Below are 121,791 nucleotides of genomic sequence, written 5' to 3'. Positions count from 1 at the left end.
AATACTGTCTTCCAATCAGAAAACTCAAACCTAAATTTCTAATCTTCACATCTTTTCTGGCTCTGGATTTGTATTCCAAATGCCTGTCTGACATATCCACAAATTTCCCTGTTACAAATCATGCCCAATTTTACAAACAAAATTCATTTTTTCCCCTCCATAAGCCATTCTCTTCTGCGTATATACCTCATCTGAAGTAATGAACTTTCTTATCATATAAACCAGAAGTTTACTCTCACAAAAATCATTTTTTTTTTAAATTTGCATCCTAGTTAGTTAGCATATAGTGCAACAATGATTTCAGGAGTAGATTCCTTAGTGCCCCTTACCCATTTAGCCCATCCTCCCTCCCACACCCCCTCCAGTAACCCTGTTTGTTCTCCATATTTGAGTCTCTTATGTTTTGTCCCCCTCCCTGTTTTTATATTATTTTTGCTTCCCTTCCCTTATGTTCATCTGTTTTGTATCTTAAAGTCCTCAAATGAGTGAAGTCATATGATATTTGTCTTTTCTGACACAATCTTTTCTTAAAAAAAAAATTGTTTATTTTTGAGGTGGGGGGAGGGTCAGAGGGAGAGAGACAGGGAGACACAGAATCTGAAGCAGGCTCCAAGCTCTGAGCTGTCAGCACAGAATTTGATGCAGGGCTCGAACTCACAAACCATGAGATCATGACCTGAGCCCAAGTCAAAGAGTCGGACACTCAACCGAACCACCTAGGCGTCCCTCAGTGAGAAACTTTATAGATGCTTAATATATTTTATAATCTAATCCTACGTTATTAGCCTGAGACCCATTTCTAACAAGCTCCTAGGCAATGCTGAAGACCATAATTTTCACAGAGACCACAAAGCAGGAAGTATTATATGGAAGTCTAAGAAAGAGATGACACTTTAGTAAGTTTTTGTACGGGGGGGCAGGTGTGGTGGTAAGACTTAGACCGGAAGGTAACTAAATTTAGAAACTCCAGTTACTAAGTCTATCTTATTAGGTGCATATTCCGCTCTTCACCTAATGTTCCTTGTTCCTTGCCTTTTATGCATCCATCCCACAACATGTAATGTAGAACATCCTTATTGTAGCATTTCCTGAATTACCAGTGTTTGTTGTAATTTTCTCTTTGCCGAAGTTATTTAAGAACATTCCAAAAATTCCAAGTGTGTGATTTTCCAACATCTAGTCTTAGCTTCAAGGCTGTTTTGCAATGTGGTCATTTGTGCAATGTGATCATACATTAAAGTTTTCTCTGTATCCTAACGTTAGATCATTTAGACATGTTTCAGGATAATCTGAAAATACAAATGAAGTAGCAAAGTAATACCTACTATACATACATACACACACACACACACACACTCCTATTTAATTACTTTATCTCCTTTCACTTACTTTACTAAGGACTATGAACGTTTAAGAGTCCATCAGTTTTTGCCATATGTATGTTAAGAATTACTTTATTAAATACATAAAATGCAACAATTTTAAGTCTACACTTAAAATGACTTATGTATACATCAGTAAAACTACCACTCAGATACTGAACATCTTACATATGAATGCCACGTTATTTACCACATAAAGCTTAAATATTACATCCTACAGCTTTATACTTTGTTATAGCTTAAATTCTGATAACAACGTTGCTCCTACTTCAATTTCTAGGACTTTGTTTCCTTGCTATTTTTCACACTTCCTCTCCAATCCATAAAGCTGGTATATTCTAATTTACCCATAACCTTATTTCAGTGCCAAATTTACTTATAATGAACTACTACATGAAACAGGAACTACTGCTTTTCCCTGGACAAGATGTACATAAAACAAAGTTTTCATCTACCACCTCCCCAACCAGGAATTTAGAAATTTTCTTTTTACACAGTATTCACATTACAGATAAAATTGTTACTTTTTTCCCCTCTATAATTAAAAATAGAGGACACAAAACTGTACCGATTTCCCATTTTGTCAGATTAACACTTGGAATGCCTTTACTGTGTCCTGTCCACACTGACAAAGCCCTTTTATTTTACTTATGTTTAGCTGAAGAGCTTGCATATCTTTGTCTACAATGCATACTAAAAATAACAGCTCTTACTTGCTTTCTAAATTATACATTTACCACACCTTTGCAGTTTAAAATGAGAGAAAGTGAAATTTTACATTTAACTTACAAATCTATTTTTTGCACTTAGTCTTATAACCCCACATCTAACAAGTTAATCTTAAGGCTGTTTAACTAGCTTTAATGCTTACCCAGTTTTTTTTTTTTTACCCTATTTTTTTCATACAATTGCTTCACTACCCTTGAATTGTTTTAACTTATGGTTTTTATGGGTTGCAGTAACGTCATTTAACAAATTTTTCAAGGACAGCATTTGGGTGATATACTTTATACTTTAACTCCTGAGTATCTGTGAATGTCTTCCAGTTGCCCTCGTATAGAAATAACTTAGCAGGATACAGAATTCTTGGCTCAAAATTATTTTCCCTTAAACCTCTGTAGACATTGCTTGTCTTTTTGGCATTCGGAGCTGCAAAAGAAATTTCAGGTCAGTCTGACTTTTACCCCTTTATGAGTAACCTGCTTTCTCTAAATACTCGTAGAATTTTTTCTTTATCTTCCAGTTTAACGTCACTAGGGTATGTCTAAGTGTTGCTTTCTTTTCGTTAAGTTCTGGTAGCCTATGAGCTTTTCTATTTGCCGATCTAGTTAGTCCCTCAAGTCTGGAAAATTTTCTACTATTGGTTCCTAAATTTTGTCTCTGCTTCAATTGCTTTGTCATCTATTTCAGGTATTCTTATTATGCGTAGATTGCATCTCTTGGTCAGATTCTCTAGTTGTCTCTTCTATCTTTTCCCTTTTTTTCCTCATGCTTAGTTTCTTTTTTCATTTATTTCTGTAATTCGTTTTTGTGGCCGACCGGGTTTGCATGTTTCCGTTCTCTTTCAATTCTCTTATACTTTTCCAAGTGCTCTGACAGTAGCCTCTTTATCTTCGAGCATAGGTCTGTAAGCTCCTGTACCATATGGTGGTCCATCCTTAAAACCTCTTCGGTTTCCACTTCTATATCCATTTCAAGAGGCGGCATTTTCTCAATTGTGAGCGGTTTCTGAACTCAGGTATTACGACCTTTAAAACAATGAACAAAACTTAATTCCCTACCGTTTGACTGACTCAGCCCAAAGATTCCCATGGATAGTTATTAACAGTTTTACTTATATGTCTTCTTTTTCTTCCTTACCTTTTGAACAGCACTTCTCAGGAATTTGACCAAAAGAAACGATTAGAGAACGCCGTCCGTCTGAAGACCCAACGAAAGGTAACGAACTTCCAAAATGGCTCCCGTCACGTCATCATTGCGCGCCTCACGTCAGAGCCGGTAGCCTGACGCGTAGCTTTATTCCTGAAGGAGCTATAACGCGCTAGCCAATCACGAAGCAGCAAACTGCAGCGGTCAAGCCACACCCCCACGCGCTGTCGTGCCCGCTCCCCCCCACCGCCTCGCCTCCATAGACCAGAGTCACGGGAGTGCGCATGCGTCTATCGCATCGCCTTTCTCTTCGGCCCAATGACTCTGCTTAGATCCGGTACCGCCTCGAAGGCGGGACTGGGTCCCAGCCGCGACCAATGGCACCCCGGGTGAGGGTGAGGGGTGGAAGGTGCCTGTTAGCTCGTGGGCAGCTACCAGCGCGTGTGCTGGGCTACCTGGTCGTCATGGAGGCAATCTTGGCGGAAGAGCTTGCTGAGGAAGAGCAGCTAGTGAGAAGGCATCGCAAAGAGAAGAAGGAGCTGCAAGGTGACCAGGGGGTGGGAAGTCTCCCGGACCCAGGAAAGGGCGCGTGGCGGGTCGGTTCTGAGGAATCTTGAGAGGCTTCTGATCTGGCTCCTCCTAGACTTTCCCAAAGTAGCTAGTATCCTCTTCCCTCTTAATCCCCTATCCCGGTGGTCCCTTAATCCGCCAGATCTTCAGAAGCTTCCTTTTCTTAGATCCGCCACGTCTCGGCTTCCCCATGTCACCGCCTGGGTGCTGGTGTCTGAGAATACCTCCAAGCCGTGGTGTTGGGCCCAGACTGAACCGCCCCCTCCCCTGTCTCCCTTTCCCGTTCCTGAACCTGTTACCGACACTTGGATCTAATGGATGCTCTTAAAATACCTCACCTCAATTTTGAGGACTGAAAAGGGATAGTTAAAAGATTTAAAACTTGAGTCATTTTTCTTTTTCCTTTTCCTATCACACTAAACAAACGTACAGTTTTGAGGATTTTCTTTTTGTCTCCATCTGAGCTCTTATCTGTAAATGTCTAATAACGCAGTTACTCTTCTATCATTATTTGTTTCCACCTTTCTCCCCTTATTGTCCCCATTTCTCATTTCCTCTCAATCCTGAATTGTTGACTTAATGATTTTGGTGGCTTTTCAGCCAGAATTCAGGGTATGAAGAATGCTGTTCCCAAGAATGACAAAAAGAGGAGGAAGCAACTCACCGAAGATGTTGCTAAGTTGGAAGCAGAAATGGAACAGAAACATAAAGAAGAACTGGAGCAACTGAAGCTGACTTCTAAGGAAAGTAAAGTATGTAAAGTAATGTTTCTCTTTGCCTACAGCATTTGAAAGCCACTGCCCATCTCTAATATTAAACTGTTGACTATATGACATCGTACAATTAGAGGGAACGGAAGTCACAATCATGCGTCACCATTCATTAATATTTCTGTGACCAGGTTTACATGGTAATGTGTTTTTGTAAGGGAGGTCAGCAAAAAAAGTACGCGTCAACTATTTACTTGCCCCATAGAGGAACAGATTGATAAAGTGGACTAGAGGAAGCTTCACCAAATGGAAGTTAGGACTTCTAGTCCCAGAATTGCCATTAAATAGTCTTGTAACCTTGGTAAAGTTACTTAAACTTCCTGAGCATAAACTTCTCCACATATAATGTGATATAAATACTTCTGCTGCTTAAGCACGAGATTCTGTAAGAATCAAATGGGACAGCAAATATGAAATCATTTTTAGATTATAAAGTGCTTTATGAACAAGTTGTAATGAGTGAAAATTTACGTTTCTTGGGTAAATTGGAGCATACTGTCATTTTAACTAATACTTACTGTGGCTAATAGGTATTGTGTGCCAAGCACTTCAACATATTTGTATTATCTCGTAATTTTTATAGTAACATACTAAGATATTATCCATGAAGTGAATGTAAAGAATCTCATTTTTCAAGAGGGAAATAGACTCAGAGAGATCAAGAACTTACTTCTGAACAGCTATTAAGTGCCAAAGCTAGAATTCAAAATCAGGATGGTCTTACTCCCAAGATGTGAATATTGAATTCTGTTACAACTTTGTATGGTGTGGTAGTTTATTGCATGAGTTTGGATACCAAGGATCACAGCCTCCATAACATTATTCCATTTTCGATAGTTAGAATGTTATGTCTGTGCAAAGTTTTATCTACCGTAATGTGGTTTTATTAAGTTTATTTTTGGTCTGTTCTTGACAGGGAAAACAACTTGTCTGTACTGATTAACAGTGGTCATTATATTAAACATATTCTCATTTTCTTTAGCCCTGTTAGCTAGTCATCAAGATCCTGGCCTTCTGTGCCTTAACATATTTTAATAAAAAAAATTTTTATTTATTTATTTTTGAGAGACAGTGAGACATAGTGAGAGTGGGGGAGGGGCAGAGAGAGAGGGAGACACAGGATCCGAAGCAGGCTCCAGGCTCTGAGCTATCAGCACAGAGCCGGACGCTGGGCTCGAACCCACAGACCATGAGATCATGACCTGAGCCGAAGTCGGACACTCAAACCAACTGAACCACCCAGGCGCCTCTGTGTCTTAGCATATTTTATTCCCAAGTAACCTAGTATGATGCCCAGGTGTTTGTGTTGTCACAATCATGGTATTCCAATTATCTTCTCATTTGCAGTTTTGAGCTTTCCTACGTTTCCAAGGACAAAAATGTTTGATTCTTAAGCTACACGTTGTTTGTTAAAATACAAGCTCCCATTTTACTTTGACCTATTGTCTCTTTCATTGACTTAAGCTTGTTTTCTTTCTGAATGCTATATGAATTCTTATGTCATTGCTTTCCAGATGCTTTTCTGTTTCTTGCCTATTGTCAGCATGGCAGTTTGTAGATTTTAGCAGATTCCTCTGAAAAATATAACAATATTCATTTTATTAAAGTTGATGTAACTATTATTTGAAATCTTAATTTGGTTTTGATATTTTGATAATTTGGGAATAGCCTTGAAGAGTGCTGGCTCTATTGTTACTAGAGGTCTCTATATGCATTATGTATGTATCCTACTAAAAACTGGTTTAAGTATAGTTGCAATAATAAAATGCTAGCTACTAATCCTGATCGTTAAAAGTCTAGCATCTTCTTTAGCAAACACATGATAGCCATTTGATGATTAAGATTGGTTGTGCTATCTGAACAATACCTTAACTTTTCTACCTATAGTTACCAGTTTGTAAATGGGAAAGGATAGAGAAAGCTCAATATGTTACTACGGTCAAGAAGCAGGGTTCATCAGGTTCTGGCTAATTAAGATGGAGAATGGCCTTTCCTGCCACATTTGAGCTTATGAAGGCAGTAGTGAACTGAGCCAGTGCAGGACCTTATGTATCCTATAGGTACTGTCAATACTTAGAGAAGGGAAGGGTGGACTGCTGAATGAGTTGGCACATACAGAAAGTATTTGGGTTAATGGAGTAGGAATTGGAAGCAAGAAGGAAAAGCATGCAGGGATGAGCATTATCTTTGGAGAGCTGTAAGAAAACCTTTTGGGAATCGGACGAATTCTCCCTTAAAAATAGAGAAAGGAGACACAACCATGTCTTGTAATAACGTATCTAGTAGTATTATTCAAATATGAGTTGTGGGATTACATGCATTTGTGATTTTTTTCAATAATTTAATAGTCTAATACTTTGAATGATAAATTAAAAGTATTTTTCATTAATTCGTTAATGCTTTTTGTTTCCTTCAGATAGATTCTGTTGCTGTTAACATTTCAAACTTGGTTCTTGAGAATCAGCCACCTCGGATATCAAAAGCACAAAAGAGACGGGTATGAATGTCATGTCACCAAGTAATTAAGTTAGTGCTGTATGCTTATTACTCTCTTAGGTGTTGTGTAGGAAGGGAGTAGGAAAAAAAATGATGGAGTTCCTTGTCAAAGGACCTGAGCTAACATTTATTAGGCATTTGCTGTTTGCTAGGTACAATGCTAGGCTTATTATAGATTATATGAAATCTCATTTACTCCTGATTATAATCCTGTGAAGTAGATTCTTAATCTCATTTTAAGAAAATAGGCCTAACCAGTATAAAATAACATGTTCCGTTTCTAGTTCTCTTAAGAGAGTGGGCATAGAAGGGGAGTGTGCAAAGAATATTTTTTACAAATATATTATCCCAGACTTAATAATTTAGAATCTACACAGTGTGGGCCCAGATGTTTCTGATGCACAATTTTGGTTAAAAACTACGGTACTAAGTGGTGAAACAAGGATTTGAATCTAGAAATTAAGCAAGATACACAGGTGTCCAAAATTCTGAGGTTTATGCAGGTACCTATGTAATGGTTAGCTGCAGTGGGAATTCAGAGAAGGAAAAGTTCATTGTGACAAGTGTTAAATGAGTTAGAATTTTAAGAAAATAGTTATTTAAAGAGGATATTTGAAGTACGATAAATAGCACGCATGTGGGCATGAAACAATTCTGCATCATGGTGAGAGCTATAAGGAAACTGATTTGTTGGAAGTAGTGAGTTCATGAAATCAAAACTATGGGACTGAGATTAGATAAGTAAGGGCTGTTCACTTGGGAAAAGAAAAAGGGGTTTTAAAAACAGTCTGTTTAGTCTCTAGTATTGTTTTACTAACACTTGATGTTTTATAGGATTTAAATACTTATTTTTAAGCTAACTTAGCGTTTTATAATTTAGTAGTACCCAGTTTAATTGGGCATGGTATTTGGTATCAGACTTTTGAAGGTTTTAATCCTACTTACTGTTGTGACTTTGGGTAAGATTCTCAACCTTTTTAAACCTGTTTCATATGTATAAAATGGGTGAAATAATACCTGCTTTGTAGAGTTATTGTAAGTATTAAGTAATGTACTGTTGCCAAAGCCCTAACACAGTGCCTGGAGAACTAGCGGGTCAGCCAATGATAGTATGTTTACTGTGTTCAGTCCTGCGTAGTGTGCCTCTTACAAATTCAACCCAACACCAGTAGCTTGTTTTTTGTTGTTTGAAAGTTGATTAAGTTGCAAATGGTCAAACATTTTCATGCTTATATAAGATTGTATTCTTGAGTAAATATTATGATTGTGAATTTCACAGAATCATGAAACTTAGATTTTATGGTATCTTGGAGGTTATCTGTTTTAACTCCCTACTTAAGATACATGTTCTCTTTGTGATAGCCTTATAGTTGTCATCTAGCTGCTATAGATCAAAAGCAAAGGGCAGAGTTTTTGCTTGGCAGTAGCATAACAAAATATTTATTGGGATTGCCTCTACTTAGTAATTGATACATCTTGGAGTAGCCTATTTAATTTTGGAAAACATAGGCCCCAACTCCTTCCTGTCTGTATCTAATCTTATTCATCCCCAGCTGGACCCCAGCTGGACCAAAACAAAAAATTAAACTGCCTTTTCTCAAACATTTTGTTACTTTTCTCCTAAAACAATGCATAGCTAAAATGCATACCTTTTCAACTATACCCTCAAAAAATTTAGTATCTTTTGTAGTCAGCTGCTTAAATACTTGGCAGAGAAAACACCCTAGAAGTAATTCCCAAAGTTTTTTTTTTATTGCTTTGTTATATTAATAGTATTAATAAGATTCTGGAACTGAAAACACTTAAAAGTTTATATAAGAAAATGAAACTTGAAGTTTTTTTTTTTTTTTTTTTTTTTTTTTTTTTTTTAGACAAAAGCACCAAGGAATAAAAAGAATGGTGTTTGTCTTTGGGAGAGATACAACTCTCTTTTAGAAAAACATGACAAAAATTTATAAATATTTATTATTGGAGTATCGTAGGACAAATCTCTTATTTTTAATTGAGAAAAAAAGGGGAGTATTTTATTTAATTCAGCAGACTTGAATGGAAGAAGCTCTTTGGTATGCTGGAAAGAGCCCCAAGTAGAACTCAGGAGAACTGGGTTCCAAAAATAGGAAATTTGAGAGCCAGAATGAGTTCTAGTTCAATTTCTTCATTTTTCAAAATTGTCAGTGGCATACTGAAAGTTTGATACCAACCCAGGACTGGTACCCAGCTCTTAAGATTCCTCTTCAGAGTTGACTTTGCTGCATGACTTCATTGACAGGACTCTAGTTTTACTGACAATATATTTATGAAGTTAAGTGCTGTTTTCATCTTACATATATGCTTTTATTAGGTTTAATTGTTGCCATTCTGTCTCCAGCACTTGGGCTGTAGAAACCACAGTGCCTAGTGCCACTGGGAAACTATTAGTGGCTGGGAAAAGAATCCAGTGAATTTCCCACCTTGTGCCCTGGAAAGGAAACATAGTTACTGTGTAACATTAAAGTGGAGCTTGAGGACAAAAGTGAAATGCTTGGATTAGATTTTAGAAGCTTAAACGGTTTAGTATAAAATTCCACTCTTCCAGTAACTAGTACATAACATCATTAACTCCAGCTCCCATCTGCTCCAACTTTTATTCTGATTTAGGTGCCTGGATAGAAGGAGCGCTCTGTGTTGTCCTTGGTCCCACTCTGCTTCTAAACCAGCTGTATGGCCTTTGGAAATCTTTCTGCGTGCTGTTTCCTCAGAGGAAAATGAGGGGTTTTGGATTAGATGATATCCAAGGTGCTTATCCTCCCTCTCCCCTCTGAAAATGTTTTTTAGACTTTCATAAAGTAACAGTGCCATCTTGTGTTTTAAGATTTTTATGCCGCTGTGATGCACAGTTGTAGGTATGCAGTGAAATAAATTTGTTCATGTTATTTCTGGCATGGTTGGATTTGGGTGGAATAAACTTAAACAGGTGTATATTTCATTAGGAAGATAATACTGCTTTTGATTCAGGTAACTTACAAATCACTTTAGGTTCTAGTATGGCACCTACCAGGCAAGTAGTTCAAATGTGTGACAGTAAGTTACATTGAAATTTGCCTTTCCATTAATTTTTCTGCCCCAAGGAGGAATGAGAGCTAGGGACATGACAGTCTTTACCTTTTCTTACTTTTTCTTGATTTTTATTCTCTTAAATTGAAAAGCAGTCATGACCAGCATATAAATGAAGCATATTCATGGTAGAGAATTAGATGCAGAAAAGCATGCATGTGTGCACACACACAAAACAAAACTTATTTTGTAAACAAAAATGAGACTCTTAAATACAGAGAACAAACTGATGGTTGCTAGAGGGGAGGTAGATGGGGAATGGGCATGGGGGGCAAACAAATTATTTTGTAATTGTACCATCCAGAGAAAAGCACTATGAATATTTTGTGTATATTTTTCTAATTTTTAACTATGTATGTGTAGATTTAGTATATATTAGCTATATACATATCTTTTCTTAGCTCTTGACATGTTTCTGTGGTACCCTAGCTATATGCACTGTGTTCAGCTATGAAACAGTGCTTTCTGGCTTTGATCCTTGCTAGTCCAACTGTCAGGATTTCTTTCTTTCCCCCCAGCCTTGCCACTCTACTTCTCATCCATCCTTCATGTCATAGATCTCATGCCCCACCCATACCTAATCCTTGCATATGTTGCCATGGGAAGAACTCTTCTGACATTTGAATAAGGAAAGCAAGTTGCAGAATATAATGTGATACCATTTTTGTTAAAGTATTTTTTCTATATTTTGAGTACATCAATATTTGTTAAAGCGCTTAGGAAAAAAAATCTAGAAAGATACACACCTGACTTCTACAGCAGGCACTGAAATTGGCATTGGTCATTAGAGGAACTTTTGTCTATCATGATACTTTAACTTTTTATAAGAATGTTTTTATCTGTTGTTTCAGTTAAGTGTGTGTGTGTGTGTGTGTGTGTGTGTGTACGTACACATGCACTGTTTTTTTCTTTAGGCTAGATAAATAGAATTCCCCTACCCGTCTAAAGTCTTTGGCATATTAATACTGCACAGGTGATTTAGCATGCTAATGCCTCAGTAGTGGAGTGATAAGTTAAAAAGCTTGGATTAGCTTGGCATAAATATGATAATGATGTTGCTTTAAGGCCTAGCACAACACAGTATTAAGGCAGTACTTTGAAATCAGTAACTAAAGCTTTTAGAAACGTATTTAAATTTTTTTTTTTTAATGTTCATTTATTTTTGAAAGAGAGAGACAGAGACAGAATGCAAGTGGGGGAGGGGCAGAGAGAGAGAGGGAGACACAGAATCCTAAACAGGCTTCAGACTCTGAGCTGTCAGCACAGAGCCCGATGCGGAGCTTGAACTCATGAACCGTGAGATCATGACCTGAGCCAAAGTCAGATGCTTAACCGACTGAGCCACCCAGGCACCCCTCATGTAGTTTTTAAGTAGACTTTAAAGAAAAATTTGAAGGTTTTTTTTTTTTTTTTTGTCCTGGTATAGAGCTCGGTGCTGGGTACATGCAGATGAGAAAGATAGTTGCCCTTAAAGGAATTCCCAGTATAGAAAATTCTACAAGTGATGAGATCATCAATATGATAATGCTTGTGGGAGAAGGGACAAAAATGGCAAAAGTCTTGAGGGTCTTACATTTCTATCCCCTTAATAAATGTAAAATAGTCCTCATTATTGTGAATTAACTTTCCTATATTCTCCTCCTAGGACAAAAAAGCTGCATTGGAAAAGGAGCGGGAAGAAAGGATAGCTGAAGCTGAAATTGAGAACTTATCTGGAGCCAGACACTTAGAAAGTGAAAAACTTGCTCAAATATTGGCAGCAAGACAGTTGGAAATTAAACAGATTCCATCTGATGGCCACTGTATGTATAGAGCCATTGAAGATCAACTCAAAGAACAGAAATGCCCTTTGACTGTGGCTGCCTTGAGAAGTCAAACTGCTGAATATATAAAAGGCCATGTGGAAGACTTTCTGCCATTTTTAACAAACCCTAATACGGGAGATATGTATACTCTAGGTAATTTATTTTTCTTTACTATGTCTTGTTGCTGCTGTTAAATAAAGTGATTCCTGGCATTGAGAAGAAGAAAAACCTATTATAGTTCTTATGGAGGAAAAAGTCTCAAAATTTAGGCAGAATTGTTTTTTATATTATAATAGATACTAGTATATTGTTTAAGGCAAAAGTGGAATAGGATTCATTATTATTACTGAGAAAATTATGTTTCTGAGTTCACATGTCACAGAGTAGGCATAGAGGGAGGTATGCTTTGACTAGTCTGTGGAAGTATAGGGTCCAAAGACCATAAGCAGAGAATGATCGGAAAACCAAATCCTTTTATCCTATACTTTGGGAAATTCAATTTTACTTTCAATAAGCCACAATACTTAGGCAAAATTTGACTCTGCAAAACCAAAATCAAATGAGTTAATAACCTGCCTTATTATTCTCTCTAATACCTTTGACAATTAAGATAGAATATTTATGGGGAGGTAAAAAAAAGAAAAAAGAAAAAAGAAAAACTAGCCAGTAAAGGAGAGAGCAGGTGAAAATCTGAAAGAGTGTTGGGGAGAGTCAGAGATATAATAGAGGAAAGTTCGTCCTTAAGAGAAGATTGCAGGTGTGGCAGTATCCATTGGCAAGTCAAATGACCAGGAGGGGTAGGAGAAGGGATGGTTAAGGTTGACTTTACTTTAATGGAGTCCCTGACTCTGCTAGTTGCAGGGCAGTGGAAAAGAGTTGGCAACTCAGCATGCTGAATTTTAAAAAAAGACAAAAGACTTAATTTCTTATTCATTTAGTCAATATTTATTGAAGGCCACTATGTGCCAGGGACTCTTCTAGGCACTTCTAGGACCCTGAGCGCTGGGAATATAGCAGTGAATGAGGCAAACACACAGGACATACTTTTCTGTACATGTCCATAATTTTTTTCCTTTCCTCTAAACAGGAAGGGTATTAGTTTCCCATTTTTAACTTTGTGTATAAGGTGTGTATGCTCAAGATGTGCCATTAAACTGCACTTAGGTCCTACTCTCATGACTAGTCCAGGAAGTCCTTTCTTTGGCTAGAACTGATACTGAAGCAAATAAGGTAAATGCTTTAAAAATAACAAATAGAGGCACTGTTTGATGCTACTGCTGGCAAAGGAGTTTCAACTCCTTTCTAGTTTTACCCTGATTCTCTTTTCACATCTTTTTTTTTTTTTAATGTTTATTTTTGAGAGAGAGAGACAGAGCGTGAGCTGGGGAAAGGCAGAGAGAGAGAGGGAGATACAAAATCTGAAGCAGACTCTAAGCTCTGAGCTGTCAGTACTGAGGCTGATGCAAGGCTCAAACTCACAGACCGTGAGCTCATGACCTAAGCCAAAGTTGGATGCTTAACCGACTGAGCCACCCAGGTGCCCCTCTTCTCACATCTCTTGTGGGGTCTTACAGTGGACCCAATTTAAGGCTGCAGTGTTTTAGTTCAGTGTATTTTTTCAGATGCAGGTTTGGATTTTAAAATACATGTCAAAATATTGAGTATGGTGGCAGTTTTGAGGGTTGCTTAGCTAAAGAGAGAAGAATAGGCTTGCTATGTAATTAAGTCCCTAGGCCTCAGCGTGAGGGAGAGAAACAGAAATGAATTGCTTTCCTCTCAGATGGAGAGGTGGTGGAAAGTTGGAGCGAGTTAAGTTTGGATCTGGGAATTGGATTAAATTCTAGAGAGTGCAGGTAGAGAAAGGAGTAGGTTTACAACTTGAGTAATGATCAGGAATTGTGGGAGCTATAAAAGGGATCTGGTAACATGAGTTATGAAAATTATTAAGTGCTATATTCTCATTTTTTCTACAGAAGAGTTTAGGAAGTACTGTGATGATATTGTCAACACAGCTGCATGGGGAGGTCAGCTTGAGGTAAGTTTGTAATTATTCATAGTATTTGTGGATTGTTAAATTATTTCTAAATCCCATATCAGATGTATTTTTCAGATGGTCCCACTTTCTCTTTGAGTATCCCTTTTTGTTACGTATTTGCCGTTTCTCTACTCATGAAGCATTGAAATGGGGAATTAACATTCTTAGGCCGTTAAGTATGTATCTTTGGGAAGTAAAACACTATTTCATTTTAAATAGCCCAGTGGTTGATTTGTGGGTTGGTAAGGCTAATGTTACTCTTGGGTGTTTCCATTTGCGATGCTGCTCCTGGCAATATATTTGATTTTCTGGACTTATGAAAGTGATGATTTTATTCAAGTATAGTAAGATTTAGCCTAGTGGCTCAGCTGATGAAAATCACTATTATAAAGTAAAGAGAAAACCGTATTTTTATGTGAAATTATGGGTCAGATCCTGCCACGGTACATCATAATTGGAATTCCAGTTGATACTGACTTCAGAGCAGTATCTGATGCATCAAAATTCACATGTAGGAAGACAGTATGTTCAGCCACTTGTAGGGAATTCATCAGGATTTTTTTAAAGCTTTATCTTACTTTAACTTTGCTTTATTAAAACAGAATAAACATCTAATAGTTCCAAGTGGTGATAAGGCAGCCTGGGGTATTCAAAAGTCAGGGGATAGGAGAGAAAGTCCTAGGTTTGGGTCCTGGCTTTCCTTCTACCTTTCAGTTTTGTGACCTGCGGGGAGTCAGCCATGTTTCCTGAGCTCGAGTGTCCTAATTGAATAGGGATAATAAAACCCCTGTATGTACTTGGTAGGTCATTTGTGGACATTAAATAAGACAAGTATTGTATGCATAGAACTTTGTAAGCTAACGTGCCAGATGGATGAATCTAGCAGTAGAATTAATATTGTGTAGTGGTAATTAGTCACCTTGAATGGTTTGTGGATCTGAGTATTTCACTTCAAGAACTATACTTTTTGGAGAAATGACGTGAATGCTTCTTTAACGTCTTTTTCTCAGTAAGTCTGTATTTGTACCTCTTCTGAGCCACCAGAGGGAACTGTGTCCATTCGTTTTGTATGCCTCTCCTGGGTCTCTGAAACTCAGGAAATTGTCATAGTAGCTTTGTGACTCCATTAGGAATAAAGGTGCTTGAACTTTCTTGAGGAGCACAAATTAATAGAACTACAGACCTAAGCAAGTCTTTTTAAAGAGAGAAAAAAAACTTTACAACATCTTTTGAAGGACATTTACTCATAAATTTTTGGTCTATGAATTCATTTGACATAGGAATTGCTGTTTTTACAATGGGATAAATTTAAATTATTCAAGAGAAATTCTTTATATTATTTTTAAAGACTTCGAAGGGATGTTAAGATTTCCAGAGCTTGCTTCACACTCTCCATTCTGTGCTGGCTTTTAAAAATGTAATTTCAGGTATAAGAAAAAAATACCTCAAAGGAACATTTTATGAGGTAGAGTGTGGGATTAAGTTTGCTACTGTGCAGTACAGAATTTCCATATATTTGAAGAAATTTCTTACCCTTCTTTTACAACATCCTAAAAGGACCATGTTCCAGACAAAATGTTCTTATAATTGGGCAAATACATAGATGTGAGGGCACTAAGATTGAGGACTGTTGAATGATTAATTTATGAACTTGGGCTCCAGAGTCAGACTTCTCAGTTCAGTTGCAGGTCACTTTATTTCTTTACGCTTGACTTTGGGCAGGCATCTTGACCACTCGCTTTAGATTCTAGGTCTTTACCTATCCCATAGGATTATTGTCAGGATTGAATGAGTTAATATACATAAAATGCTTAGTGTTCCTGGTCATAGTAGGTCTAAACAGTGTTACTACCAATATTTATCATTAACTGTTATTCATCTGCCTTTAAACTCTATTTTTATAATGTATGGTATGAAATTAACATTGTGTATTAATCATGTGGAAAATCCATGAAAGGATAGTACAATTCACATACATAACTTAGCTACTCATGCCTTGAATATTATGGAACAGTGGTTTTCAGCACTAGTACATTAGAATCATCTGAAAGCTTTTAGAAGAATAAACCTCCTAATATTTCCTGTTCTTTCTCTCCTTCTCCCAGCCCCTCCCAAATTGTAATTGATTTGATCTGGTGCCTGAGTGATAGTATTTTTAAAAACTGGCAGTTTTCAAGCAGTATTCAAAAGTAGAGGGACTAGTATAATGAACCTTTACTTCATTAACTATGGTATTGCTATTTCTAAAAAGCTGTTGTGTAGCCAGGGCTTGAAATTTCTGCGTTTAATAAATATTACATTTGTTTTTTCAACAAATCGTATTAAATGTCTACTCTGTGGCAGGCAGGCTCTTGGTGTATAGTGAGGAACAGAGTAGATCTCTGTTGGATGATGGTTGCCCTATTCATGCATACTCAGTAGTTTATGACTTGAGTGAGATTTACCTTTTTATTTTCCTTACTAATACATTTTCTTTCCTATAGCTAAGAGCCTTGTCTCATATTTTACAAACACCAATAGAGATAATACAGGCAGATTCTCCTCCTATTGTAGTTGGTGAAGAATATCAAAAAAACCCATTAATACTTGTGTAAGTACCTGGAAATTTCTACTGTTACATTTTTCATAGTTAAGACAAAAAGAATTATTCAAAGATGTTAGGTTGTATATGTTGATTAATTAGAAAAAATATGTCTTCGGTTGCATTAATTACGCTTATTTTATGTTAAAGGCAATTATAAAATTAGAAAGCATTGTCAGTCAATATGTGATTTAGATAATTGTTTAAACTTCTAGTGGTTTATTCTTGTGTATGAGTTAAGAATAAAATCATTTCTAAAGATTACAGATTTTAGGATTAGTTTTCATACTGTCTTAGTGTGACATTAATAATGCTAAGTTTCAACAAGAACAAAAGCGGAAATATATTCATGTTGCCTAATTGGTTATTCCTTAGAGAGTTTTTCTTCGTATTGTCAAAGTATTGTACATGATTGAGAATTCTTTTTTGAAACACAGCATGGAGAGTTTGCTGTTGGCTTTAGTGTTGTTTATTAGCCAGACTACCAAGGTAATCATTAATGGCTTAGATTTAGGTAAAAATTTAAGGTTATTGAGTACTCAGCATCTCAGTAATTTTCCTTTGCCCCCTAATGATTGTGTTTTCCCTGACTTAAACTCAGCAGACAGAGTTATTGAACCAGATTTTACTGACTGCTGAAGCTTTTCAAATGGGTTTGAACTTTTAAGTAATATGTCAATGAAGTCTTTGAATGATACCCCTGTGGAGTGATTCATTGAGTGTTTGGTTTTATATACATAATAAACATTTATATACAATGAATTACTTTCGTCTAAACTACTCATTTCTCCTTTTCTCATTTCAGATATATGAGACATGCATACGGCTTAGGAGAACATTACAATTCTGTTACACAGTTGGTGAACACAGCTACTGAAAATTGCAGCTAGTTTACAAAATGTTACACAATTATGTTTTAGTACAGTGTGCCGATCTGAGTCTTCTTACAAGTGCTGGATTGTTCTGACATTACTGAAAAACACAACTACCTTAAATCAGTTTTATGGCAAAGCTACTAACAGATTTTTTTTTAAAGTATGCCAGAGATAAACTTTAACCAGTGTTCCCTTTGTGGTATTTAAAAACACTTGTGAGTCGTTGTGGAATACATCATTTACAGACCAAGATAGTACCTATTTGCTGATATTTTTACTAATATAGGGTCTTGAACATTCTGTTATGCGTTGAAATAAATTTGATTTTTCTCCTTATTACTAAAAGCTTTCAGTAACCATTTTAATGTAACTTTCTTGAAGAAATGAAATGACTTGGTCATTGCAAAAATGTGGTAAAGGTGACAGCAAATCTAATTAATGCTTATAAATGTATCTGATTTCAGTAACCCTGGTACTTGATGGAATTAATACTATGAAGCTTTTTATATAACCCCATCAAAGTGCAGCTAAAAAGCTTGCTTTAATAACTAAAAATTTTAAAATATTTATTCACATGGGAATCAGTTAAGTGTAAGAAATGAGAAATTTAAAGGTAAATAGGTGTTCCTATCAGATCAGACCTCTAAAGAAGTACCATCATGTTTTCTTACAGTTTTTTAGTGTCTTTTATTTTTTTATTCTATTTTTTTATTTTTTAAGTAATCTCTCCACCCAACATGGGGACTTGAACACATGACCCCACAATAAATAGTTGCCTGCTCTATCAAGTGAACCAGCCAGAAGCTCCAGTACCATCATTTCTTGATCATATTCAAAACTGCAAATTTTTATATTCTTCGTTATGTTTTCCTTGTCACCACTTAGCTGCTTTGCTTTCCTTGTGGTCTTTTCCACTCATAGTTTGTGGCCTCTCATTTTTTTTTTTTTTTTAACTTGTACACACTGAAGGAGTAGCAATGTAAAAGGGTCCAAGGCCAACTTTACTTCAAATTCTCCTCATTTTCAATTTGTCTTACCAGACCTCTGTTTTTGTTTCATTCTCCAGGATTAGAAGAAAGTTAGTTAGCCTACATTTATTTCAGATATGTGAGAATGTTTATGTTACATATAGGGATCAAGTTGAAAGCCACTGTTTGGGAGCTAAGACTGAATAGTAAAATTAGTATACAATACTTTCTGATATGAATGATTTATCTGGCTCAGATTTCACATTATTCTTAACACTATTCTAAGAAGATAGTATCTGTATGTAGAAACATGTCTCGCTGATAATTTGTTATGTAACTAAGTATTAATGAAAATGAAACTTTTGGTTTCATCTGTTTTTCCCAAATTAGGAGTAAATACTAAGATTTAGCATCAAATTTATAATATTTCAATTTTTGCTCCATGAGCGCAACTAATTTTTGTAAGTAAATATTGGGTTTTATGATATTAAAACCAGTTGTTAGTCTCACATGCCCACCTGATGACAATGTGGGAAGCTGGTAGGGACTGTGGTCAGCTATAGCAAGTACTGCACGAAGGTGTTCTAGCTCAAATGATGAAAAACTGTTCTGTTTGCCTAACAAAGTATATTCTGAAGGCTGACTGTTTTGTAATCCTTGATCTGAAACTGTTTGGGTCTGAAATTATAAAAGAATTAAATTATAAAATGGTAAATGGCTGACTTTTTTTATGAAATCATCTGTTACTTTAAAATCAAAAGATAAGCATTAAGAAGTAATAAAAAAAGTATCATAAACCTAGTTAGTACAGATGCCATCTATATTTAAAATAACTTCCTCGTAATTATTTTTTCTTAATAAGATGAATGGAACCTTCTTGATTATAGGTTTATTTTTATTATTTTTTATTTTTAAATGGGCAGATATTGTTATAAGATTTGTGTTGTCAGCTTCTGTTCTTCCATAAAACTTCAAATAAAAATCATTTTAGCTGTAACCAAAAACTGAAGTCTTTAAAAAATGGCAGATGTAATTTAAAAACAGTATATACTAATTTAGTTTGCTGTATGATTATGGTCTAATGGAAGTTTCATAAGCTGTCTTTTCTCTTAATTCAGAAAAGTATATGTCAGAGTTTTGGAATATGTCTTTAGCCAAGAATTTTATCCACTTACATATGTTTACAAACTTATATAAAGCAAAAAAGAATGTATGTAACTATAGTGAGCAATATAGTTTTGCTCATGTTATCTGATGTTTGCCAAAAGAAGAATAAAAGATGTATGAATTAAATCATTTGTTCGTTCAAATTGTTATTCTTAAACAATTTTACAATTTAGAAATAGGGAAAATCCTCTTTGTTTTAGAATTTTATCCTGGCTTTATTTTGTCCTTATATATAATTGAGAATAATACAATCCCAAATTCTTGCTTTAAGGGTTTTGGAATAAATATATAAACATAGCACTATGTCTCAGACAAAATAGAGGGAGATAAGGAGATAGGCATTTAAGCCATGGCTCTTAGAAATCAGGTTGAAGCTTAAAACCTTTTAGAATAATGAAGGTTATTTAGGGTAAATGAAATTGAAGAATATTCTAAGACTCATGGGTGTTGAAGAAGGAAATTTGCACAAACTAATGCTGGTACAGGATTGTTAATGTATTGTTTTGGTCCAGGTGTCATGAACTAGCTGAAGGAGCAGATCTGTTGTGTTTTTGAGAATTTAATTGGTAATTTCATCATATTTTTACTGTTATTGAACAAATGAGTGTGATTTTTTCTTCCTTTCCATATGTTTTCACATACTGATTCTTCTTTCCTGTCTTAGATCTTCTTTAAAACCATTTTCCATCTTGCAGAAAAAATATAACTCAAAGGGTTTTGATTTTTTTTTTTTTTTAAAGCAAGTTGTAGGAATTATCATTTCTTGTTCACCACCCTTCCTACTTGAAGGCCTTTGAGCTGCCATTGGGAGTTGAGAACTTCACCCAACCTATTTCACCTAGCTTACTGTCCTGGTCTCCATTTCATCAGCACCAACTCCCACCTGGCCGGGGCTGGGTACCCCAGTTCATACATGTTGGTTTCTAGTAACCACACACTAGTAATTAGTATTATTTGTATTTAGTTTATTATTATTGTTATTATTATTTTCCTTTAGTCTGTAAGTGCCTAGAAACAAGAACTTGTTGACTTACTAAATTATCTAGCACACTGCCTGGCCTATATAGTAAGTGCTTATTAATAAATGTTGACAGTCATAAGATCAATTGAGAGGATAAGCTTGGACTCTTAAGGAGTTGTCATTAGGTTAATGGACCATTAAGAGTACAGAGAGGTATTGACTTAGTATTGTGTCTGCTCACAAAAGGGCTGCTTTCTAATTTTCCTAACCCCTTGGATAAATCCTTAAGTCTTTAGGTCAATTTAAGGGAGGAATAGAACCCAAGAGAGCTTTTCTTTTTTCTTCTGACACTGTTTTGTTTTGTTTTGTTTTGCCTTCATGTATCAGTCTACAGAATATAAAGATTCTTTATAAGTATACAGACCAAGAAACTATTAAGAACTTTGTTAATATATTGGCCAGGAAGAAGTTTGTAGTTGTCTTCTTTCAGTAGAATAAGGATGATGATTAGTCTAACTTATTGAATCAGATTACAGCTCTCTGCTGAAACTATCAATGCTCTGAACAGAGATGACTTCCAGTCTTCCTGCTGATTTTTCTTCTCCATGTTACCCTTACCTTGACAAAAGGAAACCCCTGTTTACTGTTTATTTACTGTTTATAATCTTAAGCAATACAGTATCAACCTGAGGACTAGTGAGAACCCAGTGTAGGAGTTTGCTGAGCAAAAATAAGAATCTAGTTTTAAAGAATAAACTGCTGTTTTTGAATCAGATATTTTCTCCCCTGAAATGAGAAGGGCATTCTACACCTATCTCAGAGTTTGTCAACAATGACACTACAGACATTTTAAGCTGGATAACTGTCATGAGGGCTGCCCTGTGCATTATAAGACACTTAGCATTGCTGGCTTCTAGCAACCAAGTGCCGGTGGTACTCTTCCCCGCACCCCCCACCCCCCGGAGGTGTGAGGAAGGAAAATGTTTCCCAACATTTTCAATGTCTCCCTGGGGACAAAATCACCCCTAAATGAGAACCACTTACTATATCATAAGTTGTACTGCTAATGAGGTTGGCAAGTTTTAAGGAAAACCATTTAGAATAAAAATGGGGCACATTAGAGCTATTCGTCTGTTTTTTGTAACTTTGTCAACTGCCTAAAGCTAGACTTTACATGAACCCCCTTTGAAAAGCTCAATGGACCTTCTTTTTTCCCTTCTATTTTCAGACTGTATCTTGACCCAGTGAGATGTGTTTATTTGACTTTTGAGACCACTGGTGGTAGGATAGACTAAGTCAGTCTGTGGTAACAACTCAAAAATCTTGGTGGCTTGTTCGACAAAGGAGTGTTTCTTGTGTGTGCTATGTTTTTGCCAGTTGGCTGGGAGCTGTGCTCCATGTCTGTATACTCTGGGACCCAAGCTGTCACCATCTTAAACTTTTCTAGGAGAGAGCATTCTGGAGAGTTTCACTCCAACAAATAAATTCTGTGGTTCAGAAGGAACAGTCTGGTTTCCATTCGTTGACTTCTTCATACGGCCTCACCCAAACAGGAAAGTACCCAGAGGTATAGCCCTGCCATGCATGTGTCAAGACAGCTGAAATAATTGGTGAACATCATTAAGGATTTTCACATGTACTGGAGAGAATGGAATTTGGAATCAGACCTAGATTTAAGTCTTGACTGGCACTTAACTAACTTTTCAAACTGCATAAATTGGGGTGCCTGGACGGCTCATTAGGTTAAGTGTCTGACTCTTGCTTTCCACTCAGGTCATGTTATCTCAGTTCATGAGTTCAAGCCCTGCTTCGGGCTCTGCGCTGACAGTGCGGAACCTGCTTGGGATTCTGTCTCCCTCTCTCTTAGCCCCTCCCCCACTTACTCTCCATCTCTCTCTCGAATAAAAATAAACTTTAAAAAAAAGCGCATAAATTTAACTTTTCAGAACACCAGTTTCCTTGTTCTAAAATAGGAATAATAACATTTACCTAGTAGAACAATAAAATATGAAAGTTTAGACAACACATCTTGCATTTTAGCATATGCTCATAGCATAATTTATGGTAAATAAAAATAATGGTTATTTTGCTGTGGTGTGTGTGTGGGGGGAGAGGGGGGATGTTTTTGCTAGTATGTCACCAGAAAGGGAGGCAGACATGATAGAAAGGCTGTTGATTTCTTTTGGGAAAGTGGGATTGGGATTGTCGAGGTGGTTCACAAAGCAGAGCCCAGAGATGCTAGAAGGAGGGGGAGTTTCACTGTTACCCTTGGTATTCAGCATGGAGGAATTTTCAGTAGCTTGTAGGCCATTATGACACGTAGGAAGCACTGAGATGGTAAAGTGAAAATTCTCATAGTATTTGTTTAGCTTCCTGTTATCTCAAAGGTTGACATTTATATTCTGTTTGGAATTGAGCTGTCAAGATTCTTGATCAGAATAGAATTTTTCAGGCTTGGCTGGGATATTCTTAACTGATTTTTTAAATGATATTGGTGAATTAATGTGAATTAAGGAAACACCTTTAGTAAGCTCCACAAAGAACGCCCACAACTGTCTGGGTTTAATCTCCACCACTGCACTGAAACTGCTTCTAGAAGCGGTGCCAGTGATCACCTTCCTGTTCTTATGTCCTCCTGGAAATTTCTGCTGCATTTAACACTGTAGACCACTCACTCCTTGAAATTCTCTCTTGCTGTTCACCACACTACTCTGCTGGTTCCTCCTCCTCAGCTCTGTTCTTGCTGCCCCTTTTCCCTTAACTGTCTTTCAGGATGTTCTCCTTGACTCCTTTTCTCTTGCTCCACCAGACTTCCGAACTGGTGGGCTGAATGTGACCCAAGAGGTATTTTGTTTGACCTATGCAGCGATGTAAAGAAAATTAGAAAGTGAATTAGTTGATAGTATTTACAAACTGGGAGATTTCACTTAATTAAGATCCATATTTCCACTTCTCAAAAAAATCAAAACTGTCAACACGGGGCCAGGTTTTCCTCATGGCAGCACTCAGCATGCATGTTGTTCGTCCACCACCACCCCCAGCTGGTCTGTGAAAATAAATTTCATGTCTCCGTCAAGAATGCCTCGGTCTCACTTTTGCACTGCTGGTGGGAATGCGCTCTGGTGCAGCCACTCTGGAAAACAGTATGGAGATTCCTCAAAAAATTAAAAATAGAACTACCCTATGATCCAGCAATTGCACTATTAGTTATTTATCCAAAGGATACAAAAATGCTGATTTGAAGGGGTACATGCACCCCAATGTTTATAGCAGCAACAGCCAAATTATGGAAAGAACCCAAATGTCCATCAACCGATGAATGGATAAAGAAGATGTGGTATAGGGGTGCCTGGGTGGCTCAGTTGGTTAAGCGGCCGATTTCGGCTCAGGTCATGATCTCGTGGTCTGTGAGTTCGAGCCCTGTGTCAGGCTCTGTGCTGACTGCTCAGAGCCTGGAGCCTGTTTCGGATTCTGTGTCTCCCTCTCTCTGACCCTCCCCCATTCATGTTCTGTCTCTCTCTGTCTCCAAAATAAATAAACGTTAAAAAAAATTAAAAAAAAAAAGAAGATGTGGTATATACATACAATGGAGTATTACTTGGCAATCAAGAAGAATGAAATCTTGCCATTTGTGACAATGTAGATGGAACTAGAATGTATTGTGTTAAGTGAAATAAGCCAGAGAAAGACATGATTTCACCCATATGGGGAATGTAAGAAACAAGACAGATGAACACGGGGGAAGGGAAGGAAAAATAAGATAAAAATAGAGCGAGGCAAACTATAAGAGACTCTTTTTTTTTTTTTTGGGGGGGGGTTTTGCTATTTTTGTTATTTATTTACGACAAACATCTCACATCTGTAATCCTCTCTGGTCAGAAGTTCTTTGAAACGATGCCGTCGGCCTTGGCCAGTCGTAGAATGGAGTCATCAGACTCACCCATCCTCCGGATAGCCCCGCAGATCGCATAGGTTTTAAACTGGCCGTTAAACCTACCCGTCACCTTGTCAACCTCGGCCACGTTCATCTGGATGGACGCGTGGTCCTTGGCGCCGATGATGCGGTTGCTGGCGGAGCATTTCCGCGGCACGTACAGGTCCACGAACTCTCCGGCGTCGTTCTGCATGTCGACGGCAAGCCTGCTGCCACCACCACCACGAGCGCGAGCGCAGAAAGATATAAGAGACTCTTAAATACAGAGAACAAATTGCTGGAGGCGTGCTGGGTGGGGGGATGGGCTAAATGGAAGATGGGCATCAAACAGGGCACTTGCTGGGATGAACACTGGGTGTTATATGTAAGTGATGAATCACTAAATTCTACACCTGAAACCATTACTACACTATATGTTAACTAACTTGGATTTAAATAAAATTTAAAAAATAATATACGTGTGTGTATATATATAGATACAAGAATGCCTTGTTCTCAAGTCAAAATCTGGCTTGGTATTATAACATCCCACTTAGATTCTCCTTTTTGTTCTTTAATTCTATCTTTAGATTTTATAAATGTTTAGCTATCTTTATCTTACTGGGCTTGGTTTCATCTTATTGTTCTCTTTCCTAATCCTTTCTTTTCTACTTTTAATGGTTACTTCTTTCTGTTTTCTAATGTATTTGAGTTTTGGTAGAAACTTCCAAAATATATGTATATGTGTATTTGTATGTGGGTGTTTAAGTAGAATCTAAGAGTTTCATCTAGCCTAGTAATCAAATGCTGATGTATAAGCTGATACCATTTGGAAAATAAAATTTTGTATAAGATGATGAATTTTTTATAAAGCAAACTCACTGTAAATAAATTTATTTATATTCCTTTTTTACCAGAGGGGTTTAAAATGTCCTTTTATGAAATTATGGTGGGAGTAGAGGAGAGAGAACTTTTAAAAATGACTTTACTTGGCAAAATTAAGAATTGACAACTGAATTTCATACAAATGTTTGCTGTGTTAAAGCCTGTGAACCACCAATGTTTCTAACCTCATGGATAAAGAAGAGGACAGCGCAGTGCAGGTCACGGTAGAGAGACCGGTCTTTGGAACAGTAGGCTTATATTCGCACCATATATCAGTCCCAAGAATGGTACGTGCACACCTGAGATTTCCCAAAAGGTGGAGATCTTGACTTAAAATGTACCACAGGGGCCCTGGGTGGCTCAATCGGTTAAGTGTCCGACTTGGGCTCAGGTCATGATCTCATGGTTCATGAGTCCGGGCCCTGAGCTGAGCTTTGTGCTGTAGAGCTCAGAGCCTGCTTTATGTTCTATTTACCTCTCTCTCTGCCCCTCTCCCACTCACGCTCTCTCTCTCTCTCTCTCAAGTAAATAAATTTAAAACAATTTTTTAATAAATTTAAAATTAAAAATTTAAAATAAATACAAATTTAAAATAAATAAATAAATAATAAATAAATAAAAATTTTTAAATAAATGAATAAAAAATTAAAAGAAAAATGTACCAGAAAAACCACAACTACCTTTTACTGAACATTTACTATATGTGCACTAAATGCTTTACATAAGTGGGCTTATTTAGCCCTCACAGAAGGCCGGGTTGGTATTCTCATCCCTGTACTAGACATAATGGGAATGAAACTTGAAGAGCTTGGGAGCGAGCAACTTGCTAAGCCACACTGCCAGTGAGTGGTAAGGCTGACCTCAGAAGGCAGGCTTCTGAGAATCCAAAACCCTTGAAATCAAAACTTCCATTTCCATATTTAAAAAGAAAATGAACGAAGACAGAGGCAATGCCCTTTTTTATTACAGGACAGAAGATTTCTACAGTAGGATTCTAGTACATGAAGCATCTGCTCATGTTTGAAAACTTTTATCCCAAGTTTCAGACCATGTTTTCATCACGAGATAAGATTGCCAAAACAAATCAAGTAAGCGTGTTGTTTTCTGCCATAACCTGTTTGCTGAACTCCTGTTTTTAATGCATTTTTGCAGCTTTGAAAATCCTTTAATTTGTCATAGGGGCCCGTGTCATAGGATTGAGCCAGATTCTTTTGTGTTTTAGGTGTTAATCAATGTATTAATGTAATTACTGAGTGTTTTAAAGTCTTTTAGATTCTAGGATGCTATATATTTTAGCATTCCTACAGCACTGTATACTTCCAAAGTATTTTATAATCATTAGTTAGATGTTTCCCATACAGTCTCAGTGGGATAGATTGGTATTCTTTCTTGTTATTTTACTGATGAGGGCAGAGATAAAGCCAGTTTGACTGACTTGAAGTTTACAAGTCACTTGCTCCATCTAGATTAACATTCAGTTTAAGGTTCCTCATCTTGCGTTGAGTTCACAGGATGAGGCTGTCTCAAAAAATTGGTGATTTTTCAATTTGCCTGCAAACAGACTGGTTTCTGGTTGTGGGAAACTCTGGATGCCAACATCCCATGGGGCCAACCCACACAGCAGAACTCACAGCTCTTTTAGCTGGGTGTTTCTAGGGAACACGTTTAGATGCAGGTCAAAACTCAGGTCTGAAATGGTAAACCCCATCTCCTTTACTCTATTTCTCTTTGTAGATTTAAAAAACATTTTTTAATGTTTATTTCATTTTTTTTTTTTTTGAGAGAGAGAGCATGAGCAGGGGAGGGGCAGAGAGAGAGGGAGGCACAGAATCCAAAGCAGGCTCTAAGCTCTGAGCTGTCAGCACAGAGCCTTACGTGGGGCTCGAACCCACGAACTGTGAGATCATGACCTGAGCCGAAGTCAGATATTCAACCGACTGAGCCACTCAGGCTCCCCTCTTCGTAGATTTTTAATGCCTTCAGAAACTGGGCTTGTGCCACAGCTTCACCCTGCCAAATACTACCCAACTCTCATTGCCCCACTTCATACCCTAAGTTGTGGTTCACCCCATCTAATGTACCTACGAGATCACGTTCTAGCGGCAATCTTACCCACATTATACCTTCTCATTTCTTCTCTATCCCTTTTTCCTCTCACCTAGAATAGTACACAAATGTCAAATTGCCATCCTGCCCACAGGGCTACTCCCTGAAACTCCCCCTTCCTCCATGCTGCCAAAGTGAACGGCCAGAAATGCAAATCTGAGTCCTATCTCCTAACCTAAACTTGCCAAGTCGCTCCCTGTTCCTACAGGATGAAGTCCACTCCTTAACATGGCATTTAAGGGAGATCCTTCATGACTAGTCCTGTGTACCTCTCCAGCATCACTTCCCATCACTTCTTCTTTTAGAATTATGCCCTCAAATTATTTATATTCCCTATGGCCCCATTATTTCATGCCTGTCAACATTTTTTTCACACTCCTTTTATTGAAATACATCCCCTCCCCCCCACACACATGTATTTTGTCAACTGGTTAATTCTTTTTAACCCCTTGTGACTGGACTCAGCAGTCAACAGCAGAAAATATTCCTTGAGCCAACAAGGTGCCTCAGTGCAAAATGGTACCCAGCATGTAATGGGCACTTAATAAATATTTGATTATTGTGGTATTCATTTTGCAACATATACACATATCAGGTCATTATTCTGTACATCTTAAACTTGTACAATGTTAAGTAAAACTGAAAAATGATAAATACCTGAGGAATGAATGACCTGTTTACACTTCTAATTTCCCTCTAGATTTATGCCCCTTGAAGACAATGACTATTATTCATATTTGTATACAAGGCATCTTGGACAGTGCCTAACAAATAGTTACTCAAAGTTTTTGTTTTAGATTTTATTTTAATTTTATTTAATTGCATTAAAAAATCTTTTTAATGTTTATTTACTTTTGAGAGAGAGAGAGAGAGAGAGAGAGAGAGAAAGTGAGTGGGGGAGGGGCAGAGAGAGGGAGACATTGAATCCGAACCAGGCTCTAGGCTCTGAGCTGTCATCACAGAGCCTGATGCGGGACTCGAAGTTATGAACCATGAGATCATGACCTGAGCCAAAGTCAAACGCTTAACCTAGTGAACCACCCATGTGCCCCTTGTATTGTATTTTAGAAAGAAAGTGTGAACTGTTGAGAGGGGCAGAGGGATAGAAGGAGAGAATCTTAAGCAGGCTCCATGCTGACATGGGGCTCGATCCCATGACCCTGGGATCATGACCTTACCCAAAATAAGAGTTGCATGCTCAACTGACTGAACCACCCATGTTCCCTGTTACTCTGTGTTTTTAACTTCTGTGCCTTCACATGTCTTTTCTTCTATATTTTCATGAACACTGATTTATGCTACTAATAGATTTTACATAAGGTGCTCTTTTAGACAACCCCTAGCCATAAAATTCAATTTAATTTAATGAACATTTAAATTAAATGTTGGCCTGCTCTATGTCAAGCATGGTGATAGAGATTGCAGTTCAAAGGTATAGCAAGGGAGAAATATGACAAGAACAATAATACAAAGTATTAAGTGTTAAATTAGAGTTTGTACAAAGTCTTCTTGAAACAAACATGGAAGCAATTCTGCTTGGAGAGAAGATCAAGGAAAATGATAGGGGAAATATTTGATCAGATTCTTCGAAGGATTAGGGACAGTTAGGCAGATAGGTGCGTGGCAAAGACATACAGGCACAAGGAATGGCAGAAGCAAAGGACTAAATACAGTTGATGCTTTTGACGAATAGCTAGTCGTCTTCTAAAGGCAGCATACTAGGTTTGTGAAAGGAAATAACACAGAATGAAACTGGGGCTAGACTGGTATTTTGAGCCCCAACTCAATAGTTGGGATTTTAACTTCTAAGCAATGAGAGGCCACTGAAAGATTTTATTTAGGGTTATGGATTTATTGTCGAGGAAGATGTAAGATGACTGATGGCAGCGACAGTGTATGTAATGGCAGAGTGGCAGAATACGTAATGGAAGCGGTAATAGGTAGAGATAAGGAGAGATGAGGAGATGAGGAATAAGGTAGAGATGAGGAGACTTTGGACTGGGATAGCAGCAGTAGAAAGAAGCAGATAGATGTAAAGGGTGATGGTGTGGTGGATTTGTACTGGATCAGTTTAAGCTCAGATTATATCTCAGAATCCCCTTCCCTGCATAGTTTCAGGCCAATCCTGGCCACAAGAGACATTTTGCACAAAATGTGGAAGGCACAAGTCTGGCGGAAGCTTGGAAAGTTTTTGTGAAGGCAGCAAGTGTCAGTAACATGCGTACTGTTGTGAATCTGCTGGCTCACTTCTGGTGTGAATTAACCATTGAGCCTGTGGCTTCCCCGACTTCTGCCAGATCTCCTTCAGCATCTCTGAATCCTGGGTCAGGCACAGCACCACACATCAGCAACAGCCCTACATAGATGGCTTACACGGTTCCCATAATTATCTCAGGCCAAAGTCTATATAATTCTTGTTGGTCTTTTTCTCTGATACAAAATTTGCTGCTGTAACAAAAAACTTAAGCCATGTAATGGGTTCTGGGACTGGGCCTCAGGGTAAGTCAGACGGGTCTTGAAGAGACTGTTAGCAGGAGCCTGATGCCACCCCAGGAAGGTGTTGGTGAGGGTTTAAAAGAATATGAGGGAGATATTACTGGAAATGTTATTGTTATGTTGTTGGAAGAAAGGTGACTCTTGTACACAGTAGCAGGAAGTTTAGCAATGATGCCGGCAGCATTAACATGGAAAATAAAAAGTATACCTCATTAACTGGATGATCTACCTATGGGGATTTCTAGACAGAATATTGAAGGTATAAGATTCTTCTAGGTGCCTATAGTAAAAGAGGAGAAAGGCAAGCAAAAAGAACTGTAAATGAGCCACAAATTGGGAGGTTTGAAAAATAAAATTTTCTTATTCATAGCCTCTCCAGACAGTAAATGTTGCTAAAATTACATGAGTTCCAGACAGAGAACAAATCAGGGAACTGTCAGGAAAATGAAGTCTGAAGAAGAAGCCATGGGCATGTTGAGACCTTTGCTGAGACCTCAGGAAGATGAAAGATGCTTTCTAGTCAACACATGAGAGAGCTTCTCAAGTTCTTAAGGCTTTTGTCCCGCAGTAGTCTCACAGGGAAACCAAAACAGAGAGGAGCTCTTGCAAAGACATTCTGGGTGTGGCTTCTGTTGGATGAAGAGAATTGTAAACTCAAGACAAGCCTACAAAGTTTTAAAAGGGACTGTATCAGTTTGGCTCAAATGTGACACCATAAAATGACAGGATGAAGCTTCACATGCTGCTGGTAGGAAGGTAAACTGATGCAGCCACTTTGGGAAACCGTCAACCAGGTCCTCAAAAGTACTCTATGATTCAGCAATTCCTCTTCTGGATAGACACTCAAGAAAACTGCACGCAAATGTCCATGGCATCATTTGCAACAGTTGAAAACTAGAAACAGCCTAAATGTCCATCAACTGGTAAGTGGATAAATAAAAGTAGTAGAGACCTACGATGGAATCTTGTTAGGCAATAAAAAGGTACGAAGTACTGGTACGTGCTGTGACACGATGAAACTGAGAAACACTGAGTGAAAGTCGCAAAGACAATGTGTATGATCCCATCTATAGAAAATGTCAAAAATGGGCAAATCTACAGGGCTAGAAAGGATGTCAGTGGCTGCCTGGGACTGGAGTGGGTGGGAAAAATGGGAGGATGATTGCTAAAGGACACATGGCTTCTTTTTGGGTGATAAGAGTTCTAAAATTGATTGTGATGGTGGCACAACTTGGTGAATATACTTAAAAAAGAAAAAAAAAACATGAGAAGACCTTTGGAGCCTTGAACTTCTATGGACAGGGTAAAGTCTGAGAAAAAAATAGCAAACATGAGCTATGTTCTATGAAGAAGGAAAGATAATTCAAGAGCCCAGAGAGAAGACCAAGAACCAGTCCCAGGCAGTAGGGCTGAACGTTAATCAGGGATCTGACAACATGTATCCAGTTGAGTTCCAGAATTGTTACAAACCAGGGCTGCCTTGTGCCTCTAACTTTTCCCTTTTTTGAGTGGTGCTATTGCCTGTCCTATGGTTCACCCATTGTTAATTTCTGGGTACATGAGGATGAGATAACTTGTCTCTTTAGTTCCTAGGTTTTCAGATCAAGATGGACTGTCCCTGAAACGGACTCAAAGAACTGCCTTTAAGGAGCTGCATCCACCCTTGTTACTTGATTTAGATGACAAGATTCTGTAATCTGATGCTCTCAACAGATCAAAGTTTTGGGGAAGGGGGCTCTTGGGAGAAAGGGGCCCACTGGGGTGGATTTTAAGATATGTCCACTTACCATCAAGAGGTGGGGTCTAGTTCGTCTTCCTTTGAATATGGGCCGTTCTTAGGGACTTGGGTTCTAATGAATAGAATGTGGCACAAGTGAAGCTACCTGATACTGAAGCTAGGTCATGAAGTGATAAGGCTTCCATTTCACTTTCTCGCTTGAGATGCTCACTCTCAGAACTAAGCCACCATGCTGCGAGGCAGCTCAGGCCCCCTTGGATAGGCTACGTGGGGGTGTTCTAGCTGATTGCCTGAAGGTCCCAGAACCTACCACCAGATACAGGTGAATGAGTCTTTACATGATCTCCACCTCAGCCTTTGAGTCACCCCAAATGTCACCAAGAGCAACACTGATAAACTTTCTCCACTAAGCTCTGCCCAAATTCTACATTTGTGAATAAAATAAATGTATTAAGCCATTATGTTTTTCAGTGGTTTGTTACCTAGCAATGGATAAACAGAACAGGTGGCATTTATGGGGCTGACTGCATGTTGGAAGAGAGAAGGAGGAATCAAGAATTCTTACCAGATTTTCTAGGTTCAGCAAATTAATAGAAAGCAGTATCAGCTTGCAGTGGCCTGTTTTACCCCTTTAAAGCAAATTACCCGTGTTTGGGTAGTGTCAGCTGGTGTCCTGGCCACATAGAGTTATTTCAGAGGAGATGAGTGTCCATAAGATTTTTTTTTTTTTATGCCTCATGATTAGTTTGTTTAGATAGTAACATGTTTGTTCCTAGGAAACGCTTAAGTGTCAGAGTAATGAAGCTGGAAGATAGGTTTGGAAGAGATAAACCAAAGCGCAGTGATTAAGTAGCTGAAAAATGATTTTACTCTAGCAACTGGAAGTCACTATTAATCAGCACCTCTTGTTTTACTGTTATGATGATACTGATGCACCTAAGACTCTTTAAAAATTCAATGATTCTCCTTTAGGACTTGGGCATTGCTTTATTCTTTTACTGGAAAAGCTCTTTCCCCTAATAGCAGCCTCTTAGGGAGGCCTTCTCTGGACGTCCTGTCTAGAACTGCAAACTCCCCACTCTCACACTCCCTATTTTCCTTACCTGCTTTGTTCCTTTTCCCCTTCCCTAATGCCATCTAACATACTAGACTTACTTATTTATCTTGATTGTTCTTCTCCCCCTACTAAAATGTAAATTCACTGACAGAGGGATTTTTGTCTTTTTAATTCACTTTTTTCCCCAGTCCCTGGGACAGTATTGAGCATATAGTAGGTGCTCCTTAAATATTTGTTGAATAAATAAATAAAGTGATTTGTGAATTACAAAGAAAAGATTGAATTGTGTCCTGAATACTTTCAATACAGTATATATTTTATAGTGTTCAAGTTTTTGGAAATCAACAACCAAAATAGGCATATTTGTTTATATAACCCAAATAACCCAAGTGCCTCCAAGCCTCATATGGACTCAAATCGAGTGTTTTTTTTTTTTAATTTATTTATTTTTGAGAGAGAGAGAGGGAGAGAGAACGAGAGTGGGGGAGGGGCAGAGAGAATTGCAAGCAGGCTCCACGCCATCAGTGCAGAGCCCAACTCTAGGCTCAAACTCACGAACTGCAAGATCATGACCGAAGCTGAAACCAAGAGTCGGTCATTTAAATGACTGAGCAACCCCAGCACCCCTCAAGTGGAGTTCTAATAGTAATCAAATACCACTGGTTTCAGCTCCTCCCCATTCCTGTTATTTTTGTCTTTGTCCTAATCTTTTCTCTGAATAATGAGAATAGTATAATGTACTCATATGTACCCATTATGGGGCACCAATAAGTTAGATCTGTTTCTTTTCACTCACTCCCCACACCCAAGTTATTTTAAAGAAAGTTCAAGATATCATGTCATTTCACCTGCAAATTTCAGATGCATTTCTAGATGTTAAGTACATTTTTAAGAACACTACCAGCACGCCATTATGACAGATAACAGAATTAGCAATTCCTATCATCTAATAACCCGTCCGTGATCACATTTCCCCAAACCACGCCACGGTATTTTTATTCAAATCAGAATCCAAACAAGGTCCACATACTGCATTTGGCTGTTATTTCATGACAGTTTCTCCTCCCTTTTATTAATACCATGGATTTGTTGGTCAGACCTCGTGTCATTTTTGCCCTGTAGAATTCCTTGTGTTCTAGATTTGGCTCACTGCTTCCCTGAGATGAATTTAGCTTGTTTTCCCGTCATCATATTTTCTGTAAATGGTAGTTTTGTCTGGACAGTTGATTAGCTTCAAGGTTCAATTTTTAGGCAATAATATTTCATAGGTGGTGCTGAGTACTTTTTATTGTATCATGTCCATGAGACTTATAACGTGACTGTCTCAATTGTAACGATGCTAAAATTGATTACGAGTTTAAGTTATAGCCTGATTTCTTACTTATGAAGTTCTCATCAACCTCATACCTAATGCTTTTAGCATCCAATTATCATATTTCCTTAGATCTGTTATTTCACTAGGATCTGCAAAAATTGTGATTTTCCTAAATCAATTTTTCCTTCCTCATTTATTAGCTTCAATTTTTCTTTGAATAGGAACTTTGTTAACTATTAGATTACACTCAAATGAACTTTGTGCTGAAAAAGCAGAATGCTTCCTTTTTTTCATTTATCAATTTTCAGACTTATGAATGAGTTGGTTCCCTAGCAATCCCTGTGTAATCAACACATTTATTTTTAAAATACCATTATGAACTCTCAGATTTTAATGTATTTTTACGTGTTTCACTCTAGATTATTCCTTATGATCCTCAAATTTTCCATTTTAGACCAATGGGAATCCCTAGAAGTTGATTTCTGTGTCCTTTTGATGTGATCTCTTTAGTCTGATAACATCCATGTCTCTGGCATAAAGTATCGTAGGCTCATCTTATACATTAACTGCTTTAAATGAAGAGTCAGCTATTTCCTATCCGTACCTTTTACACAGGAAACTGATGTCTCCCGTCTTCAACATGGTACATCTCAGAATGTTTTTGTTTCCATGACAGCCTAATTCGGTCATTAAAGGTTCTAAAGATGCACAATAAGTAACTTAATCCCTAGTGATTACCTTCTCCCTTTTCTATTTCTTTTCTAAGGCCATGACTGAAAAGATGTTAGTAAGGGCACTGAAAGGTGGTAAAAATACTAAGATTGTTACTTTGAGTGGGAAGAAGATTACAAAGATGCCCTCATCATTAAACTGCCTGGCCTCAAGACCTTAAACCTTCAGAATAACCGTATTTCCAAGGTGTGCTCAGAGATAAGCACCTTGACCCAGGTGAGGAATAAATAGCATATCTTTTTGGACTGAGGTTGGAAAACAGGAAAAGAGAAAAGAGGTGAAAGAAAAATAAGGCTTTGATCTCTGGAGACGTAGCTCTGGGGAGACTTACTGTGGAGTGTTATTGGAGAGCCATCAAAAAGCTTTCTCCCTTAGGGGATTACATATGGTAGGGGAGAAGATGTTTCAACTTATTCATGTGCTCTTTGGCCCACATCTGGAATCAGAGGATTAGATCTCTGACACACTCATCTTTCTGGAGGCTGTCATCTGGAAAAGGGTTGGGAAACTGGATCTGCTTGTCTACCTTGGGGGCTCCATCTGGAAGTGAGGTTGAGGATCCCAGAGATGTTGTTCACCTTGGGGACTATCCTGAAGCTTTTGCATATGAAGGAAGAGGCTTTGGGGTTGTAGGAAAGGGGTTCCTTTTCAATTTCCTAGAGCAGGCTGAACTTTGAAATGGGAGTGCTGGCAGGGAATGGGAAGGAGGAGACATTCATTTCTTCTGAAGCAGTCTTTTAGAGAAGGTTAGTATTTTAAATAAAGAATACCCTTCTTAAAGAGCAACAGTTGACATGAATGAATCCCAGATGCTCGTGTTAAATATTTCTGCCCAACAATGTGAAACTTCAGCTGCTAGAAATCTTGAGGTTGGGAGAAAGCAAGGGATATTAACTTGTGGTTTTCTTTTTCTCACTTCTAAACTGTTACCAAGCACTAAAAGAACCTATAAACAGTAAAGTCATTGCAGTTCACTAGTTCTGAGTTCAGAGTTACAAAACAAACAAACAAAAGACAAAAAAAAAAAGTCTATTTTCTTACCTACCTCATTTCCTTTTAGGCTCATAAAATCATTTGAACTTGCAATCTGTGGTTGAGTCTTTGCCAAAAGTAAGAGTAATATTCACAAACTCCTCCCTTTAATGATAATTTCCAGAAGTGCATATATATGGTTATAGGATGAGGATTTGGACTTTTCTGATAGGAGAGAGGAGTTTATATACAGAAGAATTTAGGATTTGACTGAACCATGAGCTAATTTTCTCCCCCCTACTTGATTGTTTTTTTCCATTAAAGTAACACAGTGCATTGTTTGAAGATAACCAAAAACCACAAAACCCTGTAAGAAAAAGCTACTACCTTCTGTCCCACTCTCCCCCATCTCCAATTCTGATCTCCATATATAACCATTTTTCACTCATCTTTTTTTCCCCTTGATTTGTGCATTTTAGATATCATTGTTCTTCATTCTTCCAAATACAACATATTTAGTTTCTCCACAGCTATCTTTTAAACTTAATATTACTGCACCTTCATTTCTGCTTTTCCCAACTACAGTCTCTTTTTAGTCCCCATTTGTAAGATGACAATGTTAGCATCTCTACTCCATCGTCAGCTCTCCTTCCCTCTTCCCCACCAAAAATTTTAAACTTGTTACTTTAAAATTTTTTTTAAGGTTTATTTATTTATTTTGAGAGACAGAGAGCAAGCGGGGTAGGGGGAGAGAGGGAATCCCAAGCAGGCTCCTCACTGTTAGCACAGAGCCCAATGTGGGGCTCGAACTCATAAACCATGACCTGAGCCAAAATCAAGAGTCAGATGTTTAACTGACTGAGTCATCCAGGTGCCCCTAAACTTGTTACTTTGATAACATGTAGAGCGTTTACAGTATAGTCAGTTATAACTGTGGTTAAATCTCTGTCTCTTGGAGAATTCTAAACTTCTAAAATATGTGTCATTAATAATCAAATATCATTCACACAGAATCAATTAATGTATTATGATCATACCTTCTTCCTCATATACCATTTTTGCTCCCTTGGAGTTTCCAATTGCCTTTCTTTCATTCTTGTGTCTTTTGCCTTTGTTGTGGCCTCATTTTCTTTCAAACTTGATTATGTTGCATATTTTATCAAATATGCTTTTTCCTTGAGTGTCTTCCCTCCAGGAGCCTCCATTCTCCTGCCCCAGTCTAAGCTGATTACTACACAGGTTCACTGGATACTGTCAGTCTAGGGCATCCCTTTGCGGTTCTCCTGAATTGGACCCACTGTGTCCTGTGGCCCATATGTTCCTCTTTCTTGGTTTCCCTTGTTATTTTGTAGAAGTTAAGTCTGCAGATACCATCCGAGTCTGGGTATGTGGTAGTTTAATTTTTTGAACTCTTGTGTATCTGAAAACATGTATTCTTCCTTCATGTTTGGTTAATAGTTGTTTAGTTAAAAATTACAGACTGTGAAATACATTTCCTAAGGAAAAAAAAGCCTGGGTCTGATTATCATTACTTTGTCTTCTTGTGGCTCTCCCAGTACTTACCTCCTTATCCTTTTATTTATGAGAGCCTCTAAAATTTTGACTTCTGTTAACTCACAATTTCCTTAAATAGGGAGCTGGCAAAACTCAGTCCTTAGAAATTGGGTTTCTTGTGGTCTCCTTTGTATTTCTTTTTTTTTTTTTTTTAAGTTTGTTGATTTATTTATTTATTTACTTCCTTACTGATCATGACCTGAGCTGAAATCAAGAGTTGGGTGCTTAACTGAACCGCCCAGGCACCCCTATTGCAGTCAACCTTTAAAGCACTATACAAGTCAGATTCAGGCTAATGCCATTGTTTAGCTATTCATGAGTTAGCAGTTTTCTCAGATTGAGTCTCCACGGTTGTGGAATTTTGAAAAAAATCAATCTCTCCTTTATTTTTCTTAAGTTTATTTATTTATTTACTTGAGAGCAAGAGCACATGCACCTGTATGAGCGAGCGAGTGGGGGAGGGGCTGAGAGAGGGAGAGAGGACCTTAAGCAGGCTTCAAGCTGCCAGCACAGGAGCCCAATGTGGGCTCAAACCCATGAACCCTGAGACCATGACCCCAGCTGAAACCAAGGGTCAGACGCTCAACCAAATAAGCTACCCAGGCACCCTTCAATCTCCCCTTTATAATGGGAGTTCTAGAAGTAGCTCGAATAAAATGTGCTAGATACCTTCAAAAGATATAGATTGTTCATACGGTTCAGAAATACTGCATAGTTATTCCCACGATTTCTAACGGCAAGGACAGACGATAGTTTCTGAAAAGAAGAGAGGTAAGAGGGGCTGCTGGCCCTGGAGGAGCATTTGGGAGCCTTGGATATCTTAACTGGTGCAGCCTAATAAAAGGAGCTAAATAAAAGGAGCTTAATCCCCGTGGGTCTCAATTTCTGCCTTCATTTACTCAGTCCATGCAGAAGTATTGAGCACCATCTGTGTGTCAGGTGTTCAGAACTGGTGATTCAGCAATAGGTGAAAACCCCTGCCTTCATGGAGCTTCCGTTCCAACCAGAAGGGCTGTAAGAAACAAGCAAAACAAACAGGACGTGAGGCAATGATCAGTGCTAAGGAGAAGAACACAGCAGAGAAGGCAGGCAGGGCATGTCATGGAATTCAAGCCCAAACGTTGAGGAATGATCTAAGCCACAAAGTGTCCTTGTGATCTTTATAACCTGGTGATATGTATGTCACAGTTCTAAGATCAGAATTTTTCTTCTAACCATTTTCTACAAAACCCCTGAATGTATTTTTCAAAAGTTAGTTTGAACTCTTTCTTGTATTGCTTCAGAGCCTACCTTTTATTAGTAATTATTGAAAGTATCTCCCTACCACATTTTTGAGGGGGTCTATACTGTGCTTGCTTTTTGGACTAGCCTTTTTTTTTTTTTTTTTATCATCGTAGGAAGTCCACTTTGCCCCAGTATTCTGATTTTTGGTCATATTTTCTACAAAATAAAAAACATGAAAATAGTCTTGATATTTTTTAAGTTCCTGAAACAAAAATAATAGTTTTAAATTTCAGCACCCGTAAAATGCTATCGAATAGAATAACAACATAAATCATTTCTTGAGAGCCAGGCACAACGCTAGGAATTCCGTTCCTCTTCAAGGAAGTTACTATCCTCATATTGTTAAATAACATGTATGGTTTGGTAAGAGGTTAAGTCACTTGTTGAGGTCACTCAATCAGTGACTACATCTATAAAATGAGGTCTCTTTCAAGGTTGCTTTCAGCTGTACAGGTTCATTATTTATATATTTAGTGTGAAATTTACCAGGGTGTGGTGTTCAATTTGTAGTTTCTGAAAACAAAAACTGGGTTGCCTAAAAATTGCAGGTTTGAATGCTACATGGATTGTCCCCACTTTCCATTTGTTTACGTATGCGTTTGTTGAACAAATATTTACCATTCATCTTCTTGTGTCTGTGCTGGTTCCAAGGATATAAATGTGAAAAACATATGGACCCTATCTCCTTGTTTGAGGATTAAGTTGAATGTTAACATATGTGAAGCTCAAGGCCTGGTACATAGGAACTTTTCAAATAAGTTATAGTTGCTATTATAATTAGTATTACCATTATAGTGTAACTGGCAACAAGGGTAAAGTGGGAGGAGTTTCTTTAGAAAATATAGATCGTGTTTCCTCTTTCTTTGCTTATTTGACTAGTGAAACTGGAAAATTTTAATCACTTCTAATGACATGAAAAATATGAGTTGATGCCCTATAATTTATGGTGAATGCATTTGGTCTGTGACTGATGAAGTGCTGGGATATCAACAATTTTCAAAGAAGCATTTTATAACTCTTGAGGGCGGTGACCTTGTCTTGTTCCTAGTGCCTGGCACCTAGTAAACCATATAATGTAGACTTGAGTGGAATGGGATGGAAGCCATTTTCAGAGTTCAGCTTAACCAAACACAGTGTTACCACAATTATGGCATCATCTAGGAACAAAGTTCCCTCATAGGTAAATCAGTCATAGTTTCAAAATCCCCAGAGAAACAAATAGCCATCATCTCTAATTGTCTGTAGCAGTGTTGACATGCATCATAAGGTCCAATGGCAGTATAGTAATACTCCTTTATGAGGCTCACATGTGTGGCTGCCCAGAACAAAGATACGGTCTACCAGAGTTTCTTATTTGACCATAAACAATTGACAGTAAATAAGGCCAACCCTAAGCAGAGTTGGGTAGTTTGTAAATTTGTTATTGTGTTCCTGGTCTCTCCTTTTTCTATTTTCACTATCCTCCTTGATGACCCCTAACACAATCAACTTCCCTTCTGCCTCCGACCCTCCCTCCCTTGCTTACTAGCTTGCTTCCTTCTATCTGTCCTTCCTTCCGATGTTCAGCAAATAGTTATGTGTGCCTGCAGTGGATGAGGCATCGTGCTGGATTTGGGCAACAAAGAAAGGAACAAAAACACTCATGTGTCCCAATTCTCAGGTTTAGTGGGAAAGGCAACCAAAAATACAGACAGATGTAAAATTACTATTGTGAAAAGTCCCATGAGGGAGAATTATACTGTGCTAGGAGCATCTCTAGTTAGAAAATTAAGAGAAGGTGATCCTGAGAAGTGCAACCGAGTTAAGACCTGGAGGATGGGTTATGCAGAGGAACACAGGAGGGATGGCACAAGCAAGGACTCCCCTCTCTCCCTCCTTGGGTGTTCTGGGTCTCACTCTCTAAGCTTAGTAGAACAGAGGGAGCTGATGTCATCTGTCCTGTTGGTCAGCAGTGCTATCCTTTCTTCTGTCCTTATCCACTGGAAATCTCTTCTTCTTCCATCAATAGGTAATGCCTCTGTTTTCTAAGCCTGGCTTTTCTATCAAACAGAGATTGATTATCCTGCTTTCCTGTATCTGTCCAGGTACAGAGGCACCTAGGAGTTCCTTCTCTCCAAGCTTCTTTACTCTTCCTTTGCATCTGCTTCTTTGCCCAAGCCTGTGTTAAGCCTCTTACACCCTTTCTGGAGCTTCAGCATCCTCTGCTAGAAGCAGTCAGCCTCTAGAAGAGACTAAGCCTCTTCTCTCACTTGCTGGCTGGGTGATGTGAAACAACTCACATTATCTCTGTGCCCCGCTTGTCTCATCTCTAAAACACGCTTCATTATTCTTAGTGCCTAAGGTTGCTATTAACATTACCTTGTATAGAGTGCCTTCATACTGGTTACTTAGAAAGTTTTAGCTCCTACCCTAAAGGTACCTAAATATAAGGTATTAACATTACCTTGTATAGAATGCCTTACCCTACTGGTTACTTAGAAAATTTTAGCCCCTACCCTCAGATATCCAAACGCTCCATTCTTCCAAATACTTCAGGTTTTACATTTTTAATTGAATGTCAGTTTTGTGCTGTAATTCCCCTTTTCTGACAGTTTGAAACTCTTGTCTGTTTCCTCTGTATTCTTTCCTTAAGAAGCTTCTGACAGGATGCTAACAGGTAATTCTTTGTTAATGATTTTAGTATAAATGCTAATCAGAGAGCCGTTCTTATACTGAGTGAATAGGACTTGCCCATTCCATGACACTGGATTTAACCCTGGGCTCTAAGGGGACAGGGCTTAAAGGTTGCAGGAATCTCTAGAGATTAGATGCCATGCTGGACCTTAGAACTTTTGCCTCTCTTTCCAATGAAATTACAATTGTTTTGAGAAATCTGACATTGTGTACTAAGAAGTTTCTGTGAAATTAAATAATAGTTTTGAAATTTGTAAACTTATTCAAATAAACAAATTCTTTCAGAAATAGCTGGACTTAGAAGAAGCATTTGGCAATTGTGTTAAACTGTGGTTTTAAAGATGCCACAGATTCCTTTAAAAAAAAAAAAGCATTTATAAGAATTAGCAGAGTGAGCCATAATGCCACCCTCCCTGATAGGCCTTGGCCATATACACGCTAGTAAAAAATGTAAAAATTCTGTTAGTCTTCTCTCATTAATTTGGTTACATTATTTTTATTAAAGAGCTTACAGAACTTAACATTATATTATGTACTACTTAGGGATAGCAAATGGGAACATTCACTGTCCTTAAGGAATTTAAGGATTAATAATCACATACTAGATCAAACATATACATATACATGTTATAGACAAGTGATCGAACAGCTTATTCCAAAGTGGTATCATCAAGCATGATTTAGTTCAAAAAGATGTCCAGATAAAATGGACATTTGAACTCAGTTTTTTTACACTTCTAAAAATGTTTTTATCCAAGTTAGTCATAGATATCATTTTAAACATCAAATAAACAATTGAAAGACACAATAAATAGCACAAAGTTCTCCAGTGGTAATTAATAGCTACAAGCACAGTATAATTAAATGTTAGGAGAAGTTTCCTGGTATAAGTTCTAGGCATACATATGATAGGTCTTACATTGAAATGAGTATAGGGGCTAGTGAAAATGAGCAGATGGCTAGAATAAGGAAAGCAGGCAACCCCTTAGAAGAAAGTAAATCAAGATGGGAAGATTGGAGCTGATTGAGCTCAACAGATACTTGATTTTGAAATAAAAAAACATGATATAGAGCCATATGAGTATTCCACCCACAGTATGAACCATTAGCTTGCAGAAATGATCTAAGCAGGCAGCATTCAACTAATGTTTATTGAGAAGCTATTCTATCTCAGCCACTGTTCTTTGAATGCCAGATGAACACAAAGAGACCCTGTCATTGCAAAATTTCCAACTTAATAGTAAAGGTATAACATATACATGAATCACTACAACACAGAGCAGAAGATAATAATTGGTCATAGAAAGCACGTAGTGCTTGGGGTGCCTTGGTGGCTCAGTCAGTTAAGTTTCTGACTTTGGCTCAGGTCATGATCTCATGGCTCATGAGTTTGAGTCTTGTGTTGGGCTCTGTGCTGACAGCATGGAGCCTGGAGCCTGCCTTGAATTCTGTGTCTCTGTCTCTCTCTGCCCCTCCCCTGCTCACCCTCTGTCTCTCCCTCCCTGTCTCTCTCAAAAATAAACATTAAAAAAAATTAAAAACAAGAAAGAAAGCAAGCAAGCACACAGTGCTATAAAACTACAAAAGGAAGGTGGCTTCCTGGAGAAGATGGTTTATGCCAAGGGGGACCAGTAAATACAGAAACCTATTACAATAATTGGAGAACTAAGGTATAGTGATAGTTTAATGGAAACAGAATCCTGAAACACATTATCACTAGAAACAAAAATTTTTTTCCCATCAAAATTGACAATTTAACAGAAAGTCATTATTCTGTGGCCAACATTTTTCTCTTCCCTGAAAATGTCATCGAAAAGGGATCATGACCTCAGCCAAAGTCGGCGCTTAACTGACTGAGCCACCCAGGCACCCCTGGGTGCCTGGTGTTTTTGAAACCCTTTGTGAATTGAATACCATTTGGAACAGTCTTGTCAAGGTATCTCAAATACCTCACCTCAAACAACTTGTCAAGAAATCCCAGTTAGCTCGGCTCAAACATCACTTTCTCAGGGAAGTCTTCTCTTATGACCCAATCTGGCCTTGAGTACTTTCCAACCCATTATCCTGTTTTCTTTCCTTTATATGAAGCCCTTAACACTAACAGAAATTACTTGTTTACTTATTTGTTGCCTGTCTCGCTTCCCAACATATAAGCACTATGAGAGAGGGACCGTGGGTGTCCTTGTCACTCTAGCACTCAAAACACCATGCACGTAATAGACACATAATAAATATGATTGAGTTAATAGAGCATTTAGGTTGGGTCTTGAGGTGTTTGTCACAGGTAATTCAGTCCTGTTGTAGCGTCTCTGGAACTTCTGTATAATTTATGTAATCTAGGCTGAACTTCTGACATATTTGTTCTGATGACAGAGTGTAACCCCACAGTCTTTCAGATACCTTTATGAATTTAAAGGTCATAACCAAATCTTCTTTTAGTTACCCTACTCTATCAAGAATAATTCCAGTTCCATTCACTCCATCTTAATGTTAACACTGGAATCCTTTAAATCTTGAGGTTTTCATGTCACAGTTTTGGTGTGGAGCTCAGAATTTCACACGGTAGCCTTTTCTAGACAAACGGCCATGTATTTAATGTGTCTTCCAAAGCAGGTGACTTTTCCTGGGTCATCTATCCATTTTATATCATCTTTGGAGCTGTTCAATCAGAAAACCGGCTGTGATTTTCACAGCTACCCTACCACATTTGCTCAGATTGCCCTTCAAAATTACATTTCCTCAAACCTCGTTACATCTCCTCCTCCAGGCAGATGGTTTTGTTTCATATTTCATCGAAAAAATAGATACTGTCAGTCAGGAACTCCCTCCTATTTTATCACCCAATCCATCCATGGCCCTGATCTGCATGTACCTTCTCCACCTTCCTTCATACAACCTTGGTGAAGAGTCCTTACTCTTATGCAGGGCCAGGACCCACATGTACTCTGGATCACATCCTTTCTCATTTTCTAAAGGATTTTTTTTTAAAGTAGGCTCCACACCCAATGTGGGGCTTGAACTCACCATCCTGAGATCAGGAATCGTATGTTCTATGAACTGAGCCTGCCAGGTGCCCTTCACTTTCTAAAAGATTTTGATCCTGCAATGATCCCTCTCCTTATATCATTAGTTTCTCATTCTCTGCAGAATTATTTCCATCAGCATATCAATAAGCTATACTATCTTTTATTTTTGAAGAAACAAACCCTACAGCTCCCTGATAAGTTTTTAAGATCCCTTTATAGCAAAAGTTCTTAAAAGAATTGTCTGTTACCCATTATCTTCACTTTTTCACATTTTCTCCATAGCCCACTTCAATCAGCATTTCTTCCCCAACACTTCACCCCTATTGCGAAGGCCACTAATGATTTTCATGTTGCTAAATCCCGTGGTTATTCCTATGCTTTTATTTTACTTAACTTTCCCTTGGGATCTGACCTGTATCTTCTTTTTAAAAACAGCTTTCTTTTCCTTTTCTTTCCCCTTGGCTTCTGTGACACCACGTATGTTGGAGAACCTAAGTCACAGATTTTTGTCATTTATTGAAGCTGTGCTCTCAGAATAAACCTGTAAAAGTGTGAGGAAGAAGAACGGGGCAGGGAAAGAATTAAGGTTATGATATGATTTCAGGAGAAATTTAGCCTCAGCCTTATCCCATCAGAGTTCTGGAACATGCCTTGCGCCACAGAGGCAAAGGGGCTGGCTGTTACATCCCTGCATCCATTATGGGATATAGGCCACCTTAGGAGGATGGAGTAGAGGCATAACCTTCCAGGCATTTCCAGGTAAAGTGTCTCCTAGTAACCAAAGGAAATTCTTCACAGAAGGATGCAGGAGAAAGTCCTCCATAGGAAAAATCCAGTTCCTGAAGACTGAACACTGTCTCCATAAAGCAGATCTGCTCTACCAGACTCTGTAGGTGTCACACCCTCCCTGTCTACCTCACTGGCCATTCCTTCTCCTCCTTTGCTAGCCTCAATCCTCTCCTCACACCCTCATCCTCACTGATCTCTTACCATCCCACATGATACCTTTTACCTGGTAAAAGCTCAGATTTCACCCTCTGGTCTTGACTACTGCAGAGAATTCTAGACTTGCATTTATAACTGTCTACTTTTCTCCAGAAAGAAATGCAGCCCTGTCAACCCTTTGTTTTTAGGTCAGTGAAACCCATTTCATTTCATCTGATAATAAATTTGCCTTGTTTTAAGTCGCTAAGTTTGTGGTAATTTGTTATAGTCCAATAGGAAAGTAATATAAGCATAGACTCTGGATTAAGTCTTTCCACTAGAATGGCTACATGAATATATTTGAACTTCACCTTTACAAAAGAATAAAGCCTTCAAGATGGTATATGATGGTCATTCTCAGTGGAAGGCAGGTATAAAAGCAAAACCTTTTCCATGAATTCTCAGGACATGGAATTTCATTGTAAATATACTATGCTTTATATTACTTTAAATTGTTAACATACATCCAAATCAAATACCAGATGATATTGAAATATAAACCATAATTTGCCTAAAAATTCTTATTTTTCTTGTCTTATGTTAAAGTCATTAATTTGTCAAGACTCCCATGATTCTGGGGCACCTGTCTCAGTCGGTAGAGCACGTGACTCTTGATCTCGGTATCGTTAGTTCAAGCCCCACGTTGGGTGTAGAACTTACTTTAAAAAAAAAAAAAGAGGGGCGCCTGGGTGGCTCAGTCGGTTGAGTGTCCGACTTTGGTTCAGGTCATGATCTCACGGTTCGTGAGTTTGAGCCCCGCGTCGGGCTCTGTGCTGATGGCTCAGAGCCTGGAGCCTGCTTCGGATTCTGTGTCTCCCTCTCTCTCTGCCCCTCCCCCACTTGTGCTCTGTCTCTCTGTCTCTCAAAAATAAATAAATGTAAAAAAAAAAAATTAAAAAAAAAGACTAAAGACTCCTGTGATTCCTTTTTTTTTTTCAACGTTTATTTATTTTTGGGACAGAGAGAGACAGAGCATGAACGGGGGAGGGGCAGAGAGAGAGGGAGACACAGAATCGGAAACAGGCTCCAGGCTCTGAGCCACCAGCCCAGAGCCTGATGCGGGGCTCGAACTCACGGACCGCGAGATCGTGACCTGGCTGAAGTCGGACGCTTAACCGACTGCACCACCCAGGCGCCCCATATACCTTTTAATATTAAAACTCTGAAGGCTGGTATTGAAACCAGGAGTTGGTACTGAAATATGAATGGTAAATTCTGTTTGGGAGTGAAAAAAAGACTCTTTTTATATCTTGGAGGTTACAATTAGATCTCAAATAAAAAAAAATTATAATTTTTTAGGGACCAATCCTGTATCAGTGATATATTGGATTAGAAGATCAAGGAGTATCTTTCTTTCTTACGTGCGGTTCTTCCTACATCTGACCAATCAGTCATTATATGATAGGAGGATCTCAGATCCTGGGTCATATTTCTAATTTCAAGAATTAGCCCCTTTGCCGAGTTTTTTCTTTTTTAATTCAAGTATAATTAACAGACAATGCTCTATTAGTTTCAGGTGTACAATATATTGATTTAAGTTCTATATATTTCTCAGTGCTCATCAAGATAAGTCTACAAGATAAGAGGGGGTGAAACAGATAAAGGGGATTAAGAGTACACTTATCTTGATAAATCCTTTGCCAACTTTTTAAAGGTTTTGATTCTGTGGGTCGCAATATTAGGATACTCTTTGAGATGCTCAAGTGAATTACGAATGAATCATTTGTGTTTTTAAATGCCTTTGGAATGGTTTGCATTACAATTTTAATAAAGTTCAGTGGTTTAATTAAAAATTAAATTGTGCTTTAATTAACATAAGATGTTTGAACATGAAGATTAAATAAACTTTAGTTATAAAGCTCATTTTAGGTGTATGTGAAATAATTGTTTAAGATTATGCTGACATTTTCTTAGGTTACATGAATCTCAACAAAGGTCCTTTTTAAAATATATATAAAAATAATTCTAATGCTGAAATTGTAAGGTATCACATATGTGTAAGGCATTGTCAGTCATAAATTTTGAATAGAAAGAATTTTATATAGAACAATAACCAAGAATAATGATGCTATTTTTCATAGCAGTCAATTTAGTTGGCCTTTCCTTGTTTTGAATTACTATATTATTTTCAGCACATTCTTCCTAATATTTCTCATTTCTATTCCAATATTTTTATTCTGACATGCACTTTTCTTGTGTCTTATCATTTCAATTTTTCATGCAACATACCCAAAAGACTGTTTTTTAAATTTAATTTTTTTCTTCGAAGTATTTACTTCAATTCCAGCTAGTTAACATACAGTGTAATATCAGTTACATGTTTAGAATTTAGTGATTCATCACTTAGATACCACATCCAGTGCTCATCACAAGCACCCTCTTCAATACTCATCACTCATTTAACCCATCCCCCTGCTCACCTCCCCTCCAGCAAATGTTAATTTGTTCTCTATAGCTAAAAGTCTGCTTTATGGTTTGCCGCTCTCTTTTTTCCCCACTATGTTCATCTGTTTTGTTTCCTAAACTCCACATATGAATGAAATCATACAGTATTTGTCTTTTTCTGACTTATTTTGCTTAGCATAATATTCTCTGGCTCCATCCACATTGTTGAAAATGGCATGATTTCATTCTTTTTGATGGCTGAGTGATACTCCATTCCATATATATATATATATATATATATAGTGTATATATATATATATAGTGTATATATATATATATAGTGTATATATATATATATATATATATACACACACACACACACCACATCTTCTTTATCCATTCGTCAGTTGATGGACATTTGGGCTCTTTCCATAATTGGCTATTGATAGTGCTGCTATAAACATTGGGGTGCATCCCTTTGAATCAATATTTTTGCATACTATGGATAAATACTTAGTAGTGCAATTGCTGGGTCTTAGTGTAGTACTATATTTAACTTTTTGAGGAACCTCCATACTGTTTTCCAGAGTGGCTGCACCAGTTTGCATTCCCACCAGCAGTGCAGATTCCCCTCTCCCTGCATCCTTGCCAACATCTGTTGTTTCCTGTGTTGCTAATTTTAGCCATTCTGACAGGTATGAGATGGTATCTCATTGCAGTTTTGATTCATATTTCCCTGATGATGACTGATGTTGAGCATCTTTTCATGTATCTATTAGCCATCTGGATGTCTTCTTTGAAAAAAATGTCTTCTGCCCATTTTTTAACTGGATTATTTGTTTGTTAGGTGTGGAGTTTTATTAATTATTTATATATTTTGGATACTAACCCTTTATCAGATACATCATTTACAAATATCTTCTCCCATTCTGAAGGCTGTCTTTTAGTTTTGTTGATTGTTTACTTTGCTGTGCAGAAGCTTTTTATTTTGATCAAGTCCCAATAGTTTATTTTTGCTTTTATTTTCCTTGCCTCTGGAGACATGTCTATTAAGGAGTTGCTCTGGCCGAGGTCAAAGAGATTGCTGCCTGTGTACTCCTCTAGGATTTTGATTGTTTCCTGTCTCACATGTAGGTCTTTCATCCACTTTGAGTTTATTTTTGTGTATGGTGCAAGAATGTGGTCTAGTTTTTTTCTTTTGCATGTTGCTGTCCAGTTTTCCCAGCACCATTTGTTGAAGAGACTGTCTTCTTTCCATTGGATATTCTTTCCTGCTTTGTTAAAGATTAGTTGACCTTATGGTTGTGGGTCCATTTCTGGGTTTTCTATTCTGTTCTATTGATCTATGTGTCTGTTTTTGTGCCAGTACCATACCGTCTTGATCACTATACCTTTGTAATATACCTTAAAGTCAGGAACTGTGATCCTCTATCTTTGCTTTTCTTTTTCAAGGTTGCTCTGACTAGTCAGGGTCTTTTCTTTGAAGGTGAATAATACATGAGTTCATTAAATTTATGTATGTTTACAGTTGACAGTGCTAAATCTGGGAAATAATCTTTTAGAAGAAATTCCAGAAGAGATGAAATACCTTACATCCCTGAAGAAGCTTCATTTATTTGGAAATAAGATTTGTAAATTTGCATCTGGAGCATGTGGTAAGTTAGTCATAGAAGAGCAACATTATAAGGCCAAACTTAATATCCTTATATTGAACAAATGCAAAAGTAAAAAATTTTACCTTTTAATAATTTTTTGTTGGAGTTATCTACACATTGCTCTTGAAATTAAGGAATTCTTGGGACTTTTTTTTCAACTATTGTACTAGGTGGATCTAAGAAAAGAAGTTAGTATTAGATTAATGAATATCCCATTTTCAGAATCAGTGTATATTTTGACTCTTGAATCTGGGCACCCTTTCTCTGTACCTAAGAGGAGACTAGTTGAAAATCAAATCAAGAAAAGTTCCCCTTATTTTTTACACTTTTTATTTTGTCTCAATTTTAAGCTACAATCTTTGATCAAGATGTTAAGATAGAAATCAATTTGAGGAGGACTTTAAAGAAAAAATATGAGATCCAATAATTGGCATTTTTTTTTTGGTGTTTCCTTTCAAACTATAACTTCTCCATTCAATAGGACACTCTTCCAATTGAATACAGGTAGAGTGGGCTTAAAGACAAAACATATGACAAAGAGATCTAGGTGATTTTTATAGCTTCATATACTCATGTACAACACTTTGTCATTATAAGGCTTTGACCCTACTAATAAAACTAAAGCTATGTTATGAAATTTATAAGGTTCTGTGGACTTTTGAGATATGGGTGCTATATATAATCCCTGTCATCATTAAGCAGCATTTACTAAGGATATCATTGGGGGGGGGGCGAAATTAGGGGTATAGTTGGCAAACAGCACAAATAGACTCTGGTACCATCTTTTTACTTTAAGATCCTAAATCATGTATCTTGGAGAAATATTTTTTTTCAAAATAAGAACAGTAACAAACACTTATTAATGTTCATGCACATTATATATGCAAAGCCATTGATTCAGGGTTCAATTACAATCTACTTAGGAAGAAAACAGTTTACATGCAAAAAAATTAAGGGCATGAAAACAAGCAGAGAATTTTATAAACTATTTTACAAACTCTACTTTGGGACAAACATGGGCAAAACCTGATACATATAAATAATATTACGCAACCTAAATGATGCTAATTTAAGGCTTTCCTAAAGAAAAATTTTGTCTTGTGTGCCCATAAATTTGAGGTTTATAAAGTATATGTAATCTCTGTACAGTAGTCTCTGGATTTCTTGGCTTTGGGCTGTTGAACTTTGGAAATCCCATGTGAGTGGCAGAAGTTATGTTCTATGGCATGTTCTTATTTTTTTTTTTTTAAATTTTTTTTTTCAACGTTTATTTATTTTTGGGACAGAGAGAGACAGAGCATGAACGGGGGAGGGGCAGAGAGAGAGGGAGACACAGAATCGGAAACAGGTTCCAGGCTCTGAGCCATCAGCCTGACGCGGGGCTCGAACTCACGGACCGCGAGATCGTGACCTGGCTGAAGTCGGACGCTTAACCGACTGCGCCACCCAGGCGCCCCATGGCATGTTCTTATTAACCAAGGGCAGAAGCAGTTTTGTGTCAGGTAGTTGAGTATTATCTGGCATGTATTACATGACTCTGTCCCCCCTCACCAGACCAGGGGGCTGGGCTAGAGCTAGATTTGTGTCCCATGGTGGGCCAGTATTTGTCTCTTTCTTGGGAATTACGATAGAATCCAGAACAGTTTAATCGGTCTGAGCTAATCATATGAACTAAGGCAGGGGTTGCAAACTGGTGGCCTGTGGGCTGAAACTGGTTCACCAATAAGTTGGTTCTATTTTGACTGCCTTTTAAAAAATGTGAATTAGGGTACCAAAACTTGCAAATCAAAAGAGTTCACAAAAAGAAAAAAATCTGGTTCTCTGGATCTTTTTCATCCACTTGTTTTAAGAAAGAAAGACAAGGCAATACTGGAAGCATATTCCTACATGATAGCAGTGGCCAGGGGCTGGCTGAATGGCAGCTGGCCTGTTAGATAAGGCCGGTGCTCACCAGTTCAGCACACTCCTGCCAGTTACACTCTGGCCAGGGCCACTACTACCGTTTGAGTTAACTTCTCAGCTCCTGCAGGCATTTCAGTTCAAGAACTGTCTACCCTGTCTGTGAACATACAAACGCAGGAGCTGTAGGATGGCTATCCATATAGGGAAAATTAGAGAAAATCTGTTCAAAAGAAAAGCCTGGGGAATGGGGCAAAGAAAGGAGTAGCGAGAGACAATATGAATGTGAAGCTGAGAGAAGCTGTAATGAGAAATAAAACTCTACGTTTTGCAGAGACTCCCGGAGAGTATATCCCCCCAGACTTTGAGCAGCTCCTGGGAAAGACAGCATTAGCCTACAGCGTGGTATGGTGTCTTTGGACATCACAACCTGGTTCAATGGTTCAGAAGAAGCATGAAAAGCCCAAGAAACTCTGGCATGATCATTTCTGTGATTATCAAGAGCAACCAAAGGCCTATGTATATACATACACAGCCCAACATATCTATATGAGCCTATAATTACATAGCACTCCATATAGATTATGTATATATACATATATTTATATTAATATGATATACCCCCCCCCCATCCCGAGGGCTGAGGGCCCAGTGTATTGGGAGGCAGGAACAGCCATGGCCTGGTTCTCAGGGAAGTTCAAAGCCAAGCCCAAAAGGGAAAAGCTTACCGTGGAGATGTACCTGGAGCCACCGTGCACCACATCTGGAGTCACAGATGTAGAGTTCAAGGGCCTGGTGGTGCTACCTGGGGAGATGGGCCTCAACGAGAGGCTGGCAAGCTGCACACCTGGAAGTTTTCCCACTGGCTGGTCTGCAGGACAGCGCCATCTCAGAATTCTGCGCCGGGGAGGTGCGCCTGATACGCCGCGTGGACACGCAGTGCTGTCGGTTCAACGAGCCTGCAAAGAGGATAAGTGCGAAGGCCCCCAGTCCGTCCATCTGGCCTTGAGCTCCCTGCAGAGAGGCTGGTGGCCGAGAAGGACGCAGCCCCCAGGAAATGCGACAGAGAATGCGTCAGCCCCTTCCGGCCCGGGGCGAAGAATATCCGGGAGTACTTCAGCCACGTGCTAGCGCACGTCGACGCGTCCCCGCTTCAAGGACACGGGGGCCCTGGAACTCCGGGGGCACTTGTGCACACGGTACGCCCATTTCCAGTCCTCCTCACTGGGCAGGTTCACGGGCTCGGGCCCCAAAAAGAGCGCCACCCTGGGCCGCCTCCCCGCGGTCGCGTGCAGCGGCGGGGCTGCAGGGGGGCACAGAACCGGCCTGACGGGCGTGCGCATGTGCGGAGAGACGAGGTACGCGTGCGTGCCCGCGTGAGTGCGCACACGTGCCCGCACGGTCGCCGGAGGTCTGGGAGGCCGCTCTGCGCACTGCCAGTGCGACTTGGGGTCTGCAGCCCGGCTGCTGTGGGGGGAAGGGGTGGGGGGTGGCTCCCGTGGCGGGGGGAGGGGGTGGTACCCCGTGGTACCCCCCCATTTGACTGCTCTCCCCAAGTCTTGCTGATGGATGGGTGAGTGTGGCCTGTAAGGAGGAACCTTTGGAATGATTCATTCACTCAACAAGCATTTATAGGACAACCCTTGTGAGTTGAAACTAAAGCATAACCTTTATTTCTCCAAAGGATACAGGGGTGCTGTTTCTAAGGGGCATGCGCACCCCAGTGTTTGTAGCGGTGCTATCAATAATAGCCAAAGTACGGGAAGAGCCCAGCTGCCCAGCAACAGATGAATGGATGAAGAAGATGTGATAAATTCCCCCCCTTTTTAGCTGAAGCTAGTTTAAGAGGGTATCTGTCACCAGGAACCCCAAGAGCATTAGCCAAGGCAAGAAACCAGAAGGAAAACAACGGTATATAGAAAAGTGGCTGCAAGTTATTTTGTAAGAGATGGCTAACGTGATTAAAATGATTTTCTGACAGATGGCTTACAGAATTTGATTCTGCTTAATCTGAACAACAATGAGCTGGCATGGATTCCTCAAGAAATCAGCAGGTAATTTTGTTTATAGTGAGACTTGGTTAAACAGCCCTTCCCCAGCCCCACCCTGGTCATCTGTTGTGCCTCAGTGGCCTCAAGTCCTTGTGGGGTTTTAATTTTAAGCAGGTGATTAAAATTTTAAGCTAATTTTAAGCAGGTGATTCTTTGAACACTTGAGGGAAATGAGAAATAGCATAACTTGGTGGTCTTGGTGTAAGGGTGAGGGTTCGAAACACTAAAGTTCTAAAGTTGATTGTAATACTGATTTCCTAACTCTGGGGTTCTTGGAGTCTGCCCTGATATGGGACTGGGGACATGAAATTTTACTTCATATAAGTATTGGAAAACATTTTCAGCTTGATAGAAAAGGTAATAGAAAAGCAAGGTGTTGAAAATCAAGATAATCATTTTCATTAAAAAACCCCACATTTTATTATCATTAACAGCAACAAAATGCTGCACATCTTATCCTGCACATCTGCACAGATGGGCTGCCGTTACAGTGGCTTTCTGGAGCCAGCTGAGGGCCTTGTCCTTCTGCAGGCAAAATGCTCTCTTGGGCTTTTGCTCCGACAGATGGAGAAAAAAACCCTACTTGAGTTTACTTGACTTTGGAGATTCTCTTTATTGCCTGTTGAATAGAAACAGATGTGTTACAACATAAGAGCATCCAGATTTTTGAAGGATACAAAACTATGAACAGTCTTTAACAAAGGGATTTTTGCAGCCCCTAAAGTCTATTCCAATTCACTTGTCTATACCTCTAGCCAATATATTATGCTTCCCAGAGAGATTTTCACAGAGAATGTAATGTTTCTAGTCAGAGTAACTAGAAAAAAGTTTTAAGTGTTCTACTTTATGAAGAAAAGGAATATTTATAATGGTGAAAATGCCAATAGTTGTCCGTTTGCTCCTTCATTTATTCAGCTTCTCGATGGGTTTGTGTATCAATGATACAATGAAAAAAGGGAAGATCTGGTGGACTAGGTCATATCTTTGTGCAACTAGCCTTATGACTTTGGGCGAGTAATTTAACTGCACCTTAGCTTTCTTACCTCTAAAGGAAAAATTTTGAGCAGATGAACTTCAGAACCTTTGCAGCTATAACATATTATGGTTTCACAATTCAGCTTAGCTCTGTTTGGAGTACTAAGCGTAATATTCAAAGAACTATATAAATCTATAGCGATATGTTAGAAACTGCAATGAAATGAAAGCTTTTACTGAAGAAAGTAGGGTTACAAAATATATAGGTCGATGCTATTTTATAGATAATTCTGGATTGTCTGTATTCTGGCTGTGTCCTTTATGTAAGCTGATTGGTCACCTCCTCAAGCAGTATTTCCATTTTCTGACCTTGGGAAAGTTTCTTCGCCTTCCCATGCCTTAGTGTCTGCAACTGAAACAGGAGAACAATAATAGTGCCTGTTCATAAGGTAGTCTTGACAGTTAAATATTCTAATTAACCAAAAATATTTAGGGTTGAGCCTGGGACGTAGTAAATTGCTCCGTGGATGCCAACTTTTTTTATTATTGGTTGTTATTTTTATTTTCCCTTCTGTTCCTCCCATTCATTCCTTTTTAAAGGCAGAAGATTGACTTAGTGGTGAATTTGGGAAAAGCGTTGAGCATACATGGCTCAGCATCCTCTTTTTACTCTGCCACCAAGTAAGCAGCTGCCTTAGGAGGAAAGGCTGTGACTGGATGGGTGTGGTTAATTCAGTGGAGGGCTGGTAGGAAGCCTGAGAATGTTCATGGAAGCTCTGTGCTGATGTGTGATTACCTTCGTTCTGAATCTCGTGTCTCATTTCTCAATTTGTTTAGAACCTGGGAGGGGGAACGTTCTGTTTGTTGGCTTACATAAACTACAGAGTAATGGTTTATGGACTTGGAGTGGAACCTGGACAGGTTAGAGTTTTGCCCCTAAACAACTCTATATGGGCAGAGCGGCACAACCACAGAAGGAAAATGAGAACGTGGGGCATCCTGGGAACAGAATGTCTCTGAAAGAAAGAGGGAGAAAGGAAGAGACGAAACCAGTAGGCTCAGTTCTTCCTCCAAACTCGCCAGTCAGTGAAATTATTCTTTGGCCCACTGGAGAGGAAGAGGGCAGGGAGAAGCTGCAAGTGTACCTCCTGTGGTTTTCTCTTGGAAGAGTAGGGAAGGTCTCCCTGCTCCTGGAAATGGCAACATAGCCATTCCTTGTTTTCTCTTCTGCTCTTTTTCAACCAATGAGTGACGACTAATTTACAGTAGCCTCTGAGCCCAGCTTAGTGCCTTGAAATAATGACAAAATGAAAAGCCAGCTGCCATAATATTAATTCAGATTAGAATCAATTAAGTGATTATAACAATGATTAATGAAGAAAATTCCTTGTCCCTTTCTCCACAGGACCTACTCCACACATTTTCACTCTTTTAACATTAGGTCGTCCATTTTTGACTCTATATCCTCTCTGCAAATGACTTTGCACCTTATTTTACTGAGAAATTTGCACTCCCTTCATTCCTTTCTTTTCAGCCTCTTTATCTTGCCTTAAGCAGACCTTAAGACAAAGTCTACTTCTTGCCTTTTCTCCTCCCTCATGGTCTCTCCATAACCAGAGTTCTCTAAACTGCCATCTGTCTATTGTTTTTGTTTCCTACTTAACCCCTTGAAATTCTGTTTTTTCCCTCTTCGTTCTACTGAATATTATTTTCAAAGTTCATTAATGTCCTTTGGGCAATCAAGTCTAATGGCCTTTTCTCTCTGTTGAATACCACGTTACACAGAAATAGTGAGTGTTCCATTCAATGAGTTTGGACAAATGTATACACACCAGTAAGGTATCAGACATTTCCTTCAACCTACAAATTTCCTCTTACACTTCCAGTAAATTCTTACCTCTCATAAGCAACTACTATTCTGATTTCTACCTGTACAGATTAGTTTTACTTGTTCTGGAACTAAAGAAATGGAATCATACAGTATATATTCTTTTGTGCCTGTCTTTTGCTGAGCATATGTTTTTTTGAGATTCACCTTATTGTTGCATTTGTCAGCAGTTTGTTGTTTTTTGTTTATCCCCAGTAGCATTTCATTGCATGAATTATGCCACAAATTATTTTCTCCTGTTTATAGACATTTGGATTATTTCCCATTTGGGGCTATAATGAATTAAGCTATTATAAATATTCTTGTGCAAGTCTTTTTGCGGACATATGTTTAATTTACTTTTCATTTCAATTCCTAGGAGTAGAGTTGTAAAGTTGTAGAGTAGGAGTGTAGGTGTATATGTTAATTTATAAAGAACTGTCAGTTGTTTTGCAAAGTGGTTGTACCATTTTACATCCCCAGCAGTTTTAAAAATGTTAACCATTGTAGTGGGTATGAAGTCACATCTTAGGGTATTTTTAGTTTGCATTTCCCTAATGTCTAATGACAATTGAGCACCTTTTCATGTTCTCATTGCCCATTTATGTATCTTCTTTAGTGAAGTGCTTGTATCAAATATTTTTTCCATGTATAAAAATTATGTTTTTTTCTTTCTTAGAATTGACTTGTAAGAGTCCTTTAGGGGTGCCTGGGTGGCTCAGTGGGTTAAGTGTCCTACTCTTGATTTCGGCTTAGGTAATGATCTCACTGTTAGTGAGTTGGAGGCCTGCCTAGGGCTGTGCACTGACAGTGCAGAACCTGCTTGGGATTGGCTGTCTCACCCTCTCTCTCTCTCCTCTCTCTGTCCCTCCCCTGTGTGCATGCATGCACTCTTTCTCTCAAAATAAATAAACAAACATTTAAAAACAGAGTTCTTTATGTATTCTGGATACAAGTATTTTCATAAGTGTCTGTATTGCAGATATTTCTTCTATTATGTGACTTGCCTTTTAATTGTCTTAACAGTACTTAGAGAAGAACTGAAATTTTTAACTTTGATAAAGGCCAATTTATAAATATTTTTATTTTCAGATTAGTGCTTTCTGTGGCCTTTTAAGGAGATATTTGCCTACCCCAAAGTTATCAAGATATTATCCTATACTTTCTTCTACAAGCTTTATAGTTTTAGTTTTTATATTTAGGTCTATGATTCATGTCAAATTAATGTTTGTGCATAGTGTGGGGTAATAGTCCAAGTTTCTTTTTTTCCCACATTATCCTATATTTTCTTCTACAAGCTTTATAGTTTTAGTTTTTATATTTAGGTCTATGATTCATCTCAAATTAATGTCTGGTGTGCTGTGGGGCAATAGTCAAAGTTGATTTTTTCCCCATATGTTTATCCAGTTGTTCTAGCACCGTGTGTTGAAAGACTGCCTTTTGAGGGGAGTAGGGCACTGGAGAAGCCCACAAGCAGGGGAGGGGTACAGGGAGAGAGTGGGAGAGAATCTTAAGCAGGCTCTACACCCAGCATGGAGCTGGTCTTGGGGCTGGATGTCACAAGCCTGAGATCATGTTATAAACTGAGAGAAATCTCAGTTATAAACTGAAAGAAACATTACTAAGAGTCAGTTACAGCTGACATATAGTATGAAATAAAATAAGAGAACCAGGCGACAGACACACAGAGTCATTTTTTTCTTAAAACTTTTTTATTTTTTTGGTTATTTATTTACTTTGAGAAAGAGAGAGAGCATGAGTGGGGGAGGTGCAGAGAGAGAGAGGGGGAGAGAGAATCCCAAGTAGGATCCACACTATCAGTGCAGAGCCCAACGTGGGGCTCAATCTCACAACCCTGGGATTATGACCTGAGCTGAAATCAAGAGTTGGATGCTTAACTGACTAAGCCACCTAGGCTCCCCTTGACTTTTTTTTTTTATAATAGTTTTGGCCACACTAGTTACTTTGAATATCCATATAAATTGTAAAATTGATTTTTCAATTTTTACACAAAGAAACTTAAGATTTTTATTTGGTCTGAGTTGAACTGTAGATCAATTTGGGGAGAATTGGCATCTTAGCAATATCGTTTCTTTTTATATATGAATAAGACATATCTATACTTTTATTTAGAGCTCTCTTAAATTTTCTGTCATGATTTACAGTTAGTTGTTGGTGTAGAAGTCTCTCATATCCTTTGTTAAATGTATTCCTAACTACTTTATAGGTGTTTTTATGTTACTGTAAATGGAGTTTTCAGACCAATTATTTTCCAGTTGTTTGTGGCTACAGTATAGAAATCCAATAGATTTTTCAATAGTCACTTTGTAGTCTATGACCCTGCTTTTGGTTCTAGTAGGTTTGTTTGTATTTCCTCTCTTGAACATTAAAAAAAAAAATTTAATGTTTACTTATATTTGAGAAAGAGAGATGGTGCACAAGCAGGGGAGGGGCAGAGGGAGAGACGGAGACAGAACATGAAGCAGGCTCCAAGCTCTGAGCTGTCAGCACAGAGCCTGATGCGGGGCTCGAACCCATGAACTGGGAGATCTGACCTGAGCCAAAGTTGGATGCTTAACTGTCTGAGCCACCCAGGTGCCCCATATTTTCCTTATTTCTAAATTAAGGGTAATAATTCTAACCTTAGGGTTGTACTGATGATTAAATTTAATGCATAGGTGCATAGTTGGTGCTCAACATTACTAATGTCTTTCTCCTTTATTCAGAATATTAGTATTTTCTCAGCTTATTGTGCCCACCGTTGCCCCGATTTTACAAGTTCTGTTATTCAAAGCCAAATTCAAACTGTTTGTTCTTCCAAAATGCTTGTGATAGACATCATGTACCATATCTGCAATTAGAAACTCAAATTTCCTTAATCTCTTTCCCCAGGTCTGATGGCATTTCCTATCTTCATATTATGGCTCCATCTAATATCTCCTTCTAGACCCTGACATACATAAGGGCAGAATGTGTGGCTGATTCATCTTTGCATCTTTCATAGCAGCTAAGAGTGCTTATATCTGTTTGGTGCAAGACATTTAATCTGTACCTGTATCTCTATCTCTGCCTCTATCCATTTATGTCTACGTATGTATGTGTATGTATATTTGTGCATATGTATGTCTTCCTTTGTCCTCTGGCTTCCTCTTCAATATAGCCAATGTATACATACAAAGAGTGAAAATGGAGTTTCTTCTTTTTTAAATCTGCATTTTGATTTTATAAAATACTTTTAACATAAGGGATGCCTGGGTGGCTCTGTGAGTTAAGTGTCAGACTTCAGCTCAGGTCATGATGTCACCATTCATGAGTTTGAGCCCTGCATCAGTCTCTCTGCTGTCAGTGCAGAGCCTGCCTGCTTCAGATCCTGTGTCCCCTCCCAACCCCCCCCCCCCCCGCTTCTCCCCTGCTTGTGCTCTCTCAAAAATAAACATAAAAAATACTTTTAACATAAGTTATCCAATTAAAAATAGCTTTAAAAGTTAAATTATAGAAAAGATTTTTTATGCTCAAAGTATTTGTAATAGTTGTGAACCTGTGACTAAAGTAAGGCTCAGGTGAGCTACAAAAGAATGAATTGACACATGACTTCTGATAAGTGGTATGCCCAATGGACTTTCTTATTTTCATGAATATCATTCATATCCTTTTTTTTAGATTAAAAAACCTTAAATATTTGAGTATAAATCATAACCAGCTAGCCAGCATTCCTAAAGAACTTTGTTTTCTTAAGAATCTTTTTGAACTTCACCTTAACTACAATCAGCTCATTTGCATACCTGAAGAGATTAAGTTCTTGAAGAAGCTCCAGAAGCTTCTTCTGGTCAGGAACAATATTGAAGTTCTGCCAAAGGTAAGCAAAACGTGGAACCAAATTTTCATGGGTAAGAACTCATTGCCACATGATGGGGAGTGACTGTGGAATAGATTTGGACATCTCAATACAAGCCATCATTTACTTTCCCTCCAATTAGACATAGTTAGTTCCTAAAGACCTATGACATAGGAGGGTAATAACTTGGATTATTCCACATAGTAGGGGTGCCAAATTTAATAAATAGGGATGCAGGATGCTCACTTAAGTTTGAATTTCAGATAAGGAACGAATAATTTTTTAGTATAAATATGTTCCAAATATTGCATGGGACGTACTTATAGTAAACAAAATTGTTCTCTGAAATTTCTATTTAAGTGAACCTCTTGTGATTTATCTGGCAACCCTGTGTATGGCATAATATGTAAGTACACTTTAGGTTTGGAATATGTGCTATCTGTCTTCCATTTTTCCTACACAGCTACTCTTCATCCTCTTCCAAACTGTTCTGTGCCTGGGAGACTGACCTCATGGGCATCAGTAAGCTTCTTTGTCCTCTGACTTCCTCTTGGATGTGGCCAATGATAGCCACTAGTAGGATGTGAAAGGGAGGAGGAGAGTGTGTACTAGATGGTATTCCCCTGGTACCCTCCCTGATAGGATGTTGTAAGTTGCCTGCACACTTTTCTGGAAGACTGTAGTTAGTAAGTATAAGGTGATCCTCATATGGACCATTACTACCTCCCTTGGCTCTTCAGGCCTGTGGCAGTAAAGAACTCCCTGCTGTTTGGGGGAACTTTGTCAGAACCTTGCTAAACTTTTATACGTGGTGGTTTTATTAAACTCTCCTCAAATTTCCCATTTTGAGAGTACTGTTTCTTGCTGGGAACCTGTCAATGGGTTTACTTTCCTTCCTTATGCAAATTAAAATTAATTTGATAGGAGGGAATGCATGTCATACAGTAAATTGAGGAATACAAAAGGTAGATCCATTCCTACTGTTTCATTTTTCTCTCAAGAGGATAATATTCCCTTTAAAAATTCTGTGCACACTGTAACGTGATAAATATAGCAAGGTGTATGGGGCACCTGGGTGGCTTAGTTGGTTAAGTGTCCAACTTCAGCTCAGGTCATGTTCTCACAGTTCGTGAGTTCGAGCCCTGCATTGGGCTCTGTGCTGATATCGTGGAGCCTGGAGCCTGTTTCGGATTCCATGTCTCCCTCTCTCTCTGCCCCTCACCTGCCCATACTGTCTCTCTCTCTCTCTCTCTCTCAAATGTAAACATTAAAAATTTTTTAAAAAATATAGCAAGGTGTAGGCTTTAAATAGGTGTATTTCAAAAATGTTATTCTTGGGGTGCCTGGGTGGCTCAGTTGGTTAAGTGTGCAACTCTTGGTTTCAGCTCCGGTCATGATCTTGTGGTTTCATGAGTTCAAGCCCCTCGTCAGGTTCTGTGCTGAGAGCACAGGGCCTGCTTGAGATTCTCTCCTTCTGTCTCTGTCCTTCCCCGACTCATGCTGTCTCTATCTCAAAATGAATAAATAAACTTAAAAAAATTAATTTTTTCTTACGTTACTTAAAAATCCTAATTTCTGTAAATAAGAATATTTCCTGAAATTACAAAGTAAATCTGTTAGAAGTATAACTCCTTTATTTGAGGGAAAAATAACAGTAGTAACAGGATCATGGTCATGAAGTATTATATTATTAGTGTTCATAACTCTGGTATGTTGCTCTTCTTATTTACCCACTCTAAAATAAGGAACAGAGAGGTTAGACGACTTAAACACACTTTACAAAGGTCAGAGAAAGGGCTCAAATCCATGTCTGTCTGACTTAAAAGTCTGGACTTCCCATCAATACTCCTACTACAATTATTTTTTTAATCCCGAGGAGTTTGGACTCTAAAAATTTAAATCCTAGTAAGTCCTGTCCTAAGTTATTATGTAAAGAATGCCTATGATTACTTATGTCTTTGTACATTTAATCTGATTCAGTCTATCATTGTGCTTTTTGGTCTGCATTATACATAAGGTATTCTAGAAAATACTAGTTTGTTTTGGTAATGGGCAAATTATGAATCATTTTCTGGTACATTATAAATTATGTGTGTGTCTGCACATGTGTGTGAATGTATATGCCTATTCAGTCACATTGGACATGTAGATAGAGACACTAAAAAGTTTAATTTTTTTTCTATAAGGAAAGGATTGAGTGAGCACAGAGCTAAGCAAAAGGTAGATGTGAAATAAATGCCTTTGGAATTGTTGATAGACCTTTTACATCTGTTTTTCTGTTTCTCTAAGGTTCTATTTTAGTTTTAGTATGTTTACTGAGTTCTCTCACTATAAGGCTTTTCAGTAAGCACTTACTGATTAGTAACTTATTTAATCCATTCAATAACCATATCAAAGTAAGGGCTTCCATTGCCATTTTCATTTTACAAATGGAGAAAATGAAGTACAAAGAGATTGAGAAATTTGTCTGTAGTTACATAGTGTTGGAGATCTGAGCCTACAAATAGTCTAACTCTTGGCCACCATGTTATGTTGCCCTGGAGTGGTCAGAGGTAATGGAGACCTTAGAGAATCTGGGACCCCAGGACATAGTAACTCCTCAGGGAGGATGTACTGAAGAACCGATCAGGTAATTAGGAAAGATGGCCAGTCCTATAAAGTTTGAACTTAGAAGAAATATTTATGATTCTACATAGTAGATTTTTAAAAATCTCTCTTGTTTTCTGACACAGGGAGTTTGTCGTCTTAAAAACCTAAGAATCCTAGACATAGCTGGAAATATTATTCAGACATTTCCATCAGGAGTAAGTAGAGCCTACTTCTATTATAACTAGAACATGACTTCACTTATGCTATTGAGATTAGAGAAATATGCATAGTCTTAAAACCTGTAGTAACTGGAACCTTGGATTATACAAATGACTCAAAGATTTGCTTCATTCTAGAATTTCAAAACCTGCTCTCTCCCATTCCTTCCTGTGTGTTCTCTGCCTAATGAAACTGTTTGAACTAAGTGAACTCTGATTGCTATCATAAATATTTTAATATATTGGTTACGGTGATGTATTTTTTATTATATACTGCTTTTAGTCACCTCAGACTTTTTGAAAATATGACTTTTCAAAGCATAAATTGTTATGCTTTGTAATTTATCCAAGGTGACACTTTTGTTAGTTGTTTTTGAGCCATAAACAATGAAAAACTATTTTTTTCCCATTTATAAATGAATTTTGACTTTACCGTATTTCAAAGAACTGAGAAACAGTTGGTCTTGACACGTTTTGAATTTTGGGAAAGAAATGGCAGTTTTTGATATCACATTTTATATCTGAGCAAGTATAATTCCACATGCAAGGTAATAATTAGAAGCCCATCAATCCAGAAAGTGTACAATAAATAGTTTTTGATCTATTAAATCCTTTTTCTGATCAAGTCCAAATTGAAATTTCAATGCTTTTTACCCCTAGAGAAATTGTTTGTACCGAAGGTGACTCAAATATGAAAAATAAGTATAAAGTCTATTTTAGAAAAAATGTAGTTATTGTTGTGTTAAAATATACATAACACAAAATTGATCATTTTAACCATTTTTAAGTATTTAGTTCTATGGCACTAGATGTACTCAAAATGTTGTACAACCATCATCATCTATCTCCAGAAGTGTTTTATCATCTCCAACCAAAACCTTGTTTCCCTTAAACACTACTGCCCTGGATAGCTGCCATTTTCTGTGTCTACACATTTGACGACTCTGGCCACCTCCTTGAAGAATGATATACATCATACAAACATACCATAATTTGTCTTCTTGTGACCATATTTCACTTTTAACATGTCTTCACGGTTCATCTATGTTATAGCCTTTGTCAGAATTTCCTTCCTTTTTTAGGGCTGAATAATATTCCATTGGATGTATACATCACATTTTGTTTATTCATTCGTCTGAAGCACTTGGGTTGCTTCACCTTTTGGCTTTTGAGACTAATGCTGCTATGATCATGAACATACAAATATCTGTTTGATTTTCTGTTTTCATTTCTTTTGGGTATATACCTAGAAGTGGGATTGCTGAATCGTATGGTAATTGCACGTTTACTTCTTTTTTTTTTTTAAGTTTTTATTTAAATTCTGGTTAGTTAACAGTGTAACATTAATTCCAGGTGTACAGTATAGTGATTTAACACCTCCATACAAAACCTGATGCTCATCATAACGGGTGCACTCCTTAGGAATTGCCAAGCTGTCTTTCAAAAATACACAGTTTCGAATGTTTAATAATAATTGGATGTTGTTAATATTGACCTGGTAAAGGCTACCAAGTGTTTATCATCTTACAAGTCTTAGTTCAACTCTGTCTCTGCCCTGTGATGCCTTCCCTGTTTCCCAAAGCACCATTATAGTTTGTACCACTAGTAGAATAATTCTTTTCAAGTCTGTCTTGAAAAGCTACCATTAGGCTGTAAGCTAATTAAATTGCTGAGTATTTTAGTTCCTTGAAACAAATATTTTTAATATTTTAATTTTTATAATTTTAATGTTTAATATTTTAAATATTTTTAAATTAAAAAAAATCTTTCAAGCAAAAATCTTTCTGTAACTCCTCTCTCCCTTAAGAGCACAGTTATTTTTCATTTATTTGAAGAAAAAGTTGACCTGATAAAACTGAGATAAAGTTTTAATGATCATCACCAGGGGGCATCACGACATTTGTCTTTGATATGAAGTTTGTAACAAAATATCGTCTATAAAACATTTGCAGACCTAACAGAAAACTTCACATTTCTGTAACACTCTTGATCAAGACCCTCCATTAGCAATCTAAACTCCCTGAACTATCATAACTGTACTTTTCAGATTGAGAAGTGGTGCTAAAAGTTGTATTTCTTTTTTTTATTTCTTTTTATTTTTTTAAATTTTATTTTTTATTTTTTTAAATTTACATCCAAATTAGTTAGCATTAGTGCAACAGTGATTTCAGGAGTAGATTCCTTAGTTGCCCTTACCCATTTAGCCCATTCCCCCTCCCACAACCCCTCCAGTAACCCTCAGTTTGTTCTCCATATTTATGAGTCTCTTTTGTGTTGTCCCCCTCCCTGTTTTTATATTATTTTTGCTTCACTTCCCTTATGTTCATCTGTTTTGTCTCTTAAAGTCCTTACATGAGTGAAGTCATATGATTTTTGTCTTTTTCTGACTAATTTCACTTAGCGTAATACCCTCTAGTTCCATCCACGTAGTTGCAAATGGCAAGATTTCATTCTTTTTGATTGCTGAGTAAGACTCCATTGTCTATATATACCACATCTTCTTTATCCATTCATCCATCAGTGGACATTTGGGCTCTTTCCATACTTTGGCTTTTGTTGATAGTGCTGCTATAAAAATGGGGGTGCATGTGTCCCTTCAAAACAGCACATCTGTATCCCTTGGATAAATGCCTAGTAGTGCATTTGCTGGGTCGTAGGGTAGTTCTATTTTTAGTTTTTTGAGGAACCTCCATACTGTTTTCCAGAGTGGCTGCACCAGTTTGCATTCCCAAAAAGTTATATTTCTAAAGCAGTTCTTTGCAGTTATTAGTAATTTGCAGATTTGCAAAGCAATTTTGCATGTTATCAAATATTTGTAACAATTTGATATTGAATAGCCTATTGAAGAAGACAGATCTGGTATTATTTTTCCTGTTCAGCGCTCTGGAGAATTAATTTGGCTTCAGCAGTTGCCCTTAGACTTGAGAGGGCATCAGAGTCCCTGGGTGATTTGTGAAAAGGCAGAGGGCTGGGCCACACTTGTAGAGTTTCTGATTCAGTAGGTTGGGGAGCCCAAGAATTTGCATTCCTGGTAAGTTCTCAGGTGATATTGATGCAAGTCTGGGGACCACACCTGGAGCACCACTGGCCTGAAGTATAGAGCAGTGAGAGAGTTTGAACTTGCACTCCGGATTTTCAGCTGCAAGCCCAGGGCTCTTCCCATAATAGAATGCTGCCTCTGAGATAAAAAGAATTGCTGAGGAATAAATTCTTTGTCTCAAGAGTGACAGGCAGGGCCGTCCCTGTTATGCTACACAAATAAATGAGACATTTCTTTCATCTCACTGGGAGTTTGGGTTCTGAGAGTTTCCCTGTGCCCTCCATGAAAATGATACTCAAGGAACATGCCTTGAACAATACAATTCTTGTGTATTCTGGAAGACACAAGGAATGCCTGCAAAGTTGGAAGCTGAGTTTTGTATGTCACTTACTCCTCTTCAGCCACCCCGTGGATGTATTTGGAGCATGTGTGCCGTTGACGTAACTTCCTAAACAGTTATTCATCAGCCAATCTACACATCAAAGAGATTTTTAGCATGTGACTTCAAACACTAAATTTTATTTTTGGAGAAAGTTTGGTCAAACCATCATCATGTAACTTTTAATTGTTTCTGAGGTTTGTCTTTATAAAGTTTCCCATTTATATCAGGTGGTTGTATTTGGAAGTGAGGCTCAGGTCTAGCTACAATATTTACAAGGACACATATAAATATGAAACTTACGGGAAGGTGCTTTGCTGAGCATAGACATTGAACAAATATGCTTCAAAAGATGTAAACCATAGCCAATGCTACATTTTCCACAGTTGCTGATTGCTTTCAGTTTCAAATTCATCATATTAGCATTCATTTGAAGCTGTGGCCTCCATAAACAGATTCTGTGTTGGAGTTAAGAATCTTGAGTGTTTGTATATCCCTAAAGTCTGTAGACATACAGTGTTTTTATAAGAAAAAAATACAAGGAGAAAGAGCTTCATGCAGTGGTGTTGTCATGAGAAAAATATGCTTGGACTATTTATGGGATGGATAATAGTTACAGCACCTATTCCATTTTATCAGTGCCCCCCTTTTTTCCTTGAAGAATTCTTCAGTCGTCATAAATCATATTTGAAAACAGTGCTAACACTTTCCCCTTTCACAGTATGAGAAACATAGGAGGGAAAAAAAATGTAAGTAACTTTCCCAGAAACACAAATCATTTGAATGGCAAAGGGACTATTCAAATCCACTGTTCCCAAACAAAAATTAAATATGCCCAAGTTAGTAATTTATCAGTTGTGTGACCTTGAGCACATAACTCAATCACTTAGTGTTACGTTTTTTTTCCCCTATGGAAGTTGGGCATATTAATAACGCTTACAACATTGTTGGGAAAGGGGTGACACAGCACTTGGTGTTCAGCAAATATAGAATGAATGATTAAATGAGATAATACACATAAATCTTTTACTAGCGCTTGGCACGTGATAGATAGCAAATGTTATTTTCTTTTTATTTTAAAGTTGGGTCTGAGCTACATGCCACTGAATCCATCCCAGATATAGGGACATTTTTGCAAGCCTTTATTTTATTTATTTATTATTTAAAAACATTTTTAATGTTTATTTTTGAGAGAGAGAACAGGCACACATGCAAGTGGGGGAGGGACAGGGAGAGAGGGAGACACAGAATCTGAAGCAGGCTCCAGGCTCTGAGCTGTCAGCACAGAGCCTGACATGGGACTCAAACTCCTGAACCGTGAGATCATGACCTGAGCTGAGTCAGATGCTTAACTGACTGAGCAGCCCAGGTGCCCCTACATGCTTTTAAAATCATGAGAGCACCTGATGATTTTAACTATTTCAGATAGCAGGGTAATGGTTGATCTGTATGTGCGGGTATACTAGGGAGATACAGGTTTATTAGCAGTTTACTGTGCTTCCTGTTCTCCGTGTGTTCTTTACCTGAATAGCTGTTCCAAGTTATTTTCCTCTGTAGACCCATTTGCAGTCTTCTGACCTACCTTGTTGAAGCAGTAAAACATAACAGATGATTTCCCTGAAGATGGTCCTTCTTTCCCTCGATCTTCACTTGTGATTCTGTTTAGTTCTGTCTCATCCTTTCACCCTATCTCTTGGCTCACTTGCTTTCTGATTGGCACACCGGATTACGCTGAAAATAGAACCCCTCATCACTGAACTCCCTTTTTCTTAGACCCTTTTCTCAAATTGTTGTCTATTATCCTGAGGTCTTTTCTTTCCTCAAATACTTTCAGTTTAAAATGGTATCTCTAGAGGTGCCTGGGTGGCTCAGTTAGGCATCTCACTCTTGATTTCAGCTCAGGTCATGATCTCCCAGTCCCCAGATGGAGTTCTTGTATCAGGCTCCACCCTGAGTGTGGAGCCTGCTTGGGTTCTCTCTCTCTCTCTCTCTCTCTCTCTCTCTCTGCCAGCTCTCTTTGTCTCTCTCAAAAACAGAAAAACAAAAAAACAAAACAAAAAACCTTTCTCTATGTATAGCCAATGCTGATTGATTTTGATCCATGCCAGTCTAAGCATGTCTTGCTGTAGTGTTCTTGATTCCAGACACTTGCCTTACATCTAACATGGCACAGATCCTGGCTTAGTGTCATTTCAGCCTCATATTTGTCTAACCCATAAAGCCTAAATATTTCACAAATGCTTCCACTGTCTTTTGTTTTACTTTTCTGTGGTTAATTCAATATCAAGTGAAGAAAGCCGTGTTATTTTTTTAAAAGATATTTTTTAATGGTTATTTTTATTTTTGAGAGACACAAAGCATGAAGGGGGAGGGACAGAGAAAGAGGGAGACACAGAATCCGAAGCAGGCTCTAGGCTCTGAGTTGTCAGCACAGAGCCCAACACGGGGCTCGAACTCACAGACTGTGAGATCATGACCCGAGCTAAAGTCGGACACTCAACGGACTGAGTCATCCAGGCTCCCCGAAAGCCATGTTATTGTTGAATGACTTTCATCGTTTATACATAAGATCACCTGCCTTCAGTAGAATGATTTCTGTATATGAGCAGTTGCATACACATATGTGCACTACACATAGAGAGGGCATTTCGCTTTGGATAAAGAGAAATATTTCTGTGAAACTGACCGAACATGTGGAGAACGGTTATATAAAATTTCAAAATGTCCATGATCAAAAGTGTCCTTGAGTGGTCAAAAGTGCGGTGCAATCGTGGGAAAGGAGATGCTTGGGAAAATGAAATTGTGATGTTTCCTTAAATCAAAACTTCTATCCAAACTTTTGAAACTCTGTTGCAAGATGATTAGAAAGCAGCCTAAAAGTTTAAAACTGATAATCAGGGAAATATCCATGAAGCTGTGTTCAAGAACACTTCCAAATGTCTCCACCATCTAGTGTTTTGGTTTGAGGTATTCACTTTGTTCAATAGCCCATGAGAAATTTCAATCGTCTACGTCATCCTCTTTGCTTTTCTGCCTCTTGAACAGCAACATTAGAGATCTGCTTTGTTCTTGTTGCCATATCTGTAGTTTATTTTCTGTCTCTGTTGAATATTAAGGAAAGGTCTACCGTATCCTTGAAGCTCATTAAATCCTCTCTAAAATTTGACCTTAATTTGAAAATAGTATATTTTCTTTGGTTGTTGGTGCTGCCTGCAGTGGCTCAGTTTATTAGGAGATATACATTTAAAACAACATTCAGTGACCTTTAAAAAAATGGGATATGGGCCAACGCTTGCCTAATGAAAACCCCTTGTGGCCTCTGTGGTTTTATGTAAGTGATGTAAGCTTAGCTAATAGAGAATTAGTGAGTTCCAAAACTTGACTAAATGCCTTGCCTGTCACTACTTTTACGAGAATGAGATCATGTTTTCTGCTCTTTCTTATATGGGGGAAGGCAAAAAGGAGGGTGTCGAATTATATGGGATTGCTTCTTTCACCATTCTAATTCTAAAATTTCATGAGATAGACTTTTTTAAATGAAAAGCTTAGAGAAAATTCATAAAATATTGCCCTGGAAGCAGTGAGGGTTTTGTGAAAACTCTGGTTCAAAAATTGAGGGCTAAATTAAGTTATAGGTATAACTGATATTCCCTGCTTAGCTAAAGTAAATAACCTGAGTTCTGCCTTTTTACTTCTGTACGTGCGCATATCAGAATTCAAGACGGGCTGGTCTTGGATTCCTGTAAGTGCCACAGAGTACCCTGTTCCACATGGTGGGGGTGGTTGGTGGACAAGGTTTAACTCTCATTTGTTACCCTTGGAAATTTTCTTGTTCTAGCCCTGTAGCTAAAGACACTGAGGAGACAAAAGGGATGCTGTTTATCTTCGAAATGGAGATCCCCAAATTTAAGTAACACCCACCTCATGTGTTGAAAGAAAGGGAACATAGGGTTATTTGCTCATAGAGTCAGAGTGAGAGGTACTATTTTTTTTGCCTTGTGATAAAAGCTGATTTTAAATGATTTCAAAATGAGGGCCAGTACTTTTCAAGGGTAGTAGAAAATGAGAAAAATTTTAAAGAGAGACTTTGATTGACATTCAGTAATGCAGCCTATTTAAGCATTGATTTTTATTTAGATGATGACTTTTTTTCCACCCCCTATCCCCACTCCCAAATGTAAGCTCTTTGAAAGCAGGGATTGTTGTGTCTTTTCAATGATGTATTCCCAACACCTAGAACAGTGCCTCTAATGCAAACTAGGCACCCAGTAGATACTTGCTAAATGGACAGATGGTGGATAGAAGGATGGATTGGGTGGATATGGACTTTACCTAACAAACATATCTGCTTTGTGTTGCCCGAAAAATCAAAACTCCTATGTGAGAATGAGTAACCAAAAAGTTGCGCTAAGGCAGTAATTTTCAACCAGAGAAGATTTTGCCCTTCGGGGACTTTTGGCAATATCTGGAGGTGTTTTTGGTTGTCACCACTGAGGAATTGTGGTGGTACTATTAGCTAGCATCCAGTAGGTAGAGGCCAGAGATCCTGCTAAACATTCTGTCAAGTACGGGGCAGTCTCCTGTAACAAAGTACTGTCTGGTCTAAAATGTTGGTGTCTTGGTTTGGAAACCCTGGTTTTAAGGATTTACTGTTTATTCCTCTATGGTTTCCGGCTCATACTCCTTAGAAAGTGTGTAGCCTTATCATATGGATTTTAGAGTGCATGGGAATCATTAGTGGTGCTTCTTACAATTTTGATGTCTTGGCTTCATGCCTATGTATTCTGAATTATGGCTAATAATGCTTTTTTTGCTTTAAAGTTGGATTTTCTCATATTAATGTGGCCGTATCAGCTACATCTATTTTGATTCATGTTTGCAGAGTATATCTATTTTAATTCCTTGCTTTCAGCCTTTCTATATCCTTAGGTTTTAGATACGTTTCTTATAAATAGCGCATGACTCTTTATTTTAAAAAGCCCAATATGATAATCTTTGTCTTTAAATTGCAGCATTTAGTTCATCTAAATTTAATATAGTCGCTGATTTATTTGGGGCCGAATCAGTATCTTCCTGTATATTTGTAATGTGTTCCTTTTTCTCTCCTTCCCTTCTTTGAAATGACTGGAGATTGTTTTTTTTTATTTAAAAGAAGTTTTTAAATATTTATTTATTCTTTGAGAGAGGGAGAGAGAGCACGAGCAGGGGGAGGGGCAGAAAGAGAGGGTGACACAGAATCTGAAGCAGGCTCCAGGCTCTAAGCTGTCAGCACAGAGCCCAATGCAGGGGTTGAAATCACCAATCATGAGATCATGACCTGAAGCTGAAGTCAGACGCTTAACTTACTGAACCACCCAGGCACCCTGATTGGAGATTTTTATGATTCCATTTTTTAAAAATTCTTCGTAAAGAGTTTGTATACAATTTTGTTATTCTTTTGATTTACTACCTTAAAAAAATCCTACTTGCTTTATGAAAGTGTATTATTAAGAATAGTGCAGAAACTTTAGGATACTTTAAATCTATTTATTGACCTCCATTCTTAGATATTTTGTATGTATTATAATTTCGTATATTAAATAAAATAGTATTTTGCGGTGCCTGTGTGGCTCAGTCAGTTAAGCATCTGACTCTTGATTTTGGCTCAGGTCATGATCTCATGGTCGTGAGATTGAGTCCTGAGTCAGGCTCAGCATGGAGTGTAGAGCCTGCTTGTGACTCTGTTTCCTTCTCTAACCCTCCCCCACTTGTGTCTGTGCGTATTTCTCTCTCGCTCTCTCTCTCTCTCTCTCTCTCTCTCTCTCTCTGGATAACTTTACAAATAAATACATAAATACAATTGTATTTTAAATGTAACTTTCTAGTTTAAAAGGTTTTATTATTATTTTACACGGATAGTATTCATTTAGATTTATTTGCAGGTTTCAAATTTTTGTTGTTGTTCATTTCCCCACGTATCTTGCATCTTCCTTTGGGATTCTATATTTGCTTCCAGCTTCAAATCACAGTTTTTAGTCTTCTTTGAGAATGAGTCTACTTGTTCAGTTTCCCAGTTTTTGATAGTTTGAGTTAAAACTATCATTCTTTTAACTTTATTTTTGACGAATAACTTTTACTGGGTATAGAATTTTAAGTTGACAGTATTATATTTCATTACTTTCAAAACACCAGCTTCTAGCGTCTATTGTTGCTGCTTAGAGTTCTGGGAAAACTGTAGCTGTTGTTCCCCCTCAGGCAATCTGTTTTTCTCTTCCTGGCAGCTTTAAACATTGTCTCATTGTCTTTCATATTCTGCATTTCCAATATGATGTGTCTAGGTGTGAACTTCATTTAATTTGTCCGACCTGAAATTTATTTGGCTTCCTAAGTATGTAAATTACTATCTTTCATTGTTTTTTTAAAAATTCTTAGGGGGCGCCTGGGTGGCGCAGTCGGTTAAGCGTCCGACTTCAGCCAGGTCACGATCTCACGGTCTGTGAGTTCGAGCCCCGCGTCAGGCTCTGGGCTGATGGCTCGGAGCCTGGAGCCTGTTTCCGATTCTGTGTCTCCCTCTCTCTCTGCCCCTCCCCCGTTCATGCTCTGTCTCTGTCTGTCCCAAAAATAAATTAAAAAAAAAAAAAAAAAAAAAATTCTTAGTTATTGTCTTTTTCAATACTGCTTCTGTATCCCCCTTCTTCTTTGGTAACTCTAATTTCCTATATGTCACAACCTCTCACTTTATGTTTTTTTTTTTTTGTCTTACCCTGTTTTCTCTCCTTTTGTCTCTCTGTGCTTCATTCTAGATATTTCTTCCTATTGTATTTTGTATTTTACAATGTGATAATTTACTCTTCAGTTGTGTCTAATGTACTTTTAAACCCATCCATTAGGTTATTTCCATTTTATTCAGTGGCACAATTTTTGGTTCATTCTTTTTCAAATCTACCATGTTTTTTTTTTTTAATTTTTTTTTTAAAGTTTATTTATTTTTGAGACAGAGACAGAGCATGAATGGGGGAGGGTCAGAGAGAGAGGGAGACACAGAATCCAAAACAGGCTCCAGGCTCTGAGCTGTCAGCACAGAGCCCGACACGGGGCTCGAACTCACGGACCGCGAGATCATGACCTGAGCTGAAGTTGGATGCTCAGCCGACTGAGCCACCCAGGCGCCCTGTCAAATCTACCATGTTATTTTCCATATTTTTCAGTTGTCTACTAAAAAATTTAAGTTTAGCTTTTATTTCCTGGAACGTGTTAAGTATGGTTGTTTTAATGTCTGAGTCTGGTAAACTCAGTATTGGGAAGTACTTTTGGGTTGACTTCTGTTGTTTGTGTAGTTTATCTGTATCACTCAGATTTCTCCAGAGAGATGCTATTCAACCCAATGTACCATCTTTTCTTCTTATGTGACATATAGATATGGATCAATATTCTCTCTCTAAGTGTACACACACACACACACACACACATATTTAATATTGCATTAGTTTCAGGTATATAGCATAGTGATATGACAACTGTATATACAATGCTTGGTTATATTTGATTATATCCAGGACATTGTATTTGAAAAATTATTTTTGAAATAGCTTGAGGTCCAGATGATGTAACTTCCTGGAGAAGTTTTGTTTTCTTTTTTCTTTTCTTTTCTTTTTTTTTTTTTTTTTTTTTGGCCACTTTTACAGTAATGTAATGGCATCACTGTAATACAGTGGAAATAATAATACGGTACCACTTTAGTTTCAATGCTTAAGAGTTACCTAGAATATTCAAAGTAGGGCTGCTATCTATATGGGGTGGATATTTTTTTTATTTACCCTTATTCAAATATGAAAATTTCTTTCTGGTGTCAGGGAACAAAAGTGGTTTTAAATGTGGGACTCATTTCTTTCAATATCTATCTGCTCCTAGATCATGTCTTGGTTTTTCTATTGGTCATATTTGTTCTTTGATACCTTGAAGATTTCTAATATATATTTATGTTTATTGAGATATTTTGTCTGAATTACCTTATTTTCTATTACTGGATTTGGAAGTTTTTGATAGATTTCATTAAGACAGTGAGAAAACTTGAGTGACTTTATTCTGAAAACCTCATTTGCCTTCTTCAGCAAGCAACACATTTCCTTTTCTTTAATGAACATTCACCTCTCCTCATTTCTAGGTAGCAGACTATGAAACAACAAAGCACTCTGTGACTCAGTTAGATCATTCTCTTGCTGATGCATAGATACTAGATCTGGTTCTCTGGTTAAGTAGTATTTATGGTCTCCTTATTTCCTGCCTTTCTGAGGAAATAGTCTTCCCTCATCTCCCCATGCCTGGCTCTTTTGTATCATTATAGGTCTCTGGGTAGATATCAACTTCTCAGGAAATCCTTCCCTGGACACCCAATCAAAGTAGCCATCTCATTGTTATGTCAATTTAAAAAAAAATTTCTTTATGGTACTTACCACTGTTATAAACATTTATTTATTTGTTTACCTGCTTTTTGTCTGTCTTTATCTAATCTCCATTCTTTTATGCCCAAGGGAATATAAATTCCCATGACAGGAGGATACTTGTCTGTTTATTCATTGTTATACTCTTATTGCCCAAGGGAGTGCTTGGCAGGTAGTAAGCATTCAATATGAATTTGTTGAATGAATGAATGGCTGATGGCCTGATCATAGCCATCCTTTGATTTCCCTACTCCCTACTCTTCATCTGATGCCCATAAGTCACAAGCACTGGGAGGGTCTCAAGATTCTTCTCTGACTTTGAAGTCTGTCCCTACTTCCTACATCTTCCACTTTATTTACTTGGTTATATATTGCTTTCCTGCTCCATTTTCTTTAGAGGACTCTGTGTTCCTTAGTCTTACAAGACAACTCTAAGGTAAATTTCTGTTTAATAGCTGCGTTACTTTTCTTTTATAGTTATACTTGCTTTTTAACTTTAAGAGATAATTAAAGTTATACAAGCTCTAGTCTTTTTGCCTTGGGTGCCAAGAAGTTCAGAACAGAACTGCGAGATTGAAGTTTGTTTGTTTACTTATTTGTTTACTTTTTAAATATTTTATTTTTATGTAATCTCCATACCCATTGTGGGGCTCAAACTCACAACTCCAAGATCAAGAGTCAGATGCTGTACTAACTGAGCCAGGCAGGCACCCCTGACAGATTACAATTTTAGAATGATCATCTTTTTCTATATTTTTGAGTTCTAATTATATTGCCCACAATTTATAAGTCTTCTACTGTAAATCACCTAAAGTTCTTGGAAGATAATTGAGACTATATTAAATACAAACCGAAGCAAAAATAAAAACCTGAGCCCTGGCTGAGTAGTTATCCCAGGAGACTTCCAAACCTCCCTATATTAAATTGCAGGGCATTTAACATTCTATTTATAATCAGTAGTGAGGGTAGGAGGAAAGGAGGCCACTTTTCTCATTATTCATAAGATTTTTATGTGGCGAGGATCAAATAAATTTATGGAAAATTACTCATGTGTAAATGTTAGCTTTCTCTTGTTTTTTTGTTTTTTGCCCCTTTAAGCTTTTTGTTTTTTGTTATTTTGCCCATATGCAAAAAATTACACTGATGTGCAGAGGAGATATAATGGTAGATAGGTACAGTGATTAGTGACAGTAAAGACTCAATGTTCTAGAGCATAATGAAGGGGGAGAAAAACCACCTTTATCAAGAAGACAACTACCCAGAAGTGTCAGGGAAGTAGGCCCAGAAAGTAGTTCTTTCTCTTGTTAGTACCTGGTCAGCTTTCCTTTAGGAAATTCTGGAAAGAAAATTCCGTGGACTAGATTGAGTCTGAGCATAGGGGCAGAACCATCAGGGTGGACAAATGCCATCATAGGAGGGGTGCTCTTCAGTTTGTGATATATTGTTGTATTGTTAGTAATTAAGGATTTCATCCACCCAGGTCACAGATGATTGCCAGAAATACTAATATGCTAAGGAGGATGTATAAAAGTTACTGCATAAAAACCAACAATGATAACTAAAATTCTTTGAAAACTATATATTTGGTTTTGTATTAAGTACTTCAGAAGCACCATCTTATTTAATCTTCATATAGCTCTACGAGCTAGGTACTATTGCTTTTCCCATTTTACATATGAGAAAACCAAGGTCTTGGGAAGAGATTAATGTACCTATAGCAGAGCTGAAATTCAAACCTAGGTCACTTCAAATTCCAAATACTCTTAATTACTGGTAGTAACTTATATAAATATACCATGCCTGATTATCATAGATGGTTCCTGTTTGTCAAGATTGTATGTTCTTTTAATTTTTGTGGAAGGCATGGCTGAGTTGAACTAGCCAGAGATAGGACTGATCTCTGAATCCTCTGCCCCTGCTGCCTAGCTCCCTATGCTCCTATAGGCTCTGGCTAACTTTACAAAATTGAAGTCAAGACCCTTGAAATAGGTTCATTTGAGATAAAGAGTGGAGATTGGAAGTTGATGCTGCAATCTCTTGCTGAAATGGGCTTTTTGTGCCTAGTAATTAGGAAGAACAATTGGTAACATCTGAAGTCTCCCTCAAACGGAACCTCTAACCTTACTGCTGAGGGCAAGAAAACATAGTGAGTTTGGAGCGTATTTTTAGGTACATGTCAGAGAGTTTGTTGCTGGCGTTCCTGGATTAAAGGGGGAACTTCAAAGAAACTGCAGGTGCGACTCTCTAGGAGGGTAGACTAAAGAGAAAGCAGTGCTATAAATCAAGGAAATAATTCCAGACAGAAGACACTGGGTTCGTACAAGGCTTAAGACAGCTAAGCAGTGCAGTGGATATCAGAGAACGAACTCACAGATGGGGAGACAGTAAGTGAGCGTGTCACTGTGGGGAGACCGTGAGGCTTTTGATACTGTAGTTTTTTTGTTTCAGAATACACACATTGTGCTTTTAATAATACAGATAATACTGGCTGTTGTAGTAATTGACTGAGCTAGCAAGTGTAAGTCATTAGAAACCTAGCTAGTGCTTTGTGTTACATTAGTCCTGATTCCTGTCTTTGCCTCTCACCTTCAAAGCCCAAGCACTGTTACAGTGCCATGGGGTTGCCATCATTGACGTCAAGGCCTTAGAGAAGTTATGCTAGAAGATACCCCTCACTTTTTCCCCTAGGTTATCCCTTACATATATCTAGGTGCCCCTTGGGCAATCTGACCCAGAGACGAATGAGGGGTTGGAGGAATAATGGAAGAATGGGGTTGGAGGAAAAAAAATATAACCTATGCATACCTGAGGTGTATTGTTGGAAATCTAATTAGTGCTAGTAATTTTTTAACTGGATGGCAGGAAGAACAGTTATAGTTTATGCTCGTGGATCAAAGATGCACTGCAAAGCAGGAACAAAACAAAATAAAACAAACATGTAGCTTGTGTTTAATATTACAGTGGAAGAGACCACTTTATGAAATTATTTTACAACACTCCCATGGAATTTTTATTCAGGTATTCACTGTTTTGGAGTACAAGTTCCACTGAATGTCCTCTGGGGAATAACAAGTAGAGTCAGTCCAGCACTAACTGTCCCCATAAAAGGAACAAGAGGATTTATGCGTCTTCAGAGTAAGACCAGGACTGCCAACCAGGCGCTGTCTTCCAGTAAAAGTTCTGCCCCTGCCCATTTTCATAGACAGAGAGCTGGTCATAAATTCTGCTGTTCTCTTTCCCCACCTACACCTGATGATCTTGCCTGATTTGCTTGTTGAATAGTCACAATTTTTAGTTACTGTATTGCCCCACCCTTGTTGGGCTGTGATCCTTATTCAAAGATTTTGAGATTTGGCAAGTGGAGAAAGCAAGAGGAGGGCACCATGCTGAAAACTCAGAGTCCCACAGAAGCAGCAAAGTAAGGACAGCTCCTAGGGAGAGAAGGAAGGGTAGCTCATCTAAGTGCTTTCAGGATGAATAGATAAGGAAGTGGGATGGGAAGGAAATATCCAGTGGTGTGCCGGTAAGTGTTTGACAACTAGCTCTTTTTGTGACATCTACCGATTACCATGGGGTAAAAACTCCCACCATAGTCCGTTTCAGGTTACCAACATGATATCACCAGAAGCCAAGTTGAACATTGATGCTCATAATTGGCTTTCCTGATCTTGTACCAGTCAGCAAATCAATGGCAGTCACCTTGGCACCACTGGTTTAGAATTTAAGGAGATGATATGTCTTTCTTTTGTGTCAGAGATTCGTAAAACATTAGTTTTGCTATTTATAAGCTGTCTAATCTTGGGTAGAGGTCCTACAATTCCGTTAGTCACATTTCTTTACTATTAATTAATTTGTTCAGTATGTATTTGCATGTCTTTTGTAGGCTAGGAACTATTGTTCTAGGCATTCTGGATACAGAGGTGAATAAAAATAAACTCCTTACCCTCTTAAATCTTATATTCTAGAGGGGGAGACATAATACGCAAATACCTAAAATATAACTTTAGGTAGTTCATGAATAAAGCACACAGGGCACTTTATGTCCTGAAGGGCAGATTTTGTGTGTTTTGTGCACTGCTCTGTTTGCAGGCTTACAACATTGCAAGAACAAACCACAGTATAAAAGAGAGTCTGCTACTCATATGATCAGAGGGACTTGAATGAACCTATGTGGCAGGTGCTGTTGGGAAGCTGGTTGATGGCTCCATCTCAAACCCTCTACCTTTGAACTCCTTTTGTGGAGAGTGGCCATGTGTCACAGTTCTGATCAGAGAAAATCTTTTGGATGGGGTTTCTGGAAAAACTTTTATTATTGTTTTAATATTAACTAATGTTAATAGCTGTCAGTTGACACTTCTTCAAAGCTTTGGACACTTATATTTGAAAACAGAAAGCAACACAATGCTTAGAAAAAATCTAGCATTTTATAATTTTTTGTCTACACATTTGAGTATACAGGCAAGTTGTTGAAGAGTCAATTGGTTGAGTTTTTTAAAACAAAAGAACATGTGTACATACGTGTATGTGTGAGTATGTGTGTAATAAAAAAATAAATAAAAGTAGTGAATGCTCTAAGCAACCTGAGAGAGGATATGTGAAAAAAAAGAATTTGGGTTTTCTGTTCCTATAGCTGAACCAACATTTCTCACTACTTTTTTTTCCTTTTTTTTTTTTTCATTATTGTCCTCCTCCTGCTAGGAGATTTTTAGATATTTTCCCCCTAATAATTCCTCCCCTACCCCATTACATTTTAGCACTAGAGAGAGAATGTACATGTTTATATTGTCAAGTAGGATTGAGTTGTGAGGGCCACAAGCCATTATAATATCTAAGATTGTTTTGCCTCCTCCATAAACTAATTTTCACCTCCTTAGGGATCATAACAGCCTTCACTATTGAAATGCATGAGCTGAACCAGCAGAGAACTTGAAAAAATACTTCCTACATTCTTACGTTTATACTTCATGGGCCAGATATGTGGGAGAGTTTTCAAACTTCTGAGAGAATCTTAGAATCAGCACAGATGTTGAGATAGCTTTCTTGAAATCCTTGAAATACTTTTAGCCCTGGGAAAATTCTGTCTACTTTGGGAAGCTGTATTTTCAGTCCTTTAACCCAGTACAGGAGGCATCTATCTCCCATTGCTGCCATTCCCAAACACATCTTCTAAAAGTCTGCAGATCAGAAATCAGAATTAGGGTGATGTAAGTTTAATCATTTCAGAAAAAAACTTTTGAAATATCTTTTCACTGTGGATTACTTGGAAAATAGAGATAAGCAAAAAGAAAAGCAAAATGACCTATAATGCAAGCATACTGGGGCCGAGGGAAAGTTCCAGGGAAACCAAATTAACATGTTGGTTTATTTTTTTCCTATTCTTCCAGTTTTGTTTTTTTTTGGGGGGGGGAGGAGGGACAGGGGTGTCTGTGAATGCATGTGTATACATGCACATGTAGATTTTTTTTTTTAATTTTTTTCTTTTTTTTTTTTTTCAACGTTTTATTTATTTTTGAGACAGAGAGAGACAGAGCATGAACGGGGGAGGGGCAGAGAGAGAGGGAGACACAGAATCGGAAACAGGCTCCAGGCTCCGAGCCATCAGCCCAGAGCCAGATTTTTTTTTAATGGAATAGTCATATACGCTAATGTGTTAGTATTATTAGTATTACTCATGCATATTAGTGTATTATTTATATATACATGTTTTATAATCTGCCTTTTCAATTTTTATTTAAAAAATTTTCCCATTTCTTAAAGTATTTCCCTGCCTTTCTATTTCTTTCTTTCTTTTTTTTTCCCCATTGGGTATCTAGATTTATTGTGGACATTTGACTTAATTATTGAATTTTTTTTGCTTGGCCTAGTTTGTGTTAACTTTTTTTTGAATTACACTTGACATTAGTATCAGGTGTACAATGTTATGTTAGTTTCAGGTGTATGACATAGTGATTCAACCATACCTCTCTATTTCTAATGGATGCATCATATTGACATTGTTTATATTAAAGCAGTCTCCTATTTTTTGACAAGTAGGAGATTTAAACCTGTGTGCCACAATTAAGATGTTTCAATGAATATCATTGTAGCTAATCTTTGTGCATACCATTAATTACTCCCTTAGGAAAGATTCTTTGAAATGTAATTGCTAGATCAAAATTATGCATACTTTAACTGCTTTGATGAATGTTGCCAAATTTTGCTTCAGAAAGCCCAACATTTCCAAGTTTTAAAATTGGTTCTTATTCTTGCTTTAAGCAATATTTCACATACCTCTTTAAAGATATTAATTGTACTAATTACTTTTGAGTCTTGTTTTATTAGCTCTATTTCTTCTGGTATAAGTTCTTACCTCTTATTTTCAGGTAATTTTATTTTTAAACTTTCATCTTATTTTTGGATTTAGAACACAAGATTCCTGAGAGCTGGCAGCTGTCTTTGCAGTTCACCTTATGGGACAAGATAAAGTTATTACAGGAGTTTGTATTGGTCAATGACACTACAGAAATACTTAAAAATATTCCAGCAGGTATAATGCATTCTGATAGCTGCTTATTCTTCCCTTGTGTTGCCAGCCACTCAGGGTCCCTCTTACTTCTTTCTATTCAAAGCACTGCTCCTATTAGGGTATAGGTGTGCAGGATTCAGGGAAAGGAAGTTTGGAGATGGGAGGTGGAGTGTAGCTGTGGGATAAGAATGGGTGAATGAGCCCAGTGTCTACCTGCTTCTGAGAGAGTACAGTAATCCTCCTGTCTGTTGTTTCACTACCCATTCTTTTCTGGAGACCTCTACTGCCTTTGTGTACTGAGTTCCTTCATTTCTATTTGTGTGTGTGCGTGCGTGTGTGTGTGTGTGTGTGTGTGTGTAGGGAATTTTTTCTGGGGTTTTCATATCATCCTGGGTTGATACTTCCTTATTCAAGTGATACTATCTACACATGATTTCTGTTCCTATGAGGATTTCTCTTCCTGTATTTAAGTGGCTATTTATTCTTTATTTTAGAAGGTATCTTTGTGTCATTTCTAGGATTTGTCGTGGGAGAAGGATATTGCTGATTGTGCTATCTTACCATCTTGAAACTGGAAGTACTTATATCAGTTTGCTAATACATTTGCAGCATGTGAAATGCCTTTACTCTTGCCTGGTAGAGCTTAAATGAAGCAAAGTATTGGGGGTAAAAAAGGAAGACAAAATACTGGCTGATCCTAACAAGCCAGAAAAACAATAAACGTGACTTGCTAAATGGACTACATGTTGGTATAGTACCTAATTTTTCTAGAATGCTTTAAAGTTTATTAAGTATTTTATACTTCCTCATTTGATCTTCACAGTCATTGAGGGGGGTATTGTTATGTTTATACATTAAGAACAGTCTCAGATACTTTAAATGACTTGTACAAAGAAGTTGTGTGGAGGACTTGGATTTGAACCAGTTCCTGGCCTTTGAGGACAATGCTTTCTCTGTTCTATTACCACATATAGATTGAGTTATATGAAGAGCTTAAAAGAAAGGGTGTTTTAGTTAAAATAAGTGAATTAAGAGAAGGTAAAGAAAAGCATTCAAGAATTCTTGAAACATTGATATCTAATATGAATAAAGAACAAAGGTATGTTGAGTGGAATTAAAGGTGTTACACCTTTGAGGAGCTTTACTTAAAACCGCATTGGGGCTTGCGTGGAAACCAAGGCAGAAGCTACAAATTGGCATTCTTTCTTCAGTTCTCATCAAGAATTTGGCCACTAAAATTTTAATTTCCTGTCAGAATAAAAAAATGGAAGACCAAAGATCTCACAATTGGTTTTCAAACCATAAACAGCTTTCACAAAATCTTTGAATATCTTTCTTCTGGTTCACTACTCTGAATTGTTGCCTGGTCTGAATAAATTTTAAGATGGAATTCTTCAGTTTAAATTGTAGAATATTTCAGGGCAGAGGTTGGGAACTTTGATTTCTTTGTTATTCCCCAAGGAAAGTGTCTTTTATAGTTTAGTTACTGCTGATTATTGCTTTTTATCTGTAACTAGGTCTGTGAGATTTACAATTATGGGTGAAAGAACATCACTAGGTGTACGGCTTCCCTATCCTGTGGAGAGATACTAATTACATAATTTTCTTTCAAAAGCCTGAAACTGTTTTTAAAGAGTGACTAAGGTTTGAAAGTCTTAGTTAGATTGAGAGGAGGGAGAAGTCAATTTTTATGTTTTACAAAGAAGGATTCGCATTAAAGTACCCAAGAAGGTTATTTGGAGCAATTCAGAAACAGTGGAGAGAATCATTTATCTGTTGAAGGTGGGACAAGAAAATTCTATGACATGTTGAAATTGGTATATGTGTTTTATTTTGGCTCTTCGGTTACAACATAAATAGAAATTAAAGTTACATAGAGAAGATGTAATGAAGAGAATTTCACAGGTATTTAAGAAGGAGCTACAGTAAGGCTGGGCAGAGCCCAAAGGTATTGGAATGAATGTTCTCAGCTCAAAGAGCATCTGGGATCTTCAGTGGCATGAACTATTAGGTCATCACACTTGTTGCAATTGGTTGGTATAATATTGGAATAATGTGGCCATATTCCAAATGCTGCTCTGCTTATACCTTGGTTCCAGTCTCCTATAATTTCAACATACACATAGCCTACTGTGGAGTCTCCAGGTCCTTGACGTAATAACTGTTCTATTCCAGCTTCCAGAACTCAATTGCAAATTATTTCCATATTTCTTGGTTTAAATTCCCAAGAGAGTATTTGATTAGGCAAGCCTGTTGGATTTCAGATGATTGGGTCAGGCCTATGATTAGCTTTCTTTGGCTCAAGAGTCAAGCCCCTGTTCAAATGTCCAAGTAGTAAAACCATACCATGTAAAATCTGTAGGTAGCAGACTCCCTGGGTAGTGGTGGACGATGGGTGCTGGGGAAGCATCCGCAGAGTAGGAAAAGTTTGGTGGTCCCAGTATAAATTTCAGTGGAGCTGAAATTTAAATAAGGCAGTTTGATTCCGAAGTCTGTCGTCCTAAACCCATACATGTCATATACTAAGTCCTGCACTAGGAACTGGGAATATAATAGTGAGGAGCCAGATGGGATCTCTGCTCTCTCAGAGCTACAGTATAGTGGGATACATATTAATCAAGTAATTAACATTATGAATGTATAATTACAAACTGAAATCAGTACACTAAAAGAAAGAACCCACTGGTCTGTGAGAGAAAACAGAAGCCTGATTCAACAGATTGGTTAAGGAAGGCATCCCGGAGGAGGTGACAGCTGAGAGCTGAAGAGTGAGTAGGAATCAATTAAGTGAAAGGAAAAGACATATTTCAGACAGAGTGACAAGTATGTGGAAAGGGCTTGGAGGGAACATGGATGTTCAGGGAACTGGAGATAATTTAGTGTGGCTGGAGCTCAGAGATTGGATGAGAGGAGGCCATGGCCAAAGAATATAGGATATGGTAAGGATTTTGATCTTTATTTGAAGAGCAACACAAATCTCAAAGGATTTTAGGCAGGAAGTGACATAATCAGATTTGCATTTTGAAAAGATCATTCTGTCTGAAGTGTGGAAGACGTACTGGAGGAGATCAGAGGGAACGTTGGGTGGACTTCTGGTAGTTCTTTACCGAAGCCAAGTAAAAAAATTGTGGTAACTTCGTCTAAGGTGGTAGTAGTAGGAGTGGAAAGACCTGAATGGATTCATGGGATGTTTAAGAGGTAAATTTGGAAATGGTGATGGGCTAGTAAGCTTTTTGTGGTCTGGGATAGAAAACACTGGAAAAAGACAAGCCTCAGGAGAGCAGATCATGAGTTCAATCTTGAACATGGTGAGTTTGACTTGTATTTAAGACATTCAAGTGAAGATTTTGAGTAGGCAGTTGGCTATCATGTGTGGAACCAGAGTCATTGGCACAGAGATTTAATTGAAATTGTGGATTTGGGTAAAATTGCCTAGGGAAAAGAAAATAAAGTGAAAAGAAAATGTGGTGAGCTCTGTGGTGGACTCTTTCATGGTTGGGCAAAGAATGATAGGCCCGCAAAGAAAAAATAGAATTAATGTTGGCTAGCATACTGAATAGAGGAGAATTTCTGGCAACCACTAAGAGCATTTTGGAAGTTGGTGACTATGATTCCTGTGTACCCTAATGTGTGACTCTGCAAATGGGACTTCTTTATTTGGGTGCAGAGATAGGGAAAACTGATGGCAGGGATGACCCAGGGTTTTGTTTCCCTAAACATAGGGAATTAAAAGACAGAGGGCAGAGGATTCAGGTATGTCCTATAACTTACCAGGTCATTTTTTTTAATGTGGGAAAAGATTTTTAAATTTTAAATAATTCTGAGAAACATACTTTGTGTATAAACATTTGTTCCCATTTCACATATTTATTTTGGGTGAATTCCTACTAGTAGAATTAACAAAGAGTAAGAATAACTTTTAGGCTTTTTGATGACATTGCAAGTTTGCTCACAAACTGATTGCCCCAATCTTGTTTACATTGGGCAGTGGGTGTTCTAATTTTAATTTTTAATTTTTTCTGTAGATGGATCTAAGAAGCTACTTTATTTATTTTCATTGAAGTATAATTAACATACAATGTTATCTTAGTTTCAGGTGTACAATATAATGATTCAGCAATTCTGTACATTACTCAGTGCTCATCACCATAAGGGTACGCTTAATCTCCTTTGTCTATTTCACCCATCTCCCCACCCACCTCCTAATTTTTATTGTTTGCATTTTGGTAGGCAGAATAAATGTATTCCCCCAAATTTTACTTTTTGTTACTCTCTTTCAGTTGCTTTGTGTCTTGAGTAATTTTTTTGGTTAAGGTAGTTAGCTCATGCATGTGAGAATACCTTTCCATTGTCTTTGTGCATTAATGAAAACTTTTCTGGCTGTTGAATCTGAACTCCTAAATGTATGAGTCCATTTGATTCTGAATTTTAATGGTATGGACAAATCTGAGACCAGAATACCAAGAAGAGGTGCAGAATTTCTGGAAAAAAAGCCAACATTGCCAGAGTGGAGGGATAAATAGAGAAAGTGAGAGAATGAATGCTCAGGGTCAAAGATGGTGCAGGGTCCAATCATAAGAATCATATAAGCCAGTGTGAGGAATCTTGTGTTTCATCTTGAGTGAGATTAGAACCCCTGGATGGTTTTGAGCAAGGGAGTGATGTGATCTAATGTCCATTGTAAGGAGATCACACCAGTGGGGATGGAGCACACAGGGCCTCGTGGAAACAAAATCCTGTTTCCCTGCTGGTTCTCAGGTGGTACGAGGACAAAAGTGAGGTCTAAAGCAGGTGTGGGATGGGGATTGTGAGAAGATACAAACAAGCCCTTGCAGACCAGTTGTTCATTTTATAGTGATATTTAGACCAAGAGTCCTGACAAGGACTCTGGAGCCACTGTCCCATCAGCTTTAAGGCCAAATGTAGTGAAGGCAGGCAGGAAGGGGCTTGAGCTTGGGGACCTTTGGTCGCTTCTCTCTGGCCAGAATTGAGGAAGGGGTGTGTGTGTGTGTGTGTGTGTGTGTGTGTGTGTGTGTGTGTTTAGAGCCTGGAGTTTAGTTATCTCCCTCCTTCCAGGCTTCTCTTGGCCTCCTCTCTTCAACTCCTTCTAAGGGTCTTCTCTTGGGACAGGTATCCAGCAGATACTAAAGGATCCTCACTTGAGGTCACTTTGTGCCTGTTTTCACTCCCACTTGTACAGGGTGTGTGAGACAAGGGTTCCCAGAAGAGAGTTTTTGGCTTTCTTATGTTCAAATGATATCATCAGCCTACTCATTACACAATTCTGATTAGATATGAAGTGTATCACTTACTTTCTTGAATTTCTCATTGGTCACAAATCTTATTTATGTCCCTTTTAGAATTGTTAACATATATTTTGTTGAATGCCATAGCCCCACACTTAAAATCTTTTCCTCTTTGCAAGTTAGGCTTTAGCTTATTTAGAAATTCTAATTCTTCCTAATGGGTAACCCCATGAGTTCTGAAATGGTCTGAAGAGTCCATATTAATTTGCTGTTAGCCTACTTATCACTTCTGGTTTGGTCATTATTAAATCCTAGCCTCCTTTCTCCTTGTTTACATTAACGGTGTTCTTGCTAAACCAGATCCTTCTGATCTGCCTCACTACTTTAGGCTAATGGAAGGAACAGAAGGACTTGCTGAATGTATACATTGTTCCTGAGGCATGGGGCTTTGGAGAAACAGTTACCACAATTGACCACTTGTGGAGAAGGAGGCCTTTGAAAATTTTGAGTTTCCAGGGAGAGCTGTGGGTACCTGGGGATATCTGAGAAGACATTTGTTAATATAGCAATTATTTACTGGGCATCAGCTATGCTCAAAGTACTGAATTTAGAAGTTTCATTTATAGGCACTTAAGATATCATTCTTAAAGAGACAAAAGCCTGGTAGATGAAGATAGACTTTTCAACAATGATTTCATAGTGTTTGTAGGTGGTATGATTTATATATAAGGCCCAAGGAGTGGACGTGGAAACATTTGGCAGAAGCCAGAGAAGCTTAGGTGGGTGATATTTTCATTTTGAAGAAGTGTTCCAGGAATGGGGTGAGAAGAAGGCACAGCATTAGTAATAACTGTGAGATAAGACACAGGCCTCTTGTGAGACCCCTAAGTACCTTGGGATGGCTGGCATGTAAGGGCAAAGGTTGAGCTTACCAGGATATAGGGTTGGAGAAACCAGCTGAGGAGAGCCAATTATGACATACTAAGGATTTTGAACTCATTCTGTGGACAAAAGAGAACATTGAAAATTTTTCAGCAGGATTGTATTATGATCAAATTCTTATTATTTTTTTTTATATGAAGTTTATTGACAAATTGGTTTCCATACAACACCCAGTGCTCATCCCAAAAGGTGCCCTCCTCAATACCCATCACCCACCCGCCCCTCCCTCCCACCCCCCATCAACCCTCAGTTTGTTCTCAGTTTTTAACAGTCTCTTATGCTTTGGCTCTCTCCCACTCTAACGTCCTTTTTTTTTTTTTTTTTTTTTTCCTTCCCCTCCCCCATGGGTTCCTGTTAAGTTTCTCAGGATCCACATAAGAGTGAAACCATATGGTATCTGTCTTTCTCTGTATGGCTTATTTCACTTAGCATCACACTCTCCAGTTCCATCCACGTTGCTACAAAAGGCCATATTTCATTTTTTCTCATTGCCACATAGTATTCCATTGTGTATATAAACCACAATTTCTTTATCCATTCATCAGTTGATGGACATTTAGGCTCTTTCCATAATTTGGCTATTGTTGAGAGTGCTGCTATGAACATTGGGGTACAAGTGCCCCTATGCATCAGTACTCCTGTATCCCTTGGGTAGATTCCTAGCAGTGCTATTGCTGGGTCATAGGGTAGGTCTATTTTTAATTTTCTGAGGAACCTCCACACTGCTTTCCAGAGCGGCTGCACCAATTTGCATTCCCACCAACAGTGCAAGAGGGTTCCCGTTTCTCCACATCCTCTCCAGCATCTATAGTCTCCTGATTTGTTCATTTTGGCCACTCTGACTGGCGTGAGGTGATACCTGAGTGTGGTTTTGATTTGTATTTCCCTGATAAGGAGCGACGCTGAACATCTTTTCATGTGCCTGTTGGCCATCTGGATGTCTTCTTTAGAGAAGTGTCTATTCATGTTTTCTGCCCATTTCTTCACTGGGTTATTTGTTTTTCGTGTGTGGAGTTTGGTGAGCTCTTTATAGATTTTAGATACTAGCCCTTTGTCCGATATGTCATTTGCAAATATCTTTTCCCATTCCGTTGGTTGCCTTTTAGTTTTGTTGGTTGTTTCCTTTGCTGTGCAGAAGCTTTTTATCTTCATAAGGTCCCAGTAATTCACTTTTGCTTTTAATTCCCTTGCCTTTGGGGATGTGTCGAGTAAGAGATTGCTACGGCTGAGGTCAGAGAGGTCTTTTCCTGCTTTCTCCTCTAAGGTTCTGATGGTTTCCTGTCTCACATTTAGGTCCTTTATCCATTTTGAGTTTATTTTTGTAAATGGTGTGAGAAAGTGGTCTAGTTTCAACCTTCTGCATGTTGCTGTCCAGTTCTCCCAGCACCATTTGTTAAAGAGGCTGTCTTTTTTCCACTGGATGTTCTTTCCTGCTTTGTCAAAGATGAGTTGGCCATATGTTTGTGGGTCTAGTTCTGGGGTTTCTATTCTATTCCATTGGTCTGTGTGTCTGTTTTTGTGCCAATACCATGCTGTCTTGATGATGACAGCTTTGTAGTAGAGGCTGAAGTCTGGGATTGTGATGCCTCCTGCTTTGGTCTTCTTCTTCAAAATTCCTTTGGCTATTCGGGGCCTTTTGTGGTTCCATATGAATTTTAGGATTGCTTGTTCTAGTTTCGAGAAGAATGCTGGTGCAATTTTGATTGGGATTGCATTGAATGTGTAGATAGCTTTGGGTAGTATTGACATTTTGACAATATTTATTTTTCCAATCCATGAGCAGGGAATGTCTTTCCATTTCTTTAAATCTTCTTCAATTGCCTTCATAAGCTTTCTATAGTTTTCAGCATACAGATCCTTTACATCTTTGGTTAGATTTATTCCTAGGTATTTTATGCTTCTTGGTGCAATTGTAAATGGGATCAGTTTCTTTATTTGTCTTTCTGTTGCTTCATTGTTAGTGTATAAGAATGCAACTGATTTCTGGACATTGATTTTGTATCCTGCAACTTTGCTGAATTCATGTATCAGTTCTAGCAGACTTTTGGTGGAGTCTATCGGATTTTCCATGTATAATATCATGTCATCTGCAAAAAGCGAAAGCTTGACTTCATCTTTGCCAATTTTGATGCCTTTGATTTCCTTTTGTTGTCTGATTGCTGATGCTAGAACTTCCAGCACTATGTTAAACAACAACGGTGAGAGTGGGCATCCCTGTCGTGTTCCTGATCTCAGGGAAAAAGCTCTCAGTTTTTCCCCGTTGAGGATGATGTTAGCTGTGGGCTTTTCATAAATGGCTTTTATGATCTTTAAGTATGTTCCTTCTATCCCGACTTTCTCAAGGGTTTTTATTAAGAAAGGGTGCTGGATTTTGTCAAAGGCCTTTTCTGCATCGATTGACAGGATCATATGGTTCTTCTCTTTTTTTTTGTTAATGTGATGTATCACGTTGATTGATTTGCGAATGTTGAACCAGCCCTGCATCCCAGGAATGAATCCCACTTGATCATGGTGAATAATTCTTTTTATATGCTGTTGAATTCGATTTGCTAGTATCTTATTGAGAATTTTTGCATCCATATTCATCAGGGATATTGGCCTGTAGTTCTCTTTTTTTACTGGGTCTCTGTCTGGTTTAGGAATCAAAGTAATACTGGCTTCATAGAATGAGTCTGGAAGTTTTCCTTCCCTTTCTATTTCTTGGAATAGCTTGAGAAGGATAGGTATTATCTCTGCTTTAAACGTCTGGTAGAACTCCCCTGGGAAGCCATCTGGTCCTGGACTCTTATTTGTTGGGAGATTTTTGATAACCGATTCAATTTCTTCGCTGGTTATGGGTCTGTTCAAGCTTTCTATTTCCTCCTGATTGAGTTTTGGAAGAGTGTGGGTGTTTAGGAATTTGTCCATTTCTTCCAGGTTGTCCAATTTGTTGGCATATAATTTTTCATAGTATTCCCTGATAATTGTTTGTATCTCTGAGGGATTGGTTGTAATAATTCCATTTTCATTCATGATTTTATCTATTTGGGTCATCTCCCTTTTCTTTTTGAGAAGCCTGGCTAGAGGTTTGTCAATTTTGTTTATTTTTTCAAAAAACCAACTCTTGGTTTCGTTGATCTGCTCTACAGTTTTTTTAGATTCTATATTGTTTATTTCTGCTCTGATCTTTATTATTTCTCTTCTTCTGCTGGGTTTAGGCTGCCTTTGCTGTTCTGCTTCTATTTCCTTTAGGTGTGCTGTTAGATTTTGTATTTGGGATTTTTCTTGTTTCTTGAGATAGGCCTGGATTGCAATGTATTTTCCTCTCAGGACTGCCTTCGCTGCGTCCCAAAGCGTTTGGATTGTTGTATTTTCATTTTCGTTTGTTTCCATATATTTTTTGATTTCTTCTCTAATTGCCTGGTTGACCCACTCATTCGTTAGTAGGGTGTTCTTTAACCTCCATGCTTTTGGAGGTTTTCCAGACTTTTTCCTGTGGTTGATTTCAAGTTTCATAGCATTGTGGTCTGAAAGTATGCATGGTATAATTTCAATTCTTGTAAACTTATGAAGGGCTGTTTTGTGACCCAGTATATGATCTATCTTGGAGAATGTTCCATGTGCACTCGAGAAGAAAGTATATTCTGTTGCTTTGGGATGCAGAGTTCTAAATATATCTGTCAAGTCCATCTGATCCAGTGTCTCATTCAGGGCCCTTGTTTCTTTATTGACCGTGTGTCTAGATGATCTATCCATTTCTGTAAGTGGGGTGTTAAAGTCCCCTGCAATTACCACATTCTTATCAATAAGGTTGCTTCTGTTTATGAGTAATTGTTTTATATATTTGGGGGCTCCGGTATTCGGCGCATAGACATTTATAATTGTTAGCTCTTCCTGATGGATAGACCCTGTAACTATTATATAATGTCCTTCTTCATCTCTTGTTACAGCCTTTAATTTAAAGTCTAGTTTGTCTGATATAAGTATGGCTACTCCAGCTTTCTTCTGGCTTCCAGTAGCATGATAAATAGTTCTCCATCCCCTCACTCTGAATCTAAAGGTGTCCTCAGGTCTAAAATGAGTCTCTTGTAGACAGCAAATAGATGGGTCTTGTTTTTTTATCCATTCTGATACCCTATGTCTTTTGGTTGGCGCATTTAATCCGTTTACATTCAGTGTTATTATAGAAAGATACGGGTTTAGAGTCATTGTGATGTCTGTGTGTTTTATGCTTGTAGTGATGTCTCTGGTACTTTGTCTCACAGGGTCCCCCTTAGGATCTCTTGTAGGGCTGGTTTAGTGGTGACAAATTCCTTCAGTTTTTGTTTGTTTGGGAAGACCTTTATCTCTCCTTCTATTCTAAATGACAGACTTGCTGGATAAAGGATTCTCGGCTGCATATTTTTGCTATCTAGCACCCTGAAAATCTCGTGCCAATTCTTTCTGGCCTGCCAAGTTTCAAAAGAGAGATCAGTCACGAGTCTTATAGGTCTCCCTTTATATGTGAGGGCACGTTTACCCCTTGCTGCTTTCAGAATTTTCTCTTTATCCTTGTATTTTGCCAGTTTCACTATGATATGTCGTGCAGAAGATCGATTCAAGTTACGTCTGAAGGGAGTTCTCTGTGCCTCTTGGATTTCAATGCCTTTTTCCTTCCCCAGATCTGGGAAGTTCTCAGCTATTATTTCTTCAAGTACCCCTTCAGCACCTTTCCCTCTCTCTTCCTCCTCTGGGATACCAATTATGCGTATATTATTTCTTTTTAGTGTATCACTTAGTTCTCTAATTTTCCCCTCATACTCCTGGATTTTTTTATCTCTCTTTTTCTCAGCTTCCTCTTTTTCCATAACTTTATCTTCTAGTTCACCTATTCTCTCCTCTGCCTCTTCCATCCGAGCCGTGGTGGTTTGCATTTTGTTTTCCATTTCCTTTAAAGCGTTTTTCAGCTCCTCGTGACTGTTCCTTAGTCCCCTGATGTCTGTAGCAAGAGATTCTCTGCTGTCCTGTATGCTGTTTTCCAGCCCAGCGATTAATTTTATGACTATTATTCTAAATTCACTTTCTGTTATATTATTTAAATCCTTTTTGATCAGCTCATTAGCTGTTGTTATTTCCTGGAGATTCTTCTGAGGGGAATTCTTCCGCTTGGTCATTTTGGATAGTCCCTGGTGTGGTGAGGGCCTGCAGGGCACTTCCCCTGTGCTGTGGTGTATAACTGGAGTTGGTGGGCGGGGCCGCAGTCCGACCTGATGTCTGCCCCCAGCCCACCGCTGGGGCCACAGTCAGACTGGTGTGTGCCTTCTCTTCCCCTCTCCTAGGGGCGGGATTCACTGTGGGGTGGCGTGGCCCGTCTGGGCTACTTGCACACTGCCAGGCTTGTGATGCTGGGGATCTGGCGTATTAGCTGGGGTGGGAAGGCAAGGTGCACGGCGGCAGGGGGGGCAGGCTTAGCTCGCTTCTCCTTAGGTGATCCACTTCAGGAGGGGCCCTGTGGCAGCCGGAGGGAGTCAAATCGCTGCCGGAGGTTTGGCTCCGCAGAAGCACAGAGTTGGGTGTTCGCGCGGAGCGAGCAATTTCCCTGGCCGGAGCCGGTTCCCTTTGGGATTTTGGCTGGGGGATGGGCGGGGGAGATGGCGCTGGCGAGCGCCTTTGTTCCCCGCCAAACTGAGCTCTGTCGTCCGGGGGCTCCGCAGCTCACCCTCCCTTTGTCCTCCAGCCTTCCCGCTTTCCGAGCAGAGCTGTTAACTTATGACCTCCCAGATGCTAAGTCGCGCTTGCTAAGTCGCGCTTGCTGTCGGAACACAGTCCGTCAGGCCCCTCCGCTTTTGCAAGCCGGACTCGGGGGCTCTGCTTGGCCGGCGAGCCGCCCCTCCGCCCCGGCTCCCTCCCGCCAGTCCGTGGAGCGCGCACCGCCTCGCCGCCCTTCCTACCCTCTTCCGTGGGCCTCTCGTCTGCACTTGGGTCCGGTGACTCTGTTCTGCTAATCCTCTGGCGGTTTTCTGGGTTATTTAGGCAGGTGTAGGTGGAATCTAAGTGATCAGCAGGACGCGCGGTGAGCCCAGCGTCCTCCTACGCCGCCATCTTCCCAGAATCCCCTCTCAAATTCTTATTTTAAAAGACAATTTTGGCAGCAGAGGTTTGCATGGAGACTAATTTGAGTACTATTGCAATAATTCATGTAGGGTGAAGGCCTTAAGGCAGAGTGTTGGTGGCTGGGGTCGGAAGTAGGAGGAGATTCTGCAGAAGTAGTGAGGAGGTTGGTGGGAGAGCGAGATGGAAAGAAAGGATAGATTCCAGAAGTTTTAAGAAGGTAGAACTGACAGAACATGGCGGGAGATTTGATGTGGCTGATCAGGAAAAGGAAAGAGGAAAATTTGGAGGAAACATGAGTTCAGTTTCAGATGTTAGACTTTTTAGTCATTGTGGGACTTCCAGCAGGAGATTTTTCACAGACACCCAAATATTTGAGAGAATTACTCAGGAAGTTCATTTGTAAAGGTGGTTGATACAAGCAACCTTCAGCTTGTGGTGCCTGGGTGGCTCAGCCAATTAAGCAACCAGCTCTTGGTTTTGGTTCAGGTCATGATCTCATGGTTTGTGAGTTTGAGCCCCATGTTGGGCTCTATGCTGACAGTGCAGACTCTGCTTGGGATTCTCTCTCTCCCTCTCTCTCTGCCCCTCCTCCACTCACACTTTCTCTGTCTCAAAATGAGTAAATAAACTTTAAAAAAAACAAGGAACCTTCAGTGCAGAGCACCTTGAATCCTTAATTTTAACGAGTTTTTCAGTGTTTACTTCAACAAACCACCTCCACTCTCACGTCTGGATCTTTTCTTCTTTTTTCTTAAAGTTTATTTATATTTTGAGAGAGAGAGGGGGGCAGAGAGAGAGGGAGAGAGAGAATCCCAAGTAGGATCCACGTTGCCAACATAGAGCCTTATGTGGTGCTCGATCTCACGAATTGCAAGATCATGACCTGAGCTGAAACCAAGAGTGGGACACTTAACCAAACTGAGCCACTCAGGTGCCCCTTATGTCTGGATCTTAACATCATCTTCATCTGCTCTAAATTGGAAGAATTAAAGTCCAAGATGGCAGTTTGAGCACTGGTTCCTTCTATGTTCCAGTTCCCTATTGCTTTATAGCCATATCTTTTCTTCTGGGTCACTGAGACTTCACATCCCTTTACTTCTCCTTTTACTCCTGGTTAATTGAAACATTGTACTATCATTTCTTTTTCTATCTAGTCTAGATCATAAAGTCCAAATCATTTGCTCTTTAGTACATGCAATGCATTCATTCCCTTGCTTTCTGATGCACAATTCTCAGTGTTGGATCTGGGCTACTAAGTGCTAAATGGAAGCACAAAATATATGGACGGGAAAAACCACAACTGTGTGGATTCCAGTAGGTCATCCCTCAGCACCTCTGTCTCTGGCCAGGTTTCTCTTCAAAAACCTGTAGCATATTCCCAGCTTTCACCACCTTCTTCATGCCTTTTTCCACAATGACACCTTGCTTCACAACTCAGTTAACAGATGGTCTTACTCTTTATTTTTAAGACAAAATTGAAGGCATCATGTCTGATTCCTTCAGTGATCCAAACCTGCACCTTCAAACTTATCCATGCCTACATTTATACCTCCTTTCCTGTGGCCACAGAGGAGGAAATAATGCAAAGATGTTAGTATTCAAAGGTCATTTTGTGTTCACCTGATCGTTATTATTTCAATTATCCTTTTTCTCTCCTTTACATTAATCTGTGTTGGCATTTACCTTCTACATGCTCAAGTGACCCTTTTCTTAGAAAAGTAAAAAAAAAAAAAAAAAAAACCCTCATTTTAACCTTTATTCCTCTGCAGCTGCCAGTCCCTTCTCCAGATATGACAGGTCAGTGAATGCTTATGATGTTCCAATTTCAACACTACTTTGGACCTGATAATTCTTTGTTGTTGGGGCTGTCCTATGCATTGTAGGATGCCTAGCAGCACCCCTGGCCTTTGCTAATTAGATGCCAGCAATACTTCCCCTTACCCAGTTATGACAACCAAAAATGTCTGCAAATCTCTGTTGTGGTGGAGGGGCAAAATTGTTTCAGTTGAGATAAAACTCATAACTCTTTAAAAAAAACTTTTTTTAGTGTCTATTTTTGAGAGACAGAGAGAGACAGAGCATGAGTGGAGGAGGAGCAGAGAGAGACGGAGACACAGAATTGGAAACAGGCTCCAGGCTCTGAGCCATCAGCCCAGAGCCCGACGTGGGGTTGGAACCCACGAACCGTGAGATCATGACCTGAGCCGAAGTTGGATGCTTAATTGAGCCAACCAGGCGCCCCGTAAAAAAATTTTTTTTTAACGTTTATTCATTTGTGAGAGACAGAGAGAGACAGAACATGAGTGGGGGAAGGGCACAGAGAGAGAATGGGAGACACAGGATCCAAAGCAGGCTCCAGGCTCTGAGCTGTCAGGACAGAGCCCAGCTGGGGCTCAAACTCAGAAACCACGAGATCATGACCTGAGCTGAAGTCGGCTGCCCAACTGACTGAGCCACCCAGGTGCCCCAAAACTGATAGCTCTTATTGAGTAAGCACGTGCAAAGAGACTCTGACAAGCTGTAACAACATTTTACTAATAGAAGATAATGTAACTGATTTTGCTACTGGACAAAAATATTGTTCTATTAAGTTACTAGGCTGACAGGAAATCCAGTAGTGAACAGAAAGAGAGGGTACAAAAAATGTTTTTTTCTGAATATTCTGGGGAATATTCAGAGTGGACATTGAGAGATTTTGTCACTTTGCAAAACACATGCTAATGAATTTCAGTAATTAATTTCATTGGGATCACCTCCTTTTAAATTTTTTTTTCTACGTTTTTATTTATTTTTGGGACAGAGAGAGACAGAGCATGAACGGGGGAGGGGCAGAGAGAGAGGGAGACACAGAATCGGAAACAGGCTCCAGGCTCTGAGCCATCAGCCCAGAGCCTGACGCGGGGCTCGAAGTCACGGACCACGAGATCGTGACCTGGCTGAAGTCGGACGCTTAACCGACTGCGCCACCCAGGCGCCCAGGATCACCTCCTTTTAAAATATGTGTGGTAAGTTAGCAAACTGAATAACTCATTACCATGTATGATGGAAGTGTAGTGACAGGATTTGAAGGAAGAAAAGCATGATTTCATATAGAGAAATGTGTGCTCTTTGAAGCACAGTTCAACTTGAAATGATGTTAATGATGTTTACACATACCAAGATATTCAAGTTTGTATCTGTTTTGAAAAAAGTGGCTATGCGTTTGGTTATAAATTATGGACTGTTGTTCTTTAGGACAGAAAGGAAACTATGATGGTTCCGTTAAGCACAGGGAGTGCTTTCTTCATTTCAACACACTCAGCACTGACTGGGGGCTACCATTGGATTCAACTGTCTCGGTTGCTCCTTCATGGTGGGCAACATAGGAAGCTGCGTTAGGAAAGGCAGAATGTCTGTGGTGGGACCAGGAGACAAAGTGATTCCAACATGGCCTTGAGCTCTCTGTTTTATTTCAAAATCTTGTCTGTGTTGTAGAGATTTCTGGAGACTTTTGAGACCTAGTGACATGACACGCTGGAAAGATGTTTTAAATCAATTATTTTAGTTTATTGCATGCTTGCTATGTTTCAAACCCTAGGCAGAATTCAGGGAACTATCTGTAACTTTCCTGTAAGTGTGAGACACAGCGGTGTGATGATGTCAGCGCATCCTGGCTCATTAAGAACCAATTTTCCATATTTCTCCCCAGCTCTGTGTTTTGTGACTGTAATCGCCATGGTAGAAGTAGTTATACTAAGGAATAAGGAACCAAAATATGCCACAAATCAGGGCTTTAAAAAAATTATATTCTTTCCAGAGAACTGTTTTACCAGTACACCACCAAAGATGGGTCTTCTTTTTTTTCCATTTCAAAGCTGAAACTGAAGTTCAGGAAAGTAATTCCCTAAAGTGAGTTTAACTTTGAAAACCACATGAGTTCCTGGGAGGCAAGGCACACTATTAGTATGAGAGAATCCCTTATTTTTCTACTCAAATGGTAGAGTCCAGTTGAGGTTAGGTTTTATTCATAGGGCGTTTTGATTTTCCTTTGTTTCTCTTACCTTTCGTACTGAACATAAATGAGTCATGGTTCACGGTCTTTCAGACCTGGATTTTGGTGTAAATTAGAATGTTATTTTTCATCATACTTGGTTTTCTAACAAATATATTATTTGCAAAATATTCCCAGCATTTGATTATTTAACTGACCCCTATTCTATTACTAATCAGTTCTGTTATCCTCAACAAGTTTCCTCTGCTGTCTAGTATTGGGGATGCCACCAGGGACCTCTAAGGTCAATGCCATTCATTCCAGCATGAAGACCTTTATGCTTTTAACAATAGAATATTTCCATGTGAAAATACTAACATGGAATATAAGTTCTAAATAAAGTAAGATGAGCCTCAAAAGTGAAGTTTGTTATTTTATGATGAAATGAGGTTTTTATTTTGTTTTGAAAGTTTCAGAACCTGAAGCTGAGGGAATTCTACTGTGAAGGAAACCCTCTGTTCCTGAAGGAGCCACTTACCGCTGTACAACAGGATGATGTCTGGAGTCTACAGGTGAAGCCTTATACCATTCACACAGCTCTTGAAACTAAAGCTATGATTTAAGTTTTAAAGAGTTTTCTTTTAAAGCATTCTTGCCAAACTGGTAAATGATTACAGCAACCCTAGTCCATTGGCAATGTGGATCCTAGACATAATCTCTTTGACTGGCTTATAGAATTCAATGTAATACTGATTTCTAGAGTGACCAAATTTGGAGAAATGGAAACATTTTATTGGATGAAAAGAAAAGAGAGGAAGTTATTTTCACTTTAACCTTCCAAGTATTTTTTCAGTATTATTTAAAGGGTGTATTTGATTTGTTTTTACCATGGTTTTTGCCTCTTCCTTCCCATTTTCACTTGTCCCTGTTTCTAGTGGATAAAGGAATCTGACCCAGAAATCATGTTCACTTTAATCAGACAAATTGATGATATTAAAATATGGAATAGAAAAGCATAGTAGAGGACTCTCTTTGTGTGTTTTTTAGTGACAGATGAATTAAGATTGCAGATCTTCCCACAGTTGAGTATGAGTCTCCATCATGAATTTGGACTTCTCCGATTCTAAGTATTTAACAGGAATGAACTAATTTATGATTTAGTCCTCCGATAACCTTAAAAAGTAGTGCCATTATTGTCCCCCTTTTACTGATAAACTGAGATCAGGGTAAGTTAAATAACTTATCCATGTTCACAGAGCTAGTATGTGTTAGTATGATGATGCCAACCTAAAAGCTGGGCTTCAGACTCCATGCTTGGAAAGCTCCATTGTCTTAGAAAGAGTCTGCTGGAAGGTGAGGGAAAGGGAAACAGGGCTAGTCCCTTTCTGGAGGAGGGTCTGGTTTGTGGAGGGGACCGAATGAGCAGTCAACCCAATGTGGCAGTAGTTTCACTGGGATCCCTTGAGGGCAAGAATGTTGCTGTGTGTCCAGCATGAAGAGGCAGAGTGAGAGAGAAGTATTTCTTCCCCCTTTTCTAAAACTATAAGGACCCAGGAGCACAAGAATTTTATGCAGGCATGCGCGTGCGTATGCACACACACACACACACACACACACACACACACACACACACAGTTGACCCTTCAACAACATGGGGGTTAGGAGCACAAATCCCCAGGGAGTCAAAAATCCATGCATAAATTTTGATTCCTGCAAAACTTAACTACTAATAGTCTACTGTTGATGGAAGTCTTACCAGTAACATAAAGAGTTGATTTACATATTAACACATAACAAATAGGTGTTAATGTATATATGTATTATGTACTGTATTCTTATAATAAAGTAAGCTAGAGAAAAGTGAAGGTTAAGAAAATCATAAAGAAGAGAAAATACATTTATACTACTATGTTGTATTTATTGAAAAAAAATCATTGGCTTTGAAAAGCAGAGGGACTTAACATTGTGAGTTTTTATAATCAGTGGGGCTTAACTCCTGGAACTTTAAAAATCAGCAGCTTGGGTCTGGGGGAACCAAAGGGTGGTAGAAAACTGGTTCCCTGCCCTTAAAGAGACTGCATTATAACAAACAGCCCCAGTGATATGGCATAGAAGCTGCGGTTTGAAAAACACCAGGGGTATGGGAAGGCTATTTGTTTACTTATCTCAGAGCCTCTGCAGCAGGGGCAGGGATCTTTAGGAGACTTTTATAAGAACAAAAGAGCTGACAGGCTCTATTTCCCTCCCCCACCCCCTAGCCTAGATACATGGAGACCTGCAGGAACCAGTACAGTGTGAACACTACCTGGCTTGCTAACAGTGTACCCCATACCCATGAAGTTCTGCAGACTCACCCCTCTAGCCCCAGTCTCCCCGGGAGTTTTCCAAAGTGACTACAGGTCCCCTGACACAGTGGACCTGCACAAAACTTGCTAACACTGTGCACCCCACCCTCGCATTCTCCTATTGACCCACCCCCACCAACCTGTCCTCCACAGGAGTCCAGAGGTGTGCCACAAGTGTGGCATTGTGCAAGCAGCCCCAGTAGGGGCCAGCACCACTCCAAAGTGACTTCTGTCCCAGGGAGTGTGGAAGATAACTACACATACCAGTTGAACTGCAGCTCCAGCAGTGGGCTAGGCCAGATATCTGGTCCCACTATAGGCCCCACCCACCAACAAAAGCCTCCTGGGGGACAACACAGGGAGAGTATCCTGCAGTTTGGTGCAACTGCATCTCTGCCCAAGGCAGCCCCAGATTGGTCCATTAACAACAGGGACCAAACCTTGCCAACAACAGGGAAAGTGAGCCATTGTTGGCAATTCCACTGAAGACAAATGCAGCTCAGCCACAAGAGTAGGGTGCACAAAATATATGTAGGAGACACCCTTGAAGCTCCAGATTCTGATGAACAGGAGACATTGCACTACAGGGCATCACAGGACATTTCCTTCATAAGGCCATACCTGCAAGAGCAGGAGACATAGTTGATCTTTCTAACACATAGATACAAAGAGACAAAATGAAAAGACAGAGAAATATGTCCAAAATGAAAGACCAGGACAAAATCATAAGAGAGCTAAACCAAATGGAGATGAGTAATATGCCTGGTAGATAATTTAAATTAATGGTCACAAAGATACTCACTGGGCCTGAGAAAAGAATGGAAGATCTCTGTGAGAACCTCAACAAAGGCAAAGAAAATGAAAAAGAACCATTTAGAGATGAATTCAAAAGATGAAATTAAAAATACACTAGAGGAAATAGAGAATAGATTACAGGAAGCAGAAGCATGGATCAGTTGACTTGGAGGACAGAGTAATAGAAGGTAAACATGCTGAACAGGAGAAAGAAAAAGAGATTAGTAAAAATTGAGAATAGATTAAGGGGACTCAGCAACACCACCAAGCATAATAACATTCACATTATAAGGATACCAGAGGAGAAGAGAGAGAAAAGGAGGCAGAAAATATGTTTGCAGAAATAATAGCTGAAAACTTCCCAAATCTGGGGAAGGAAACTAGATCCGAATCTAGGCAGCACAGAAAGCCCCCAACAAAATCAGCCCCAGGAGGTCCACACCGAGAGCATTGTAATTAAAATGACAAAAAGTAGTGATAAAGAGAAAAATTTAAAAGCAGCAAGAGAAGAGAAATCAGTTACATAGAAGGGAAACACCATAAATCTACGAGCTGATTTTTCAGCAGAAACTTTGTAGGCTGGAAGGGAGTGGCATGTTATATTCAAAGTGCTGAAAGGGAAAAAAACAACAACAACAAACCTTCCATCAGGAATACTCTATAGGAGAGTTAAAGAGTTTCCCAGGCAAACAACGGTTAAAGGAATTCATCACCACTAAACCAGTCTTGTAAGAAATGTTAAAGAGGAATTTTGAGTGGAAAGAAAACACTATAATATAAGCAAGAGTAAGAAAGATAGGATGGATAAAAGCAGCAAAATTAAATATATCTATAAAAATCAAAGGATTCATAAAATCAAAGAATGTGAAGTATGACACTATATACAAAAGACATGGAGGGGAGAGAAGTTAATATTTAGTGCTTTTGAGAATGGGTTCAAACTTAAGTGACCATCAACCTAATATAGACTGTTATATGCACAACATGTTATATATAAACCTAATGGTAATGACAAAACAAAAAACAGTAATAGATGCACAAAAAATTTAAAAGAAAAAGGAATCTAAGTATAACACTAAAGAAAGCCTGCAAACCATGAGAGAAGAGAGCAAGAGAAGAAAGGGACAAGGAACAACTACAAAAACAGCTATAAATCAAGTAACAAAATGTCAATAAATACATACCTACCAATAATTAATTTTTTTCATGTTTATTTATTTTGAGAGAGAGAGCATGTGTGCACACAAGTGGGGGAGGGGCAGAGAGAGAGAGAGAGACAGAGGGAGAGAGACAGGGACAGAGAGAATCCCAAGCAGGCTCCACACCATCATCACAGAGCCGGCTGTGGGGCTCAAATTCATGAACCATGAGATCATGACCTGAGTCAAAACCAAGAGTTTGACACTTAATCGACTAAACCACCCAGTTGCCCTGGTAAAGGAATTCAAATATATCACTAAAGAAAGCCAGCAAACCATGAGACAATAGAGGAAGAGAAGAAAGGAACAGAGAAGAACTACACAAACAACCATAAAACAAGTAACAAAATGTCAATAAATACATACCTACCAGCAATTAATTTGAATGTAAATGGACTAAACACTCTGATAAAAAGACATAGTGTGTCAGAATGGATTAGAAAGCAAGACCTTTCTATATGCTGCCTACCAGGGACTCATTTTAGACCTAAAGATACATGCAGATTGAAAGTGAAGGTGTGGAAGAACACTTATCATGCAAATCAAAAATAAAGCCAGGGTAGCAATATTTATATCAAACAATATAGACTTTAACACAGAAGTTGTAACAAGTGACAAAGAAGGACACTATATAATAATAATAAAGGGGGCAACGCAAAAAGAAGATATAACAATTGTAAATATTTATGCACCCAACATAAGAGCACCCAAATATATAAGGCAGCTATTAACAAACATGAAGTAATCAGTAGTAATACGATAATAGGGGGGTAATTTAACATCCCACTTATATCAATGGACAGATCATCTAAACAGAAAATCAATAAGGAAAGAGGGGCTTTGAATGATACATTGGCCCAGATGGATCTAATAGAAATATTCAGAACATCCCATCCTAAACAGCAGAATACACGTTCCTTTCAAGTGCACATAGAACATTCTCCAGAATAGATCACATGAGGCCATAAAAGAAGTCTTAAAAAATTAAAAAAAAAAGTTGAAGTCATATAATGCATCTTTTCCAACCATAATGCTATGGAACTAGAAACCAACTACAATAAAAAATCTAGAAAGAACACAAATGCATGGATGTTAAATAATGTGCTACTAAACAATGAGTGGATCAACCAAGAAATCAAAGAGGAAATAAAAAAAATACATGGAGACAAATGAAAATGAAAACACAATGGTCCAAAATTTGGGGGATGCAGAAAAAGCTGTTCTAAGAGGAAAATTTATAGCAATACAGGCCTATATGAAGAAGCAAGACAAATCTCAAACTAACCTAAAGAAGAAAAAGAAGAACAAACAAAAACAAAACAAAACAAAAAAGAAAAGAAAGAACAAAGCCCCAAGCAGTAGAAGGAAGGAAATAATACAGATTAGAGTAGAAACAATGGAATAGAAACTAAGAAAACCAAAACCAAATAAACAAACAAACAACAATAAAAATACCCATAGAACAGATCAATGAAACCAAGAACTGGTTCTTTGAAAAGATCAACATTGATAAACCTTTAGCCAGATTCATAATGAGAGAGAGAGAGAGAGAGGGAGACAGAGAGATACAACTCAAAATCAGAAATGAAAGAGAAGAAATAACAAACAGCACAAAAATACAAAGTATTATAAGAGAATAGTGTGAAAGATTATAGCCAACAAATTAGCCCAAAGGAGATGAATAAATTCCTAGAAACATACCTCCTAAAGCTGAATCAGGAAGAAATAAAAAATTGGAACAGACTGATTACCAGTGATGCAATTGAATCAGTAATCAAAAAACAAACAAACAAAAACCAAAACAACTCTCAACAAACAAAAGTTTAAATGGCTTCACAGGTGAATTCTACCAAGCATTTAAAGAAGAGTACGTAGTCTCCTCAAACAATTACAAAAAAATAGAAGAGGAAGGAAGGCTTCCAAATTCATTCTATAAGGCCAGCATTACATTGATACCAAAGCCAAATTAAGAAACTACAAAAAAAAGAGAGCTACAGGGCAATATCTCTGATGAACATAGATGCAAAAATCTTAAACAAAATATTAGCGAACAATCCAAAAATACATTAAAAAATTCATTCACCACAATCAAGTGGGATTTATTTCTAGAATGCAAGAGTGGTGCAATATTTGCAAACCAATTAATAGGATACATTACGTCAGCAAGATAAGGAATAAAAACCATATAGTTATTTCAATGGATGCAGAAAAAGCATTTGACAAAGTACAATATCCATCCATGATAAAAAAACTCTCAACAAAGTAGGTTTAGAGGGAACATCCCTCAACATAATAAAGGCCATATATGAAAAATTCGTAACAGACACCATACTCAATGGGAAAAAACTGACAGCTTTCCCCCTAAGATCAGAAACAAGACAAGGATGTCTGCTCTCACCTCTTTTATTCAACCTGGTACTAGAAGTCCTAGCTGCAGCCAGCAGACAAGAAAAGAAGTAAAAGACATCTGAATTGGTAATGAAGAAGTAAAAGTTTCACTATTTGCAGATGGCATGATACTGTATATAGAAAATCCTAAAGACCACCAGTAAGCTGCTATAAATGATAAATGAATTTAGTAAATTCTCAGGATACAAAATCAGTATACAGAAATCTGTTGCATTTCTATACACTAATAACAAGGCAGCAGAAATAGAAATTCATTGAATAAACACTTTTATTTATAATCACACCAAAAATAATAAAATACCTAGGGCAAACTTAACCAAAGAAGTGAAGACCTATACTCTGAAAACTATAGCACATTAATGAAAAAAATGGAAGATGACATAAACAAATGGGAAGATAGTCCATGGTCATGGACTGGGAGAATAAATCTTGTTAAAATAGCCATACTACCCAAAGCAATCTAAAGATTAAATGTAATCCCTATAGAAATACCAACAGCATTTTTCACAGAACTAGAACATCTTAAAATTCGTATGGAACCATAAAAGACCACAAATAGCCAAAACAATCTTAAAAAAGGAGAAAAAACTGGAGGAATCTCAATCCCAGATCTCAAGATACACTACAAAGCTACAGTAATCAAAAAGTATGGTACTGGCACAAAAATAGACACATAGATCAATGGAACAGAACCCAGAGTCCAGTAATAAACTCATAATTATATGGTCAACTAATCTACAACAAAAGAGGCAAAAATATGCCATGAGAAAAAGACAAATGGTATTGGGAAAAGTGGATAGTTACATGCAAAAGATTGCAACTGAGTCACATTCTTATACCGTTTACAAAAATAAACTGAAAATGGATTAAAGACTTAAATGTGAGACCTGAAACCATAAAAATCTAGAAGAGAGCACAGGCAGTAATTTCTCTGACATTGGCTGTAGCAGCATTTTTCTTGATATTTCTCCTAAGGCAAGGGAAACAAAAGCAAAAATAAACTCTTGGGACTACATCAAAATCCAAAGCTTCTGCACAGCAAAGGAATCAGTCAACAAAACAAAAAGACAATGTACTGAATGAGAGGAGATATATGCAGACAATATATCTGATAAGGGGTTAATATCCAAAAAATGTAAAGAACTTCTATAACTCAACACTGAAACAACAAATAATCCAATTAAAAATGGGCAGAAGACATGAGTAAACATTTTCCCAAAGAAGATACACAGAAGGCCAAGAGACACATGAAATGATGTGCTCGACATCACTCATCATCAGGGAAATGCAAATCATAACCACAATGAGATACCACCTCACACCTGTCAGAATGTCTAAAATCAAAAACACCTGAAGCAACATCTGTTGGTGAGGAAGTGGAGAAAAAGGAACCCTGTGCACTGTTGGTGGGAATGCAAACTGGTGCAGCCACTCTGGAAAACAGTATGGAGGCTCCTCAAAAAATTAAAAATAGAATTACCCTATGATCCAGTAATTCCACTAGTGGGTATTTACCCAAAGAATACAAAAACACTAAAACAAAAAGATATATGCACCCTACATTTATTGCAGTATTATTTACAATAGCCAAATTATGGATCCATTGATAGATAATAAAAAGATGTGAAATACACACACACACACACACACACACACACACACACACACACGTATCTACACACACAGTCGAATATTACTCAGCCTTAAAAAGAAATGAAATCTTGCCATTTGCAACAATGTGGATGGATCTAGAGGGAATAATGCTAAGTGAAGTAGGTCAGTCAGAGAAATACTGCATGATTTCACTCATGTGGAATTTAATAAAAAAATTAACAAAGAAAAATGAGACAAAAAAAACCCAAACTCGTAAATATAGAGAACAATCTGGTGGTTGCCAGAGGGGCGGTAGGTGGAGATGGGTGAAATACGGGAAGAAGATTAAGAGTACATTTATTGTGGTGAGCTCTGAGTTATGGATAGAATTGTTGAATTACTATATTGTACACCTGAAAGTAATATAACACTGTATGTTATACTGGAATTTAAAATAAATAGGAAGGAAGGAAGGAAGGAAGGAAGGAAGGAAGGAAGGAAGGAAGGAAGGAAGGAAGGAAGGAAGGAAGGAAGGAAGGAAGGGGAGGGAAAGGAGAAGGGAGGAGAGGAGAGGAGAGGAGAGGAGAGGAGAGGAGAGGAAAGGAATCAACATATGACTAGATCCACACAATTCAAACCTGTGTTGTTTAAAAGGGTCAGTTGGGGGTGCCTGGGTGGCTCAGTCGGTTGAGCATCCGACTTCAGCTCAGGTCACAATCTTGCGGTCCGTGAGTTTGAGCCCCGCGTCGGGCTCTGGGCTGATGGCTCAGAACCTGGAGCCTGCTTCCGATTCTGTGTCTCCCTCTCTCTGCCCCTCCCCCATTCATGCTCTGTCTCTCTCTGTCTCAAAAATAAAAAAAGTTAATAAAAAAAAAAATTAAAAGGGTCAATTGTACTTAGTAGAAAAAATGATTTTTACTTATATTAATAATTTGGGTATTTTTAAAAGTATCTCTAAGATTTTTTTCTTAGAAATATGCCAAATTTATTATACATTTTATATTTGTACTTAATCCTTTTTACTGGATATTTGGGTAACGTTACTGATTTAAACTACTTTAAAAAATATTTTTTAAGAGTTTTAATTTTTTTAGTAACCTCTACACCAAGTGTGGGGCTTGAACTCATAACCCCTGAGATCAAGAGTCACATGCTCCACCAACTGAGCCATTCAGTTTGTATTTTTTAAAATTAATTTATTTATTTTGGGGAGTGGGGGAGGGACAGAGCAGAAGGGAGAGGGAATCCCAAGTAGGCTCGGCACTGTCTTCACAAATCATGAGATCATGACCTGAGACGAAATCGAGTCAGATGCTTAACCAAACTGAGCCACCTAGGTGCCCCTGAGGCACCCTGATTTAAGTACTTTATCTGTCAAAGAATTGTAGCGCTTTGATTTAGGCTATGCCTTGGTTAGGATTTTATTTTTAAGCTTATTTATTTATTTATTTATTTATTTATTTAGAGAGAGACAGAAAGACAGAGAGAGAGAGAAGAGAGGAGAGAGAGAGAGAGGGAGGGGAGAGAGAGTCCCAAGCAGGTTCCGTGCTGTCAGTGCAGAGCCCAATGCCGGGCTCAATCTCACGAACTGTGAGATCATGACCTGAGCCGAAATCAAGAGTCGGAGACCCAACTAATTGAGCTACGCAGGCACCTCTTTTTTTTTTTAATTTTTAGAGACAGAGAGTGCACAAGTTGGGAGAGAGACCTTTATTTTTAAGAGATGTCCTAAAAAATACTGTTGGTCATGCCGATAGTATCTTACTTTATATATACTAGCAGTTCCAAGTAATAACTTTATATTTCAGTGGTATATGTTATTCTTCCAAAGTAACATATTGGCAGCAAGTAGGAGAATAATATAATTAATGGGTAATATAAGAGTTATCAAGAGACATATCAAGTGCAACAAACATGTTTGGTTCCAGAAATCATAAATGGAAAAAGTGAACTGTATGAATTGTGACCTTTTTATAGGTCCCATGTATTCCAACAAATTTTTCTACCATCTGCTGTTTTGGGGAGTGAATCCTTATTTATTAGTTTTCCGCTTTATAGTGAGACCTAGCCTTTGAGTTCTGGTAGCTAAAAACTTACCTCTAAAATCATTATTTCACTCTGAATCACACACTATGCTGTGTGTAAGTAGTTAAAGAAAAGGTGATAATAGACATCTAATTTAGAAGTCCTGGTAATATTAGTGTGAAAGAGTAATTCTTTCAGAAAGGATAATCTTTTTATGTCACCATTCAGGAAAAAGAGCTAAAATGAGTAGGAGGTTATTCTGCTGAAGGATCAGACAGTTAGGGAGACTGTGCATAAAGGCAGCTTTCTCAGTTTCTCAGATGCTTGTTAGGTGGAATGGACAGAGTAATAAGGAACAGAGAGACAGCAATTTATAGGATTTTGTTGTTATTTTTTAAGATTTTAATTGGGCACATGAGTGAAGATTATGTATGTACATATGTATGTATGTATTTCCAAAGATTCCTGTTAGAGCCTGTTGTGGACCATTTTAACACCAGTGGGAAATCTTTCACTTTGGCCAGAAAAAAACAGTTCCATAAATTATTAAAATTCATGCAGTGTTTGTGGAACATTTATACAGGGCTTCCATGCTACCAGCACAAGAGGCTCAGTTAGCAGAGTAAATCAAATATTTGTTTTATTTGCTTGCTCAGTGAAGATTTGATTTTATGTATTATATAGTATTTTACTGTAAAATGATGACGTTGTTGATGGTCATGGCAAAAGCCAGCTTATATTTTCTAGCCACCCTTTTGTTATTTAATATTATAATTATTACCAAAAGTTAAGTTTCTGGACATGGCTGTGTGGATAGGTTTAATACAGATTGAATTCAGACATTTGGGTAATAGAAATCAGTGCTCTTTGCTAATATGACTATTCAGGTACTCACTGAAGTAGGTAACTTAGACCAGTGCATCTTAAAGTTGAACAGGCATACTGATTACCTGGAGAAACTTGTTAAATTGCAGATTCTGATTCAGTAGGTCTGGAATGTAGCTGGAAGTCTGAATTTCTAATAGGTTTCCAGATGATGCAGATTCTGGTCCTTGAGTCACAGTTTAAGTTCTAAGGATTTAGTCTTAGTAAATATGACAGACTCAGTTATTGAGTCCAGTATGAATATTTGCACAGTCCTTGCTGCTTGTAATGAGAGGTATAAAATTTGAACCTAAACTTGAATAATGTAATTTTTTAAATTTTGGATTTATCTTTAAAAAAATTATTATTGTTTTTATTTTGAGAGAGAGAAAGAGAGCAGGTGTGAGTGGGGGAGGAGCAGAGAGAGAGGGAGAGAGAATTCCAAGCAGGCTCCATGCTGTCAGTGCATAGCCTGACACAGGGCTCTGTCTTACAAACTGTAAGATCATGACCTGAACCAAAACCAAGAGTTGGATGCTTAATTGACTGAGCCACAGTCACCCCAATTATGTAAATTTTTAATAATTTGGATTCCTCTATGTAAGAGAGATAGAAATATTAAGATGGAAGTAACTTCCTTTTCTTTCTTTCTTTTTTTTTTAATTTTTTTTATATATATGAAATTTATTGACAAATTGGTTTCCATACAACACCCAGTGCTCATCCCAAAAGGTGCCCTCCTCAATACCCATCACCCACCCTCCCCTCCCTCCCACCCCCCATCAACCCTCAGTTTGTTCTCAGTTTTTAACAGTCTCTTATGCTTTGGCTCTCTCCCACTCTAACCTCTTTTTTTTTTTTTTCTTCCCCTCCCCCCATGGGTTCCTGTTAAGTTTCTCAGGATCCACATAAGAGTGAAACCATATGGTATCTGTCTTTCTCTGTATGGCTTATTTCACTTAGCATAACACTCTCCAGTTCCATCCACGTTGCTACAAAAGGCCATATTTCATTTTTTCTCATTGCCACGTAGTATTCCATTGTGTATATAAACCACAATTTCTTTATCCATTCATCAGTTGATGGACATTTAGGCTCTTTCCATAATTTGGCTATTGTTGAGAGTGCTGCTATGAACATTGGGGTACAAGTGCCCCTATGCATCAGTACTCCTGTATCCCTTGGATAAATTCCTAGCAGTGCTATTGCTGGGTCATAGGGTAGGTCTATTTTTAATTTTCTGAGGAACCTCCACACTGCTTTCCAGAGCGGCTGCACCAATTTGCATTCCCACCAACAGTGCAAGAGGGTTCCCGTTTCTCCACATCCTCTCCAGCATCTATAGTCTCCTGATTTGTTCATTTTGGCCACTCTGACTGGCGTGAGGTGATACCTGAGTGTGGTTTTGATTTGTATTTCCCTGATAAGGAGCGACGCTGAACATCTTTTCATGTGCCTGTTGGCCATCCGGATGTCTTCTTTAGAGAAGTGTCTATTCATGTTTTCTGCCCATTTCTTCACTGGGTTATTTGTTTTTCGTGTGTGGAGTTTGGTGAGCTCTTTATAGATTTTAGATACTAGCCCTTTGTCCGATATGTCATTTGCAAATATCTTTTCCCATTCCGTTGGTTGCCTTTTAGTTTTGTTGGTTGTTTCCTTTGCTGTGCAGAAGCTTTTGATCTTCATAAGGTCCCAGTAATTCACTTTTGCTTTTAATTCCCTTGCCTTTGGGGATGTGTCGAGTAAGAGATTGCTACGGCTGAGGTCAGAGAGGTCTTTTCCTGCTTTCTCCTCTAAGGTTTTGATGGTTTCCTGTCTCACATTTAGGTCCTTTATCCATTTTGAGTTTATTTTTGTAAATGGTGTGAGAAAGTGGTCTAGTTTCAACCTTCTGCATGTTGCTGTCCAGTTCTCCCAGCACCATTTGTTAAAGAGGCTGTCTTTTTTCCATTGGATGTTCTTTCCTGCTTTGTCAAAGATGAGTTGGCCATACGTTTGTGGGTCTAGTTCTGGGGTTTCTACTCTATTCCATTGGTCTGTGTGTCTGTTTTTGTGCCATCTTTCTTTCTTTTCTTTATGTTTATTCCTGAGAGACAGAGACAGAGAGAGACAGGGCATGAGTGAGGGAGGGGCAGAGTGAAAGAGAGACACAGAATCTGAAGCAGGCTCCAGGCTCTGAGCTGTCAGCCCAGAGCCTGATGCAGGGCTTGAACCCACAAGCCGTGAGATCATGACCTGAGCCAAAGTCGGACGTTTAACCGACTGAGCCACCTAGGCACCCCTCTTTTCTTATATTATTGAAAACTAATTTATAATGCCCATCATTGGCAATAAAATTCATTATATAGATTATGGAAAACTAATTTAACAGGAATTGTGAAGAATAAGCCAAAAATATAAATTAATATAATTAATATATATTTTTTTAAATCTAGGAAATAACATCAAGATTTATAATGAATGAGCTCTCAGAAAAAAATCCTTTTGTAATGCAAGCTATAACATGGCACCCACTGGTCAGGAACATAATGTCTCAGAGAAGAAAATGTGCAATATGTGAAAAGTACTTTTTAACAATATGGCTGGAATGTGTTGAATTTGTTCCTCCATCAAAGGTAAATGTGAGTAGAGCATAATATCTCCTCTTTTTCTTTGTCCTTCTCTAAGTGAGCCAATACTAACTAGATTTTTATCTAAGAATTGACTTGTATGATAGTATAATGGTTTTTATTGAGCTTTGTTGAGATATGATTAACACATACCATTATGTAAGTTTAAGGCATAAAGCATGTGGATTTGCTACATTTATAAATTGCAAAGTGGTGTTGGGAAACAACAGATGGTGGGGAAAACTGGACAGCGACATATAGAAGAAAGAAACTGGACCACTTTCTTACAGCATACACAACAATGAGTTCAAAATGGATGAAGGATCTACATGTGAGATAGGAAATCATCAAAATCCTGGAGGAGAACATAGGCAGCACCCTCTTTGATCTTGGCCATAGCAGTTTCTTACTAGGCACATCTCCCTGAGGCAAGGGAAACAAAAGCAAAAATAAACTATTGGGACTTCATCAAGATAAAAAGCTTCTGTGAAGGAAACAATCAGCAGAACTAAAGGCAACCTTTGGAATGGGAGAAGATATTTGCAAATGACCTATCAGATAAAGGGCTAGTATCCAAAATCTATCAAGAACTTACCAAACTCAATACCCAAAAAAACTATATAATCCAGTTAAGAAATGGGCAGAAGACATGAACAGACATTTCTTCAAAGAAGACATAAAAATGGCTAACAGATACATGAAAAGATGCTCAACATCAGTCATCATCAGGGACATGTAAATAAAACCACAATGAGATACCATCTCACACCTGTCAGAATGGCTAAAAGTAACAACTCAGGCAACAACAGATGTTGGCAAGGATGCAGAGAAAAGGGGATCCCTCTTAACACCATTGGTGGGAATGCAAACTGGTGCAGCCACTCTGGAAAACAGTATGGAGATTCCTCAAAAAGTTAAAAATAGAACTACCCTATATCCCAGCAATTACACTGCTAGGTATTTATCCAGAGGATACAAGAATACTGAGTTGAAGGACACATGTACCCCAATGTTTATAGCAGCACTATCAACAATAGCCAATTGTTTGGAAAGAGCCCAAATGCCCATTGACTGATGAATGGATAAAGAAGGTGTGGTATATATACATGATGGAATATTACTCAGCCATCAAAAAGAATGAAATCTTGCCATTTGCAATGGTTATGCTAAGTGAACTAAGTCAGAGAAAGATACACCATATGATTTCACTCTTATGTGGAATTTAAGAAACAAAACAGATGAACATAGAGGAAGGAAGTGAAAAATAAGATAAAAACAGAGAGGAAGGCAAACCATAAGAGACTATAGAGAACAAACTGAGGGTTGCTGGAGCGGTGGTGGGTGGGAGGATGGACTAGATGGGTGATGGGCATTAAGGAGGGCAACTGTTGTGATAAGCACACCGGGTATTATATGTAAGTGATCAATCACTAAATTCTTCTCCTGAAACCAATACTATACTATATGTCAACTAACTTGAATTTAAATAAAATCTTGGAAGGAGAAAAAAAAAACCTGGGAGTGTCAGAAACTTGTGAGAAGAAAAAAATTGAAAAGGAAAATTGCTTTGCATTGAAACAACCACTGATCCTAACTTTATTAAAATAATTGAAAAAATTTAAAAAGTAACATTTAGTAAGTATGTGATAGTGAAAAAGTATGTAGCATGGAATTAGAATAAGTGTATAGTAGGAATTTATAAATTATGCCAAAATATTAAAGATATTTAAAAATTGGATACAGAAAATTTAGATTGGGGGGGGTGCTGGGTGGCTTAGTTGGTTAAGCATCTGGCTTTGGCTTAGGTCATGATCTCATGCTTTGTGAGTTCAAGCCCCTCATTGGGATCTCTGCTGTCAGCAAGGAGCCTGCTTTAGATCCTCTGTCCCCCTCTGTCTCTGCCCCTCTCTCATACTATCTCTCGCTCTCAAAAACAAAAACAAAACCAAAAACAAAAAACATTAAAAAAATAAAATTTAGATTGGAATAAACATTACCAGGGACTTAGCAACTGAAACATGGTATTTTCGTGGGTTTGTTTAGTTCCCTGTTTCTTGAGTGAAAACGTGCACAAAATACATGGGGATGATAATCAGATTAACCATGTTGGTAAACAGTTGCTTTCATATATTTTTAGGATTTTGTGCTGCTTTTCCCAGTTAAGCAGAAAGAGATTATACAAAAACTAGTTTGCCTAGAAGCCTCCCTTTGTATTAAAAAATTTTAATATCTTAATTATCTTTTAAGGAGCTAAACTTAGAGAATGCTGACCTTTAGAGTAAATACTTCATCATGACGGGAGAGCCCATTTGATAATGCCAACGTCTGGTCGCTCTATTGTGCCTTACAGAATGTTCTGTCTCTGATGGAATTTGCCATCTGAAGGCACAGTTGAAGGAGGGTGACACTTGATGACAAATGGGTCTTTATTCTTGACATAAAACAACTAGAAACAACCAAATATCAAATTGTAATTGCTTTTATTTAGGTGAATGTGAAATGATGTGGTACTTATCTTATGAAGTAGTTAGGTGAGGAAAATAGTTGATGAAGAGTTTTGCTCGATATCGAATATTATTAACCTTTACCATAATTCATCCAGATGCTTTTGTCTTTTTTCAAATGTTATAGCTGTTGCCATCTGAGTTCAGTGAGTCCTTAGTGGTGATAGAATTATCAATAATTTCAGTGTAATTGATATTTAAGTATTAACTGCTAATGATATAAATCTTTGAAATTAATCCTTTTTAGTTACTACCAACTTGGGCCATAGTGACTTAGAAGTAACCTAAATGATGTTATAAAATCCATTCCAAACACTTGAGAGTGATCCTGAGCCCAAGATATGCATTTGATAGTTTTCATTTTGTATAGTTACATTAGTTGAACTTAACATTTCCCCAGATACCTTTAAAGTTGAAGAGTTTAGGGAGGGAACAGTTTGGAACATGAACTCTCAACCCTGTGTAGAATGATGTAATGTAATTAAAACTACCCTCAAAAGAGATTAGATTGAGTAAGTTTCACTACAAATGAATGAAAATGCTGATCTACTTTATGAAAATAAATGAAAATTTGCAACCTTAATTCCTTTTTTATGACAAGCTGCCAGTAATGAAACATAATATAAGATTACATTTAATAATTTTATTCATTACTTATAGAGAAAAATCTTACTTTGCAGTAAAAAGTTATTACTGTTTAGATACCACTGACATTCATTTATGAAACTGATCATTTCAACCAGCCAACTGTGAAAATGAATGTAGGTTTTAAAACATTTATGCAGTGGTTAGTCAATTTAATGTACATTAGCCACTAAGAGGATCAGAAGGCATCACATTTCTAATTCTAAACAGTCGTGAAAGTAATATGTATTTATTGTTCAGAAAAATTGAAATGGTGTGAATGATCCTTATTATTTTATTCAGAAAATAACAAAACAATTATAGTATAAATTAACTCACACACTGTATCTTGATTACTTCTAGGGGAACTCATTGAATTCTCTTTTTCTTTAGAAAACTCTCGTTGTTGTTGTTGTTCTCCTTCTCCTTCTCCTTCTCCTTCTCCTTCTCCTTCTCCTTCTCCTTCTCCTTCTCCTTCTCCTTCTCCTTCTCCTTCTCCTTCTCCTTCTCCTTCTCCTTCTTCTTCTGAGAGAGGGTGGGGGGCGGGGAGAGGGAGAGAGAATCTTTAAGCAGGCTCCACACCCAGCTTGGAGAAGTGGGGCTGGAATGCTGAGATCGTGACCTGACCTCCCTTTTGTTCTTAAACTGCTGGGTAGAGTTGCAGTTGTCTTCAATCTCTATGATTATTTTTTTCTTCTAAAGAATCTCAAATTGCATTCAACTTCAGTACATTTTTCTGAAGCTATGTGTCACCAAAATGTTTGAACCTCCCACGTGAAATTCAAAGGACATTGGTTACGCAGAGGTGGTGCTTGAGAGCAGGGTTCCTCTGGAGAGGAGAGAATGCTGCTTAGCTGGATGGGTGGCTGCAACATGAGCAGGATTTTCTTTCTGGTTTCTGCCTTACTGTAGTTCAAAGTGCCCTGTGGGTGGAACAGCCATATAATCTATTAATTAAGCCAAGATGCTTTTGAGAGTAAAAGTGAACATTATCCATGAACTGGAAAACCAGCAGGAAATCGGGACTGTCCTGGGCAAATTCAAATGTATGGCTATACTTCTTAAATGGTGCCATTAACTTTAGAGTAGTGCTCATTGCTGGCTTTTATCACTGTTGATGTGGAGGAGTTGTCATTCTGAATGTTCATCTTAAATTTTCAAATTATTTTTGGTGGCTCCATACATTTTTGAGGTCCTGCTTTAAAAGGGAAACTCTGGGTGCTAAGTACAGTGCCAATAGGTGGGGGGGCCTGGTTGGTCCCAAATGGCTTAAAATCTAAGAGTTTAAACTCTAGAGATGCAAAAGACACTGGCAATAAAAACTAAAATGAGTGGTAAGAGATTTAGTGCTTCAAAGTGGAAGGTGAGATAATTGTAGGTTGTCTGGCCTGGGAAATGCCAGAAAGATTCTGGGACTTCACAAGACCTTGATACAGGTAGAATTCAGATACATGGAGAAGGAAGCACAGGGGATATTTTAGGAGAAGAGAATGACATGGAGGAGAATGAATCTTGTTCATAGGGCAGTGAATCAATTAAATTGGTTCATAGATGGAAATTGGAAGAGGAGACATTATTTAAAAAATGAGGTCAAATTCTATGAAGCTGTCAAAGGATAGAATAAGGAGTTTGAATTTGATCCTATTTGGGAAATGGAGTCCTACTGAATATGTGGGGACAAACCAATGATATAAAGAAAGATGTATTTTAGAAGGAATCATTTGGCAGTATTGTACAGGATTAATTGGAAGTTGAAGAGGAGGGAAGCTGAAGAAAAGAGATCTATTAGTGGTTGTCTAGCGTGGGTTTAAGAGGTAGTAGTAGAAATGCAAGGAAAGGAACCTCCATGGGGAAGGAAGCATGGCAGGACTGAGTGGTTGGATAAGGGAAGCCACAGAAGGGTGTAAAAGAGAAAACCAGAAAACTCCAGAGGAAGCTTTCTGTGAGAGCAAGACCCCAGTTTTTATCTCAGATATACTGTTACAAGTGATGTGTGATAATTCAAGTGAATATGTTTAGCCAGTTGGAGACAGGTTAGAACAGCGAAGCAGTGTACTTCTGCGCATTATCTGAAAATGTGTGCACTTTTCAACAACTGTTCATTCTTTCAGAGAGTTCTGCACATTGTTATTAAACCATAATCAGAGCCCTCCTTTGGTAAAAGAAGCTGGGAGGCATGCTATGACTTAACGCAGATTGAGAGTTTGGTGAACTTAGATTCTAGTCCGGTCTCTAGCTTGAACTCTGAGGCTTAAGGTAAACCACATTCCTTCTCACTATATCTGGACTAATTTCCTTATCTGGGCCACGAAGAGATGAGATCAAAGTCTCTTCTAGCTCCAGAGTGACCGAGGGGCTGTCACAGTCATGCTTTTCATGGTCCTGCTAATTTGGAACATGATACTAGTATTAGTTTCCTATTGTTTCTATAACAAATTGCCATAAACTTGGTGTCTTAAAAAAATTCATTATCTTGCAGTTTAAGTAGGTCAGAAGTCCAACATGAGTCTTGCTGAGCTAAAATCAAGGTGTCAGCAGGGCTACATTCCTTTCTGGAGGCTCTAGGGGAGGATCCATTTTCTGGTTCTTTCCAGCTTTTAGAGGCCACTGACGTTTGTTGGCTCATGGCTCCTTCCTCCGTCCTCACAGCAACATTAGCGGATCTGGTCCTTCTCATGTCACATCACTTGGATCTTCTCTTCTGCCTCCTTCTTCCATTTTTAGCAATCCTTGTGATGAAAACAAAGCAAAACAAAGCAATCCTTTTGATGACATTGGGTCCACTCAGATAATACAGAATAATTATGGGTCTCTCAAGGTCCTTATCTTAACAACACCTGTAAGATCCCTTCTGCTATGTAAGGTAACATACATATTCACAGCTTCCAGGGATTAAGACATGAACATCTTTGTGAAGTGTTGGGAGGATATTATTCTGCCTTCTATGATACCTTTCCCAAGAAACAGGAAACCATCTTACTTTTTTTTCATATTCTGTATGCTTCATGTAATACTGAAACCTTATTCAAAGCTTTAGTTTATACTGTGTGCTATACATATATATTTTGTGATAATTTTTTATTTCTCAGTTTAAAAGATGACAGTGACTATCACCGATAAGGCATGTGTTGAATGATTTTTTTAAAAAAATCTCAATTCCACCATTCAATAAATATAAAACTTAGTGAATATATGTTTTTAAATTTAAAGTACAGAGCTACTTTTTCCTAAAATAGGGAGAAGATATAATCATGTATTCATTTGCTTTATGAAAGAATGCATTTCACTATAAAGAGTGAAAAATTAGCCTGTAGTATACCTTTTTTACATTTTAAAGCTTTTGCTACAAAGATATTTCAGAATAAAAGTATGTCTAATCATAGACCAATTCCTTTTCCTTTCCTAACCTCAACTTGACAAAAAGGGGCTTTCAAGTGTTTCAATTTCTATCTGTAAACAGCGACCAAAGCAGTAGTTATCTTACAGAGTCCTGAAGTTATGTTAATTGATGTTTGTGAAGAGAGGTCCTCTATAAGAGGGTATGTGATTATTCCTTCGTGACATGCTCATGTCAAATGGACAGGTGTCATACTGGCAGAAAGCACTATCATGATCCCACAAGTGGACATAAAAATTTAAATGGTTATCAACAGGCTAGGTATTCAGGACTTTCTTTTTTTATGAAAACATTACTGAGTCCAGTGACTCTAGGTGGAAAAGTATATGGCCAAGGAATTATGTTGAGTTCATTTTTCTCAGTAAAATTTCCAGGAAACAGTTTATAGCCCTGAGAAATATTTTATCAGAAATAGTAATAATTAAGTTATAGAATAATTACAAAGTTTCACATTCAGTACAAAACTGATAATGGCCCTTGGTAAAATAAACTTCTAAAAAGTTAAATAAAACATTTTATTCTAACTAAACAGTAATACCCCCAAGTAGGGGAAAGAGGGATACAGACACTTCGTATTGGCACAAGGGAAATGGCTAAAACCACAGTGGAAATAGAAAATACCATCCATCGTTTCTATTGTAAACTTTGTATCTCATGGAGAAACTGGACAAAGCAAATCAGATTAACTGTATGGCTCCACTTGTTTCCTTGGTAGATGTTTGACTTTCTATAACCTCCTCTTGGCTCATGGCTCTACTCTTTGTTCTAACTCCTTAAACAGCAGCTAAGTGAAGTGTGTTAGCATGGTTTATTTTGATAGCCCTTAGTTCTAGATGATAGGTACTTCAGTAGTAAGCCAAGGTTGCTGGTGGCATGAGAGGCTTGTCTACCATATGCAAAGGGAAAAAACACATTTAGCTTTTGAGTGCAGTTTCAACACTTTGTCATTATAATCTAATCGTCCAGTAGGATCTCTTGTCTATTTAAAATACTATACATAATGTGTGTATCATTAGAAAACTGATTATGAATTCTTCTTCCCCTAGACTAATGTAGTCACATTGTTGATATCCCATGATTCAACATTTTATGGTCTATTTATTGTTTATACTGTGTTGTTTCCCCAATACAATATGCACATTCCTGAAGTTTTGCTCCCACAGCTCACTCTTTCTGAATGTCCTTCATGTCCTTTCTAGGCAGTCACATCCTAGTCATCCTTTAAAACTCAGCTCACTATTTTCTTATACTGTGAAATCTTGCTTAATGTGCAGCCTATGATGGTGTCTCCCTTCTTGGAAATATCATAGAACCTATCATAGTATCGAGTCTTTTGTTTCTAGGTTTTTTGTGTGTTTATGTCTTAGCTTTCCAACTAGATGCTGAAAAGATTCTTTGAGGCAGAGATTATTTGTTATATCTCTGCATCCTTGGCATGTTGCTTAATGTGGTTCAAGTTTTAGGTGGCTTATAATTTTTCAGAACTCTTGGTTGCAAACTAATGAAACCCAACTTACACAGTAACTAATAGCAAGTGATAAAGAAGGCTTAGGAATGGGTCTGGCTGAATATTTAGTCATGCTGGATCAGGTAACCCAAAGTTATCATGAGGAATCTCTCCTTCTATGTGTATTGTGTCTGCTTCCCTTGGTCTCCATTTTGCACTTATTGTAAGCCAAACTATGCCTTCTGGCAGTAGAGGGAGAGCTTCCCTCAGTAGATCCAGCAAAGCCCTGGGGCCGATGTTCATTGGCTTTATTGGACTGTCCTGGGTTATGTGTCCAGCTTGAATTATGTGGCTAAGTCTTCAGCCAAGGAGTGGGATCAGTTGTCTTCTCTGTTCCATAACATATGCACTGAAATCAGTGAAAAGGTGGTTCCCAAAAGGAAAAGATGGGCTTTTGTGCCAGCAGTACAGGGAATAGATGCTGGCGAGACAAAAACAAGATGCTTATTGGAGATTTCAGTAAATGTTGGCTGATTGATCAACTAAACCTCCTTCTAGGAATAGAGTCAGATTTGTAGACATTCTATACCATTTTCTACCTTCATCCAAAATATTTTATCATTAGAATAGTGCCATGTATCCTCTGAGCACTTCATAGTCACAGTTGGAGGTGGATGTGAAGGTGATATGATGTATGACTTGGACTCCCCACCGATTTGCCACCAAAGCTGAAAGGCTCTTACTCTCTCAAGGATGGATTAATAAATGTGCTTAGGTATTTGAACCTTTAAATGGGCCCTCAGTTCTTTTGTGGAAGAGTGAACAAAACAGTAATGAAATCTCTCACTGGGGCTTGTAATGATGACAGCCCAGTGGGCTCATGAAAGTAGCATTGTCAACCAATTAAACTACTAGTTGTGTGACTCTGTTTTGGATTCTCTTACTAATAGCTATGTTGACTTCAGAAGTTGTTTATAAAGAATGTAAATGGCAAGCTTTTGAAGTTGCCATTATTTCCAGTATTCGTGCTCAAGACATGTATACTAAGTTGGCTAAGAGTTCTGACTGCCTATTTTGTGCATGGAGAATGAAAATCAGAGATTTGAAGTACAAAAACTTAAATCACGCAGTGGGCAACTTGCTGAAATCCAGCCAATGAAAATCAACATTATGGATAGTGAGCAAAGAATACTAATTTTCATGGGAAATGGGTGATGGACAGACCAAACGAGGACATTCATTGGGGAGTTCAGTAAATGTCTGCTGACTGATCAATTTAACATCCTGTAGGACAGTTGTCAGGTTTGTGTGGATTCTGTATTTTTACCTTCATTACAGACACTTTATTGCTAGATAGTATAATAATATATTTGGGTAAGAGCATAGACAATCCTTTACCATTTAAATTTTGTTTAGTGTTGAATATGCCTTTCTTAGCTAGTTAATTTGTTTATTTGTGCATGAGAAAGGAGCACATCAAGCATAAATAGAACACTGTGCCCTTTAGAAATTAATGCTGTGAAATCTCTGAGAAAGCTAATATTTATTTTATTCAAAAATATTGGAATATTGCTTTAATGTTATTTTTAATCTTTACCTTTTAGAAATGGAAGATAAGCAGAAATCTACAGCTGGTACCTCTTCAAATATTAATTTGTTCTTACACATGTTTTAATCAACGCAGCCCTAACGTCTTTGGAATTGCTCAAGTGTAGAGCCGGTGAGAAGCTCATTTAGAGACTCACATGACGTGCCCCATCAGTTCTGCACACAAAGTCAGATTATGCCCTACTATGGTACCGTGCTGTCTCTCCTCTCTTTGCCAATACATTAAGCAAAGGAAGAAAAAGAATTTACTTGTAAAGATCCCAACTTAAGCACTATAGTCTACCGTTAGCTTGTTTAGGCTCTAGGTGTGCTGTTTCTTCTTTGACTTAAAAACAAAATAAAGAAGGGAAAAATAAAGGTCTGTGTGGCAAGTGTCATTCTTCCCTGTCATTTTATGACCACCACCCTCCTTTTCTAGATAAGTGTTGAGAGATTGTGATGGGGACAAGGATTTATTTTATGCATGTTTTGCAATTGAAAGAGAATTACTTTTTAATGTTAGACAGTTGTATCCCATTTGTATGATTTCAGCTGAGCTCTTATTTTTTAAGAGGCACTAACGTCTTATTGACTAAAATAAAACCATTCCACTTAAAACGGAGTAGAAGGCTGGAAACTCAGGCTTGGTTACTCCTAACATCCCTTTGTTTCCACTTTTAAAGTTTTATTCTATCTTTATTTTTGTTTTTCACAAGAAACCTACAGAAGCCAGGGCAGTAGCACTGAAATGAGAATTTGACTCATTTTCTCTGAAGGACAACAGAAAAGTAGAAAAAGAAATTACGAAAATGTACAGCATAACATAGACTAATAGTCTCTTAAAAAAAAGTTTTTTTTAATGTTTATTTATTTTTGAGAAAGAGAGACAGAGCACAAGCCGGGGAGGGGCAGAGGAGGAGGGAGACACAGAATCAGAAGCAGGCTCCAGGCTCTGAGCTGTCAGCACAGAGCCCGACACAGGGCTGGGACTCATGAACTGCAAGATCATGACCTGAGCCAAAGTCGGACTCTTAACCA

General features: G+C 38.2%; 3 protein-coding genes and 1 long non-coding RNA gene across 6 annotated transcripts; 2 read left to right on the top strand and 2 right to left on the bottom strand.

The window, feature by feature from the left end:
* Positions 1-1,425: 1,425 nt before the first annotated feature.
* Positions 1,426-3,357, bottom strand: LOC115506191. The gene is made up of 2 exons (XR_003966272.1): positions 3,243-3,357; positions 1,426-3,130 (listed from the first exon to the last, which is right to left on the bottom strand). It is a non-coding gene; the product is annotated as an uncharacterized LOC115506191 (long non-coding RNA).
* Positions 3,358-3,638: 281 nt separating this feature from the next.
* Positions 3,639-19,740, top strand: OTUD6B (OTU deubiquitinase 6B). 3 transcript variants are annotated; one of them, XM_030304165.1, is made up of 7 exons: positions 3,639-3,797; positions 4,422-4,573; positions 7,008-7,088; positions 11,826-12,138; positions 13,959-14,020; positions 16,504-16,610; positions 17,407-19,740. In XM_030304165.1, exons 1-7 carry the CDS (start codon positions 3,716-3,718, stop codon positions 17,489-17,491), a joined length of 882 nt encoding a protein of 293 aa, XP_030160025.1. In that variant the 5' UTR covers positions 3,639-3,715; the 3' UTR covers positions 17,492-19,740. The 3 variants fall into 3 exon arrangements, with proteins under 3 accessions (XP_030160025.1, XP_030160027.1, XP_030160028.1); XM_030304167.1 differs by lacking the exon at positions 16,504-16,610 and having other exon boundaries at positions 3,640-3,797; XM_030304168.1 differs by lacking the exons at positions 3,639-3,797; positions 4,422-4,573 and adding an exon at positions 9,725-9,862.
* Positions 19,741-24,389: 4,649 nt separating this feature from the next.
* On the bottom strand, positions 24,390-24,753 carry RPS21 (ribosomal protein S21). The gene has a single exon (XM_030303920.1). It carries the CDS (start codon positions 24,697-24,699, stop codon positions 24,448-24,450), a length of 252 nt encoding a protein of 83 aa, XP_030159780.1. The 5' UTR covers positions 24,700-24,753; the 3' UTR covers positions 24,390-24,447.
* Positions 24,754-34,851: 10,098 nt separating this feature from the next.
* On the top strand, positions 34,852-120,881 carry LRRC69 (leucine rich repeat containing 69). The gene is given in 9 exon segments (XM_030304046.1): positions 34,852-34,945; positions 34,948-35,030; positions 49,221-49,347; positions 53,228-53,300; positions 59,800-59,995; positions 62,707-62,778; positions 97,826-97,927; positions 111,021-111,200; positions 120,771-120,881. Coding segments are annotated over 9 exon segments (1,038 nt in total).
* The last annotated feature ends 910 nt before the right edge of the window (positions 120,882-121,791 follow it).

This window comes from Lynx canadensis, chromosome F2 (assembly GCF_007474595.2).
Source record: "Lynx canadensis isolate LIC74 chromosome F2, mLynCan4.pri.v2, whole genome shotgun sequence".
Lineage (NCBI taxonomy): Eukaryota > Metazoa > Chordata > Mammalia > Carnivora > Felidae > Lynx > Lynx canadensis.
The sequence above is the reverse complement of the archived record's forward strand: the minus strand, read 5'-3'. Positions and strand labels throughout refer to the sequence as shown.

Excerpts from the sequence above, each read along its gene's own strand:
- OTUD6B (XM_030304165.1), top strand. The coding sequence starts at position 3,716 with ATGGAGGCAATCTTGGCGGAAGAGCTTGCTGAGGAAGAGCAGCTAGTG. Across the intron at positions 3,798-4,421 it reads AGAGAAGAAGGAGCTGCAAG|CCAGAATTCAGGGTATGAAG; the intron begins GTGACCAGGGGG and ends GTGGCTTTTCAG. Across the intron at positions 7,089-11,825 it reads CAAAAGCACAAAAGAGACGG|GACAAAAAAGCTGCATTGGA; the intron begins GTATGAATGTCA and ends TTCTCCTCCTAG.
- RPS21 (XM_030303920.1), bottom strand. The coding sequence starts at position 24,699 with ATGCAGAACGACGCCGGAGAGTTCGTGGACCTGTACGTGCCGCGGAAA.